Genomic DNA, 142,501 nt, shown 5'->3' on the forward strand with positions numbered 1-142,501 from the left:
CTAGCAACAGATGAATGTGCCTGAAGGCAAAGTTAGATTTTACCAATATGAGGCTAGAAATGGTATCTTAATATAGTGTTAACTTTTTTATCCTGTGGAATTTTGAACATCTCTTCTTAAGTTGTAGAGACCATTTACATTTCTTTTTTCTGTTTTTCCTATGCCTTGCCAACTTTTAAAAAGTATACATAGTTTTTCATTTAAAGGAGCTCTTTGCATATCAGGGATATTAATTCTTGTTTGTAATATCGGCTGAAGATCTTTTTCCCAGGTTACTGTTTGTCTTTTAACATATTTCTGGTGGCACTTTTATTGTCATGAAGAATTTTGGGTTTTTACCTAATCTTTTATGACATCTAAAATTTGAGTCCTAGAAAGACCTTCCTTACTCAAATCATATAAAGAAATCTATCCATGTATTATTTTAGTAATTGTATGGTTTTATTATTTTTACATTTAAATATTTGATCCATTTAGAATTTATACTAGTGTATAGTGTGAGGTAAAAATCTAACTTTTTTTTTCAGTTATTTACCAAGTTGTACCAATAGCAGTTACTGGTAAGTTCATTTTTTTAAGGATCTTTAAATAGAATCTTAGGGGCACCTGGGTGGTTTAGTTGGTTGAGCGTCAGACTCTTGATTTTGGCTCAGGTCATGACCTTACAGTTTATGAGAGACCCATGACCCTGCAGTGGGTCTCTGCACTGACGGTGAGGAACCTGCTTGGGATTCTCTCTCTCTCCCTCTCTCTCTCTTCTCCTTCCCTACTCTCTCTCATGCATGCTCCCTCTCTTTCTCAAATAAATAAACTTAAAATAAATAAATGTGAATTTTAGATATCTGGCTAAATGTAATGGTATCATTATTTTCTAAGCTAAAATTCATAAAAGAAAGGGGTTAGGAAATTACCCCTACTATGTGCACAAGATACCTGAAGATGGAAGTGGAAATTTAGGTTTTGAGATTCTTTGAATCTATAGTAACTAGATTGAAATGGATATAGAAAGTCATATACGGAAAATGTTGGGTTATGTTAGGGAAATACTGCTATAGCGTTTTATCATTTTCCTTTTACAACTTAAGGGCAAATGATTAGCAAAATTACACCGGAGACTCAAAGGAGAAGAGCATTTTTATGATAAGTGAATGAACAACCTAAAATGGAACTGGGTACAATGCTGTCTCAGTGACATTTTTAGGCCCCACCCTGGAAGTGCTGAATCAAAATATCTAGAGCAGGCGGTGGGGGTTGGGGCAAAAATCTTGAGCTGCGACAAGGGGATCTATATTTATAACAAGTTCTCAGATGATTGTAGTGCAGGCGCTCCCACACAAGTTAGTGAACTCCCATCTAGGAAACTTTGACTTCTAGCCTGAAAAAGAAAGGGCAGAAGCCAAGTTCAGAACCACAGAACTTGAAAAAATGTGAAGGAATGATTGGACCCAGCCCATTGTCTTCATTCTAATTAAAGGACACACATGTGCTTCCTCTCCCCAAATGTCTCAGTAATCCACAAACGCCATCAGAAGCTCAATTTCAAAGTCATCACCCCAACAATCAAGAATTCTTGTCTTTCCACAAATGATCTGTCTGGCTTTAGTTTGGATCACTTTCTTTTTGTTAAATCCTACTTTTAATATTCCTTCAGCTTTGAAAGTATGCCAGGCACTTCATAAACCTTAATGTTTTCACTTGGTTTCCCACAAGCCTTGCAAAGTGGGTATTATGGATCTAATGTTTACAGTTAAGAAAACTGAGGCTTGGAGAGATTGTATAACTAGTTTAAGGGTCCTGAGTAAGTGTATTCAGCTGTTTTGTGAAATCTTTCTATAGAGAAGAACATGATCAGCATCTCTTTCTATGATCCTCAGACAAAACCCATGATGGGTTGAAGATACAGTAACCAAGAACATCTTAATCTTTACGTATTTAATTTGCATTCTTTAGATACAATTTTGGACCTGAGAAGCCTATTTTAAAAAGCATCCTTCCTACAATAATCTCTTTCTGTCTTTTCACCTGCTTGGTCTTTCGTCAATGTATCCCTCAGTACCTGACAGTACGTGCACTAATCTACATCCATGTTGCCTGCCCTGGACCACCAGAATGAAAGCTTCCCCCAGCGCAGGCACTTGGTCTCCCTTGTTCTCCACTATATCCTCAGTTCTTGGAACACTGGAAGTCATCAATTTTTGCTGGAGAAATAACTGAAAGTGAATTCTTCATTCATACTGGCTTCTTTTCTTTACAACTGCCCAGGTTTGAGGTTTTGTTCTGTTTTCAAATTCTGAGCATATAGCTGGGTGTTAGGGTTTAAAGCTGGTTTAATAACCCGGTAACTATAGTTTCTCCCTTCTATAACTAGTATCTCTGCTCCTTGGGAAAATAAAAGCCAGCAGAAAGCAGAGCTTTGAAAATCATTATCATCACACCTGAGCCTTCTTTTCTCTGTGCCAACTAGTGTTCCTCTGCCTTTACTCTGCTGTTCTCTTCTCTATAATGTCCCCTTTTCTCCACTAGGCACAATCTATAACACTGTCACTTACTAAGGACTTCCTATGTGTCAAGGAGTGTAAATTGTATTTCATGAGGTACTTCATTAAATTATCCCAGAAACTCACTCAGGTGTGTTACCTCCACTTTTCACATAAGGCATATGAAGTTCAGGGAGAGTAACTCACCTGTCTGAGGAAAAAGAGCTAAGACCCCAACCCAAGTTTATATCCACTTAAATCTCAAGCTTTTTTCACAATGTCTTCAGTGTGTGAGAGAAACCTGGTTAGCTATAGTGTCTCCATGAGCTCGAAGGCTACTATTTTCTAAAGACCCGTTAACCTAAAAGATCTGCATCGTGAAACAAAGGTAAGGGAAACATTCCATTTCTTCACTTTTATAAATCATGTTAAATATGGTTCATTTCATAATGTACTAAGGTCTGGGGAAAACACAACGTTCGTCATTTTGTGGGGTATATCAGCGAGGAAATGCCTTCAGTCAAATGTAAATGAGACCTAGTGCGTCTTGAAGAAATAATGGTTACGCCATCTAGTGAAAGAAATCTGGAAGTCAGGACTCCAGATACAGCAGCTCCACAAAGCCATCTAAGTTTTAAGATCCTTCCAATATTCTGCTCTGCCATTTTTAGTGCATAATTTTCATGCACAGAGGTGTCTCATGGTTTATGATGATTGCTAGAGCTCTACTCATGACATCTGCCAGACAGACAGGAAGGAGGAAAGGTAAAGAAACATGTCCTATTAAAAAACTTTCCCAAAGGCCCAACCCATCAGAATCCTCCACCTTCTGTGCCAAATATGGCCACGGAAGTCTTCTCCGTGGCTCCCACTGACTGGAACTTGATGCTCAGTTTCCTAATAAGCACGCGGCACTCTCCCCTTACAGGATGCATTGAAGAAAAGTGTATCATGCAAGTCTCAGCCACCATGGTACCCACTGCCAATCCCTTATTCCCAGTCTTAGGCAGCATACCTGTTTCAGTGATCTTTTGCAGCCTAACAAATAACCCCAGAGCTTAAATTATTTTAAGAACTTAAAATACAAGCGAATACCTCTCATCGTTCTTCAATCTGGGCAGACCTCAATGGGAAAGTCTCATCATGGTTGCAGGTGGTATTTGGCTGAAAACCTTCATGCAACTGCTCTCATCCGTCAGCGCTCCTGGAGCTAGCAAGTCCTACTGGGTCCTCTCTCTTCCCCCACAGTCTCTCTGTGTGGCCTCTTATCACTTAGTGATCTAGTCAGTGCTTTTTTCCAAGGTGTCTGGATCCTAAAAGAAAGGGGTTCAATAAAAAGTTAGGGGAAGCTGTCCTCTAAGGTTCTGGAGCTGACACTAGCAAGGCATCACTTCCTCCATATTCTGCTGATCATAAAGAAGCTATAAAGCCAACCCAGACTCCAGGGGAAGGAAAGAACCTTCACCTCCTAAAGGAATATGACCACTGTAATCCACCATTCTATACCCTCCCTTTAAGGTTGGACCACTCTTTCTAGAAACATCAGTTTCTCTAACTACATCCTTTCAGGACAAGTCAATGATAATCTCTTAATGGACCTAACCTTTCCAAACAAACATTTCCAGGCCTGAAAGATAAAAAGTTGCTAACACAATGCACCTGCTTCTCTCTAGACAAGGGAGTCTATAAGAATTGGCTTCTTGTGAAAGAGAAATATTCTTTTCTTTCCTTTTGGAAATGAGGAAACAGTGGCAAAAAGTCAAGAATGTATTATTTCAATAACATTCCAGTTACAGTCACATTCATATTTTTTAATATAGTTAGCTTCTAATTCCCTGCTGTAGTTTGGTAGAGCATAGACATAAGAAAACAAAACTTAATGATGTTTATAAAGATTTATTTTGACAGCTTCAATTTCATTTATATTCAAACCGTTATCCTATCCCTGAAAGAACAGAAAAATAATTGGGTTGGCTCCCACCTCCCTTTCCTTCTCATTGTTTAAGAAAAAGATAAAGTCATTAGTATATAAATTCAGCTCAAAGCAGAAAGAGATCTTATTGATTCCAGAGCCTGGGAAATCACAAGTAGGTCTGGTTTCAAGTGTAGCTGGATACAGGTGCTCAAATATTATCACCACTGCCCTTTGCTTACATGTTCTTGGCTACAACTCTCAATTGTTTGGCTTCATTCCCTCCTGCCACAGATGAGCTTTGCCCAGTAACTGGAAAGAGAATTTCCAGCAGCACCATCATAATTTTCTTCAAGATTAGCCACTCCCATGAAAAATAACTTCTCCTCCCATCCTAATAATAATCCCATGGAAAGATTTAATTTTCCTGTTTAGGTCACATGTCCACTTTTGGATGAACTGCTTTCTCAGAAGAATGCTCTGGTATACAAAAAGTGCCCTGCCCCCCAAAGATGTCCACATTCTAATCTCTGTAGCCTATGAATATGTTACTTTGTGAGCCAAAAGGGACATTGCAAATGTGATTGAATTAAAGGCCTTGCAATGGTAGGATTATTCTGGATTATCCAGGTGGGCCCAATGTTATCACAAGGATCTTCAGAAGAAGGGGGCAGAAGGAATCAGAGTCTGAGAGGAGGAACTGAGAACTGTGATTATGGGAGCAGAGATTGGATTGATGTGCTTTGAAGCTGGAAGGAGCCACAAGACAAGGAATACAGGTGTAGAAGTTGGAAAAGGCAAGAAGCAGATTCTCTCCCAGCACCTCCGAATGGAACCAGCTATGCCAATACCAATTTGGGGCTCTGGCCTCTAGAACTGTGAAATAATAAATTTTGGTTGTGTTAAGCCACTAGGTTTGTACTAACTTGTTACAGTAGTGAAAGAAATTCACATAAGTGGTTTCCTGATTTGGCTCCGTTTAGTTTGGATGTTTTGATCTGTGGTCAAGGAAGGGGGGTAGGAGTTGATAGAGAGGGGGGCAGAGCAGGAGCATGTGGTTGATAGTACAGCCAAGCCAAGACCACATAAAATCAGGCAGAACTCCCTCGGAAGGAAAATTCCTTTCCTGTATGAGGAAGTAGATAGAAAAGAAGGCATGATAAATATAGTCAACAATTAAACACCACCATAAACAGTAGCTACCACAATCTAGTACTACCATCTAGTACTACCCATAAGTAAAAAATGGTGAGTCCAGCAGAAGGAAGGAACTAACTAACTAACTAGGTGTAGGACTTACCGTTGGGCTTGGATAATCATGATCCCACAGCAGCAACAGCTAAGGTTTCCCTGCTTCGATGTCCTGAAAGACAAGAATTATGAGAGATAAAACACCTCTTAGAATCAGTAAGACCTAAGTTCAAATCCTCCACTAAGAGTGAACACTCTCATCTTGATTTTCAACAGTAACATGGTAGAGTTCGTGATTCCTCAACTCTTCCAGAAAGAATGCAAATGTAGGAGAGGAACCTGAATGCACACACTGAGAATTTCACAAGGGTCCCCACACGAATGAACCTTTCCTTGAGTATTGTTTTTATTATTTAAAATTCAGGCATTTGAATTTAATATAAAACTGATATTTTAAAAGTCCTGTGAAATAATTTATTTTTCTTCCCAAGTGTTTGAATTCATTGATGCTTCAGAAAGTTCTACCATTTTTACTCTGGGTTCAAATAGTCTATAATGTCAATGATGTACATAACATATGTAGCCTGTTTGTGGGATTAGGCTCAGGACCCTTCCAGACCTCCAAGTTCTGAGACAATCACCCATAGGCTCTGTGGGGGCACCAGATGATCACCAAAACTGGCTGGTGAAACAGTTTGGCTTTTCATGGCACTCCTTGACTTTAGCATGTGGGAGAGGGCTTCCCATAGATTTGCACCAATATGGTTGCTTGAGGAAGACAGTCAGAAGGCCAGGAAATGAAAAGTCCTTTAGAAGGAGTCATTATGGAGAGGGGAAAACAATAGAGAGAGAGAGAGAGAGAGAGAGAGAGAGAACTCTAGATGCACTCACTGTCAGACTGCAACAGGGAAGAAACCTGGAGCAACTTCTGTCCAGTTAGCTCACAAAACCAAAAGAGGTAATAATAGCAAGTTAGGGTTATTGTTTTACCCTGCTAAGTTTATGTACCAGTAGATAATCAAAACAAGGGTACTGTCTGGAGGAATCTCTGGAAAGGGAAAAAAGAATATGTAACTCAGGCACATAACCTTCTATATCCAGGACCCCTGATTCTATCCCAGCACCTCTGATTTCACTTTCCATGTTGGATTTTAAGGTGTTTCTTTACTTTTCCATTTCTCTGCCTGGAAGACAGTAAGTGCTTCATAAATGTATGGGGAGGGGCACCTGGGTGGCTCAGTCAGTTAAACATCTGACTTCCGTTCAGGTCATGATCTTGAGGCTCTTGTGAGTTTGAGCCCTGTGTCAGGCTCTGTGCTGACGGCTCAGAGCCTGGAGCCTGCTTTGGACTACGTCTCTTTCTCACTCTGCCCCTCCCTCCCTCACGTTCTGTCTCTCCCTCAAAAATAAACAGACATTAAAAAAAATTAATAAATAAATGGGGAAATGGGAGTAAGGAGACAGGGAGGCTGGGAACTAAGCCCAAATGATGGGAACTACAACCTCAGACCCTCACTGAAATCTTTCATGGGTTGAATTTGGTGGAAAGCTGCAAGTAGTACAACGTGGCCTGAAGGTGCCGTACCACCAATTCCATTACCTACCTACCCACTGAGTAACTATGTTACTTCATATCCTAGGACACATTCTCACACTGGAATGCAGGAAATAGAACCAACAGGTAGTATCCACCCGAAGTACCAATTGGTAGAAAAGTAAGCAATTAAAAACAAAATTTTAAATTAAAGTAAACCCAAATGTGTTGTGGGGAAGAATGCAAAATTAGCATGGATTTTTAAGGAACAAAGGGTGAACCCTCAAAGAATATTCACCCCTGCACTGGCATTGTGCTATATCGCCAGAGTAAGTGTTCTGTCTTCTCAGTTAGTAGGAACTCAGTTTTAGAAAATCCCATGTAAGGGATTATCAATCAAAATGTTGATATTGTAATGTCTTCCTGTACCACTGGTCAAAAAGTGGGGCACCTGCGTGGCTCAGTCATTTAAGAGTCCAACTCTTGATTTAGGCTCAGGTCATGATCTCACAGTTGGTGGGATCAAGTCCCATGTTGGGCTCTGTGTTGACAGCTTGGAGCCTGCTTGGGATTCTCTCTCTCCTCTCTCTGCCCCTCCCCCTATTCATGTTCTCTCTCTCTCTCTCTCAAAATAAATAAGCTTAAAAAAAATTGACAGCTCATAGCTAATCTGCACTTGTCTTATCTGACACACAAAGCAATTACTTTTTTTTTTTTTTTTACAACTTGAATTAGTGGCCAATATTTAAACCTCAGGAGTATAATTTACTAAGCTGGATCTCTGGCTTCTGAAAGAAACTGGATGAGCCGACAACCTTAAGTCCGTCTCTTCATGTGGCGACAGTCAGCTAGTGCCAAGCTTCAGCTTCTCCCCCTTTTCTTTAGACAAGACCTGGTCCCAGTAGTTTGCCACGGTCTTCACCACTTCCTGTCCACCCAACCAGCCAGACTACGGCCTGTTTCTCTTGTCTGTGGTAACTGCCTGAGCCTGGGAAGTTCAGTTCCATACTGTCATGGAATCGTTTGTGTCACTTTCCACTATTTGTCACTGACTTCCAAATTTAAAAAATTTTCAGGATACAGTCTTACATCCAGAAGATGGGTCTTTATTTGCCCAAGTCCCAAATCAGAGAATCATAGAACTGGAATGGACCCATTTTTTTGATGATGGCCATAGCATCCTGAGGGCTGCCACTCAACCATGGGGATTAGAAAGACTCCCAAGATTGCCCGACTTACTCTCAAGGAAAGATTCAGACTCAAAACTTATATCTTCCCCAAACACAGAGTCCCAGAAGAACTGGGCAACAAAGTTAAAACTGGTTCTTTTTTTCTTTAAGTTTATTTATTTTGAGACAGACTGAGACAGCACAAGTGGGGGAGGGGCAGAGAGAGAATGGGAAATAGAGAATTCCAAGCAGGCTCCATACTGTCAGTGCAGAGCTCAATGCAGGCCTCGAACTCTCAAACCGTGAGATCATGACCTGAGCTGAAATCAAGAGTCAGACGTCGACTGAGCCATCCAGTCTCTGCAAAACGAGCCCTTTTAGAGCATGCACTTTCCTTATGAGACACACAATCCTTTTCACAGTGTTCGATGTGGGGAACAGTTCCCAAAATGTCTTTGGATTCTGTCAGGAACAGGTGAGGGTGGCGTCCTTACAGACACGTGGACAGCCAGGTAACAGAGTCCAAGTTCTTGCGGCACTCTGTGTGTGTGTGTGTGTGTGTGTGTGTGTGTGTGTGTGACTGTATCCACATCAGGAGCCATGAATGTTCAGCATGAGTCATGGTTTTGTTTTCTGGGCTCAGTAGCCTGTGGTCTGGCAGGAATCAAGGTCTGGGTCTGGGATTTTGCAACAGCTGTTCATGTCATGTCACCTGCGGCAGCAACTTAGCGTGCACTGGCTTTTTATCATTTTTATCAGCTCATGAGCACTGGCTTTGATTGCCAAAAGGCCATGTTTCTCAACTAAAAAATAATATTCCTATCTGGAATGAGTGTGGAGTCTTAAATGGTGGGGTCTAAATTCTTATCTTATGCCACATGGTCTTAAATTGCTCAGGTAGTCTCTACTTTTAATTGAAGGTGGCTAACTCCTAAAGAAAACATCTACAACATCTATCCAGATGCAACCATAACTCAGAGAGGATCAATAGCGAATAGAGTGGAGATGAAGGCTCATTCTCTCTCTAGCTTATCTTAAAATGACTCTTATGTTTTCAAGGCACATCTGCCCTGTTGCCCATTCAGGAATTGAATACGCAAACTTCTCACTACCAGGCAACTGTTACAAGGTCCTTTCTATCACCTTGTAGCCCTGGTCTTTCTAGACTTCATTTTTAGCCCACCTTCTAAGGAAATCTCCCTAATCCCTGATCTTGCATTTGCCTGTTCCTGGACCCTTTCCAGCCTCTCCACGGAGAAAGGCAAAGTGTCCTTTGGAGTGTGGCCATGGGAAAAACACTGATTATGTGATGAACATAGGCACTGCCTGTCCCCTGCAAATAGCACACAGCAAAGACAGAGGGATGCCACAGAGGGTTGTGTCCCTGTCTTGTTGCGGAACCTGAATTAACCTATTCTGATAACGAAACAGCCAGTTTGGATGGATGTAACATAAAATCTTACCAAACGTACTTAGTCAGGAAGGCAAAGATCTAAGCCATAAGTCAGTCTTGGATGACGGGTAATGGTGTGAATAGTCACAATAGGTCTATCAATATCACTAATTGGGAACTCTTCAAAATGCTCATCAAAATGCCCTTAAAACATGATGCTTCTTTTGAAGGTAGTCTATTATTAACAAAGAGAGTTTTCAACTTAAAAAGTATTTGCATGTATGTAATATTGGAGAACAGGAAAGTGTAAATTTTTATTTAGGTCATTGAAGAAGGAGCATAAGGCAAGCTGAGGCTGCAAACATGCCATCCCCACCCCCAGGTGGGAATTGTGTGGTATTCCTTGGGCACTCCTGGCTGCCCAAGAATAAAGGAAAGGGGAAAAATAAATGGTTAAGTCATAGAGATCATAGTCCTGCAGGACCTAAGTCTCCATCACCTCTCCATAGTGATGTGGGAAACAAAGGCAGAAGAAAATGGCAGATAGAACTAAATTTCCTTATAATGTGCAGCTCATTGACAAATACTTGAGGCTGGCAGGGTAAAATGTTTCTCCAGGAACTCCATACTGTTTTAAATGCTAATGCTTTGCTAGAGGGAAAAACAACCTTAGCTTGACAATAGCTAGTTGTCCAGTAACCTGTGAGTCTTTAGCATATGAAAATCTCACTGGAAACTTCTCCTGGACTTTACCCCCCCCCCCCCCCCCCCCCCCCCCCCCCTATAACCAGTCTCTCCTCCTTGTCCTGGGGCAGCTCTTCCTGCCCAAGGGTCCTGTCCCAGTGCTTCAATAAAATCACCTTTTTGCACCAAAGATATCTTCAAGAATTCTTTCTTGGTCATTGGCTCTGGACCCCACGAACCCCACTGTTCCCCCCCAAAACCTCATCAGTTATTATTACCTAATAAAATTATCTGCTTGCTATTTCCAGATCAGAAAGCAGTATTGACAGAAAATTCTAGATAAAATCTATTGCAGCAAATTCAGGTGATTGTTACTTCGATATGTGATCATTTATTTTTTTAATGTTTATTTTTTCAAGAGAAATGGAGAGAGAGAGCACGCGTGCAACACATACGAGTATGAGCAGGGGAAGAGCAGAGAGAGAGAGAGAGAGAGAGAGAGAGAGAGAGAGAATTCCAAGCAGTCTCCATGCTCTGGAGGAGCTCAGTCCCACAGCTGTGAGATTATGACCTGAGCCAAAATCAAGAGTGGGACACTTAATGGACTGAGCCACCTAGGCACCCCAGTAATGATTTACTTCTAATAGTGATCCATTGTGTTATCACAAATCTGTCTCTTATCACAAATATTAACACTAATAATTCTTTTTTTTTTTTTTAACATTTATTTGTTTTTAGAGAGAGACACACACAGCATGAGCAGGGGAGGGGCAGAGAGAGAGTCAAAGAATCTGAAACAGGCTTCAGGCTCTGAGCTGTTAAAGCTTTTGATTTTAAGTTCTGTAGAAGATGCAAATAATACTAAGTGGGAGCATACCTTTTGTTATTATCAGTGAATGTTACAGAGAAAAACATAAAACCTTAAGAAAGACTGATTGTCCGTAGAGGATAAACAGGGCTCAGGAGAGGCCATGGAGAAGCAAAAAGAGACAGCAAGGATTGGAGTGTGTGTGTGCATGTGTACACGTACGTGTGTGTGTGTGTGTGTGTGTGTGTGTCTTAAAATTTGGAGGGGGGCGCCTGGGTGGCTTAGTCGGTTAAGCATCCGACTTTCGCTTAGGTCATGATCTCACGGTTCGTGGGTTCGAGCCCCACGTCGGGCTCTGTGCTGACTGCCGGCCCAGAGCCTGGAGCCTGCTGCAGATTCTGTGTCTCCCTCTCTCTCTTACCCTCCTCTGCTCATGCTATCTCTCTCAGAAATAAACAAAACATTAAAATTAAAAAAAAAAAATTTAGAGGAAGTGGCAGGAGGAAATTCTAGAAAAGAATTGTAAAAACCCCTCCCCTCCCTCTTCTTCCTCCATTCAACTACTTAACAGTTTTGCCACAAAGGAGCTCTGCCTCAGGCTCTCTTGCAGCTTATTTCCATATCTACCTTACGCCTTTCTACTCAATTTATAAACTAAGAGGAAGGCCCAACAAAGCTTTTTCATATACAAATCAAGGAAGATATATTGCGAATAGTAGACAAGGAAACTACAAATGGCTGAACATTACATAGGGACAAAGAATGATTAATTGGTTGTAAGAAACACTATGCCACTCAGATCAGAAAACTCTTGGGGTTGGGTACTCCCAGGAAGGGAATCATTGTGTTCAATCCCATGAGAAGCCAAGCGTGCCTTCCCAATGAAACAGCAAGTCAGCATGCCAGCAGATTAAGGTATTGTTCTGGGACAAAGGAGAACATACGTAGGCTATTCTGAGAAGTTAGAAAGTCATGATTACCCCACAAATTGGCCCAGACAATTTAATCACTGTGTGGGCAATACAGGAAGAAACCATTTTATTAATATAATTTTTCTCATTTAAAATACAACTGGCAATTCTCTTCTACTTATCATGAGTTGACCCAACAAAGAACAGAAGAAATATTTCCTTTTGATTGTATGTACTGTTGTTTCCTTAGGGGATGGGGGATGTGTGAATATTTAAAAAAAAAAAAAAAAGGAACCAGAAGTTATCAACTAGACCATATTCTTGGCTCCCATTTAGAAAGAGGCAGAATGTTTGGATCAATATCACAGTCATCTGCTAAACATCCATGCTCCTTGGTCTACCACAAACTGGTACTCTTCAAATCATAAATATATACATGTTTTAACAAAAGAGGTGAATCAATACCATTGTTTTCTTCATGCCATTTTTCTTAAAAATGTTGTCTCATCAGACAAACAATATTATGGAGAATCATTTTCAAGCCTTGCCAATTCTTTCTTCTATAAAAAATTGAGTTTGTTGTTAGGAGATTCTTCTGAGCTTTCTTTTTGAGGCAATGTCTATAAATAATCTAAAACATTATGTTTTGTGGATAATTTTCCTCTCAACTAAAACAGCTCATCCATCCATTTTGGTTGATATTGGCAAGAAAATATCCATTTGTTTTATCAAGATTAGTTATTTCCATAAACTATGAAGACTGAAGAGTGCCTCACACAAAATAACTTCTGTCCCAGGAAATGGTTAAGCAAAAGGGGAAAATATACAAAAAGAATGCCATCTTGTGGCTGCACCAATAGAATAACAATAATACATTTATCACCCCAGAAGGTAACGTTATGGTCTCCAAACCAGGAGCTTTACATCATAATATGAGCCACTGAGAAAGTGGTCCACACTGCCCAAGCCTACATGAGTCCAGATGCCGTCCCATCCTCGGATCCCAAAGGGAATGATATTGTTTAATTTGTACCTTAGAATCAGATATTCCTGGGAAGGCAAATTATTTGGAGAGACCTGCCAAGGATATTAATCTACTTGGGAAAATGCCTCTGGGTATGATATTGAGTGGCCTAGGGGGCCAAAGAGAACTGATTTCAAGATGACTAAGGGAAGGCACCCGGGACCTCAGGTGTTTGAATTTAGAAGAGAGCTGCTTTGTGGTGGTAGCCTAAAACCAAGTGGACTTTTGACACAGCCTTACCCCAAGCACTGGAAATAAGAACTAAGAAACACAATTGAATGTATACCAGTTGTTTCGAGCCAAGTAGAGAAGAAGCAAGCTCAGTAAGCTTTTGTTATTTTAAAATGCTGATTCACAGCTAAAAGAAGGGTTTAGATAAATACACGGTTTATAGATCCATGATGCATCATCAGGAAAAGCTGATGATATTTAGTACACATTTTGTGGTCGATGTCTACAAGGTTAATGATATCTTTCCACAAAATGGAGACTTAGTTCTTAGAACTTCAAAAGACCTGAAAGGTTATCTAGTTCACTCTCTTAATTTAGCAGAGGAAGAAAATAAGGTCCAGAGAGGCTAAGTGACTCAAATAAAATCACACGGTCAGCTAATGATTCAACTAGGTGCCAGATGTGGGGTACACAACTTTCTAGTGTGTGTATATATACATATATATATACACTATTTAAAAAACCATATACATATATATATACACTATTTAAAAAACCATATGCATATATAAATGTATACATTTGTGTGTATTGTATATATTTATTTGTATGTAATATACTTATCTATATAAAATATATTTGAAAATATATATACACATATCTGTATCTGTTATCTATGTGTGTAAAGATATGTATACATACATATCCCTTTCTTAGAGATTCAAAATGTACATTATCATATAAAAAATTCTGAGCAGTCTTTCAGTAAAGAAATCTGTTCAACTTTATTAAGCTCAGCTTTTCCCAAACTTACTTGGCCATGAAGGCCTTTTTGCCATGCAACAATTACTAACATCCATGAAACTAAATCATGGAAATTCTGCGTAAGAACCTCACTTGGTTCTATAATTATTCTTTTTTGTCTACTAGTTCATTTTTTTCATTCTAGTTAAGTCAAGCTAGAAATATAGACAACAAATAAAAATAGGTAGTTGAATAAACCCCAGAGTTTCACTCACTCACCTAGTTTATTAAAATAATAGTGAAATCGCAAGGTTACCTCTCTGCAGATCTGCTGCATGGCACAGAACCAGTTGGGGCCTCTATATTTTCATACATTTGCAAACTAATACAGCATTGGCCTACTTTTTTCAATGCTGTATTTTTTCAACTTAAAAAAAAAAATTTGGGAGGGCACCTAGGTTGCTCAGTCGGTTAAGCATCTGACTTCGGCTCAGGTCATGATCTCACAGTTTGTGGGTTTGAGCCCCATGTCTGGCTCTGTGCTGACAGCTAGCTCAGAGCCTGGAGACTGTTTCAGATTCTGTGTCTCCCTCCCTCTCTGACCCTCCTCAGCTCACACTGTCTCTCTCTCTCTCAGAAATAAATTTAAAAAAATTTTTTTTACATTTATTTATTTTTGAGAGATACAGTGAGACAGAGTATGAGCGGGAAGGGGCAGAGAGAGAAGGAGACACAGAATCTGAAGCAGGCTCCAGGCTCTGAGCAAGTGTTCAGCACAGAGCCTGACACGGGGCTTGAACCCATGAACCGTGAGATCATGACCTGAGCCAAAGTCAGACACTTAGCTGACTGAGCCATTCAGGTACCCCAGATACCAACTTATTTGAAGAGAATTGCTTTCAGCATTTACTTATACATACTTTTTTTGGTATAAAACAAAAAAGTGAGTATCCCACACAACAAAGAACTGTCTGTAGACCTTAAATGTATCATAGCTTGGGCCATGAATCTTTATCTTTAAATTAAACAGAAGGAGATACAGCTTAATACTGGACAGAGACTTATAAAAAGCTTCATTCTGTTTTAAAACCTACTCATCCATTCTTATGGCATTGTTATTTCACTGTTGTGAACTGGAACTATTATGGTGTCAGATGGTATGAAAATTCTTATATTCTTAAGTGTTTGTATAATCTTCTGGCTTGAGGGAAAAAAAAACCTGGAGAGGCAGGGGCAGCCTTCACTTTTGCCAAATGTGGCACCTCTGTTGGGTGTACTGACACTACTCATTTCAGCCCTCATGGAAGAATAATTTCTAGTAGAATCATGCATTCACCAGTCAATATTAAGGAATCGTCTAAGTTCCCTTAGAATGAGCATATTTCACACACACACGTACACACAGACAAACACACACACACACCCCAAACTCACCAATGCCTGGAAAGCATGTGACATTGCTTTGGGCTTAAAATATATCCTGCAACCAGTATCTGAATGAGTAATTTTAGGAACCCTAAGTGCCAGTCAAAGCAAGATTCTGAACAAGCTTCATCTGTTAGCAGTCTGTATTTATGTTGATTCCCCACAGTCCAGGCCTCTTGAGATAGCTGCTAAACTAAATAGAAAAGTACCTAGATAAACTCATGCAATCGTCATAATCTAATACTGCTAAATTGTCACCCATGGGTAATTTAAGAGGAAATTACATTTACATCTCCAATCAATGGACCGATGTTATGACTCATTTTGTAATCAGCAATTCTTTTGACTTTGCTGATCTCTACCCTGGAATGGATATTTTTAGACTGAAGTGGAAAGGATTATTTGTTGTAATCTTGCCCTTAATACTGTTTTGTGTGTTTCCATACACATAATGGGCACTATGAGAATTGGAGGATAATAAGATTGTTAATAAGGACTAATACCTCTATAGTTCCGTAGAAAATGTGCTGAGTTTCAAAGAATTGATAGAACTTGAAGCAATTGTTTTTGAAGAGTGCTTTCTCCCTAACTATCTCCCTCATACAATAGTCAAAATCAACTTTGTTTGCTTTATAGGTCTAGTAAGTTGAGGACCTGGCTGCTTTGTGTTTTTGTTAGAACTTCTAAGACTGCTTGCAACCCAGAAAGTCGAACAAAACAGCAAGACAGTATGTGATACTAAGTCCAGGCCAAAGTCTAGTACTTCGGCAATAATCCATGCTTTTGGTGCTAATGGATTATAATAAATCTCAGTAGAACCAGGAGCTTGGCTATTTGGATAAATAATGAATACAGGTTTGGGGATATTTTCCCTCAATTTTCTTCTATAAGAGGCAAGTAGAAAAATACTGACTTCTATTGAGATTGAGAAAAATATTTTATTTGATATAATACTTTTAAGATGATATCCTTGTATGTTTTAATACTAAGTATTCTTCCTACTGGTTTTCAGTATCCATTTTAAAGTTACATATCCATCATAAAACAATCTTTTCAAGTCAGAGCTGTTCTGGTTTATCCTATTACCAACGCAGCTAAAATCCACCTGTTTAAACTTGCCCTCCCCTTCATTTTACTCTTCTTTACAATCTCTTAAAGCTGGAAAATGCTGGGACTCAGTCCTTGGATCTTTTCTCTATCTGCACTCACTTCTTTGGTGATATCATCCATGCGTGAAATGCAATCTATATGCCAATAGCTCTAAAATTTGTATATCCAGCTCAAACTTTCCTCCGAAATTCTAAACTCTTATACCCAAACTTCTAGTCAATAGCTCCACTTGCATTTTAAATAAAATCTAAACCTCACCATTCTCAAAACTAAACTCTTGCTCTTTCCTACAAAAGCTGCTCTGCCCATAGTCCTGCTTTTCTCTGTTGATAGCAGCTTTGTTCTTCCCATTGCTCTGGTCAAAAGCTTAGCTCATCCTGGACCCTTCTCTTCCTTTCATCCCTCACATCCAATCTAAATGTAAATTGCATTGACTCTATTATCAAAATAGATCCAGAGATCAGTATGAACCCATGTTTATTTTAGTATATGTAAACACAGGTAGATTCATACATAAATTTAGTAGCTGTTCATATGTAAAGTGGCAGGTAGCAGAATAACTCGTCCATAAAGATGTCCACATCCTAATCCTTGCAACCTGTGAATATGTTACCTTCCATGGCAAAAGGGACTTTGCAGATGTGATCACATTTAGAACCCTGCGATGGGGGGATTAACTTGTATTAGCTGGGTGGGTCCAATGTAATCACAGCCATCCTTAAAAGAGTCAGAGGAGGAGATGTGACAGTGTCACACAACAAAAGAAGAGTGTCACAGTGATGCGATGTGGATCTGAAATGCTGTGATGCGGACTTTGAAGACGGAAGAAAAGGCCATAAGCCAAGGAATGCAGGAGGCCTGTAGGAGACAGAAAAGGTGAGGGAACAAAATCTCTCCTATAGCCTCCAGAAGTAACACTAACCTGTCAATATCTTAATTTTAGCCTACTGAAGTCTATTTTAGACTTTTGACCTTCAAGAGTATAAGATGAATTGGTGTTGTTCAAGTCACTTAGTCTGCAGTAATTTGTTACAGCAACATAGGAAACTTAGGTTAGTGATACACACTTAGGTTAACGATAGACATCTGTTTCCTAGCTCTGTCTGCAAGGACGGTCAAGCAGTGGCATCCCAGTAGTAATGGGGTATAGTGCCAAGATCCTGGCTTCTAAATATCATTCTCCAATTTAAGGTATCAGGGCTCCTTGGGGAAATGGCTAATTCTAGGGCTAGGGACAAGAAAATGAAAGATAAGTCTGGAGTATTTTATAGCACCAGAAAGTAAGGAAACACTATAAAAAATGAGGACACTTCAAAAAGGCACAAGAACAAAACCGAAAGACTTTCCAATGGCCCAAGTTGGAACAATTTGAGTAACAAAATAATAGTAGTATTGGACTATAACTCAAAGAGGAAAAATCCATGAGTCCATAGTAACATAAATAAAAAATTAAATATATAAATACACTGGTAAGAAGAAACAAATCCTTCTAACAAAAAATTCCAATTGATAAATGTGGAAGGAATGAAGGAAACAGAATATCACCATTAAAACTCCACAGCAATAATTTCTGCAGGCAACATCCACTGACTATTGCTAAACTTTAAAAAGAAACAGACTATTTGCCTAGCCTCGAAATACCCATCTCCTCAAATATTTATCAATTACTATAGTGATTTTGCCATGTGTCCACAAATTGTTTGATAATCCTCCCTCTAGGAGGGGAAGCTTAATTCCCAACACTTAAGTGTAGGCCGGATCTAGTGACTCACTCCTGAGGAACAGAAGAATCCTGGAAGACACCCCCATCAACCAAGTGATCATAGCTGAATCACTGATAATAAGTCATGTAGAGATCACATACCCCCTGGTGGGATGCCATGAGAAAGCCCCATCATCTCTGTGGTGGCCATCTCCCAAATCTAGAATCTTAGCACAGTTACAGGAACACAGACAAACTCAATTTTAAATTGAGACAAAGCCTACAAAATACCTAACCGCTCTGCCACACAAGTGGCAAGGTCCTGAAAGACAAGGCACGACTGTCACATGTTGGAGAAGACTAAGGAGATATAACAGTTGGTTTCGATGTGGTATGCTGGATTGGATGCTACAGCAGAAAAAAGATACGTGTAGAAAAATTCTTAAAATCCCTATTTCTCTGCTTCTCCCTATGACAATGTAAATTGCCTTCCATGACAGTAGGAATCCTAAAATAAAAGAAGATATTTTATCTGTTGATATATGCCATGCACCTAGATCAGTATCTGGCACATAATACATGCACAATAAACTATTGTTAAGTTGACTTTAACCTGACACATTCAGATCCCTTGAGTATGGATCAATCTTCAAAGGGTATCAGAATCCCTAGAAGCTTTCACATAAATTCTTTCTGTTCAGGTCATTGTATGTATATTAAATAAAACTTGATTATTTAGGTCTAATAATTATTTTCAAAATTCATGATGTTACCATATTAAATTGCCATTTTATAGGTCAAAATAGGTGAATTTCAATTTCATGTAATTCAAACTAATAATTCTATGATTTTTATCAGTTCCTTGCTACTAGTAATTATAACTCAGTTCCAATGATTTTTTAAACCACTTTATTGAGGTATGGTTGACATACAAAAAGCTGTATGTATTTAACATAGACAATTTATTGAGTTTGGTGATATACACCCATAAAACCTTTACCATAATCTATGCCATAAACGTATTATTTATATTCCCCCTTTTATTTATTATTATTATTTAGTGTGTGATAAAAACATCTAACGTAAGATCTACCTTCTTAGCAAATTTTTAAGTATACAATACAGTTTTGCTAACAATAGGACCTATGTGATACAGTATATCTCTAGGACTTATTCATCTTGCATAATTGAAACTTTGTACTCTATTACTAATTAACACCTCCCTGTTGCCCCCTTCCCTTAGCCCCTGGCAACCATCATTCTACTCTCTGCTTCTATGACTTTATTTATTTTAGATTCCTCATCTAAGTGTTAGGTAGTATTTGTCCTATGTCTGACTTATTTCTCTCAGAATAATGTTCTTCAGTTCATTCATATTGTCATGAATGACAGGATTTCCTTCTTTGTAAAGACTGAATGATATGACATTGTATGTGTATACCACATCTTCTTTATCCATCCTTGGATACTTTGGTTGCTTCTATGTCCTGGCTATTGTGATGATAGCCATGAGAGTGAAAATTTCTCTTGGAGGTAGTGATTTCATTTCCTTTGGATATGTACCCTGAAGTGGGATTGCTGGATCATAAGGTAGGTCTATTTCTAATTTTTTGAGGGAGCTCCATATTCTTTCCTATAGTGACTTTACCAGTTTGTGTTTCCATTAATAGCATACAAGGGTTCCAATTTCTTCACATCGTAGCCAACACTGGTCTTTTTTATTCCTTTTTTTATTTTTAAAGCCAGTCTAACAGATTTAAGGTAGATATCTTATTGTGGTTATGATTTGCATTTCCCTGATGATGATTGATGTCGGGTATTTTTTCATATTCCCCTTGGGTATTTTCATTTCTTTGGAGAAATGTCTATTCAGTTCCTTGGCTCATTTTTTAATTGGGTTATTTGGGTTTTTTGCTAGAGTTATGGGAGTTCCCTGTATATTCTGAATAGTAACCCTTTATCAGATATGTGGTTTGCTCCCATTCCATAGATATCCAAACTAAGGTCGTTGGTCACTGTGATCAATGCCTACATGAAAGTGTACTGAAGATTCCAAGCTATAAGAGTTCAGTCTCTGCCAGGGATATCGGATATCACACCAGCCAGGTCTTCCGTTCAAGAGCCACGTGCCAGTAGGTATCTAGTTAGGTAACCCCAGGGGAAAAAAGATGTCTCAGGGAATCATGGATCATGGATCAATACCTCAGAGAAAGGCCCCATCCTGCACCCATCATCCCTGTAGCCACCAGAAGAAGGGGTGATTAAGGCCTTGCTCTGAGGACACAACCACAGAGCACTGTGCCTGACCCAAATACTATTTTTTAAAAAATTAATAGACAGCACTTTAAATGCAGATTTCACATTTTAAAAGTAGATATGTTCATGGATGAACATCAGAACCAGCAAGGTCTCTCACCTCCACTACCTTGCTGTCCCCAAAAGCATGTGAATTTGTGACCTCTGAATTATCATGAAAAATGGGAAGATCTGGTAACACTGGTCTTAAGTTCTTACATGCCAAAAACCAGTTCCAGCTGAGTACCAGCTTCATGCTTCGGGTGGGCATTTGTTTCCAAATCATCATAGTCTTCACCTGACCCTTTCCTTCACCTGGCATTCGAGGTGAGAACCCATGCTTTAGTTGAAAGGGGCAACGGCAGAAGGAAGACATGCTTCAGAAATGAATGATTCAGATTTCCGCTCTACAGGTGGCCAGCTTCTCAGGCAAACTTTTAAAATTTATCTACTTCATGTTTGAAATACCATGGTATAAAGAATTCCACTGTCATTAGAATATAACAATGAGTTTTAAAACATAGACATGATCTTGTTTGGAGAAAGACAATGAAAGAGAGCCTATATCTAAATTTTACTTCATCTTTATAGGATAGTCTCCAGAAACCCAACAAAGCAAATATGTTCATTAAGCTAAAAGGAAATAAATATTTGTTTTTCAAGGTTTGAGGTGAAGTATATGCTAACTAGTAAGATAATGTCTTCTCTTGGAAGAGGGGAAAAACAGAAATGCCATTTCTTTTTCTAAACCTTCATAGATGAAGGGAAACCAGTAACACTTGCTTTACTTACATTAACTTTTTATCCAAAAGCCCGAGAGTCCTGTATAGCAGTGATCTTAGATCAAAAAAGCATATTTTTATGTTAGTGTCTCTGCATCTCCATGCTTTGATTTCTTTTCAAGAGGCAGCTGTCTTGAATTTGCTCTTGCATATATTTCTCAACTTAATGCTAAGTGAAATCAGAGAAGGAAATAAAATCAAGTCATTGTAAAAAGATTTCAAATCCTGCACAAGTCTTTAAATCTAGTTGTAGACCTGACTTTGGTTTTCCTAAAGTCTAACACAAAGCAAACAATCTTACTGTGCTATACATTTTTATTTTATTTCTTCTGGGGTTCATATATATTTAAATAAATGTAATTTTAACAGCAATTGGAATTAAAGACATTCTTTATAAATCTTTTCTTGACAATATATTTAAAATAGATTTTTAAGTCTTATTAACTATAATGTTGTCTGTTTTATCAGATAATATTCTTTTAAATATGAATTTCAATGGATGAAAACAGGCAGGAGTGAACTAACCATTTTTTCACATTGTTTTCACTGTTCTCTATTTTTGGTTTTGTGTCTCTCACCTCCACTACCTTGCTGTCCCCAAAAGCATGTGACTTTGTGACCTCTGAATTATCAATGAATGGACTAATGTTCATTAATATTAAATTAAAGCCAGATTCAGAAAGAGAGAAAAAACTGTACTTTAAAAAGAAATTCACTATGGGGCACCTGGGTGACTCAGTTGATGAAGCATCCGACTTTGGATCAGGTCATGATCTCACGGTTTGTGAGTTTGTGCCCTGTGTCAGGCTCTGTGCTGACAGCCCAGAGCCTGGAGCCTGCTTCAGATTCTATGTCTCCCTCTCTATCTGTCTCCTCCCCTCTCGTTTTGTCTTTCCCTGTCTCTCAAAAATAAATAAACATTAAAAATTTTTTTAAGAAATTAATGGATTTCACAAAAAAGACTGTGTTAGGTTGCTGCTGATACATGCCCAAGCTGAGATGATATTTTAGAAATTAGCTTGGAGACAGAGCTTCCCAACATGAGCATGTATGCATCAGGATCACCTAAAAGACTTGTTAAAACACCATGGCAGGGCCCCACCTCCAAAGTTTCTGACTGGAAAGCTCTGGGGTCCCAATATGTGCATGTCTAACAGGTTTCCAGATGATGATGATGCTCCTTGTCCAGGGACCAAATTTGGAGAACTACTGGAATAAGAAATAATCCAGACACTTGAAATAGTTTTAAGAGGAAGGAAACTTCTTTATCAAATTTATTTTTCAGGTTACACACACACAATTATACCCATGTGGACTTTATTTTCTTTACTACGTGGTTAAAATTCGTTCAGATAAAACTTAGTAGGATCAATAACAATAGTAGTGAATTACTGCAAAGCAATAAGTAAGATTTGGAAGGATGTAGGAAGATGGGTTGGAAAGCTAGTTTAAGGGGGGTGGGCTTTATAAACACAAAGTACATTGACTTGAGAGAAACCAGTCTCTATCTCGATGACAATGAAAGACAATGTGGTTCTGGACACTTATTTGCAAAGATGTTTCATACCACAGAGGTCTTTGGTCTTGTTGTTTAAAAAAAAAACAAAAACTTTATCAATTTGCTGGAACTAAATCTCTGTTATAATCTTTTATCAAACAATGGATGGTCCAGACATGGGTGGAGGGGGGAAGCATAACACATCAAGTACTTTTGCTGGAAATCAGTAGACTAATTTAATTCGAATTAACTGCAACACGATTGATGATTACTGAGCCTTTAAATTTTCACTGTTCTTTAAGTTTTTCTGTAGACAGTCACCAACTCATTTATGAGTCACCAACTCATTTATGAGTCATGAGTCATAAACTCATAAACGATCTATCTCAAGGGAAGTGGGATTCCAACCATTTTTCCAGGGCTGAGTAGTGAGTTGGGCTTTCTTTTTACTATTTTCTTAGACTGAGATGATTAATCAGAAGAGCACAATCCTTTACCTGGGATACAGCCTTCTCCTAAAAACAGAAAGTCCAGCTTATAGGGAAAATTACTTCAGGCAGTGAATTTCAAATGCTTCTCAGTAGCTAAATTTCTTAATGTGATATCAAAGAGAAGTCAAATGTCGTTTGAAAATGTAACACTGAGTTCTGCCCCACACTTGACCCTGATCTGCTTTCCTGGAGATAATGGGTCACAATGCCTTGCTTTCTACTTGGACTCTATTTCGCTTTTATTACCTGATGTGTTCACCCACCAGATCACTTTTCTTCTCAAAAGTTTTCATTGTCACTATCTGTAGATAAGCTACTAAGAGTAATGAGCTGTTGCTGCTGCCATTCTTTTTAAACCTCTTTGGATTCCTGGATGGGAGCCATCACTAAAATGCCACTGATTTATTTTGTCTCTTTTCTCTAAATTGAATTTACATATATGTGAATTTTTAAAAAAGTCTTATAAAGAATTACTTTTTAAAAAGTGTTTTAATTCCAGTATAGTTCATATAGTGTTATATTAGTTTCAGGTGTATAATAAAGTGATTCAACAATTTCATACATCACCCAATGCTCATCACAAGTACACTTCTTAAAACCCATCACCTATTTCACCCATTCCCCCAACCATCTCCTTTCTGGTAACTATCAGTTTGTTCTCTATAGTTAAGAGTCTGGTTCTTGGTTTATCTTTCCCTCTCTTTTTTCTTTTACTCATTTGTTTTGTTTCTTAAATTTCCCATATGAGTGAAATACATGGTATTTGTCTTTCTTTGACTTATTTTGCTTAGCATTATACCATCTAGCTCTATCCATGTTGTTACAAGTGGCAAGATTTCATTCTTTCTTATGACTGAATAATATTCCATTGTATACATACACCACCTCTTCTTCATCCACTCTTCTATCAATGAACACTTGTACCATTTACATACCTTGACTATTGTAAATAATGCCGAATAAACATAAGGGTGCATGTATCCCTTTGAATTAGTGTTTTCGTATTCTTTGGGTAAATACCCAATAGTACAATTGCTGGATCCTATGGTAGTCCTATCATTCACTTTCTGAGGAAACTCCATACTGCCTTCCACAGTGGCTGCACCAGTTTCTTTCATCAATGTCTTATAGCTTTCAGAGCACAGTTTTTTTCACTCCTTTGTTAAGTTTATTCCTAGGTAATTTTACTATTTTTTCGTGCATAAAGGATTACTTTTGTGGACATTCTGCCTCATAGCTAAGCCCCAGGACTATGAAGCAAAGCCTTTTAGCTTAAAAATTTTTACTCTTTTTAAGTAATTTTCTTTAAATTATTTATTTTGAGAAGGGGTGAGGAGCAGAGAGAGAGAGGAAGAGAGAGAGAATCCCAAGAAGGCTCCACACTGTCAGCATGGAGCCTGACAATGGGGCTTGAACTCACAAACTGCCAGATCATGACCTGAGCTGAAATCAAGAGTTGGACGCTTAACCGACTGACCCACCCAGGCGCTCCATCTAAACTTGAAAATTTTTAAATCATCACATTGCAGAGACATGTACCAGACAACCAGACAATCAGACACATCAACTTCACTGTATACCTCTATCAAGATTGGTAGGAAAATGAATACATCAGCCTCAGCCTTAGTGAAGAAGAAGGGGGTAAGGGAGGGATTTTTGAGCATCTCATAGCAAGCACAGCTGTTCAGTGCTTTAATTACATGAAGATACAGGCTAATGTAATATAAAAATGTAAGCAATATAGATACATGCCACACCATAAATAAGACAAAGTCATTTATTGTCAGAGTTCAATGCTCTTTCCCTTTCTACCCATCTTAAATACACACACTGCTAGTTGGCATCCGTTATAGCAGAAAGACTATATACAAGAGCCCTGGGTTAAGTTCTGCTGAGCTGGTGACCAGCTGTGGGACTTTGACCAAATAAAGACTCATTTCACACATTTGGATATGCCTACCTTTCAGGAGAATCAAGTGAGATAATGTGTAAGAAAGCACTTTTACAACCATATCACATAAACTATCTTGTAAACACATTGCAATGATTTTGGATAGATACCCACTAAGTTGTTAATAGTGGTTACTTCTAAGGAAGTGAGCAGCACTGAAGATAGATGAAGTGGATCTGAGCTTTTTATTTTTTTTGTATTGTTTGAGGTTTTCAGAAGAGGTCCATTATTACATATGTCTCTTTTAATGATAGTCTTCTTCAAAGTAGAACTATGCAAGCATCTAAAAACCCTTGCTATCTAGGGTTTACATGTTTATTTGCAAGCACTTACATGAATATTGCTATAGCACTTGCAACATGAAAACTCTTAACTCACCCTCTCTATCTGTAGATACAGAGAAAGCTTTAAGTTTCCATCTCCCTTTGCTTCTTGGAGGAGGCTCATAATTGAGCCAAAATTTAAAGTCTAGAAGGAGGCAGTTATATAAATTTAGGTGTTGGGAAATGGGGTGGAGTATGCCAGGGACAAGAGTAGTTATTTTCCAGAACAGAATGTGCAAAGTTGGAGCTAGAATTTAAAGTAGGCAGCCCAGCTATACCTGGTTAAGAACCTTAAGTTCTATGGAACAAAGATCCTTTAATGTCAAAGGACTGACAACAGAAATCTAAGAACTTGACAATCTTACATCGAAAGGGACTGAATAGAAAACCAAAAGGAGGTTAGAGAAAGAAGATAATGGAGGTTGTGCCATGGGACTCAAATGTGGAGACCAAGAACATGAAAATAAAATGTCACCTAGAAGAAACAAATGTAGTTGTTAAGTCTTTAAATATAGATTTGAGACTTCCTTCCTCTGAAATTTGGTACATCTTACAGTATAGAATCTCAGGGGCACCTGGGTGGCTTAGTTGGCTGAGCATCTGACTCTTGATTTTGCCTCAGGTCATGATCCCAGAGATGTGGGATTGAGCCTTGTGTCGGGCTCTGTGCTAAGCATGGAACCTGATTGAGATTCTCCCTCTCTCTCCCTCTGCTTCTCTGTCCCGCTGTGTCTCTCTCTCAAAAAAAAAAAAAAATAATAACAAAACAAAAAAAAAGGAGTCTTATAATTTGGTGATCATACAGTATAGTAGAAAACAATTTGTAATTTGAAATCAGAAGATACGGGTTCAAGTATTGGTTGCACCAATCACTAACTATATAATCATGAGTGAGTCTTCAATATCTCTGTACTCCAGAGTTTGCTTATTTTCAGCATGGAGTTCATGATCATTTCTACTCCACAGAGTTGTTCAGCAGGATAAATAAGAATGTATGTTAAGATGCAATAATGTAATAAGGAAAATTGTGATATTAATAAACTAAAATAATCTCTTATATTAGTTGTGCATGTAGTAAGTGCCAGACACCGTGCTAAGAGCTTCACTCTCTTAATATATCTCATGAGGCTGTTTGGTTAAAGGTAACACTCAGGGATTCATTCATTCACTTGATATATATCCATTGGACACCTTTCTGTCATGTCTAGTGAATCCTACATTGTCACACATCCTACATTGAAAGAGTTTATTATACTTATCATGGTGAATATTTTGTAGTCAATATAAATGTTGAATTGCTTTGTTGTAATACCTGAACCTAATATAATATTATATGTCAACTATACATCAATTTGAAAAAGAAGGCTTGCCATTTAGTGGGGAATGCAAAGGGGAAAATGTCTCACTTAGGAAGAATAAAGAACCCTATTTGCTTGTGTGTGTGTGTGTGTGTGTATGTGTGTGTGTGAAGGTATAGGTGGTCAGATAAGCGCTTACCAAGATGATAATGTCTAAAAACACTGAATTCTAAAGTAATGCTCTTCCAATGGTTAATCAATCTACTGGTTTTTAAATCTGTTTGGCGGATTGAGATGAGACCAGTATTTTGTCTTAATTATCAGTGACCCTACTTATTTGTTTCAGAAGACTCTTGAGAATCGAGATGCGTTACTCAAGTGGCAGTGAGATCCGACAACTCTCGGCATGTCTGGCATCCTGACATGGCAAATAAACTAAAGCCTGCTTATGTAACTTTGAGGAAGACTCCTGGGAGAACTTCTCAAAGAAGTCAGGCTTGAGGAACTTGACCCAGTGATTGTGAATTCAGTGTGGCAGGTGTCACTTGAGTCTGTCTGGCCCTGCCCTGGATGTGTGCCTGGGCCTTAGGGAGTGAGAGGGGAGGCTGAAAATAAAAACTAAAAGAACTATTTAGTTAAGCCCTGAGGCACACATGACATTAGGCAGCACTGTTTTAGAACTCCACAAACAGCAACTTGCCCACAGACCAGCATACAGGCCCAGTGAGAGCTGCCGTGGCAGAGATGGAGGAAATGGGAAAACACTCACAGTGCCTTCAAGACACAGCTGGGTCCTGGAGAGGAGATGTGGTGACTAGAGCAGGGGACATATTCATAAGCCCATGTGAGCCACACAAGACCTTCCTGGCTTCCTCAGCAGCAGGTTGCAAGAGCCAAGAAAGTTGGAATTATTGATATTAAGGTGATGTCATTACTCCCCATGTACTACTGAGACCAGAAACATTGGTTACATATAACAGGGAAATAGGAAGAGAGTGAGAGAGAGTATTAAATAAAGATAAGAGCAGAAAATGACAGGAAAAACAAAATTGAGCTTATCTGGCCATATGCTTGAAGAGGTCCAAAGCAATCTCTCCATCTAATGTCAACGGGCTCCAAAGCAAGTTTCTACCTTTAGCAAGATAAATGAGGAATATGCCCAATGTCTATAACATCCTGATGAGATCACTGTGTTGATTAGACTAAGGGACTGCATTTTCTAAATGCAAATACATCCTATCCTGAGTATATCTTCACATGGTAGACACAAGAGAAAACAAATGAGATGCCAGGTTAGAGGCTTTGAGCACATCAATATGCAAACCACTTTTTAAGCCTGTTTCCATTTTCTCTCCATTTCTGAGCCAATTTTACAGAGCAGGTAACCTATAACTCAAAACAATCTCTCCATGACCCTATTTCATTCAGCATCAAGATTCTAATCAATATCCTATTTCCTTTAATAGTCATAGGCATAAGCTCTAAAAATAACTTCATCGGCTCTATATATGTGTCATTTGGAATTTTGAATGTATAAGGGTGTGTATGCCCAGCCCAGGGAAATTACTGAAAATGGTCTTAAATCTCAGTAATGGCCCAAATCTCAAGCCCTGGGATATTTCTCTCCTTCCAAAAAAAAAAAAAAAAAAAGAAAGAAAAGAAAAAAATCCCACTCTGTGCCCACTCATGATTTGTTCAGATGATTTGTAAGAAATTGCACACCTATCTCACTTTGCAAAACAAGAAATCACTTTCAAAGGAGAGCGGAATAAAACATCTATCCATCTCATTCTCTGGGAAATTACCAACTCAAAATATTCTGCTTTTGATGTTCTTCTTTCTTTCCTCTAAACGAACCTCAGGCTAATGTATATTTATGTTTTCAGTGGAACTATTGTGCTTGTCCAAAAAGAAAAGGGGGGGGGGTGGGACAGGGATGTCTGAGAAACTGCAATAAGCAAAAATAAAGGACAGTAAATAAAACAAATAATAAATAAGTAAAAATAGGAAATTTCCTCAGGAAAAAAAGAGAAATTCAGATTTATCTTATTATGAGATCGATAGATGCATATTACTTGGAAACCTGTTTGTGCACAGGGACCTCTCCTCCAGGACTTATCCTTGGGAATTTTCTCCGCCCTACTGGGCTTGGTAGCTCAGAAGGAGTTTCCTTCAACGTTTCAAAACTCAGAGGAACTTGTCACCTTTCCCAGACACAGAGAAGGATAAACAGCTTTCTTTAAAGTTTTTTATATTTTATGTCCTAACAGGTATTAGGAAAGGAGTATTTCTCAGTTCTGATATCAATACAGGTTTTGGGGTAAAGGAGAGGCTTAGGGTGGGTGTTGTGATGATGTAAGGCTGGGCACTAATTCAATCAAAATGTCAAGAAACAGTTAACCCTTCATACTCTTCTTCTCAAATAAGTGTAACTGCACTTTGACAGAATGTAAACTGAAGATTTGGGAAATTTAAAAACATATAAGTAAGCTTCTATGCCTTGTAAGGTCGGTACGCAATCATCTACTTGGGTGTATTATTCACAGCTCACTAGTCACTTCTCTGAAAATTTCAATTCCACTTAAATTGCTTCAACATCTTTAAAGTTCAAACTTAGAACATCAACATTGTGTATTTAGGAATATTGTAGGGGGGAAGTAATTACCCGTTTGGTTCATATTTAGTAGTTGTCTATTTTGAACTATAGTCTATAAGTTGTAAAGGTAAGAAATGGATTCACCTATAAAGGGCTTAGGTTTAATTAAGCAAATAAAATTCACATATGTGAAAATAGTGGACAAACAGTATTATGTATCATTATACTTCATGTAATTAAAAATATAATATAATATAATAAGTGCTAATTTTTTGCTGCAGCAATAAACAGAAAAGTGGTTGGGACTTACCAATATAAGCTGTCGTGGATCAATGTCTGTATGTATCCAGAGGAATGCTTATATATACACATACATTATAAGTGTGTCTTCCAAACTTCTGTGATAATAAAAACCACCTGGAGAATTGATTTTTTAATAGGCTTTCTCAAGACCTACCAAAATGAGCTCTTAGAGAAGGGGCTCAAGAATCTGCATTTTTAACAAATGACTCAGTTGATTCAGATCAGGCAGGTTTAGATCCTTGGTCCTCAAAACAATTCCATGAGAATATTATTATCCCTCTTTTATAGTTGAGAAAACTGAGGTTAGAGAGATTAATGAACTATTCAAAGGATTTCCAACTTAGGATAAAACAATCTGACTTCCAAAATTTTTGTTCTTTTTTACTGCGCTAAGCTTTCTTTGTTCTCTGAGAAAATGATCTGGTTGGATGTGGAAACATGGAAATACAGAAAAATTCATTTCTATTGCTCCTTTAAAACATTACCTTCTGTTTTAAAGTGCTGGAGAAAAGAACATTGAGCCCTTGAATAAGAAAGTGCATATTGATATAGCCCTTCCATTTAACAGGAAGGTAGCATAAGTAATTCTGTACCTGGCTTTTTTCATTCAACACTCTGACCTGGGGATGACAGCACATCGGGATACAGAGACTCCCTTCACTCCTTTCCACAGAGCCCAAGTAACACATTATGTAGCTAGAACTCAGTTTATTCAGTCAGTCCCTTATTAATGGACCCTGGGCTTGTTTCCAGGTTTTTGCTCTAACAGATTATGCCTTAAGGAATAGGCCTGTGCAGAGGCCATTTTGCACTTTCACCAGTGTGCATCCATGGGAAATCCAATATTCTTAGAAGAGGAATGGCTGAGTCAGAAGTTAAACACATATTTAATTCTGATAGACACTGTCAAACACCCCTAAAAATTCTGTACCATTTTTAATTTCTAACGTCAGTATATGAGCATGCTTTATTCCCCATAGCCTTTCTCACATATATATCATCAAATATCTTTGTTTTGTCCCAGCTGCGAGGTGAGCAGTGGTTCTGTGGTGCAGTATTAATTACAGTTCTTTTATTATGAGCAAGAGTTGAAGGGCAAGTTTATATTTCATCTGTTTTTTGTGAATAATGATCTCTACTTATCTCTAGCTCATTTTTTCTATAGTTTTTTTGGGGGGTGGGCATCCCCCAAAATTTTTAACGTAATTTAATTTACCAAACTTTCCCCTATTGGTTATGCATTTTTAGTCAGAGTTTGGAACATTTTTCCTATTCCCAAGTTATAGGGAAATTCATTTATACTTTCTGATAGTTTTTATTTGTAGTTGGAATTTTAAAAAGTTCCTGAAGAGATTCTTATGTATACCAAAGCACCAGTTTAAAAATCTAAGGTTAGAAAGTGATGTCAAACATTGCAATTATTTACATGAGAAATGTTTAATAATCTGTCATGTTCATGTTTTTCTTAATTCTTCTAGATGACGTCAGTCTGAAGTCTTCTTGCCTGTATGATAAAATGTTCCATTAGTAAAACAGAAAAAGATGATTTCTGGAGTAACGTATGGTCTTTATGAATAAACATAGTTGATTTTTGAAAACTTTACCTTTCTAAGAGAAGACAACATAAACCATTATGATGCAGCCCACAATCCAGCCAATCAAGAGAAGAATAGGGACCAGTAGGCGTGATATTGTAGATTCTGCTTAAAAATAAAGAAAAGAAAATAGTAGGTAGGTCATTTTGGCATAACATCGTCTGAATCAAAAGAATAAAAGGAATGTGATCATATCAAGAGAAAAAAATACTCTCTTTAGTCATTGTCAGATATGATTATCTTCTGTTTTACAAAGGGTATGTGGGACTCAGCTGGGTATTTGAAACGAAAGATCTGTGTTCAAACGATAGGCCTTCCTTTCATAGTTATGTGACCTTGGGCAACTCTGAGCTTGAACTTCCCTATTTGTGGACATAATGAAACTTGTGATATCTACCTCCCTGAGTTGTTGGGGGGATCAAATGATACTGTGCATGTGTAAGGGCTTTGCAAACTCTAACCTTCCTGTGTGTGTGCCTAGTGTATACAGAACACATCCCTGCATTTGTTCAAGAGCACAGAGAGCAGCTGTTTACAAAGAAATAATCGATAATGACTCTCGAGGCAATTCCCTCTAAACTAAATAATCATAACATAGGGAAAGTTTTTGAAAATTGTTGTTAGCCTTCATAGCTGACTTTAATCCTAAGTATCATAGGAAAAGAAAAGCATTATACTTTATATGATCATTCTTGATTAGAGAAGAGATTCTATTTTGTTAACATGTTCAATGGAGCAACCAACACTGATCCAACATACATAAAAGACATTGTAATAATGATTCCCCCTATGTCTATTTGTACCCTTCTCTGAAAAAAGCAATTTATAAAATTATCATTTTTTAAATATTACTTGCACAGGCACACCACACAAAAAGATCCAAAAAGAGCACAAAAAGGCATCATATAGAATTAACATCCCTGCGCTAAGGACTCAGATATAGTCTTGATTGAAAAACACAATTAGTTTTGTGCCACCAGCTAACAAAGAGAACACATATTCTTAGCAATTGCGTGTTACCATTTCTATCACTTAAAAAAAAGTGAAGTTTTTTTTTATATGTGCTGTTAAAACAAAATCATCAGGAAAAAAGACGCTTCTAAAATTAGGAGGCCCTCTTATAAAAGCAAACTTTGTGCAGTTAAAATGAATTTTAATAGTTTAAATCTATCTTTCTAGGAATGTTGGAATGTCTCTTAACTCTCACAAATTCAATGGGTTTTCCTTGCTTCTCCATCTCTCTGTGACCTTGAGCAAAACATTAACCACTCAGTGAAAAAACCTTTCTCTTTACCTATCTTGTGGTATCACTTTAAGGATAAGGCAAATATTATGATATGCCCTTTACTCTCATTTGGATGAAAGCCTTTATGAATTAAGGTGCCATTACAGTGGAAGTACATAGCAGTAATATTTTTGAACTGTTCATATATGTGATTTCACATTTTTTCCCAGTTTCAAAGAACTTAAAAATACCAATATTCTAGTTGAGCATTTGTAAGTACCTTATACAAGCATATTCTAATACAATTCTAAAATTTACATATAATAAAGCCCTAAAGGTATATATCTCATTATTTATTACTCATTGTAAAACAGTACAATTGACTGTGCATTTCAACACTGAGTATGCCTGCATGTGTGTTCTTTTAACACGAATATTTTAAGTTTTACCATAATCTGTAGCATTGTTTTGAAACAGGAATATATAGGAACACAACATACTTTGCATAGGTCACTTACATTATGGCACAAACAAGTACAAAACTTCTTTTTAAATATGAAGAGTGATTTCAAAATGGTTCTCTCTGTCCAATTCTGAGCATGCCCAAACGGTTATACCTGGAAGTATCCTTAAGGGCACTGTGCTCTGAAACAAGACTGTCTGCATTCAGAATCTGCTGCCACCACTTTCTAGTATGTGATCACAGGCAAGTGACTATACTTGGCTATGCCTCAGTTTTCCTATCCGTAAAATGGAAATGATGACAATACTGCATATCTCGGTATGCAGATGAAGAGCAAACAGTTCCTATTGGTATTGTAATAAAGTGTTTCTTGGATACAATATACATTCAGCCCCTTTTGTCATATTAGAGTCAATCATTTTTCTTAAATATAATACACATTTTAAAACCAGAAAGTAAGAAATTCAGATCTGAGGCATGTCAGAGATGACTAAGTCCATTTTATTTATTTTCATTTTAGAGTCAGAAAACAGTCCCAGAGAGGTAGAGGGGCTTCCCCTAACTCACATGGCCGTTCAGTAGCAGATCTGTCCTCAATTCTGATCCAGCACACCACAATACCTCAAATCTTGTACAACACTGGAGAATAACTGACTTCTAAGTCCTCTTTCAAAACAAGCATGAACAAATTAAGCTCTTTTGTTTGTCTGATCTTTTTAAACTATACGTAATGTATAGACATGATCCATAAACTGTACATTGAATGTCTTTTTTGTAGCCATGCTAACATATATGATTAAGGCCCATTTAGCAGAGATGCCGCATTCTTAAGAATAACTGAGAAATACTAAATACGGGGGAATATAAAATAAACCAGAGAGCTTGGACCTGTTTTGCCAAGAGGGTCTGATGCCTTAAATCTTACCTTTTTCAGCCATTCTTCCTGTTGCTGGGTGGGTTGGTCAGGGCCACGCTCACCTCTTTGTTGTTGTCATGCAGCGTCTCTTTGAACTTTAAATAGAGAGATATCTGAAGAGTGTGGCAGCTGCCTCTCTCCTGACTGCCAATTGTCTGCAGAGTGATGTAAGGTGTTGGAGGACAGAACTCCTCTGGCTCTTCTTTACCCTGTTATTGTGGAGGAAACAAGGGGCTACATAAGCTAAACAATTAAATCAGCTGAGCTATCCTAACCCAGAGATGAGCAGATTTTTAATTCACCCAATGCCTTCAGACGACATGGAGAAAATGTTTAGGAAAAGGGGTGTATGGAGGAAAAATGGCATTGCAATTAGACAAGTTCTATCAAGGAGAGAGGGTGATCTACTGGGGGAAAAGAACACTTTGGCGTTGGAAAGACACGGCTTCAAATTCCAACTCTGCTATTTCTGTAATGAAGGCCAAGCTGCTTAATCTGAGCATCAGCCTCTTGAATTTTAAAATGGGAATAGTGATACCTATCCACAGCGGAGGGGTCGAAAAGTTGCGATGAAAAAGCTATGTGAAATACAGATGTGTATTACATTACAGAATGCAAAAGATAAAGTAAATTAAGTGGTGCCCTTTGCTGTGAACCATTCTAAAAAGAGAACATTTTAATACGAATGTACTAGAAACTAACACAACGAAAGGCTGGGGTATTGCCTAGAATTTTCAGAGAGCAGTCATAAGCTTGTTTTTATTAGCAATGTATAAAAATAGGACATTCCATTTTTCAGAGTCCAACCTGGTTTATGTAATATGACCCAGACTGTGCTCCAGATTCTCACCGGAATAACTTTAATTTTCAGGTCTGGATGGAAAAGTTAGGCAAAATGACCCTGTGACCAGCTTCTCAAAAAGCCCACCACGAGATTAAGGGTGTCCTCCTTGAAAAGACAAGACTTGCCTGATCAAGTCCACCTCCACAGAGCTCCGAGAGGGAACACATCACACCACTGACCAGGATCCACCCATGGTTCTCCATCTTCTAGAAAAAATATTCTGAGCTCCTCATTGAGTACCTGAAAAGCTTCATCTTCCTACTTTCCCACCTGCAGTGATGCCTCAGCTACTGTGAATCCTTTGTGATGTATGAATTTGGGATGAATTGATTTTCTACTTCAGTCATATGCCTATAGATTAGGCTGTGCAGCCAATAACCTGGTAAGTTTATTACATGATTATGCAATATCACTTATGTTATATCACTTAAGCTAAGTTGTCATCTCTCTTTCTCTATATACAATTTAATATTTTTTAAAAAAATGCCTGAGTATACCAGATAAGAAGAGAGACATGTACTATCTATGTAACAAAATCCCTGGTAAAGTCCAATTTTTTTAAATATTAAATAATTATATATTTTAAAAAGGTTAATGAGGCAAGATAAACAGAATGAAAAAGAGGTGATTGACTCTCACTTAAATACTGACTTTTTAAACTAAATAGATTCAAATAAATACCCTATCTTAAGACAAAAAAAAGATATTAAAAAGAAACAGTGAGGCATCCTCCAAAAAACAAATATACATATATACTAGTATTAAACAATTTGCCTAAAGTGGTTAAAAACGGACTGTATGAAAACATTTCTACATTAAAATTACCTTAAGCTTTCTTTTTGATATAAAATTGACTTATTAACATTATTGCTATCAATTTGAATTTTGAGGAGGAATTACTTTATAACCCATCATTTACTTTTCTTTGTTTTCTACAGAAGATGACAGAGAAAGAGGGAATAGAAAACTAATTCAATGAACATGAATTACCCAGATCTCAGAAAAGAGCTCAATCTAGAATCTCATTTCTTTGGTAACCCATCAGTAAATTTTAAAAATAATTATAATGTTTATTGAGGAAAATTTTTTTTATTCATTAATAAACTAAATTCACTTTGGTTTTTTTTGTTTGTTTTTAGATTCAATTATGTTTTATTTTAAATTTCACAGAATTAATTATTATTTGTTTTGTGTAGCTTTTTGTGTTCCTTACAGTTTCTTTATTTTTTCTTAGTTTATTATCAAGTTGGTTTCCATATAACACCCAGTGCTCATCCCAAGTGCCCTCCTCCACAGCCATCACCCCCTAAATTCACTTTGAATTCACAAATGCAAGGGCCTATATTTGACAATTTTCTGATCTTCCTCTTAGGGCAAACCATTTAGAAACGTTTTACATTTCTACTTTGCATAAATTACCTCAAGAGTTAGTTCTCAAATCTCTTATTATCAAAGTGGCACTAGATTCTTCTAGGGTACTTAAGCTAAAAAAGTCAAATATTTGGCTTTTTATTTAATATAAATCATAATTCTTCATTTTTCAAATTTTTTCTAACCAATAGTGTCTGGAATTATAGTAGATAAATCTGCACATGAGAGATTAAATGGACAAATTCCTCTTAAGACCTAAGCTTACCCAAACTGCCTCAAAAAGAAATAGAAAATTTGAATAGACTTATAACAAGTAAAGCAACTGAAGTTATAATAAAAAATGTTTCACCAAGAAAAGCCCTGGAGGCACCTGGGTGGCTCAGTCAGTTAAGGATGGGACTTCAGGTCATGATCTCACAGTCTGTGAGTTCCAGCCCTACATCAGGCTCTGTGCTGACAGCTCAGAGCCTGGACCCTGCTTCAGATTGTGTCTCCCTGTCTCTCGCCCCTCCTCTGCTCACATTCTGTCTCTCTCTCCCCCCAAAAATAAATAAAAATTAAAAAAATAAGTTTTTAAAAAAGCCCTGAAACAAGTATCTTCACTGGTGAATTCTACCAAACATTTAGAGTTAGCACCAATACCTCAAACACTATAGAAGAGGAGGGAAGACTTACTTCCCAACTCATTCTATGAGGCCAGTATTACTCCAATACCAGGACCAAAGCTTTTATAAGAAAAAAACCAAAGACCAATTTCTCTAATGAATGTAGGTGCAAAAATTCTCAACAATGAACTAACAAACCAAATCCAGCAACATACAACATCCTGAAGTACATCCCAAGACCAAGTGGGATTTAACCCAGGAATGAAAAGTTGGCACAACATTCAAATACCAATTCATGTAACACACCATATTAATAAGTTTTTTTAAAAACCCAAAACACAAAAAACACATGATCATCTCATTAAATGCAGAAAAAGCATTTGACAAAATCCAACACTCAACAAATTGGTAATAAAAGGGAACTTCTTAAACCTCATAAAGGGAATCTATAAAACACTCACAGCTAGCATCATACTTAATGGCAAAAGATGCTCCCCTCCCCCACCAAGAGCATGAACAAAACAAGAATGTTTACTCTTGTACTTTGATCCAATATTGTACTGGAAGTTGTAGCCAGGAGAATCAGGCAAGAAGATAACATGAAAGTCATCCAAATTAGAAAAGAAGAATTAAGCTGTCTTTATTTGCATATGACATGATCTTATATATTAAAAATCCTAAAGAACCCCTTCTGCACACACACAAAGTAACTCTTTTAGACCTAATAATCAAATTCAGCAAGATTGCAAAATATAAGATCAACATGCAAAAGTCAGTTGTATTTCTACACAGTAGCAATGAACAGTTTGAAAATTAAGAAAAAATATTACAATATCATCAAAAAGAATAAAATATTTAAGAATAAATTTAATCAAAGATGGATAAGCCTTGTAACTAAAGACTAACAAAAGCTTGCTGAAGGAAATTAAAGAAAATCTAAATAAATAGAAAGACATTCAGTATTCATGAATTGAAATATTTAATATTGTTAAAGATGGCAATATGACTCAAAACAGTCTACAAGGTCAGTGTATTCCTATCAAAATCCCAATGGCCTTTTTTGCAGAAGTGGAAAATCTAATCTTAACATTCATACGGAATTGCAAAGGGCCCTGAATAATCAAAACAATCTTGAAGAGGAAATAGAAGGGACTCACACTTACTGATTTGAAAATGTACTACAAAGCCACAGTAATCAATAATGTGTGGTAGAGGCATAAGAAGAGACCTACAGGTGAATAGAATAGAACTGAGCATCCAGAAATAAATCCACACACTAATGGTTAATTGATTTTCAACAGGAATGCCAAGACATTATATTAGAGAAAGAATGGTCTTTTCAACAAATGGTGCTGGGACAACTAGTCTTCCACATGCAAAAGAATGAAAGTGAACCCCTACCTCATACCATATACAAAAATTAAGCGAAAATGAACCAAAGACCTAACTGTAAGAGCTAAAACTATAAAATCAGAAGAAATTATAGGAGTAAATCAGGCAACAGTTTCTTAGATAAAGAAACATAAAGTACAAGCAATCAAAAAAAAAATAGATAAATTGGCCTTCACCAAAATTTAAAACTTTTGTGTATCAAATACCATCAAGAAAGGAGAAAGATCATCTATGGAATGGGAAAAAATATTTGCAAATCATATATCCGACAATGGTCTAGTGTTCAGAATATACTAAAAACAGTTATTTTTTAAAAAAAGTCTTACAACTCAACAATAAAGAGACAACCCAATTTAAAAAGGGCAAAGCATTCAAATAGATTTTAATCCAAAGGAAATGTTTGAGTACTCAATAAGCATAAGAAAATACACTCAAATTGTTAGTCATTAGAGAAATGCAAATCAAAACCATAATGAGATACCACTTAACCCCCACTAAGATGGCTAAAGTAAAAAAGTTGAACAATAACAAAGGTTGACAAAGATGTGGAGAAATTAGACCCCTCATGCAATGCTGGTAGGAATGTAAAAACAGTTTTGTAATTCCTCAAAATGTTAAATACAGAACTACCTTATGACCTAGCAATTCCATTCTTAACGTGTATACCCAAGTGATTTGAAAATGGGTATACAAAAACTATATACAAAAGTTCATAGCAGCATTTATTCATAAGGGTCAAAAAGTAGAAACAAGCCAAATGTTCATAAACTGATTAATAGATAAACTAAATGTGGTAAAACCACACAGTATAATATTCAACCATTCCTACAACATGGTTGAACCTTGAAAATATCATGCTATGTAAAAATGTCTTCTTGTATTGTGTGATTCTATCTGTATGAAAAGTCCACAATAGGAGAAACCATAGAGACAGAAAGTAGATTAGTATTGCTCTGGACTGGGGGAGATGGGAATGGGGAGTGATGGCTAAGGGGTATTGAGTTTTTTTACAAGTTCAAATTAGTTCTTGAAACAAGAAAGTCTTAGAAAAGAACCCCAGACCTCCAAGGCAAAAAATCAGACACAAGTGAAACAGGATTAGAAAGGACAAGGAGTTAGTGTGACTCCAACATGATGAGCCAGGAGGACAGCAGTAAGGGAGGAATTCAGGTAGTAAGGAGGCTTTATCAGCTATTGTTAGAATTATGTTTTTTCCCTCTGAGTGAAACAAGGAGCCAATAGAAGGTTTTGAAGAGAGAGAACATGATCTGACTTCTGTTTTTGAAGTATCATTGCAGCTACTGTGATTGGGAACAAGGGAAGAAGCAGAGAGACTTGTTAGGGACTATTGTAAGGATACAGACAAGAGATGGTGGAGACTTGGACCAGGGTGTTGGGTAATTCTCATCAAGAAAGATGACTATTAATGAGGGCAGAAAGTAATGTGGCACATTACTGTGGATCTGACTAATACGGCTTTGAGGGTTGGGTGGGACATTCCATATTATGAACTTTTGTTGACCAAATTGCCGTGTCAAGAAATTTGTGTGTTCAAAGTCCAATCAAAAGGTTCACTAAATTGCAATAGAATGTATTGAGCAATATTTATCTATCTGAGGTGTCTAAAATATGAAATGAGATGGGCGCCTGGGTGGCTCAGTTGGTTAAATGTCTGGATTCAGCTCAGGTAATGATCTCACAGTTTGTGGGTTCGAGCCCCGCATCAGGCTCTGTGCTGACAGCTAGCTCAGAGCCCGGAGCCTGTTTCAGATTCCATGTCTCCCTCTCTCTCTGACCGTCCCCTGCTCGCATTGTCTCTCTCTGTCTCTCAGAAATAAATAAAACATTACAGTTTTTTAAAAATATGAAATGAATGAGATTAATAAGATTAATGAGTAAGAGGCAACAAAGGATTACAGACTACTTTATCTTCTTCCCTGGGACTCCTTACATGTCATAGAAAAGAAAGAGTGGCTCAAGGCAGCAGACACTATGATAGTGGAGAAGGAGGGACTCAGGATCAAGTTTGAATGCCAACTCTGGCTTTCACTGTGTGAACTTAAACAAGTCATGTATACTCTTGAGTCTATTTCTCATGTGTACTCTGAGTCTATTTCTTCATTTGGAAAATGAGAGAAATAGCATGCCGGGTCATTGCAGAATTAGAGATAAATGAGTACTATATGCTCAGTGCTAGCCTAACACATAGTAGATTCCCAATACATGGTATTTGTTATCCTTAAATCATGATAAGCAGAGATAAAGAGGAATGAGAAGCAACATGTATAAAGAACTAGATGTTCCCTGATAAATGTAGTCACAGTCATTCCTGAGGGTTGTTTTAGAGGAACCTTATCTCTTGACCCTCGGGCCACAGCATAAAGGGAGGTTGCAGGAATCCATTTTTCAACACCCACTCACTCCCCAATGCACTTCTGATTTAGCTTCTGCCTGCATTTTTCTATTAAAACAACTTGTTCCTATGATCACGAAGATCTATTATCATGTAAATTCCACGTGGGTAAAGTCCATGGAAAATTTTCAGTCTTGATCTTACTTACTGATGACCTCTTAGTGTCACTTGGTTACTTTATTCTTCTTGAAATTCTCTCTCCTCTTGGCTTCTGTGGCATCAGATTCTTCTGACTTTTCCCATTTTTAACTGTTTATTTTTAGTCTTGTATGTTTATTTTCATCTACCCAAACATTAAAGATTTGTTTCTTGGTAAATATATCAGCACAGCTTTCGGGACATGAGAAGACGGTTTGGAGAGAGCTGATAAGTGAACTCACAAAGTCATGTGCATTTACAGAGCCCTGAGTGTTCCTTTCAGGGCCAGCTTCTCCGTGTGTAACCTGTACAGTCATCCAGGACTCCATGCCAAGAAGGGCCCCATGCATGGCTTAATGCTCTGATGTCAGTGTCTTGAAATTCTTAATAATTTTATCTTTGATCTTGGGTTTCATCAGAGTTGATGAAGCAACGGAGCATGCGCACAAGCAGAGGGATACTCAGGAGACCGTGTACGTGCGCTGTAGCGATCCAGCCAGCCACCGCTAGTGTATGCGCAGGCCCAGGCTCCAAGTCCTGTAACAGCATCCACAATGCAGTGGACGCTGAGGGCAGGCCAGAGCCTCGGACAGTGCAGATCTGAGGGGAGCATGGGCGTGGGGCCAGGTTGGGACCTGGGCAGAATGGAGTCCGTGATGGCAGCAGGCATGCCTGGAAAAGTAAAGTGACTTCCAACTTCAGAGTCAGCCTCCTTCCTACCTCTCACCTTCATGCTGCTTTCTTAGTATCCATGACCTCATTGGTGACATAGCATGTTCAGTGATTTTTACATGATTCATGATATGATGCATTCAGTGATTATATATGAGAATCCCTTATTAGCCTACTTTGAAGTATAAACGAAGTTAAGGAAGAAGGCTGATAGATTCCCAAATGTGAGCATCTATATATCCATTTCTTATTCTAAGACATATTCTCTAAACTTCAAGCCACTGTCACTAGTACCCTCACCTTGCAAAACAGTATATGAAATATGCTTTCAGCCTGAATCTATTTCTTGAATATTTTCATATAGATAAAGACACAGGGAAAAAATAAAGTACTTTTTCAGTGTCATTCTTAATATAGTACTCCTGTTCTTGGAGTCGTAGCCTGAGCAATTTCCACTAACACAGACACAAAAGGTGCTATTACTTCAGATTGATGTTTATTGGCTGAGTTGGATGGTTTTACCACTCAGAGAATCTTTGTGTTTCAAAGATGCATTGGCTATAAAAGGGAATTATCTGCACAGATCTGACAGATTCCAACATTCTTAAAAAATTAAAAGAAAAAACTCATTACTGAGTCATGACAACAGGTTGAATACACGGATGGTAGAGTCACAGTGTCAGGGGTTTGACTCTCTGTTCTACTACTATACTATTTGTGGGACCTGGGACCAGGTTACTTACAGGAAAATTCTTCAGACTTGGAAATAAGGCAGACAGATAGGGGCAGATCCTTTTAGTATCATGTAAGGGCAAAGGCCAGTCAAGGACTGTCAAGACCTGTACTGTGTTCACCTCATTTTTACTACTGGTTGAAGTTCCCGTACTTAGGGAATTTACTTGCTACCTTGTAAATTTCTGTCCAGTAGAGATTCAAGTAATTTATGTCCAATGGAGCAGATAACCCCAAATCTCAATGGCCTGCAGGACATTAACCAGTTCTATATCTAGTTTGTCAATCTCATTCTAGCATTTCTTTGTTATGTTGAGGATAAATATAGCCTTAACGCTCTTTGAACTGATCATAACACCTTTTTCCCCCCTTATGAGTTCAATAAAATATTTGATACAGATTCTTTTACATTTGTCTGAGCGTTCTGATTTTATCTTTCTGAAAAGCATGCTTTAACCTGACTTTACTCTCTTGGCCTCAGTTTCTTGATCTGTAAAACAGAGATGATAAGACTAATTTGTAGGATTATCATGAAAGTTAAGTGCCAAATGTGTATAAGGCACTTTGCACAATCTGGAGCTTTGAAGGTGAGTTTGTGAAGAGAGTACAAAGCAGCTGGAATTGGGGATGTGGTCCAGTTCGTCACTGAACACTCTAACACCCACATTTTACATTCTTCCCTGAAATGATTTTCTGCTTCTATAATCACATTCTTAAAAACCTTATTTGCTGACCCTTTGCTAATTATACACTTTATACCTCATGGAAATAATGTCCAGTGGGAACTATGTGTGAGAGCTGGGTGACCTTCATCACTGAAAGCTTTCCAGTGCTTGCTTCCAATAGTACTCAGGCAGGTGTAGGGTTTTAAAGGCCCACAATATTGTCATTCAAATAAATTTAAACCAAAAGACAAGGTTTTTCCCAGAGACCATGCGTTGGCATTTCCGTATTCTCAAATGATAATTTTTCAATACAAAAAAGGGAGACATCAAAACTGATATTGTCAATGAAGGATATGCTGAGGAAACATTCAGTTGTAAACATATTCTGTAAATGGTTTGTTTAACACTTGCCCCTCCCTAAGAGCTATCAAAACTATGGAATCAAGTTTCTGATATTTCCCTTTTTAAAAAATAATTTATTTTTATTGAAAAAAATTTTTAACATTTATTCATTTTCGAGAGACAGAGAAAGACAGAGTGTGAGTGAAGGAGGGGCACAGAGAGAAGGAGACACAGAATCTGAAGCAGGTTCCAGGCCCCCAGCTGTCAGCACAGAGCCTGGTGCAGGGCTCGAACCCATGAACTGTGAGATGATGACCTGAGCCAAAGTCAGATGCTCAACTGACTGAGCCACCCAGGTACCCCCTGATATTTCCCTTTTACTACCCAAAGATATACACCTCTTCCACCCCCATACCCCAAGTAATAGGAGCCCCAAATTTACCCATCAGAGCCAAAGGCCATTTTGGGGGTTGAGGAAGTGTGGCTGGCTCTCTCCACATGGTGGCAAAATTACTCCTGCTGGGGGCTGGGCTGTATACAGAACAGCAGAATAATGCTCCTCTCCCAACATTCATCCCACACAACCTTCGAGAACTGTTAATAATAGGATTAAGCAGCACAAAACCACAGCAGACAAATAGTTAAATAACTGTACTTTATGAACTACTCAGAACTCCTGAATAAACTGTTCTAAATCCTAAGGCTTTAAGCTATAAAAGAGCAACTTAGCACAAAACTCAAAGGAGTGAATAATCACCATGCTTGAAGGACAGAGCCATCCTTGGCCTGCACATTCGCTCCGCTACAGTGACTACATTTTTCTCCCAGCCCTTTGACCATGTGCTGTCCCAGAGCACCTGTGGTCCCCTTGCTGGCCAACATGGCTCCCAGGGGGAAAGCATTCACCCCACAGACAGTGCTCATGGGAGGCTTCACACGGCCTCACAAATTAGAACCCCAGGGAACACTACAGAATCTGTGAGAGCCACCCCAGGAGTAATTCTGTTCCCTAGACCCAGCTCTTCCCACCAGCATTCTGGTTCCTAAAACTATTACGATAGGAGACAAAATCTTTTATTCTATAGTAAAGTCATAACCAAAAGATTTGTACTTTCATCTTCATTGTATTCTAAATATCTATACATTTAAACTTATTTTCCAACACTTTATTATGACATTTTCAAGCACATGGCAATGTTGAGATAGTTTTATAATTACAAAATTTCCCATCTATACAACTCTGTCATCAATCCATCTGATTTTTTTTTTTTGCAAAATAAATTGCAGATAGCAGCACACTTCCCTCCGAATAGTTTAGTATGCATATCATTGGACAAAAGTCCAATACTTTTTAATAGACTTTTCTTTCAAAATAAACTTTACATACAATGAAATGCACAAATCTTAACTGTACATCAACTGAATTTTGATAAATGCATACACCTCTGTAACCTAAAGTCTTTTTTTTTTTTTTTCATTTAAATCCAAATCAGTTAACATATAGTGTAATAACGATTTCAGGAACAGAATTTAGTGATTCATCACTTATAACACCCGTGGTCATCCCAACAAGTGCCCTCCTTAACGCTCATCACCCTCTTAGGCCATTCCCCCCACACCTAACACCCCACCAGCAACCGTCAGTTTGTTCTCTGTATTTAAAAGTCTTTTATTGTAAACTTAACTCTTAACAGGATAGAGACCTGAATCTATTTCTTGACCTGCTAGCTTTTATTAATGAGCTGTGTATTCACCTACAAGTAACAATCTGTTTTAAATATCCTAGCTTTAAAATATATTTTAAAATCTGCCTGTCTCATCCCCCTTTATTGCTCTTATTTTCAGAATTATTTTTGCCATTCTTACAGATTTTTTCTCTTGAATTTTCAAACCACTTAGTTCCCACAAAAAAGAAAAAAAAATGAAAATGAAAGCAAAAAGTCCTTATTTTTAATTGACTTGCATTAAGTTTAGGATTAATTTGTGGATATGTGAGACTTCATAATATTCTATCTACCCTTCCAAGAACACAAGATGCTTTTCTGTTTAGTCAAGCCTTCTTTTATGTGTTAGAATTCTTTTTGTAAAATTCTTACACATTTCTTCTTGAGCTATTCATAGGTTGTTTTTGTAAATGTGGTTTTTCCATTATACTTTTTTATAGAAATGTTGTATACAAACATCCAGATTTGCTTATGATCAACAGGAATTTTCACTATTTTCTTAGGTTTCAATATATAAATCATTATCTAGAAAAATAATTTACCTTCTCTTTTCCAATTTCTATATCTCTTCCTCCTACTACATTTATAATTGCATCAATTAGAGCCGGGCTCTCATTAGACAGGGATTAGTGCTTTGAACAACTTTTATATATCTCTTTCACAGTAAATGGCCTCTGAATATGGAAAATGGCCTTCCTTTTAGGGGGGAGTGGGTGGTTTTAGCAATTTCCACTTCACCCCAATACTGAGTCAATCAAGAGTCAATTATTTCCATTTCCTCAGTATCCATGGTCATTTCCCCATCTCCCTTCTTATTTTGTAAAATTATGCTTTTCTCCTTTTCACTAGTTTTTCAAAGAGCCAGCTCTTGAATTTATTTTTCAGGTTTACCATTTTCCTATTTTATATTCATTAATTTTTGCTTTTAAATTTATGAGTTGCTTCCTTCACCTTTTCTTAGGTTTATCTCCTTGTTTTTTGTCTAATTTTTAAAATTTGATGCTTACTTCATTAATTTTTGTTCATCTATAAAAACATTTGAGGTTGTGTATTTTTCCTCTGAGCACAGTTTTATCTGTATCCCATGGGTTCTGACATGCCATGTTTTAATTAATAATATTTTCTAGATATTGTGACATATTACTTTTGATTTTCTCTTTGACAAAGGAATTGAGAGAATTTTTAAATTTCCAAGTGGTATTTTGCTTTTAAAATGGATCATGGGTCGGGGCGCCTGGGTGGCTTAGTCGGTTGAGCGTCCGACTTTCGCTTAGGTCATGATCTCGCGGTTCGTGGGTTCGAGCCCCGCGTCGGGCTCTGTGCTGACTGCCAGCTCAGAGCCTGGAGCCTGTTTCAGTCTGTGACTCCCTCTCTCTCTGACCCTCCCCTGCTCACGCTGTCTCTCTCTCTCTCTCTCTCTCCTAGAAATAAATAAAAAACATTTAAAAAAAAATAAAAAAATAAAATGGATCATGAAGGAGTGCCTGGGTAGCTCAGTTGGTTGAGCATCCAGACTCTTGATTTTGGCTCAGGTCATGATCCCAGGGTCATGGGATCCAGCCCCGCCTTGGGCTCCACACTGAGCATGGAGCCTACTTAAGGTTCTCAATTTCTCTCTCTCTCTCCTCCTCTGTCCCTCTCCCCTACTTGCTCACTCTCTCTCTGTTTCTGTCTCTAAAATAAAAAATAAATAGGGGTGCCTGGGTGGCTCAGGCAGTTCAGCATCCGACTTCACCTTACGTCATGATTTCATGGTCCATATTGCGCCCTGCATCTAGCTCTGTGCTGACAGCTCAGAGTCTAGAGCCTGCTTCAGATTCTGTGTCTCCCTCTCTCTCTGCCCCTCCCCCACTCATGCTCTGTCTCTCTCCATCTCTCAAAAATGAGTAAGCACTTAAAAATGTTTTAAAATAAGAAATAAACAAAATGAATCATGGAGTAACTCTTTTTATAGGACAAAAATTTTAATATATGATACTGTGTATTTATGCCATCTGTTCAGGGAGTGTTGTTTCCTATATGTTGTATATTTTCCTACAAAACACTCATTTAATGTATGCATATATACATACATATATATATATATACATAAAGTGTGTGTGCTTAAATATACCTTTAATATGCATCAACAGCTAAGTGCTAGCATTGTATTTGTGACCCAAATACACTGACTTGTTTATCCCTTAATTAGCTTATTTTATTACAGAAAATCAAGTCTCACAAAGATTAAGCAATTAATCAAACATCCACATAGTAGATCTCAGAATCAAAATAATAGAGCAAGATGCCTGCCCAGGTATGGCTGATTCCACTGCCAATACAATCCTACCTCCTCAGACTGCATCATTAGAACCATACGGGGAAACAAAGCACAAAGTACTTACCGTCTAGAGGAGATACATGCACAACACACCACCATAAACGTGCAATCACTGACGGTGTCATGGATGCCTACTGAGGAATGCAGGTGAGTAACTGCACATTGCAGACGTACAAGGTTTTTAGAGATTTCACATGCTGGGAGTGCGCCGGAACAGTTATTCTGCTTTTGAAGTTCTTTCAGACTTCAAGGTATTCCTTGAAGAGGTTCCTTTCCGAGTTTCACTCTCACCATCAGGAATGCTTTCTCATACCCAACCTAATTACTTCATGCTGAGGGTTAGCTCTCTCTTCAGGATTCTTCAGAGATGGAGACCAGCTGGTCCCTATTCTCTGCATAGTAATGCCTTGTGAACTCGAGTGAGGCCTTCCACAGTCATTGTCTCTGAGATAAATAATCCTAGTCTCTAAATACTACATTTTTGCAAAAATATTTTCTAAAACTGTGGTTATTTTTCTGCCAGGGAAGGACAGTGTTTATGCAGTCCACATACAGTTGCTAAGTTGTGTTGACCATTCATGAGCTACTGCATGGTGAGGTGGTGAAGGTCATTGCAAGACCTTTCTGGTGTCTACAAGTCTGTTCAGGCCTCCTGAGGCCTTTTAACCTAGGTCATAAGATTCAAAGCATTTGCCATCCACCTCCTACACTTAAGGTGCTGAGGAAAATTGAGAACGCCTGGGTGGCTCAATTGCTTAAGCGTCTGATTTCGGCTCAGGTCGTAATCTCACAGTTCATGAGTTCCAGCCCCATGTCGGGCTCTGTGCTGACAGCTCAGAGCTTGGAGCCTGCTTCAGATTCTGTCTCCCTCTCTCTCTTTGCTCCTCCCCTGCTTGTGTGTTCTCTCTCTCTCTCAAAAATAAACATTTTTAAAAATTAAAGGTGCTCAGGAAAATCAAAATTGCACATGATGAAAAGAAAATATGAGAAAGCATGTAGACAGCAGAGAAGTATGAAAATATGAGAGATTTGTAGTGATTTGTTGAAGTGCATTTATTCTTAGTTTTAAAAATCATGAAAACTTATTTGATAGATAGGAAGGAAATAAAATGAACACCCAGGGTCTGTGATAACAGAGTAAATTTTTTTAAGGCAAGAAAAGAAAGATAATCCATCCAAATCTCTTCCCATTCCAAGACACTAGAATGATTTCAGGCATCTCTAGAAATCATATGATAATGACAGAAATCTAGCTGCATGTTAATGATAGAAAAGTGGAGGGATTTATTGAGATTGAGTTACTGTATGAAAGAAAGTATCATATTACAGAAGTGATTTTTATAAAGATAAAATCATCAATGCCTGTAGTATATTACTTGAAGGAATAATTTCTATAAGGTATCACAAACAAATATTAATAAAAATAATTATCAAGAGCTTTATTCATCCAGTGGCATCACTAACCCATAGGGCTTCAAAATCCTTCACTAGATCTTTATAGGAAGTAAAGAAATAAAAGCCATTACGTAAATGAATGAGAGATCTTCTGGTTTCTCCCTAAAGGTGTGTGTCAATCAACCCACATTCCACTGGCCAGAATTCAATCACAAATCTAAAGCAAAGGAAGGCGAGTATCATCTACCTGTGTGTTCAAGTACCCATCTAGTCTCTGCCACTGTATTTATCTTTATGTCTAATAAAATACTTTGCTCATGGGTGCTTAATAACAAATTAATATTAATTAATACAATAAAATTTGTATTAATACAAAGCTATATTTCCTTCAAGAAACAAAAACTGCAAATGACATATCCAATAAAGCGTTAGTATCCAAAATATACAAAGAATTTATAAAAGCCAACCACCAAAACACAAATAATCCATTTAAAACATGGGCAGAAGACATGAATAGACATTTCTCCAAAGAAAACATACAGATGGTCAACAGACACATGAAAAGATACTCAACATCACTCATCACTAGGGAATGCAAATCAAAACCTCAATGAGATATCACCTCATACCTGTCAGAATGGCTAAAATCAAAACACAAGAAACAACAGATGTTGGTGAGGATGTGGAGAAAAAGGAACACTCCTGCACTTTTGGTGAGAATGCAAACTGATACAGCCACTCTGGAAAACAGTATGGTGGTTCCTCAAATAGTTAAAAATAGAACTACCCGATGATCCAGCAATTGCACTACTGGGTATTGACCCAAAGAACACAAAAAACACTAATTCAAAAGGATATAGGCACCCTTGTGTTTATAGCAGCACAGCACTGTTTACAATAGCTAAATTCTGGAAGCAGCCCAAGTGTCCATCACCTGATGAATGGATAAAGAATAAATAGTATATATACACAATGGAATATTATTCAGCCATAAAAAAAGAATGGAATCGTGTCATTTGTAATGGCATGGATGGGGCTAGAATATTATGCTATGTGAAATAAGTCAGTCAGAGAAAGACAAATACCATATGATTTCACTCAGATGTGGAATTTAAGAAGCAAAACAACCAAGCAAAGGAAAAAAAAGATACACAAATCAAGAAATAGACTTTTCATTATGGAAAACAAACTGATCGTTACCAGAGGGGGGAGTGGGTGTGGGGATGAGTTAAATAGGTGATAGGGATTAAGGAGTACACCTGTGATGAGCACTGGATGATGTATGGAACTGTTGAATCACTATATTGTACACCTGAAACTAATACAACGCTGTATGTTAACTAATTAGAAAGAAAATAAAAATGTAAAATAAAGAATAAAAATAAATGGGCACCTGTATGGCTCGGTCGATTAAGAATCCAACTCAATTTTGGCTCAGGTCATAATCTCACGGTTTGTGAGTTCAAGCCCAGTATCGGGCTCTGTGCTGACAGTGTAGAGCCTGCTTAGAATTCTTTCTCTCCCTCTCTCTCTCTGCCCCTACCCTGCTTGCCCTCTCTCTCTCAAAGTAAAACAAATAAACTTAAAAACAATTAATTAAAATTAAAAACATTAGAAATTTTAAAAATAAACTAAAAAAATAAAAACTAGAATAATCAAGAACTAGCACTTAATATAAGGTCATCTACAAATTTCAGTTTAAACAATGCATGTCTCATACTTTATAATGTATAATGAAATTTGAGGGTTGGCTAACCAAATTTTTAACCAGGATTTCTAAAATAAAATAATTTAAAATTTGAACAAAAGAAAAGTATATATATTACTTGATGTTTTTTCATACTCAGACTTTTCTAACTTTTATTATTATCTATATTAGCTAATATAATATATGTTCCTTTTCTAATTCATTTTTTAAGTTTTCTTCTTTGTGAAGATTTGAATTGCTTGAATTTTAAAATAAAAAGCATACAACACTTATACAAATAATAAAATCATTATTCATAAAAAATTCATGTAAAATCATATATTGGCTTTCTCTATAAAGCATTCTAACAAGGAAGAAAGACAAAACAGCAATGCTGATCTGTTGATCAAAATGTTTTAGTGTTGAATTTGACCTCTGACAGCTTTAAAGAGATATTTTTAAAGCAGTTATTTTCATATGCTTCTTTCTTAGGAAAAAATGGGGGAAACACGGCTAACTTGACTGTGATGAGTCTTGCACCATGTCCCAATGCTGACCATTTGGAATTTACCAAGACCAATTGAATGTTTGTTTCTTTCTGTAAGAAAGAAAAACAAATGGTTAATACCATCAGCAGATCAATTAAATTACCAGGCATCTACTTCCCAACTGCCTATACTGACATTGTTCTAAAATTAACTATTAGACTTAAGTTTAGCAGTTGACAGTATATTGCTCAAAAATAACCAGTTTCAACAACTTCTATATTTTTCCCTTCATTGCTTTCTGAATGCCAAAATTCCTTTCACTAATGGATTGCTTATGATATGCTAAGGAGTGCATCACTAGAATAGAGTAAGGGTAGAGATAGAATGTGGTCATGATGAAATTGCTATATCCCATTGCGGAGGTGATAAAATTGCATGGTGCCTCATAAATATTTCTGACCCATTTGCTTACAGGGATGGGAGTATTTATGGTTTGGAAATCTCTGGCTATAAAAAAGCATTCCAGTTTATTCTATGCCATCAAGTAGCCTTTTGTTGAAGTAGAGTTTTATGGGTGAGTTATTACTGGGAAATCTGCCTTTAGAACATTAGTAATGCAATAAATTCCAGCCAGCCCATCTAGGTTATTTTGAGCAGAACTATGTCTAAATGAGCCAACTGCATTTCACCAAAGATATTATATTCTATTCAGAGCCTCATATGTGATCTTCTTGGTCCTTGTCTTTTTGAGACTAGAAATGGCAGAAATAGTCATGGATGGGAGTTTCTTTTAGAGAATTTCAATCAAAAGATGACATAAAAAATTCACTGAATGAAAATTTGTAGTTAAACCAAGTAAGTGAACTGATCATTAACATTGCAGCTCATGAAAATAGCATGTGAGATCCATGAAGATATTTCTGTCTTGAATATGAAGATTATAGCATGTTCTTTCAGATTTGCATGAAGACTATGAAATCATAGTTCTATAGCTATACCATGTATATCTGTTTTGTTTTCAAATCAGACTAAAAAATGCACTGATATAAGGGATGGCATATAAGAGGCATTTCAACTTTGGAGTCAGATATCCTGTGTTTCAGTAATGACTCTGCCACTCAGCTGTGTGGCCCTGGACAAATTACATAGCAATTCTGTAAGCAACAGAGAGTGCCTCACTGTTCTCCTCTGTAAGAGGAAGACAATAAAAATGTCTATTTTTTGAGAGTTAAATAAGTGTTTTCTCCTACTATTCTTCTTCTTCTGTTACATTCTCATACATAGCATCCTGCAGAATAGTGGGAGCACAGGAGGCACTCAGTATATATTCATTGAATAAACTGGCCCTAGTAGATTTTTTTATGGCTATAGAGGCATTTAGTAGTAGCCTAGTGTGGGGTCAGGGTAGTCAGGGATTGGGAATTAGGGAGAACAGAAAACCAAGCTTATTTGAGATATAAACTTTACTAAGCAATTGTCTTAGTTTTCTCATTGGTAAAATGATGCCAAGAATATTATCTTAAAATATCACTGGAATTAGGGGCACCTGGGTTGCTCAGTCAGTTGAGCATCCGACTTCGGCTCAGGTGATGATGTCACGGTTGATGAGTTCGAGCACTGTGTCAGGCTCTGTGCTGACAGCTCAGAGCCTGGAGCCTGCTTCAGATTCTGTGTCTCCCTCTCTCTCTCTCTCTGCCCCTTCTCCACTCATGCTCTGTTTCTCTGTCTCAAAAATAAGTAAACATTAAAATTTTTTAAAAAAATCGTTGGGATTAGGAACAATATTTGGTGAGCATTGGCAAAATATCTACCACTCAATAAATGATAGCTATCACTAGCTAACACTATGGTTTGTTTCTACTCACAGAACACCTTTGACACTAAATGTCAAGGGTGGGAGTAGGTTTCCCACACCAACAACAAATTCTCCAACCCTTACAATTGAATTGTAATTCAATTCTGACACTAGTCGGAATTAGCACACACCCACTAGTGAAGAGTTTAGTCCCTCAAGACTGCCACCAGTCCACACACCAATCTCAGAGTCTGGGCTTCCTGTACTTCTGACCTACTGGCTATAAATGGAGGGTTCCCATGACCCTCTCCTCAGGTTTGATAATTTTCTAGAATGGCTCAGGAACTCAGAAAAAATAGTTCACTTACTATGACTCGTTTATTCTAAAGGATATAATTCAGAAACAGCCAAGTGTAAAAAATACATAGGGTAGGCAGGGGAAGGGGGGCAGCACACAGCTTGCACACCTCTCTGGGTACACCATTGTCTCAGTGTATTGATGAATTCACCAACCCAGAAGCTCTCTGAACTCCACTGTTTAGAACTCTTGTGGAGGCTTTATTACTTCATTATGCAGGAATGATTGATTAAAACATTGGTCATTGGTGATTAACTCAATCTTCAGCCCCTTTCCCCTCCCTGAGATCTGAGGGTGGGACTGAAAGTTCCAGACCTCCAATCACAGGGGTTGGTTCCTCTGGCAACCAGTCCCCTACCTCTAAGGGTCACCTCATTAGCATGAACTCTGGTATGGCTGAAAGAGGCTTGTAATGAATAACAAAAGATGCTCCCCACATCCCTTTTAGTCAGGAAATTCCAAGGATTTTTGGAGCTCTGCCAGGAACCAGAGAAGACCAAATATACATTTCTCATTATATCACAATATCACACAAACATGTGCAGAATGATGCTATAAAGAATGACAACACTGACCTGCAGACATGATCTCACCACATTTTATAAACGTCTACCTTGCAAAACACTGTGCTCGTGACATGGGATTGAGAGAGATGGAAAACACATGACTTCTGTTGCTCACAGTCTGTTGAGAGGCAGGATTTTAAGAAGATGGTAAAATACACCATTTTTGCAAAGGCAAATGACAAAACTAAAGTTAGTAACACATTTATTATCCTTTGTTCAAGGGAAAACAATCCATGGATTGAGGGAGGTCGGTGTCTCACAAGCAGTGGAACACTCCCCCTGAGGGATTTGGGGCAAGAGTGAACTTTACAGAGCATTAGAAGTGGTAACAGGGAGGGGCGCCTGGATGGTTCAGTGGTTAAGAATGACCAGTTCAGGTCATGATCTCACTGTTGGTGAGTTCGAGCCCCAAGTTGGGTTCTGGGCTGTCAATGTCTGCTTGGGATTCTCTCTCTCTCCCTCTCTCTCTCTCTGACCCCTCCTCGACTCACTCCCTCTCAAAATAAATAAATAAACATTAGAAAAAAGAAGTGGCAACAAAAACAGGGCATGATTGGCTGGTGCTGAATATCTGACCTCATTTAGAAAGATCAAGGAATAAGGAAATCATTGGCAGACTGGATATACTGTTGTCTCTGGTCAAGTAGGACATTTATAGAAACACAGAGATCGGTTTGCTGATGGAGCACCCTGGGCAGGAATGGCTTCATCTTGGACCTAAAATTTATTTCCAATGTATGAATTTTCTTTTTTTTTCTTTTTTTAAAATGTTTTATTTATTTCTGACAGAGAGAGAGAGAGAGAGAGAGCAGAGGAGGGCCAGAGAGAGAGGGAGATACAGAATCTGAAAAGCAGGCTCCAGGCTCTGAGCTGTCAGCACAGAGCCTGACGTGGGGCTCAAACCCACAAACCATGAGATCATGACCTGAGCCAAAGTCGGAGGCTCAACCGACTCAGCCACCCAGGCGACCCCCAATGTATGAATTTTCAAAAACTTATTCAAGAACAAGTAGAAAAAACATAAATATAGATCAAAAACCATACTGTAGTAAAACATGACCAGCCCTGTCTTATTAAAGCCCTGAGTAGGTAAAATAGCACAGTAAAAAATTAAAAACTAGGTTATATATAAGATGCCTTGTAAATGTTAGGTACCTCAGTGGTACAAAGTGGTACCCAAAAAAATTTTTAATCTGGAAATCAGAAGATGAGTCTGGGCAACATGGTTTAAGTAAAATAGAAATGTAATTTTTCAGTACAGGTCCCTGAGATTTGATATACATCCACCTACACTCCACCCCCTGATCCCCCACCCAGTATAAGAGGTGGTATCAGGCAGTCAGCTGCCAGGCATGGATTCTCCAACCTCACAGTCCCTTGTCTTCATGTGGACTGCTAAAGTCACTAAAGTTCAGCATCCTTCATGAAAAGCAAGGGTGGTTCCAGAAACCCAATTTACTCACACCATCATTAATCTTTGATCTCTTTGCATCCCTTGAATTGACTGTTTGCTGGTTAGGAAGTCCAACATAGAAAAAGTTGTGTTGCTTAAGAAAGCTGTGTTTATTTATTTAAATGTTTATTTATATTTGTTTTTGAGAGAGAGAGAGAGAGAGAGAGAGAGAATTCCAAGCAGGCTCCATGCTGTCAGCACAGGGCTCCAACTCACAAATCATGCTATGAGCTGAGCTCAGTCATGACCTGAGCTGAAATCAAGAGTCAGATGCTTACCAACTGAGCCACCTAGGGGCTCTAAGAAAGTTGTGCTTAAAAAAGAAAAAAGGTGGGACTCTTGGGTGGCTAGGTCAGTTGAGTGTCTGATTTGCAGGATTGATCCCCCTATAGGGCTCTGTGCTGATAGCACTTAGCCTGCTTGGAATTCTCTCTCTCCCTCTCTTTCTGCCCTTCTCCCATCCTTAAAATAAATAAATAAAACTTTTTTTAAAAAAAAAGTATAAAAATAAAATTGTATTACTCAAAAAATAATTCTCACGGATCCTCAAATGTGGGGTGACTTTTGTTATCTGGCCCATTTTACACAAGAAGAAATTAAGAGTTACAAATCATTACAATTTTTTGTAGTGACTTGCAAAGCATTGGGGGATAAATTCTAAAGCTTCCGATTTATTTTACAAAGTTAGAAAAACTTTCTAAAATGTTAAAATAAAAAAACAGAACTAAAGTCAGCATCTTCAAAACTGATCCAGAAATCCTTCTTTTAAATATACATTAATGAATGATGCACACACACACACACAAAGATTTTTGTGATCAAATTATTTAGATAAGTGACATTTACTATGATATTCCTTTCTTGAAGACTCATAATACAGGATCTGAGAAGCTCTGCATAAACAAATCAGTTTAATCAAGAATTTCCCCAACTGATCAGGCTGTAAGCAATCACTACCTTTTTGTGGACCAAAGCCTTTCCCAAAGCAAAGAAGGTACCAGATGCCAAAAACAATGATGACCAAAACCATTTGGAAACATATCAGACAAGAAACATAAGGCCACATCCCTTACCCCAACTATTAATAATGAATTCATTATACTTCATAAGTCTGACAAATACTTACATGATTCTCCATTTATACACATATATTTAACTGCTATTCAGATCTTTCAAAGGGTATCGTATTCCCTGAAATATCAGCATCTGTCCAATTTGTTTTTATATTTGTTTTCTGGTTTTTCCACCCATTGTCTTTGAGAGACACAAGTGAAATTTGGAAGAGCCAGAAATAGCCCCAGAGAAAAAGGCTGAACAACCCAGTTAGAGAGAGTAAGAAACAGAAGTTATTTTCTGAAACTTCTAACCAGAGTTGTCTTTAACTCTGACACCCAAGTAGAGGCATGGATGGAATAGAACAGGCTTCCAAGGCAGGTTATGGAAATCCAGTGTAATTCTTTTTACCAGATTAGTCTCTCAATTCTATAAATAGCATATGTGTCTCATATGCTATTTGAACATTAGGCTTTATTTCACCGTGCCCACAGCCATGATGTCTCTCTGCCAACTCCAAGATGGCAGCATCAGGCTTTAACTGGAAACACTTATATAACCTGCATGGTGGATACTAATGATCCAGGGCTTTTTCTGCCCCTGCCTGAACAACCCCTTGACTTTCATAATATCAATCCACAAAGACAGTGGTCATTTGATACAGAATTGAAAAGCATCCATTCTGTAAACTGTATTGAGCTATGAACACCTTGAGCTTGAAAAAAACCAAACTGAAAAATGTCAGATATTGCATTCCGTGCACGAAAAATTGGGGAGCTTTAGCCTAAAATAAAACTTTAAATACACCTTGATTTTATTACTAAAGAGCCAGATTTTGTTTCATAAAAGATATTACAAAGTCTTGAATTCCTCTATTTACTAGAGATATAGAATTTCTATATGTTGTTTATATTCTTCATACATATGTCAATTGAAATTCCTAGGTGCCATTTTGATATAAAGTCTACTTTGTTTCATTTGTTAATTTCTAAATCTGGCAAGAGATCATTGTAATAAAAACACAGTATTTTCTTTAAGAGGCAAATGTCAACAATTTCAGTTGAATATCTCTTGTGGCTTAGTTAAAAGGTGGACAAAAGTTACCAAGTTCAATTATGACTCCCCCCAAAAAAACCCTAAATATTTGTAAAAATGGATTTTTCATGCAAGACACGAGGCATGTGCATATAAACTGGTACAAATTAGCACGAGTTTAGGCTATTTCTTTGAAATTTTCTTTGTTAATAATGTTTGTAGTTTGAGTCACAACAGTGAAGAAATAAATAATCATAAGGAAAAAAATCCAGTTCTATGCGTGTTCGGCTCCACTAATTATTTCTTATGAACAATATCAAGCATTTTAATTTTTCATTCTAATGAAGATGGAAAAGACTAGAGGATAAATCATATAAAGACACTTCATTATTAAAAGAGGCCCTGATTACCATCCTGAACAATAGCTTGGAATTTTTTAAAGACCACTCCAATATATCCAAACAGGGAATATTTGCATATTCTTAAACATTTTTACTCCTGAATCATAAAATTGCACCCATTTATTTTTTATTTTAGAATTGTCTATTAGATACTAGAGTGAAAATACAAACACTAAATTGTATGAATTAATATTCCAGACAGTCAATATTAGCATTTCCAGAAGAGTTTAACTTTCTAAGACTGAGATGGACACTGAGGAAGTTTACACCATTAAATGGGAAAACAGTTCCCATTCAGTCTATTTGCAGGGAAACAGACTGTGAGGTTAGCACACAGGAGGCTTCCTGGGGGGCTCTGAGGAACGACATAGTGAGGTAAGAGGAGATGTGGGACTAGGCAGAGGGCAAGGTTGAACTGTGATGCAGCTGTGACCAAGGTCTTAGTCAGCTTCAGTGAATCCCATAGGAGGCCATGGAGTTGGGATGGCCCCCTGGGGCCATGCAAGCTTGAGACAAGAGGGGCAGGCCTTTGTACCTCCACATTGACCAGTTTTTGGATGTAGGCCACCCTAGGGAGGAGATGGAAACTGGGGCAAGGTCATCCCCTTAGGCTAAGAGCAATGCTTGAAAAAGGGCTCAGCTGTGAACTGGCAGCCTGCAATTCTTGGGGCATCTGGTAGATTGAAGGAGGTCTGGGCATTGCACAAAATAGCCACTACCTGTCCCTGGTGTGGTGGACCATCACCAATCAGCGATATCAAGCCGCAAGAATTCCTGACATTAGTAAAATGCAAAGAGAACTCATTTCATGCTTGTCTACTCAGGTAAAATCCAAAGAGAAAAAAATCACCAGGCCAAAACAAAACAAAACAAACAAAAGACCCCATAAAGCTGGAGTATAAGTTTGTTAAGAGCAGAAATAGATGTCATGCAATTCTGAAATAACTAACATCTGAAGAAGTCTGATACTGTTATGTATTTAGATTCTCTCCCCCCCACACATGCACATACCATACACAGCATGATCCTTGAGTGTCAAGAAAATTTAGTCTAGCAACAACTCCTGGCCAGACAAGTGTGACATCACTCTGATGAGCAGACAGCAAGTGAAGAACTCTGTATGCCATTAGATACTCAGGCCAAAATTCAAAACATGCACTCATAGATAGGTAATATGAATGCACAGGGGACATTGACTTAGCAAGAACACTTTATTTCCCCCATTACAGCATTTCTGCTGCTGAGGAAGTTCTGTTTCCAAACACCTAATCTCAATAAAATGTAAAATGTAAACTCCCTATGTCCTTTCTCAGTCTTCACTGCTTCTCAAAACTAAAATGGTTCACACCAGCCACCCCACCAGATTCCTGGAAATTTTTTTCCCAATTAACAAAATATAATATAGACAAGTACATGTGCTGTCAATGACATTACTAAAATCAACCTGAAAACAGGAAAATCATTAATTATTTTGAAGCCAAACATACAGAATATTAGAAATCGCACTGACTTTTTTAGTGGCACAGTTTGGGGTATAACAGACGAAATCTGTCTTGCATTTTTCCTCAACCAGAAGCCTATCCCTTTTTCAAGGTTAATATACACGAATAGTTTCAGAACCATTTCTACACCTAAGATATATTAATAAGCTATTATATGTGAAGCATACAGTTGGAGAGCAAGAAAGGATCTTACGTCGCCTAGTTCGACCTGTTTTACAGATCAGGGAACTGAGGCCAGAAACGGGAAGACACTCACCAAAGGACAAACAGCTAATGAGTAGCCACTGACACAAGGGAATCCAAATCTCAAAGTGGGGTTCCTTCTGTAGTAATAGCTTCACTAACATTTCAGGAAGTTTTGATGTGTTCTTGTTTTCTAGCAACACTACAATCAATTCACGCTGAATCTAGTAGGGGATTGTAGTTCCAAATGTGGTAGGTAACACTGATGGTTAAACCCTTAAGCTACTTCAGTGTTTAGTGTGCAATCCAGGAAACTGCAGCCAGATTTTGTATCTTGAATAAACATGGTATGTCTTTTGTCTGGCCCTTAAAGCTGGGAAATGTAGTCACTGAGTCACAAAATTCAAATGCATCTAATATATGTTCTATACCTCGGCCCTAGGCCCATGCAGAATAACTGAGTCTATGAGTGCCCTGTGTTATGGAGCTGGCGTCTCTAATAGCTTCCAGCAATGTTCTGCCTGGCAAGAGGTTTCCAATTTAAGAGGATGCATGGCCTCCAGCCAGCACCGATCATATAGCATGAAAAAATCAAAACCAGAAAATAGTTTCAAAATCTGTAAGGCATTTTGAATGCCTGGCTAACCGTGCATTGCAATTTTCATTCTTCGTACTTTATGCAGAACAGGATTTTGTGTTAGAATGTTTTAAGAGACTACAGAGGGAAAAGAATCCATAACCACACATCTTCCCATACCTTTAAACTTCTCTTATCATATTTCACTTTTATTCTAGGTCTTTCAAGAAAGAAAAAAAAATATATATATATATATACTTCTGCTGAGCATATTTTATGTATCATCGATGGCAGATTAGCTCATTCTGTGCTCATGGAGCCAAGGTTAAAAGTTCACTTGCAACAAGAGCTAATGACCTGCCCTCTGACATATGGCCCTAGACAGTGTTCCAGAACCTAATTACTTCTCTAATAAAAGATAGGAGGAAAACGCGATACATGAGTGAATGGCCTCCTCTCAGAACTGGAAAATATCTTCAATGACAGATCCTCCCCTGGAGGGCAGTATCACCATTTTTACATAAAAAGAGCAGCAGTGCTGACACTTTTAAAAAATGAATTGCATTCCAGACCTCACCCTGAATGCTGGGGATGCAGTAATGAGGAAGTCAGGCACAGTCCTGCCTTCTCAAAACTGTATTCTAAATTCTGCCTCTTCCAGGAAGCCTGTTGGAAAAGTTCACCCAACCCTGATTCCTTCTTCTCGGAACTTCTTTAGTAGTTAGGGTCTATAATTCGACATTGCCAGAATATTGGACTGGCACTGGCACTCTGCTCATTTCACTGTCATTCATTCCTGCAACACTCTTAGTGTCATTTCCCCAGCTAGATTACACAATCTTTGATATCAAGAACCATTGCTTTTTATTCTCTGTCTTGCTTAATACAAAAGCGGTCACTCCACTGATATTAATTAGGTGTTGCCTTTTTTGTCTCTGTTAAGCAGCTGAAAAAAATTACAGTTCAGGAAAATTGAGTGGTTTCAGACAAAATTTGGACTGATAATTCATTTCCTTGAAAATTAGCTTTCAAAACTTAGAGAATAATCTAATATTGATCCACATAATATGAAAAGCCTAGACACAAACTGGTAAGTAATATATTCAGACATGAATGTTAATACACATCTCTGTATAATATCAAGTGGAAAAATAAATTATTAACACTTCATAAACATAGGAAGAAAATAAAGATAGACACCAAAATACTAAGTTAAACCATATGAAATTCTGGTTTGTGTTGCTTAAGAATGTTCAGCTTCCAGCAAGCCTGTGGTTAAACCTGTTATTAATCATGTTTGGTTCTCAATGTGGACTTTATAAGTGAATTAAAATGTTCTTCATATGTTAGGGTATCTCTATTACTTTTTGATTTTTCTCCAGTGAACATCAACATTAAAATTAGAAAAACAATTTAAAAATTATTCTGATTTACTGACCATACTAGCAAAGGATCCTTTTTTCAAAACCTATGAAAAGACGGCTCTGTCACAGGAAGTCTGACATCTATTCTCCTGAGTCTTGGTCAGACTGGCTGACTTGGTCGAATACTGTCTGTATTCGATTCAGCTTAGACCTCCTTGAGAAGGCAGCTCTTTAGTGTCTAACACCCTCTAGTGAGCGGATGGCAAACCCACGGTTCATTCATGTAATTACACTTGAAAACGGAGGGTCCCTATAGTTGATGCCAGCATGGTTACTTACAGTTTTTAACTGCAGAGAATTGCAAGCATGGCTTACTAAATGAGCTCAGTTTTTATTTTTTCAGACCATGTGAGTCCAGTATTTCTGTTCTTAATGGGTCCCGCTCTTATCTGACTTGCAGACTCAGAGCAGAGCATAGTATCACAACGTTTAGGAGATCAGGGTGATCTAGATAACCCACGACACTTCTAACTTCAGTGCAACCTACCTCTATGACCCAGTGCACCCGCTGTAGGGATAATTCCCACATGATTGACAGGAAGACTTAAATTTGTAGCCAGTATAGGAGGGCTGGTGGGATTATTAAATACCACATGATGGAGCTGAGCCCAAGCCAAACATGGCTTTCCATAGTTGGTATTTATTCAGAAACTGGATAAATGTCACTTATACAATTTCAATTTGCCTTCTGTTGCACTTAAACTGTGGGTTTACATTTATTGTGAAAACCTTCATTTGGTGCATCAAATAAATAAATGAACATTTAAATGTATGTACTCATTTATAATCTGTACTTCACTCACTTCCTAAATTTATTACCCATTGCATTCTGAGGTTGAATTTCTTCTTGAAAACAGTTTTTAACATTTATTTATTTGAAAGAGAGAGAGAGAGACGGAAAGGCAAAAAGAGAGGGAGAGAGAGAATCCGAAGCAGGGTCCGTACTGTCAGCAAAAGGCTTGATGCAGGGCTGGAACTCATGAACTGTGAGATCATGACCTGAGCTGAAATCAAGAGGCCCATGCTTAACCAAGTGAGCCACCCAAGCACCCCACTGAGGTTGAATTACTTCTGGTGGAGACTTTTTCGCACATCTACAGGATAACTTCCTTCTTCCCCAGAAATGTCTCAACCAGAGAGTAGACACATTCTCACCTCCCTTTGCACTGGGAGGTTTCATTCTTTGTGAGATACAAGCCTCGGGCCGAAACCCAGCTCACATCTCCTGTTTTTGTTTGTTCAACAAGCATTTACTATTACACGTAAGTCATACGGTGCTTTTTGTGATGGGTGGGATAGAAAGATGATTTTTTTTTTAATTTTGAAAATTGAAAAGTCCCCCAGAACAGATTATAATCCAGAGTAGTTCTTACCTGTATGTAGCACCTCTAAGTAAGGCAGAACGTGACAAGTGGCCCCCGGGAAAGGTGCAGATAATGACGGGTCATGAGGAAGGAGTGGGACCGTCATCACAGCTTCAGGGAGGAGGTGACATGAGAGCTGAAACGATGACCCAGCTCAAAATCTTTCTTGTGCCTGCTCCCGCCCCACTCACCTCTGCGCCAGTCTCTCCTCTTCTGAGTGTTGGCTACTTTTCTTGCCAATCACCTGTTAGAGCTAAGTCATGGCTGAGGATTGGTCAGATGCCAACGGGGAGGTAGACCTGGGAAAAGGGAAAAAGAACAAAAAGGTCAAGAGCCAGGAGAATGAAGAGAAAGACAAAATGGGTCCCATGAGGACCGGTAACACACTTCAGTACTCAGGGTGACAAAAACCTGCTACCGGTCCCTCATTTACCATGCAGCTTGGTGCAGGCCCAGTGGCAAGGGCATCATGTAAGTAAAACACCTATGCCAGCAGCTGTAAGTGCTTAGGGCTCCAGGCAAGTACACCCCTTCCATCTGCCCAGCCACAGTCATAGCACAGGAAAGAAGAGTTTCTTTCACTCCCATGATAGCCAAGGGCCATCCAACCCAGAGAGGAGACAACACTCTCCTCGAGTTATCCCAGCAAATTTGAGGCTTTGAGTTCAGGTTTGCTTCGTTTGGGTCATCCTGTTTCATATGCTGAAAAAGCAAGAAAAGACCCACACTTCTTAAAAGGAAGAATAGGATGCACTTTTTCCTCAATGTCCTCAATAGTCTCCTGCTATCAGTAACAGATAGGGTGGAACAGACCAGGGGAAAGAGTCCTTCAGGGACACAGGCCCACCTTACCTCCTCACAGAAAGATGAGGAAGGATGAGTAAAGTTAGTGACTGTATACAGTGTTAAGGGTAAATAGGCAGATACTTCCAGACAGTTTGTCATAACAGTAGGATGAACGCGTTAGTCTGTGAGTAGCTCGGGTCTCCACCTCACACAGGACACCATGGGCTCACGCGTGCCCAGCACATACACAGCATCAGTCATGGGGCGCCAAGCCTGCTTCCCTCCCAGCTTTGCTCTCCCACCAGACAGTTGGGAAAACAGCATTCTCTCTGAGTTCAAGGATCACAACCATTCACTATAGAAGCTTCCACTTTTCCCCCAGAAGTGAAGGCAGCTGAGCATGAATAAGTGTCTAAAGAGATGCAGACCGGGCTAGAATCCACGCCTCCTCGTTCCCACACCCCTGCATCCACATGTCTCCGGATGGCATCTGGCCTTTAGCCTGGGGTCTGGAGGGATAGGAGTTCTGGCGTTATTAGCCGCATAAACTGTTTTAAGGGGGAAGCTTTGGCATACTGTGGCAGTTTGGATTTAGTGCAGCACTGACTCCAGCAGATGGCAATGAAGAACTTTATAATTCCTCCGTATGGGTGAGGAATCCGCTTCATGCTCTTAAATCATTACAACAGTTTTTGTTCTGTTACAACCAGCATTTAGGTCCAAAAAGAAAATAAGAAGGACATTTATTTTTTTCCTTTTTGTCTGTAAAAAGTCTAAAATCTAAGTTTATTAGTTCATCTGACCCAAAGTATGTTATGCCGTGGCTCTGAACAAGGCACGGTGGAGGCTCTGTGGGAGGATATTGAGATGAACAGGACATGATGCCCCATCAGATAAAAACCCGATGGGTCTGCTCTGTCTGTGCAAGGACATTCACAAATAGTTCAACAGCCAGATGTTGGAGTTTAACAAGACCTACTTACTTCTGACTCTAAATATGAAGACTTAATGAAATCACGAAGGCAGCTGGACCAGATCAGCTATCCCCAGATCTGGCTGATGTTTTTCAAGTTCTTCTGCCAGATATTCTGATTTACTGAGCCTATGTAAGGACTGAGATGGATGTATTTTTAACCTCCCCAGGTGAATCTGATAAATGCAATGTCAGATGTGGGATCTTCTTGCCACTAGCTGACCCTTGATGTCCCGTCCAAATACCAAAGGCCCTCATTACTGTGAAAGACAGTCAAAGGCAAACGAGCCCACTCCTGCTGGATCACTTGTCTGTTCAGCTGAGCAAGAGCTGAGGGTTCTGAGAGTTTTAAAAGCAGTCCATTTGGAAAGAGAGATGGGCCTTTTATTCTGCATATGGATCTTACACTGTGTATTGTAACCAAAGGTGGTTATCAATATGCCAGTAATGCCATTTCCAAAAAAGAGCCACTATTTCAGTCTTTCAGAAAGCAGCATATGTGGTGAATACATTTTTGAAGAAACATGTCAGCATTTATGATTACTGAACAGAAACCGACATGATGCATGATATTGCTATTCTGCTTTACTTGAAAGTAACTGGAGCATGAGCATTAGCATATATTCCTTTTTTCAGGGAGCCAATTTAACTAAGAGCCAAGGAGACAGCACAAAGCTTTGTAACTTAGACAGAAATAGTTATTAAAACTGTCAAGAGCAACACACTTAAGGATGAAAGTAAACTGTAGCTGACGTCTTCTTGTTATTTGCTCATATCCATATTTCCCTTGGATCCGTGCCTGTCAATTCAAAATTATTAAGTTCCAATGAGTAATTTATTTTGTTCGGATGGAAGTGTCGGAGATTCTTTTGGAGGGGGGAGGTACTTATTTCTGAAATAAAAATAATGCACCCCTACTGGTTATTAGCAGAAATGCATATACATTTAAATTTACATTTACATAAATTTCAGTTTACATATAAATCCCCAAAGCATCCACTCCAGGAATATGCTATATTTATAAAGATCTTAGAATAAGGGTCTTCAGTTCCAGAGTTCTCCTTCCAGTTCCCATAGCCATCATCGTCAGTACCATTCTTTTGACATTTACCATCTATTCCCGATTTGTGACAATGCGTCATTCTGGTCTTCCTCTTTGCAGGAGGGGGTTATGCAGTGATAGATAGAGTCCACTGGGTCTGTGGACCCACCAAATAAGATTTACCTTGTTCCTAAATTCATAATTGGGACTGGTAGGCTTAGTCAATGCCTTAGTCAGTGGTTATAATACAAGTTGGGGCCTCAACTTGTGAGATAAGGGCTATCATGGTGGGGAAAGTCGAATTGAAGCCTCTGAAAATGCCCACTACCAACTTTAAAAAATATCAGGTCCCAGGGATGGGGAGATGGCAGGAATCAGTGCTATCCTTAAGGATCTAAATTATACAAGATGGTGGTCCCCATCAGATCTTCATTTCATTCTCCTGTCTGGCCCATGGAGAAACCAAACAGGCTCTAGCGTGGATTATTGAAAACTCAACTAAGTAATAGCCCAATTTCAGCCATTATGCCAGATGTTGTATTTTTCTAGAGCAGATCAATGCAGCTTCAGGTACATAATACATGGCCATTAATTTGGCATATGTTTTTTGCTAATCCAAAAAGATCAGGGGCACCTGGGTGGTCTAGTCAGTTGAGTGTCTGACTCTGGCTCAGGTCATGATCCCATAGTTCATGAGTTCAAGCCCCTCATCAGACTCGTTGCTATGGATGCAGAGCCTGCTTGGGATCCTCCACCCGCCTCTCTCTCTGCCCCTCCCCCACTCACGCTCTCTCTCTCTCTCTCTCTCTCTCTCTCTCTGTCTCTCTCAAAAATGAATAAACATTTATTTAAAAAAAAGAAAGGAAGATCAGAAACAGTTTGAGTTCACATGGAATAGGTAGGACTGTACAAATCCAGAGCCATGTCAACTCTCCTTCCACTGGTAATAATATAGTCCACAGATATGTGGACTATGGGATATCCCACAGAGAATCACACTGATGCATTACATATATAACATGATGCTACTTGGGCTGGATAAGTTGAGAAGTCTAGAATACTGGAAGCCTTAGGAAGACTCATGTGCTCTAGAAGGTAGAAGATAAGCCTTACAAAGATTCAAGGGACTTCAATAAAAATCCTGGAGTCCAGTGGCAAGAGGCATGCCAGTAAATCCTCTCCAAAGGAAAAGACTAATTATTTAATCTTACACCTTCAACCTTGAAAACATTAGCTCAGTGCATTGAGGTTCTAAAGATGGCATATGCCACACCAGGAAATATGCTCCAGTCTCCATAGCAGGTGACACAAAGTCTGCCAGCCTTGAGGGGGGCCCAGAGAAGAGAAGAGCTCTACAGCAGGTCCCAGCTCTGGTTCATGAGGAGCCCTGTCATCTGGGCCTATGAGCCACCAGTCCTGATAAATGTCTGAGATATTAGTGGTGGGAAAAGGTGCTATGTGGAGTGTGTAGTAAGCCCCAGTGGAGGGTGACAACACAGGCCCTGGGGGTCTCGAGCATGGCCACGCCTCATGCAGGAAAGAATTAGCGACCTCTTGAAAAACACCTTCTCCGGGCACCTGGGTGACTCAGTCGGTTAAGCATCCGACTTCAACTCAGGCCATGATCTTATGATTCATGGGTTCGAGCCCCGTGTCAGGTTCTGTGATGACAGCTCAGAGCCTGGAGCCTGCTTTGGATTCGGTGTTTCCCTCTCTCTCTGTTCCTCCCCCATTAATCCTCTGTCTCTGTCTCTCAAAAATAAATAAGAGTTAAAAAAAATTTAAAGAAAAACACCTTCTCATTTGCTCCTGGGCTCTCTGTGAGATCAAGTGCTTGGCCATGGGACAGTAAGCAATCATGCATCTAGAACTGCTCAGCACAAGCATGGGCCGATTATGAGACCCACTGAGGCATAGTGTCGAATGAGCCCAACAGCAATTCATCATAAGATGGAAATAGTATGTCTGGGATCACAAATGAGAAGTTCAAAGGCATAAGCAACCTGCATGAGTGGCTAGCTCAGACCCCCCTGGTCAACCATGTGGCCATTCCCTCAGCCCCAAGCCATAGCCATATGGGGGATCCCTTATGAGAAGCTGACCATGGTTTGGGGATGGGGTGGCTCAGTAGGTGCTGCAAGCTGAAAATGGATGGCAGCTGTTTCAGCCTCACTCCTATGTGGCCAAAAAAGAATGGTTTCAAGTCCTCCGAATACCAGAAAATAATCTGGCCCGTGGACGTTAAACACCAACATCTGACCCACCCTGAAGTTATTTATTTTCCAATTGATTGACACTCAGGATACTATGAATCATAGGTATTCAATATCCAGCAGATACTTTTTCATGGTAACTGACAAGCTAAAGTCAGCCAGCAGAGCTACCCTCAAACTAATTGCAAATGATGCTGTTCAGAGTCCCAGAACCCTTCAGTGCCTGATATCATCATCTTTACCTGCTGAGGGTATAAGGCTTTGATATTGGGTCACTTTATATCACAATACAAAACAGGTTTTGCCAGAAGCCCATGGGTCAGATGCAGACATGTCCCTAGGAATTTCACAGGAACAAATGCAAAGCATCTCCTGTACTAATTATATTAAGATCAATGAGACCTAGCTGCCACATACAATAGACTAAAAATAAAAAGTCCAGTTCTTTAAAAGGGGGCAATTAGACTTTATTCCTTCTTGTAAAACCTATTTAGAAAAGGCAGCGCATTTTACATATGGGAAGACATGTACAGTCATTTTAATTACACCACATTCAGGAATCCAGCCTGGCGCCTACTTTTACACCATCCCAGGAACTTAATTAGCTTTCTGGTTATGACTTCATTTTGCTGCCACACTTTTGGAATGACCACCATTCACACACAATCATGCTGACATGTAATGTGCTGCACTGTGACATGGTTGTTGCCATGCGGCAACGCTTTCTGCCAAGTGTGCTGTGTGCTGCCTCCTCTGGCTGACTCATCTGAACCTGACAGAGGCTGCACAAAACCTTTCTGTTACCTGTTTGGAGGCAATGCATGCCAGGGGGCCAAGTCTTTCTGCTTTCTTAACCCTGGATTCCCTCAGCATATGGAAAGAAACAGGAGTTTTCCTGAACTGGCCTTGGGCAAAACTGTCAACCATTCAAGAGAAACTTAAGCCGAAAAGCAGCTTAGAATTCACCTGGACTAATCCTCACATTTTGCAAACTGAAGAGCCATGTTGTAAATAGTGGATGGGGCTCTGGCAAAGGCCACTCAGCTAGAGAGCAGGAAACGCTGGTGGGAGTGCCATTATGCCCGCACACTCTGCCAAAGCTGCGTCATCAACTGAACTGGTTAGACTGCCCTCAAATTCCTCCCTCTGGCTCCTGCCCACCACACAGCCCCAGCTCCTTCTCTGGTTACTGCCCCTCTGCTCTATCTGGCATTTCTCTGGTCTGGTCTGTCCCAGCTGTTTCTGCTGGTATACACTATCAGCTGAGATCTAGTCAAGAGAATGGTTATGCTAGGTATTTAAAAACAGAGGGGATTTAACTCAGGACTTGGTTGTACGGTTGTTGGAATACTGAAAAAGCAAAAAGTTGCAGGCTAAAATAATCTGGATGTCCCTAACTGCAGGAAGCAGCTACCACACCACAGGTGGGTGAACAACAGGAAAGAAGTGGTGTGACCAGACGCCAGGCATTCGGGGGGGAGGGGGGTGCCCCAGGGTGCAAGTGCCCAACGGCCAGGGCTATAGCCCTCAGCTGGTGCCTTGAGGCTGGAGGCTAGCTCTATGAAGAAATTGTCATATGGTTGTTGCTGGTCAAGTCATTCCAATAGGATTTACACTATCACTAAAGAAGACAAACTGCTTATGTAAAGAAACTGTTTTATAGCAACTGAAAGCCTGTTAGGCTAATAAAAGATCATTTTATGTAATCATTAAAGCTCAGTCCCTTAAGGATATATACTGGGCAAAACTTTGTTGCCTGGTTCAAATTACTGCATGTAGTTGACAGTAATCAAAAACCATTTCTTCAAAAATATTCTGTAATTAAGACTGCTCACTCAAATTTGACTTGCTCCCTATCCCAGCTTCTCTGAATTGGTAAAGTTCTGATCAAGAGCAATAAATCAAAACCATCATAATTCTACTAATTTTGGTCAGCCTCATCTACCATAGGTCTGTCATAATTCAATCTGCAATTGCTTTTGTCATTGCCTCAGGTTTATTAACAAAAATACTTGCTAGTCTTTAATAAGGGTCAGTTATATACCAGGTAGTTTATAAAACTTTCATTTGATCATCACAACTTATCTGTGAGGTAAGTATTATTATTCCCATTTTAGAGGTAAGGAAGGAACTATGAAAATTTCCATGCCTCTCATTCACAAAGTTTTTTAAGGGGTTACTTATGCTTTATAATATTTATCTCTGTCCTCTATGCTATTCCAGAGATTAGATGAAATTATATAAAAAATAATTAATCCAAAAGAACACATAATAATAAAAACCATCCAAAATGGAGGCATGGAGAATTAAAAACATTTTTTAATGTTTATTTATTTTTGAGAGAGAGAAACAGAGTGCTAGCAGGGAAGGGTGAGAGGGAGAGGAAGACACAGAATCCAAAGCAGGCTCCAGGCTTTGAGCTGTCAGCCCAGAGCCCCACACAGTGCTCAAACTCTCAAACCTCAAGGTCATGACCTGAGCCAAAGTCAGACACTTAACCACCCAGGAGTTCTGCATATGGAGAATTTTTATCATAGTTGTTGCAACATCTATGTCAACTAATTTCATTATCTCAGTAGTTTGTACTCTGTTTCTATTGATTTTTTTTTTCTGGTTATGGATTTCATTTTCCTACTTCTTTGCATGCCTGGTGCTGTGAGTTGAATTTTGTTCCCCAAAAAGATATTTCGAAATCCTAACCCTTGCTACCTCAGAAAGTGATCTTATTTAGAAATAGGGTGTTGCAGATGTAATTAGGGTTGTTGCAGTAGATAAGGTCATACTGGAGGAGGGCAGAGCCTTAATCCAGTAGGACTGGTGTCCTTACAAGAGAGAAGGACAGAGACACACAGGAGGACCCACATGATGACAAAGGCAGAGACTAGGATGCCACAGCTACAGCCAAGGAACACTGGGGATTGATGGCCACCACTAGAAACTAGGAAGAGGCAGAGAGGGATTCTATCCAGGGGGAAACGACACTTTAATTTCATACCTCTGGCCTCCAGAGGAACTGTGAGAGAATCCATTTCTGTTGTTGTAAGTCACCTAATTTGTGTGCCTGTGTTATGGCAGCTCCAAGAAACTAATATACTTGGTAATTTGGATTGTATGCTGTCTGGATATTGTGAATTTTACATTTTGGGGGGCACTGGATTTTGCTGTAGCACTTTGAGGAGTGTTAGACTCTATTTTAGCATGCAGTTACTTAGGCCCAAGTCACTTAGGAACAGTTTCATCCTTTTGAAACTTGCTTTAAAGTTCACCAGGAAGGGTCAGGAGAAACTGGTAGTCTCTCGCTAACCCCCTTCTTCTCATCCTATTCAGTGTCCACTGTGGCTTGTGGGGAGATGATCTACTCCCAACCCAGTGTGAGCTCCGGGACGTGTTTGATCTGCTGCTGGCTGAGTGTCTTCTCACACACGTGCAGATGAGAGCTCAGCCAGAGACTAGAGAGGACCCATCTGCATGTGTCAGAAACTCTCTGTATAGCTCTCTTCCCTGGTATTTTCTTTTTTCTTTTTAATGTTTATTTATTTTGAGACAGAGACAGAGCATGAGCAGGGGAGGGGCAGAGAGAGAGAGGTAGACACAGAATCTGAAGCAGGCTCCAGGCTCCAGCTGTCAGCACAGAGCCTGAAGTGGGGGCTTGAACTCAGACCACAAGATCATGACCTGAGCCAAAGTCAGACACTTAACCGACTGAGCCATCCAGGTGCCCCTCTTCCCTGTTATTCTGTCCCTCAAACTCTAGACACCTAGCCCCCAGAATTCCAATTTTGATCTCTTCAACTCAGCCAGACTTCTGGACTCTGCAGCCTAGAAACTGCCCCTGGGCCATAGTTTGGGCCACTTCCAGAGCTCATCTTATTGATTTGGTTGTCCTTTCCTCAAGGATCACAGTCCTGCATTGCTCCATAGCCAATGTGTGGAAACCTTTGTTTCCTATACATTTTGTCTGATTTTCCTTTTTTTATATTAGAGAGTCAATCCAATCTCTGTTACACGTTATCATGGCTAGAAGGAAAGTATGTTATTTTACAGAAACAAGAATACGGTGTTTTGAAAAGCTTCACTTTTTCCTCCTTCTTAGGATCTGGACGGCACATCTCACCTCACTACTCTAGGTCAATGCATAATATATGATGTATATTTTTGGCACCAGCAGGTTTTGCTGTGAAGTGTCCATGAAAGAGAAATCTAAAAATTGAATCAGATACTGACAGGTCAGACCCTAGGAACCCCAAATTCAGTAAACATCTTGCATTACTAATGACTGTTAAAGGCAAATTGGTGACAGAAACTGTTTTGCCCTTAAGTGATTTCATACACTAAGCAGATGGCACACTCCCTCACTAGCTAACAAGTGCAAATTTCCTGATGCCCGCCATTGAAACAATCTTTACCTCAGCGCTCTGCTGGACCAGGGGCAGGGCAGGGGGTTGTGAGGGAGACAAGAAGCAATCAGAGCAAATAAAAGCAGACTTCTTGTGCAGGGTGTGATGTGATCATCACAAACCAGGAAATTCACATAAGAGTAAGATAGGCAAAAAGCAACACTCTTCACTAAAACATGCTAAATTACACAGACTTCATAAACATGCCAAATTCTACAGGCTGGCATTTTTATAGCAGTTGTGGATTAGAAGACATTCCCATATTTATTTATTTCCTTCAAACCTACTTCATCAGGCTTCAATTTTTCAGCTAATGGCAATTCTATTTTCCAGATGCTGAAGCCAAAAGGGGGTCATTGTTGGCTCTTCCTCCTCATATAACTTTTACACAATCCATCAGTAAATCTAGTAACCTCCAACTATAAAGTAGCTCCAGCTACAACCATTCCTCGATAACCTTGATGCCTGAGAGATTGTCATCTCTCTCCTAGATTCCCAAAAAAGTGTCCTCACTGGTGAATCTGCTTCCAGCCCAGCTCTCAAAGACTCTTCTCATCAGAAAGATCCTAAATAAATCATATGATGTCAGTTCTTTGCTCAAAACCCGGCAATGGCTCCCTATTTCTTTCAGAGGAAAAGACAAAGTATTTAGAATAGATAAGACCCGAGAGGACTCAACTACTCTGCCTTCACACTTGCTTTCTCTTACCTTGCTCTATTTTTTTCCCATAAGACTTTCATCATCTAGCATGCTATATAATTCAGATATGTCAAAAAGCAATCCAGTCTAGCCAATCAGCAATGTTGACTTTTAAGATGTTGACATGTATTACCTCAACTAAGCCATTTGACAAAAGCAAGTGTATATACTGTTACTAACTAACCTCAGCTAGCAGGAGCTGATCATAGTAGGAGCCTATAAAGCAGTTTGACATAGATGAGGGTGAGCTGCGGCCCCACTCTTGCTATTTAGGCTATAACAAAAGCAAAGGTAACATGTATACAGGTATATGTTGACCAAACACTCATTAGCAAGCAGCACAAAACTCCGTGTATGCTCAGAGAAGTTCCATCTTCCTGGATCCCTTTAGGTTTCCTGACAAGTTCACTCAAGGCAGACACAATAGTACATAAGAGGCAACATTCTGTTAGACTTTTAGGCATCAGCAAGCAATCATCTTACACCCAGGGGACACAGGACCATTAGGGACTGAGCGCGTAATACCTTCCTTAAGGATGTAGACTGCACGCCTTCTCCAGTTTTTACATCTTGTTCATGCAAGAAGTACAGCCGATGCTTGTATGTTGACTACCTCACATTGCTTACAAAGGAGAGCCCGTTTCTAACATGCATGATGGATGCAACAGGTCCCCCATTTTAACAGTAACACAGCTCTGACATCTAACTCTAATCGAATGCCGAACTACCATAGCCTTGATCTGATCAAGGTACAAACAACAAGGCATGCGTATGAGGTTGCTCTTTCCTAGTAGTCTAGGCGGCTCAGTGACTTAAGTGTCTGACTCTTAATTTCAGCTCAGGTCATGATCTCCTGGTTGTGGCACTGAGCCCCGCATCAGGCTCTGCGCTGAGTGTGGAGCCTGCTTGAGATTCTCCCTCTCCTTCTGTGGCTCTCCTGAATTTGTGCTCTCCATCTCTCTCTCTATATAAAATAATAGTAAAAATTACAATAAATACAAAGAAAGAAGAAAGAAAGTAGAGATTCTGTAGCACATGGTAATGAGTTAACAGGCACTTCCAGTGACAAATTGTTCAGTGCCTATTATTTTCACCATTATATTTTATTATATTGCATGTGTTATATAGTTATTATTTATTAAATATAATAAGTAAATATATTTTGTATTTGTTATAGTTATCCAATCATAAAGAAAGAACTCCAAAGGGCAGGAATGTCACATCAAAATTTCCTAAGCATAAGTAACTGCCTTCTCCACAGCCAAAAACTTCTTAGGTCTGTGGGAAGAAGAGATGAAAGAAAAATGGCTTTTTTACAAAGTCAGAAAACTCTTAAGCTAGAGCATACATATAGTGTCAGGGCAATCAGGGTCTGAAGTGTCAATCATTTTTATTCTTTTAAATGCTTTTTTGGATGTTTTATAATTTGAATGATTCTGCTGTGAACATGAGGTTGAGTGAGAAGTTACACACTTCTGCTGTGAGTGTAAAATAATTGGTTTTTCCATTTAAAAAAGCAATAATGTGTTTCAAGTAAAAATGCTAGATTAAAAATATGTTCTTGTTATATGCCAATATTTTTTTTCATTTTTATGTTTGCTAATGTCTCGAGGCAAATAGAAACATCAGATAAGTTAGAAGTGAATTTCAATATAAAAATTATTCATTGTACATGAGTCAACAATATTCTCCACAGAAAGCTCTGCCGAGTGCTATCAATCTAAAAAATATTGCTCTATCAAGCCATGCCTCATCCAGGGAGATTTGTAAAATAAAATCATTCTTGATTTCTTTATTGAGTTTTGCCAAGCAGTATTTCCAATGTTTACGTCTTTCAGATCACAAGGTGTCTAAAATGCAAGATTTAAAAAGAGATCTTACAGTGTTTTATGGAAAACCACCGGTCTTTCCAAATTTTCAGTTATTGATGAAGAAAAACAGAACATGTGTTGATCCTGGCAGGGCCAAAGTGGGTTTAAAAAATGTTCCTGCCTTTGCAGGAGGCACGATTTGGTCTGGGCCTTAGAGAATTGCTGGAATTTGGCTCATGGAGAGAGGAAGCACCATTTCAGGTGAGAGCCAAGTACAAATTTGTCATGGAGACCATAAGAAACATTAGTTGGTGTGAGAGGGAGGGCTGAGGAAGGAGAGCAGCGAGGGAGATGGTTGTAAACAAGGCACTGAAGCAAATCAGTTTGGCAACTAAGGTGCATGATCTAAGAAGCAAACTTGAGTACTTGTTTAGGGAATGAGTAAGCAGAGGTCTCCGAAAAGGAGAAATATTGAATTGGCCAACTTTATCTAGAATTTTGCAAACCAAAATTCTACAAAGGGGCTATTCACCTTCAAAAGTAGATGTAACCTGTGTCTTTTATGGGTCAGAGGATGCTTTACTTTGAATCATGTAAGATGAATGATGAGGGGTGGTGACACCATCATTCCTTAGTCCGGGGCCCAAGATCAGGAAGCTTGGAAAGGTAAAAGAAAAAAATTCACTGTCTCAGCAGGGGAAGAGAGCAGAGCCTTGCAAGGATTAATTGAGCCGTGCTCTACGAGGTGGAGGAGAGCACAGTGAGAATTGCTACGTTCCAGGCCTGAGGTGATCAGGGCACTGCCAGAAGGACTAACCCCTGGATAATTTTGGAAACGACATCATTCACCATTACAAAAAAGCAGGGTTGAAAGTAGCATAATGCATTTTCATTCTATTTTTGTATGGCAAAGTTATCCTATGTATGTAGGTTAAATTCAGCTAAATCTGTTAATGCTGTTTGTATAATAATCTCCCTATAATAACATAATATCTTATAAAATAAAACATGCATATACAGAGATAGGTAGATAGATCTATAGATATAGAGATGGATAAAGTTGGTTAACTTACTAAAGTTATTTTAATTCACAATAGAACTAAAAGATATTCCCACAAGTTTCATGTATTATTATTATTATTATTTTAATCTTTATTTATTTTTGAGAAAGAGAGAGACAGAGCACAAGCAGGGGAGGGGAAGAGACAGAGGGAGACACAGAATCCGAAGCAGGCTCCAGGCTCTGCGCTGTCAGCACAGAGCCAGATGCGGGGCTCGAACTCACGAAACGCAAGTTCATGACCTGAGCCGAAGTCAGACGCTTAACCGACTGAACCACTCAGGTGTCCCAAGGTTCATGTATTTTTAATACAAGCTTCCTCATATACTCTGAATTGTATGGATAATGAAAAAAAAAAGTTCAATTTTGCCTTAAGTCTGACTTAAAATTAACGTTTTAATTTTAACTCTTTTAAAACCTAAATATAATTTTAAAAAATTACCTGAATGATCTCATGTCACTCAGAGAGATATTTAGAGAAGATTCTGCTACAGGATTTTCTTTCTGATATTCTTCAGGAAGCAAGAAGATAAGGCTACTCCAATCAGTTAGCCATTTCTAAAAATAACAAGCACTTCTCACTTCGTGCCACTAGATGGCACACCTATACATAAATAAACCGGGAAATGAATCTAGGTTAAAATAAGCCTTATAAAATCAACACATCCATGACATTTGAAATGGAAAGTACTGGAAAACGATTATCATTGTGACTATTTGGAAATGATTTGAAAAATTAATTCCACAATAGTACAGTGTATCAGTTTCCTGAGGTGTTGTAACAACTGAGTGACTTAAAACAACAAGAATTTATCACTGCATAGCTGTGGAAGCTAGATATCTGAAATCAAATGCCCGCAGGGTTGGTTCCTTCTTGAGGCTCTGAGGGAGAATCTGTCCCAAGATGCCCTCCTGGCGTTGGGTGGTCCCCAGTAATCCGTGGTGTTCCTTGGCTTGAGGACACATCCCTCCAATCTCCATCATCATCTGGCCTTCTCCGTGTGTCTCTGTGTCTTCACGTGACCTTGTCATAAGGACACCAGTCATTGGATTTAGGGCCCAGTATTGACCTCATCTTAACTAATCATATCTGCAAAGAATCTATTTCCAAATAAGGTCACATTCTGAGGCTCCAAGTGGACTTGAATTTGGGGGAGACACTATTCAGCCCAGTGTACAAACAGCAACACACATGCTGGGTAGCCAGGTTTGAGCCCAGTTTCACCACTGCCAATTTGTGAGACCTATGGATAAGTCACAACCTGTTTAAGCCCCATGTCGTCTTCTTATTAAAAAAAAAAAAAAAAGGAATAATAACTAATAACAGTATGTGCCTCATAGCCTTGCTGTGAGGATTAAATGACATAATAACATGCAACGTACTCAGTGCCTGGCACACTGTAATCAGTCAATAAATATTAGCTATTACAACTGTTGTGATCGTTATTACTGCAATTCAGAAACAGGGCCTCCTATCTCGTGTTTTCACCAGAACCTGAAATAAGAGGTTCTCTGGTCTGAGTTTGACAAAATGAGGAAGGGGATGAAATTCATTTCCTGAAAGATCAGGCCTTGTTTCTGTACTGTCTCCCCTCCCAGGAAAGGTCCCTGGACCTCCTATGTTTTGATTTTTTTTTTTTAAATCATGCATTTATTTAGATTATTGGGTCTACTTTCCAAAAAGGCTCTGTGATAGCAATGTCCTAATGTTGTCTCTCTGCTTCCTCGAGTTCTAAATGTGCCCAGGAGAGGGCACATGAAGAGAGGGACAGGCTGGGTCCAGGCAGGACAGTAGTTGTGACAAAATAATCATGCTTAGGGGCTGAAGCCAGCCATGGCCCTGGTGGATAAAAGTGGTACTCCTGGGAGGCCGCCTCCAAGGCCCTGTGGGAAAGGGGTCTGGAGATGGCCTGAGAATGAGCCAGGCAGAAGGAGAAGGGCTTTCAGATACAAGTTGATACCAAAGGAGAGAGTGTCACAAGAAGAGATCTCTTTCCAGAGCCACGGGCTCAAGGGAAACACAGATTCTCAGAATCCCCACCTAGATGCCCCCCTGGCATCTCCCACTTCCATGCTCCCCAAGCAAAACCATCACCCCTACCAGGTGATGCTCTGACTTCTGCATTCCCTTTCTAGAAGAAAGCCCCCCCCGGGCTCACTAGCCAGAAGCGGGGGTAGTTCTGGAGCGCTCCCGTGCCCTCACGGTCCATGTCCTGTGGGCTCCACGATCCACATGAATCCATCCCCCATGCCTCCGCCTGTCCTATTACCTGCAGAACAAAGTCTTCGGTGAGGAACACAAGGCCTCCATAGTCTGAATCCTCTCTACCCGTCCAGTCTCACCTACTCTGGCCTCCACTGGCACCTTACACTCCCTCTGTAATGAACTTGTGTGATTGCTGATTGAACGTAGGGATGAATAAATGCATCGCCACAAGCAGAAGCAGGTCTGTGGTTTCCAGAGAGGTGACATATGTTCACAAATACTTTGCTGTCAAAGTCTACCTTTTAATAAATCACTGAAGGATTTTCTTGTTAGACAGACAGTTCATCATGGATTAAAAGGGACCCCATCCATTGTGAGAATAGAGACTACGTCTTCCTCAGTCCTAGTAGAGTACCTTACACAGTAATAGCTACTGAATGGCAAGAGCTAATTTCCAGGCCCTGGGGCTTCAATATGGAGTTATCTTTCAAGGATGGGTCTTTGACATAGATCTTGATAATCTGTCTTGTACAAGGTAGAAGCAGAAATGACATGGATTAATGCACCCTCTTCTGCAGCAAGATACCCATGGCAGGTGACTCTGACACAGGGGCAGGAACTAGGAGGGGGAGCTGAAGCAATGTGTGTAGGGTGGAGACAGGTAAAGGGCTAAAGTTGATTTGTGGATAGGGACTCTTAGAAAAGCCCAGGAGATGAATCCCAGAATGGATTAAGTCAGATGATATATGAAGATATCAGTGCTAGAGCCCACAAGGGGCAGACATCAATTCAGATGGGTGTTCCACATGGGTCTTCTTATGGACTGAAGTGTGTATCCCTTAAATCCATACAGTGAAGTCCTAACCCCAGTATGATGGTTTATGGAGACAGGACTTTTAGGGAAGTAATAAAGGTTAAATGAGGCTATAAGGGTGGAGTCCTAATCCAATAAAACTAATGTCCTTAGAGAAAGAGGAAAGAGACACCAGAGCTCACTTGTGTGCTCTCTCTCTCTGAGCTCTCTCTCTCTATCTCGCTCATTCCTTATATGCACAGAAGATGGGCCAGGTGAGAAAAACAGTGCAAGAAGGCATCTGTCTGCAAGCCAGGGAGAGAGCTCTCACCCGAAACCAAATTTGCTGGCTCCTTGGTCTTGAACTTTATCTTAGTCAGTTTGGTATATTATAACAATCTATATTATATAATTTATCTAATATTTATAATATATCTAAATATAATATATCTAAAATATATTATAACAATATAAACATATTCTGTGGCTTTTAAGCAACAGAAATGTATCTTTGCAAGCTGGAAGTCTGAGATGAAGGTATCGATGAGATCAGGTGAGGGCTCTTCTCTGGGTTGGTTGCAGACTGCTGACTTCTCATTATATCCTCATGTGGTAGAGAGAGAGCTAGCTTGCTCTCTAGTGTCTTCTTATATGGGCACCAATCCTATACATGAGGGCTCACCCTAATGACCTAGTTACCTCCAAAGGCCTCACATCAAATACCATTACACTGGCATTAAGGTTTCAACATATCACTGGGGGTGGGGGGCACAAACATTCAGTATGGGACAGATCTCTTTTTTTTAATATTTTATTTTATTTTTTGAGATACAGAGACACAGCGTGAGCAGGGAAGTGGCAGAGAGAGAAAGAGACACAGAATCTGAAGCAGGCTCCAGGCTCTGAGCTGTCAGCACAGAGCCCAACGCTGGACTCGAACCCACAACCATGAGATCATGACCTGAGCTGAAGTCAGATGCTCAACCGACTGAGCCACATAGGCACCCCAGTATGGGGCAGATTTCTAATCTCCAGAACTGTGAGAAAATAAAGGTCTGTTGTTTAAGCCACCCAGCCTATGGAATTTTGTTATGGTGGCCGAGAAGGCTAACACAGGTTTCTTGAGGGACCAGCTCCTGCCCTGTGTAAGTAGCACTCTGGTCTTCCCATGGAAGACACGCAGTATGGTGGCTGCAGAAGACAGCTCCCAACAAACACACATACACTAGGTGAAAGAATGAATCTGTCACTGTGCTTTTAGCAACCAAGCAAAGCAAAGGAAGATATTCTGAAAGCAAGCCTACACAATTCATCCATAAGGCTAGATCTCTCTCTGAGGAAGAACTATTTAGGGAGCTCACAAAACAGGGCATTAAAGCAGGGATTCAAGTAGTTTTGCAACTCAGAAATATCAAGATGGTTGGTCACACTGTCCCTAAATGATCGGCTTCAAAGTACCCGTCTAGGTTCTTTCTTGTTCTTCACCCATTTGCTGGCACCTGGCTGGACTGCTCCTATTTCAAGGTCAACTGTCTTACCTCCATGACCCTAAGGCTCCCTGGTTCCATGTATGTTTCACTTGGGAGACTTGGGAAATTCTAGCCACTGTGACACAGACACCTCTGGATCTCTGACAGGTCTGATAAATGCATAAACTCCTTACACTTTTTTCTTTTTGCAGAAAAAGTTCTTTAATAAAATTATTGCTTCAACTCCATGACGATGCAATTAGGAAAACTGTTTCCTCCAATCAATCTCTTTTTACTATTTCCCCCCTGTAATTCAAAGAGAATTTATTTATATGTCTGCTAAAAGTGAATAAAGCCAGTTGTTAAAGCAGTTTTAAAAATGGGCCATCAAATATACACGCTGGTGTCTGCACCAAAAAGTTCCCCCAACAACAGACACATATAAAATAATGCTGCAGTTAAGCCCCCTGTGTGTAGAAGACGGGAAAAGCTCTCCTCTGTGTCTATGGGTAGGGATAGTGCTTCACTTTTTAACCATACTAAAAGCAAGTATATTTTCTATTGAAACCCACTGGACACCTCATTTCTATATTCACTGCAAAAGGAATATTTTGACACCTGGCTCTCATGGCCCATGTGATCCTTGCACTGAAATAATTAAACTACTATTACATAAACTTTCAAGAATGCCACCTCGTGACCACGCTTAACGTGGAGTTCTGTACTCTCAAACACAGTGTGGGGTACACTTATCATGAAGTTAAGCCATAAAATTCAGATGCTGGGGGTCAAGATGATTTCTGCAAGCTTTAGGGTATACAATAGAGAATCTGTGAGCCCCATTGTGGTGGAAAGTGTCCGGAGCCTTAGTATCTGGCCCTCCTTTGCCACTGGCTAATCCCACGGGATGACATTGGGCAGGTCTTTTTCCCTGCTACAGAGTTTTTGAATAATTTATTAAAATAACCAAACAAATGTTGAGTTATCAGTTTACTATGTACAACTACTTACAAACTAGTTAAACTTCTGTGAAAATCTCATTTTCTGGGAGTTTCTCTTCAGGATTAAAAATAACAAAAGCAACGTATTAAAGAAAAATTTAGCTCTTTATATAGTAGTAAAAAGTTTAGAGAAAATTGGACATATTTGCCCATTAAGACTGAAATGTATACCTCTGAACTATGTGCTAGCCATCAGCGGGATTCTGGGTTGCACTTCTTGCCTGAAACACCAGGGGTCTTCATCTGAGCTCTCTGGCAGAGACCAGAGCAAGCTGGCTGTGATACAGAATGTCAAGAGGGATTTTTCCTGTTGTCTCTGAATTGTGGCAAAGGTCCAAGGCCAAGAACAAAGGCACTAAAAGCCTTTCCCTGGTTCAGAGAGCTGACATCTGCCTGCAGCTGGAGTGGGTCGTAGGGGTGTGCAAACTCACTGAGAATCCCTGGAACCAACCAGCCCTCCAAGGACATCCCACCTCTCCAACCCCCACTTATCAAACACAAAGAAGGGACCCTGTCCGTTAGGGAAGCGCAGTGATGGAAAGAAGCTAGGCCTTCCTTGTGGAGAGACAATTAGTGCTTACTCTCTCCAAAGTCAAGAGTGGAGGACCCCAAGAGAACCTCTCATTGAGATGGGGCATCTGCAAGACAGAGAGGAGGCCAGTTCTTCCCCTGACCCTTGTCTGCTTAGTCTCTGACTTGCCGGTGTGCTCGCAGCCGAGGACAAGAGGAGTGAGCTCGGGGCTGGGGAGCGGACAGCAGTGCAGTGGCCCACACTCCTGAGTGGCCATGGCAAGGATGCCACATGTCCCCGCAGGTGGGGTGGTCATCTCAGACAGTAGATGAACTCACACCTGCCAATTCCTCACCCCAGGGTCCTCCAGCCGGGGTTGGGAACCCAACAAAGGGGACTGAGGGGCAGGCAGTCTTTGGAGGGCTTAGCAGGTGTGGTGGAGGAGGCCCAGCAGAGCCGGCTCTCCCAGGGCAGGGCAGGGAGCTCCAGCAGGGGGAGGCCTGCCACAGCGGTGCCTGCTGGAGAGACACACCGGACCTGGGCCGCTGCAGGGGGGGCATGAAGCCGGGCAGCCTGTATTAGCCAGAGAAACAACAGTGAGGGAACTATAGCCTGCCCAGTGGGAGAGTGACAGCCTTGCCCTGTGCCTCTCCTTCTCTATGTCCCAAAGCACCAGAAGGGCTTGTCTTAGAAGAGAAGTAAGGATGGACCTAAATAGGCAAATGAGGAAATTAATTAATAACAGACCACACCCCTGCCCCCCCTCCCCAACACAGGCTGGGAAAACATAGACAGTGTGTGGCCTCCAGGGGGAGGAAAAGAGTTTTAAAATGAAATTTAGAAATGAATGAAACTACATCAAGTACTAAAATAAAATTGTGATACACTAATGTAAATATAATTTTACTGATTACCCCAGTGGTTGAATACACTTCCTAGTATTTTAGAAGAGTGTCTGCTCCCTCTCCCCTAACCTGGGATTACAGTGAACCAGATCATCCAGGACAGTTGGGTCAACAAAACATCTGCATGCATGCACATGCACAAACACATGCACGGGCCCACATACAAGCAAGCATGCACATGCGCGTGCACACACACACACACACACACGCATATGCACAGAGAGATCAATACTCCATGGAACGAGAACAACAAACCTTCAATATTACAAAAAAACTTTTGATAATAAGATTCCGATATAAAGTCAACTTTTTATGTAAAAGATCCACTCTAGCATAAACTGTATAGACTGTCATAGGGGTGTGGAGAAAGGTAAAGAGGGTGCTGGCTCTCATGGGGTAGGTCAGAGGGAACATATCATTACCAGCCCACTTCCTAACCTACAAAATATGGAACTTGGATTAGGCAGTCTAGGGTCCCTTACCACTCTCTGATTTTATAATCCGAGATCTACAGCTTCATTAAAGCACATCCTCTATTTCTCATGTCTTTTTTAAACCATTTAAACTGCACTACACTGAAATGTTCAGCTCCTGAAGAAAGGACAAACAAACTCCTATGTGGGGAGACTGCCGATGTACTCCCGCTCCAGGTAGGTGGGTGCCCCCTGTCTCCACCTCCAATCTGCCAACAGCACAAGCTCCCGAGGCTGTTTGCCAGTGAGCTGCATGGAACGTGGAGCCCCAGAATAGTGCAGTGACTTCCCAGCGTCACATGGCTAGTTAATGGACTTGGACAGCACACCAGTTCCCCTAAGTGCCCTCCCAGAGCTGCAACTAGTCATATTCACTCACACAGGACACAGAGTAGTGAGGATGTTGCCTTCAGAGAGGGTCTCTCGTCCATAATCGCATCCAGGGCACTGGGAGGTCAGGCCGTTTCGTTGCCATCGCCCCTGTCTGGACCATCTCTTTAGTTACATTTGTCTCCACTTGGGTCCTGGTGGACCAGCTCAGCTCACCTTAGCACCCAGTGTGTTAAGCCCCATGTCACCAAACCAAGGCTTAGTTACAGCTTTGGCTTCCCGAGAAATGGAAGCTTCAGCCAATCTATCAGAAATCTTCTGATCAGGACTAGTTAGGTGATATGCCTGATAGACCCCTGCCATTCCCCAAAGGGACATAACCTTGCAGTGATCAATTCACTCTTGCCTACTATAATATTCTTGTCCCTCGTCCCTTCTGCCTATAAAAGTCTTTTATTTTGTACAGCTCCTCAGAGCTATTTTACATTTGCTGGATTGGATGCTGCCTGACTTAAGTCAATTTTGCTCACATAAACTCAAAATTTTTAATATGTTGGGGGCGTCTGGGTGGCTCAGTTGGTCAAACATCCAACTCTTGATCCTGGCTCAGGTCATGATCTCACAGTGTGTGAGATCAAGCCTCGCAATGGGCTCTGCACTGCCAGCCTGGAGCCTGCTTGGGATTCTCTCTCTCCTCTCTCTCTGTCCCTCCTCCACTCACACAACACTCTCTCCCTCTCAAAATAAATAAATAAACCTAAAAAAATTTAAATATGCCTAGATTTCTTTTCACACTAGTAAATGGTAGTTGTGAGGATGCAGTCTCTGCCTCTGCATCTAGGAGTCGGGATAGCACTTCACTTTTTAACCATACTAAAAGCAAGTATATTTTCTGTTGAAACCCATCAGACATCTCATTTCTTGAAGGTTGTAATTTAAAAAAATTTTTAAATTTACATTCAACTTAGTAAACATACAATATAGTCTTGGCATCAGGAGTAGAACTCAGTAGAACCCAGCTCTCATCACAATAAATGCCCTCCTTAATGCCCATTGCCCATTAAACCCACCCTTTCCCCCATGACCCCTCCAACAACTTTCAGTTTGCTCTCTGTATTTAAGAGTCAATTGTGATTTTTTTCTAAATAAAAAACTATGCTTTATCTGAGAAAACAGTATTTGTGCACTTAAAACGCAAATCATCTTCATCATGTGCTTGATCTTACTGTCCACCTGCTGATAATTCACCCTCTGAATACAACTTCACTGCTCTATTATAATTCACTTACGTCCACTGGAAAAGTGGGTCTTTTTGTCTTTTTGTTGTAGTTCTGTTTCCACTGACTCGAACAGTGCTTAATGCTTAGAAGAGGGTCAAGAAATATTAATTGAATGAGTGAATAAGCCAGCCATTATAAAAAGCCAGTCTAGACTCTTTTAGAGTTAGAAACATAGCCAACGGCATTCTTCCTTGTGCAAAGTTATTTTTTAAGTAAAATTGAATGATTCTACAAGATTAACTTTAAACCTGATGAGAATTATCATTTTTTTAAGAGGGTGTTCTTTTTCCTTTTTCCTTCCTTCCCCAAGCCATTCCCTGCATTACACAAAAGGATGCTCTCTGAGTATTAGTTTGGGGGTAAAATGAGAGTGTAGGAATTTGTGAATGCTTGAGTGTGTGTGTGTGTGTGTGTGTGTGTGTGTGTATGTGTGTGCACGTGCCCGTGCACATGTGTGTGAGCACAAGTTATAAAAGGGAGACCGAAGAGGAGGTGCGGAGAAAAAAAGGGAAGAGATAACCCCAGGAACCAGCCTTCCACCTCTATGCCATTTAAAGAAATTGATATGCATTCAGGAAAACTCTGCTCACACCACCAGCAGAACAAATTCCAAGACAACAAGGAAGAGCCTGTGAAGGTAGCACTCGCAGCCATTGGTCGGTGGGCTGGATGCTTGCATTTTACAAAGAGCCTTCATCTGGAACCACTGCCTCAAGTGTCTTTCTGTGCATATCACACAAGCAATTATTCTAACATTGTCACATAAATTGATTTGGAGGGCAAAACTTCTCAGAGCTTTGCACTGCTGATTCTTCGTGAAGCCTAAACAAAAGCCTCTTGGCCTGAGATGTTTACAAAAATCATTTCCATAGTATGGGGCTCACTGAACTGAAAATGAATGAATCAGACTGAATTTTAAAATCATTTGATAAAAATAAATGGATTTGAATACAACCATGGTGTTACACCCAATTCATTCGTTTCTTCAGTAAGAGTCTGTTTGGTACTGAGTCATTTATTTCCCATCTTTCTCCCTGACCCATCCCACCTCTTGAATTGAAGGATAGTGATATGCAAGTGAATACAATGACTTTGATTCAATATGTTTTTAACTCCTGCCACTCAGTGATGAAGGGTATGCTGGGCCTGTCACTTGGAGCACAATAGACAACTGCTCTAGGAATTAAATGTCACCACCTAACACATACAGAGTCTGCCTTCCAGCAAAGGCCACCTGGTAAAAATGCTGAGCTTCAGGACAATGGGATCAAATCACCATCTTTCATTTTATTTATTTTTTGAGAGAGACAGAGAGAGAGCATGCTCAGGGGAGGGGCCAAGAGAGAAAAAAGGGAGAGGGAGAGAGAGAACCTTAAGCAGGCTCCATGCACAGCATGGAGTCAGACATGGGGCTTGATCTCATGACCATGAGATCATGATCAGAGCTAAAATCAAGAGTCAGATGCTTAACTGACTGAGCCACCCAGGTGCCCCAGACTGACATACTTTTTTAAATGTTTTATTTATTTTTGAGAGAGAGAGCATGAGTGGGGGAGGTGCAGAGAGAAAAGGGGACAGAGGAGCTGAAATGGGCTCTGTGCTGACAGCTGAGAGCCCAGTATGGGGCTTGAACTCACGAACCATGAGATTATGACCTGATCCAAAGTTGGATGCTTAACCAACTGAGTCAGCCAGTCACTTCAGCCATATTTTAGATTACTGAAACACACAGTTATCATTTGATTTTTTTTAACATTTTTTAATGTTTATTTTTGAGAGAGAGAGCATGAGCAGAAGAGGGGCAGAGAGAGAGGGAGACACAGAATCTAAAGCAGGCTCTAGGCTCTGAGCTGTCAGCACAGAGCCCAATGCGGGGCTTGAACTCACAAACCGCAAGATCATGACCTGGGCCAAAGTTGAGTGCTTAACCAACTAAGACACCCAGGGGCCCCCAGAGTTATCACTTCAGAGCACTGTTTAGGTAATGTCATCATTTCCACCATCATAACATTTAATATTTACATGGTGCTTCCTCAGAGGTGGTAAACTGTTGGTCTAAATATCACATTTGGCCAGATGTCAGGCTTTTGTTGAGCCCATTCAGTATGTTTATTTAGTTCCCATCATTTAAAATTTGGGGCACTCTACATTAAAAAAAAAAAAAGAGGATTTCCAGTGTCTCTTAAGAAATAATAGGATCTAGGGGCACCTGGGTGGCTCAGTCAATTAAACATCCAAATCTTGATTTTGCCTCAGATCAGGATCTCCCAGTTGTTGGATCAAGCCTCACATCAGGCTCTGCATTGACAGCACAGAGTCTGCTTGAGATTCTCTCTCCCTCTCTCTCACTACTCCTCCCTCACATGCGCTCTCTCTCTCTCTCAAAACAAAAAACTTTTTTAAAAAAGATATAATAGGATCTAGTTTTAAGACCATGCTTCTTCATGAAACAAAATCTCTGGAATTGAGTATCAGCTGACATTTTTAGACAGCTCTGTGGTATAATTTACCACAATCCCTACTATTCTCTATTGTATTATGTACAACCCATTACACCCTATTTATATATTCTGCCAGAACCATTCTGTTTTTCTCTCAATAAAAGTACTTCTGAGAGTGTGCTTTTTATTGCTAATTAGAAATCCATGTGTACGTGCCATTCATTTATGAAACATTGTGCACCTACAATTTGTCAGTTAAAAATATTTTCACAGTTAGTGTCTTTGATGTGTACCTTTAGTCTTGAGACTTATAATAGGACATTGGATGGCATTTTTCTTTTTATCATAAAATTTTTTATTTAAGTCACAATGCTGAGGGCAATTAGTGATAATGTCCTCAAATCTTAAAGAGCTGCTGGACATGTTCTGTGAGATTTCCTGAAAGATACACAGGTCATCCCCCAGGCCTTCATTTACCTCTGTGTCCTGTGTAAGGAAATAATAGAAATCCAGAAAAAAGTCATCAAGGCAGAGGTCTGGAGAGGGCACTTTGGTCCCCCTACTCTGGATACTCTGGAACAAAAGGAAGAGGAGGTCAAAGAGCATCTTTTAGAGGGTCTAGACCTGCCTACAGGGAGAGGATCCTGGTGTCAGTCTCCTTATCTGGGTGCAGACAAGCGGCAGAATCTCACAGGCTCACCCCCTCTAAGGAGGAGCACAGGGAGGAGGCATGTAGGAGAACCTGCTGTACATTTTCTTGAGTGGGGGCATGCATGAACAGAGACTGGGGCCCACTTCTCACCTGGAGACACCTTCAGGCAGGAGGCAATGGAAGCTGGTGGAAAACGCGGTGGTGGGGCCACCTGCACTCTCCCCAAGAATGCGCGAGCGTCACAGTGGGCTCTCCAGTAGGTGAGCTTCAGGACTATTGTAATAGGGTCACTATGGGCTCACGTTCTTTCCCTTTACTTCACTTTCTGAAGGATCACAGCTTTTCAAGGCTGGCTCCCATCCTGATCTCAAGATGCCAACATTTCCTAGAGTTAGGTCTGCCTCAGCTAATCCTGAAAGTGGGTACGTCTCGGCCCCAGCATTTCAAGAAAGGATCCTGAGATGCACCCTGATCTCCCAGCTGAGGGCACACTCCAGCCTTGAGCAGGTGACTGTAGGCAGGAGAGCTGCTGAGAAGGTGAAGTTGTTGAGGCTTAAGCTGGCCCGCATTTATCTCTAGTGCTACAGCATTGGCGCTCTGAGGTCAGGGATGTCCAACTGAATGAAAATCCATTGGAAGCAGGGTGTGAACTGGGTAGGCAACCAATATTTGTTGTTTTCTACAGAAATAATTAAAGGAATTTAAGTAGAGAGTGAATCATGAATTTGAAGTCATTTTAGCTGCAGTGTGAAATTTGAAATGGAGGAAGGCAAAACTAGAATGTATATCTTTCCTATAAATAAAGCTTTGCTATATTTGAAAGTAAAATCTTGCCCTTTAATATGTGCCTTGGCACTTATATCAAAAACTTGGAGCAGTTAAGAAATGAAGGCAAATATTTTCCTGACATTGTCCAACATCTCTAAATACTGCTGATGTGCCTTCAACCTATTAAAATCACTCCTCTGAAACCTGTACTGTCAACATGAATACAATCTCCCATCCCAAGAACACTGCAAACAGGTGCATGTCGTAACTGGAACTGCAGAAGTTTGACTGGTTATCAAAAGAAATTAGTATTTCAACTCTTATTTTTACCAAAGTGCACACACATGCACAATACTCTAACATACATACACTCACGTTCTTGCACTTATATGTCCTCGCACACTCACACACACATCCACACTTTCATGCACACACTTGCACACAGTGCACACTGTATACACATACACTTTGTTTTTAATTTTTTAATGTTTATTTATTTTTGAGAGAGAGGTAGAAAGAGAGTAAGAGTGGGTGGGGGAAGGGCAGAGAAAGAGAGAGACACAGAATCTGAAGCAGGCTCCAGGCTCTGAGCTGTCAGCACAGAGCCCGACATGGGGCTCGAACCCACAACCGTGAGATCATGACCTGAGCCAAAGTCAGACGCTCAACCAACTGAGCCACCCAGGCCCCCTGCACATGTACACTTTAAAATCCAAAAGCCAATGCAAAGAGCACCACCTGTTATACTCTGTAGGATCCAGAATGCAAGAAGGAAAATGAGTATTTATTTGGGTGCAACTTTTACATCTTGCTGGTTTACTTATACATTTCAAGGACAAGGGAGATCAGTCCAGGTTTAGGGATTCAGATCTTGGAAATTTCCATCTTCATTATGTATTCTAACTGTCTGGGAAAGGCTCTGCTCACATTTCCACTTTGGTCTGCTCAGTCAGGCTGCAACAGCTAGACTCTGAAAGAAAGGGCACCATCAGCTTTCCTAGAGACAAAATTGAGAAAAAATTTCAAACCTATGTTTGTACTATTGTGTTAAAAGGAAAAGGTGAGGATAATCTCATGTTACCAATGGAAATCATGGAACAACAGTAAAATAAGATGTGCTGACTTCTCAAGTACAGTCCTGGGGCCTGGGGAACAGAGCTCTTAGCCCCAGCTCGGGCACTGACTAGCTAAGACTTTTTCGTTAAGTCCTGGGAACTTTTTGAGCTAGCATATTTTTCATTCAGATAATATTTCTTTTCAGTTTCAACTTTTCCCAAATTTAATTGGGTCATAGTGAGGTAGGTAATTTTTCTTTGCAGAGCCTGGCCTTTACCAGCTCCTGGCCATTGTGTGCTCTGGGTTGCTACACACTAGTTCCAGAGAAACTCATTGCTCAAGCCCCTGAAATCCTCCCTCAACCATCAGCACAAAGTCAAACCTCTCTCTCTGCTCTGCCACAAGGCTTTTCTCTCAGGGAATCTTGTGTACACACACTGAGGACAAAGGGCAGAAGTGAGGAAATGTGGTCGGTGTCTCTACAGCTGCTGCTTTCCAAGGCACTGTAGCAGACTCTGTCCTTTGAGACTGACTGTGTCAAGCCTGGCCTCAGGTAACAAAGACTTTCTATAAACAAAGAAGGCGTACTCTTATTTATTTATGTCAGAATTTGTCGTCCTTGATAGATAGATAGATAGATAGATAGATAGATAGATAGATAGATAGATGAGAGAGAGAGAGACTATGTTTTTGCACAGGCTTGAATAAAACCTGACAAGTTAGATGTACTGATATTAAATAACAATATAGCCTTGTGGCAGTTTTCATTCCAACCCTAGACAAACCTGAGAAGTAAGTAAACTGTATGTGAGCTTAAGGTCCCCCTACCTTAACTCCTTGGACTTCCAACCTCAATACTGAAGGTTTCCCCACTGACCCCCAGATTCCCAGGGTGTGCCACAAAACACTCCATAATGGCAAAAAACATCTTAAGCCTTTGCCCTTCTGTCCCCTTCCAAACCTGGAAGTCTTATTCCTGAGGACACAGCTCTTCCAGAAAAGCCAGTACAGCATGGGTGTATGCGTATTTAACTTGTGCAAATTTAATTATGCATGGGTAGAAAAACACAGTGGAAAAATATATTTATGTAAACACAAGCCAATTAGCTCTCCCAGTGTTCAACAGTAGTAGCGGTAATCTATTCCAGTTCTAGATGGAAAAACTGCTGTGTGGGGCTTATCAAGAGGCAACAGAATGCACAGAAAATCGGGTCCACAGTATTTGTGGACCCAGCAGGATTCAATGCCACTGCAACTCAAAGCAAAACATTTACGAGCAATGAAAGTTCAGTATTATGCCCCTTATAACGCATTTTTTTGTCTTAACAGGGCTGTTTAGTGTTCAGTACAAACTGGAGTTCCCGAATTCCCTATGAGCTCCAGGATAAGTAAGTGACCACAGTAGGGTGGCCCGCCTGCCTCATCTCTCTCCCCCAGCCCTCAGCTCCAACTACTCTAGTCTTCACTCTGCACTTTTCTGATTTCTTATTTTTCAATTAAAATAATATAAACTCCTGAAAGCTGAATTCAAATCCTGCAAACTAGCAAAACACAATGATATATACATTTTTCTTTCAGACTTTTATGTACATAAAAGATGAACTTATTCCATACAATCATATTCGCTTATTTTTCTCTTAACATTATAGCATAACCACTTCCCCACGACATTAAAATGTCTTTGTAAACATCATTTACAAAGGTTACATAATAGTCCACTGTATGAATATTTAGCAATGTACTTAGGCATTCCCTGTGGTGTCGAGCATTTAAATTGCTTCCATTTTGCACTATGACAACGTGTACCGATCATATGCACTTTACACCTCTCTGCTGTCATTATGTTGTCACCTGCTTGTCACATCTTTCCATCTGTTCTCTACCTGATAAACTCCCATTTACCCTTCAAGTCCCCAGCCTCAAGCCTCACCTGTTCTGCATAGTAACCTATTCTGTAACTAACTCCTTACAGTCAGTTACTTTCTAGTTGGAGTTTCTACATCACTTTGTGTGTATTTCTAGTACAGTACAATTGGTTGACATTGTATAATATTAAGAGGTTTGAGCATCTCTTCCACCAAAATGTGAGTTCCTGTGTGTAGAATCATGCATTTTTCATCTTTCTAACTGTATCACCAAGCACAATGCCTAGCACATAGTAGGTGCTCAAAAGACATTCACCCACAGGAGTGGTTTTTTTCCCCAGAATTTTTCAATTGTAGCATTCAGAAATTTTGTCTTTTCATTCTTTCTCCTATATGTGCCAGAGGCCTGGTTGGTAGGAATAATGTGATAGACGCTGGAGAGGAAAATTATTGTATTTCAGGGAATAGAATCTACTTTGCGACAAAAGCACCAAATGAGTGACCAAAATTAATACTGATAACTGCTTCTTAAGTAGAGGCAAATCAGGTTTGGTCAGCAGAACTGGAAGATATATAAAACTTTTCTTAGATCTTGGAAACCCCTTGAAACACAGAAACGGCATTATAACATCAGTCCAAGAAGAGTCTGCTTATACCCTAACCCCCATTATCTGTTGCCCTCTTGCTCACTGAAGGTTCTGGCTTATGTTCCTATTCATATTTTGCTTGCTGTCATCCAAAGCCTAGTGCAATTTTACAGCCAATATTAGTAGTTAACATTCAGAAAATAATTATTTCTGACTTACATGTGAGTGTTCTTTCTGACTCCTAACTCACTTGTTAGGCATTCAGTCTGAGTGTTCTCATACAGGGAAAAATAACCACTTTTACTTAAGGCAGACACACTACTTCTCTCCAGAAGCATTAGGTATGCAGATAATTTTCACTTCCACTAAGAGATATTAATGTATATATATATTTTTTGAAAGATTTTACAAGTAATTTCTACACCCAATGTAGGGCTCAAACCTACAACCTTGAGATCAAAAGTTACACACCCCACTGACTGAGCCAGCCAGGCACCCTGAGATTAATGTATATAATCCTAGATATAACAGTTTTCAGTAGTGAGTACTGTGCTATTTTTTATAGAAAGAAAAAGAACTAAGGAAAATACAGTTAACAAGAAGAGGAAGGGGAGGAAGGGAAAGGACACCTAAACTTCCCTCCTACTCTAATGGAGGAACAGGAACAACCAGACCCTAAACTTTTTGTGCTAATTAAGCCATCAAAAGATGGCATACACAGGTGTGGAATTGGTAGAGCTTGAGAAAAAAGGAGATTGAGGGAGAGACAGCATATTATCTGTGTTATTCTTTTTTTTTAATTTGCTTATTTATTTTTAGAGAGAGAGAACATGTGCAGGACAGGGGAGGGAGGGAGGAAGGGGGAGAGAAAGAGAGAGAGAGAGAGAGAGAGACTGAATCCCAAGCAGTCTCCATACTGTGTGAAGAGCCCAATGTGGGGCTCAAAATCACAAAGCATGGGATCATGACCTGAGTCAAAATCAAGAGTTGGACACTTAACAGGCTGAGCCACCCAGGCACCAGCATACCTCCCCATCCCCACTCTGTTCTTGCTAAAAATCCACCTCCTCCATAAATCCCACCTTGAAAATTCTAACTCCCGTGACTCTCTTCTCTTTTACAATTAATATTCATCTGAGCAAACTGCTATAAACTATCCTTTTAACTTTCACATTTTTAAAGTTCTTTCTGTTTTCAAACTCATTTCAATCTTACTTTGAAAAGGACTCCAATTCCTTCCCTTGAGTCCTACATTGGACCTTGTGAAGTTTTGGGCACATATTTGGTAGGAACTTAAAATGTTTTAGATCTACTTTTTAATCACAGAAAATCTGCACACTTTTAGAATGTTCTCCAAAGCTCTCATGAAGAAAGCGTGCTAAATTGTGTCCCCTCAAAATTCATGCTATCAAAATCCATGCTAATCCCAGCACCTCAGAATGTAACTGTATCTGGAGATAGGGTCTTTAAAGAGGCAAGTAAGGTAAAATAAGGTCATTAAGGCAGGCTCTACTCCAGCTCAACTGCTGTCCTTATAAAAACAGATTAGGACCTAGACACACACACACACACACACACACGAAACACCATGTGAAGACACAGGGAGAAAACAGCCATGTACAAGCCGAGGAGAGAGGCCTCAAAAGAAACCAATCCCACTGACAGCTTGATCTTTAACTCCTGATCTCCAGAACTGTGAGAAAATCAATTTCTGTTATGTAAGCTGCCCAGTCTCTGGGACTTGGTTTTGGCAGCCCTCACAAACTAATACAGGAGGTTTTCTCTCTCATTAATGATACAGATGTAGTGAGAGATTTTGCAATTTGTGATTAACAAGATAAACTAACAAAGTGGGAAGTATCATTTGTTTACTTTTCTTCACTATGTGAGGAAAATTCAAAATTCTTACCCCTGAACCTTGGACATTTGCCTGTAATGTTTATTTGAATACTTCTAATAAATATAATCTGTTAACTAAATGGACCATGGTTTTAGCTGTTGTTGTTGTTTTATGTTTAGTTATTTTTGAGAGAGAAAGAGGGCATGAGGGGGGAGGGGCAGAGAGAGAAGGGGACAGAAGACATGAAGCAAGTTCTACGCTGTCAGCAACGAGCCCGATGTGGGGCTCCAACTCACAAACCTCGAGATCATGACCTGAGCCAAAGTTGGATGCTCAACCAAATGAGCCATCCAGGCGCCCCAGAGCTTTCATTTCTATTTCTAAAAGTCAGTAGATGAAGGAAGCGGGGGGAAAGGGGCAGAAGGTCAATCCTTAAGTGAGTAGAGTGCCTCCAGGATGACACTGCCTTTTGCTCAGGGCTTCTTGCTGACCAGCTTTTTCACAAGTAAAACAAGAGAGGGTCTATCTAACTCTGTGGCAATTTTGTCACTGTAGACGTGGCTCTATTCCAGAAGCGTCTAGTTTCCTGGGCAATGACTTCCCAGCTTTGCCAACACTTTTCCTTCTCTCGGGTTTTCCTGGAGTCGAAGTCTCTTTACTGCTGTTCTCAGCTAAGGAGCCTCTGCTGCTGCTGTGACCTTCCACGGCCCCACAGGACCCACTTGACACCACGTGAGGTGCGCTCACACTGTCCACTCAGGAAATCGACAAGGAGATTTCTCTACCTAGGCTGTGTGCGGGTAATTTGACATTATACTCAAGCAAATTACTTCACTCAGTACTATATCTGGAGAAAAATTTCTTTAAAACAATAGCAGGAAAGTAGTCCAGGCAATCCACTGAGACTATAGTAACCATCACAAATAAAGATTCAAATGTGCTAAAATAAATCACAGGGTACAGTATTTTTTAGTCACACAATATTCTCCATGCTCAGCTCTATTTTCACAGAACTGTGTTGAAAAGGTCCACAAAGCAGGTCTACGTCAAGGGTCGTCACCTCTTCACTCTGACACACATACAGATGAACATGGGAAATAGCACTACCTACCTGACAAAATGGAAATATTTCAAGATATCTATCATGATGGTTTGCTCCAGTCCAGTAAGCTATGGACATGTCCAAGTAACCATAATATCTTTGTAAAAGCCAATATAATTTAAATTCTTGATTCATGATCCCATTCATAGGAGTTAACCTTAAAAATAAAGGTTAATTAATTAAGAAAAATCATCCAAAATAAAGGATGGTAGGGGTCCCTGGGTGGCTCAGTTGGTTAAGCATCTGGTTCTTGATTTTGGCTCAGGTCATAATCTCACAGTTCATGAGATGGAGCCCCACAATGGGCTCTGTGCTGACAGTGCAGAGCCTGCTTGGGTTTCTTTCTCTCCCTCTCTCTCTGCACGCTCGCTCGCTCTCTCTCTCTCTCAAAACAAATGAATACACTTGTTTTTAAAGAAAGGAGGTAGATTACACATGTTTATCTCAGCATTATTTGGCATGGAGATATAATTATCAAAAAATAGGAAAATGACTAAAGCAAGATATTTGTACTTTAGGGTGTTACAGACTGATTTCTGGAACCATACAGATTAAACAGATATTACCTGGAATAAATCAAAGTGTAGGAAAAATTGGTAGAATATCCTATGCACATGCTATGGAGAAGGAGCTACTACACTGCACCCTACAGTTACCCAGACAAATCACTAACTTTTGTATGTGAATGAACAGCTTTGTCAGATAAAAGCAGGACCCAGAAAAGGCTGGAGACGGTAGGCTGCCAGGATCCCATAAGATAAGGAAAGTGGGTACCATATGGCAGTCACAAACATTTTGGCCACTGGGAATGAAAGGCATTCTAGTAAACAGTGAAGGATGGCATGCGGTGACAGTTGCAGTGTCAGCTGGGCCACATATGACCCAAATGACCATTTGGACCAATTGGGAGCTGTCTCTGGACATGTGTATAAGGAAAAGAGCTGGGAAAGAACACAATAAATAACACTTGGGTTGTTAGCATAATTCAACAGACTTTAAAGAGCGGCACACGTTGGTTGATGAAAACACCGTGTTTCACACCTATGGTGTGGATCAGAAAGGGACTCCCAGAAGCAGCAATGGTCCAAATGTTCAGTGGCCGGGAAAGAGTCCTGTTTTCATTTATTCATAGTTTTACTATCTCCAGCCTACTTCTCTTTCTAAGGCACGGAGTCAGAGAAGTTGACTCTCCCACAGACATCTCATCCTCTCCCATAGCTACCTTGTGTCTCCTTTGCCATTCACCCTGCCACACCCATCTCAGATCTTAATGTAGCCTGTTGTCGAATCCAAACAGCTGCCCCTGCTCCAGCATTTAGGCCAAACTGTGTGGTCTCAAGTTCTCTCTGTACCATTCCATTAGGGACATTCCTTTGGTGAAGTCCAAGGCATGCCTACTGGTAATAAGCGTCACCTTACTAACATAAACTTTCCTCTCCTCTAAAAACATCTTGACACAGAAATGAGGAAGAATAATTCTATTAACTTCATCCTAGGTCTTATGCCAGTAGTCTGAACTCTGGGAGAGTGAGCATACTGACCATACTTCTCTATCCATCACCGTCTTAGAACATTTGTTAATATTAATATAATAAAATACAAGCATATTATTTACTCAGTTAATATTCATTGAGATCTGCCATGGATCCTGAGTAGAAGCAAGCTGAGACTGAAAATCCTGGAGCTCCTGCTCAACACATCCCGCCCTCAGCCCAGAGTGAGGACTCTGGAGAAGGATAGCAACCCCTGCACTCTTACATGCAAACTTAGAGTCAATGTGGGTGCACAAAGTTCCCTGTTTGCTCCAAAAAAGCAGCCTCCCAACCCTCCCTGCGTCTGTACTTCCCATAACCATCAGCTAGAAACCACCCTCCATATATGTACCTAGATTTCTATTTGCTTTCAGCTACAACAATAAAGCTCTCCTTTTGAGGAACTGTTTTCAACAATTGTGTTACCTACTTTGAACTTGTTTCTCCTAAGCCATTGGCATTTCTCTCCCCCACTGTGAAATTGACTGAAAACAGCATGAAGCTGACAGGTTTTTGTATAGAGACCAGACATAGCATTAAAAAATGGCTGCAATTTTTTCCCTCTTTTAACAAAAGGCATCTTCCAGCACATCTTATTATTATCATCATCATCATCATCATCATTATCATTACCATTATTCACCCAAAGCTTTTGTTATCCTAAAAGACAATTCAGAACTAGGGACTTCATTCCACTGATTGTTCTCAAGTGGAGCTCTCCTGGGGAATGACTTATACACTAAATACAACATTAAACTGCTTTGTTGGAGAACAGAGTAAGCAAAGATGGATTCTTCTGATTTTCCTTGTTCATTTGAGTTTACTCAACCCATAGCAATTTTTCAGTAAGAAGTGGCAGCATATTTACCCTGTTTCACTCAGAAAGAAAGAAAAATAAAGAGGGGGACATAAAGTTTTGTCAATAATATCAATGGCAAAAGCAGACACACACCTAGGGAGCTGTGGTCATTCAACCTCGTATCCCAAGACACACACAGTCCCTGGCACACAAGAGATGCTCAGTACATGCTTGCTAGATAAAGGAGCGAGCAGATACTGTGCCCCAACCATCTCTCTGTTGGAGAATGACTGGGTAGAGAGGTTCCGTGGAAGGCCTTACCACGTTCATGGCCCTGGCTGGCTGAACGTACAGAGGGTGTCCTATTTAAAAAGCACTTAACCCTACTACTCACACCCGCTGCAGAGTCAGCCTCAACAGGACTCTGTCTGGACATGAGGGTCTTCTAAAAGCTATGTCCAAAGAAAGCTCTAGAGTTTTAGAGTCCTGGAGTTTCCCAGACTACCTCTAGGATCTGGGCTGGATCCTGGGTCCACACTGAAGCTCTCACAGCTACTTCCAGAGGTTGCTACACAGATGCCCAGGCACCTTCCTATCTAACCATATGCTCTGGTTTCCAAAATTATGTCTCCAGTCAGTTTTCCTGGAATTTAAATGCATTTCACTTTTTTTCTTGAACAGCACCGCAGATCATCTTACAGAAACCCAAACTCAAGCCAAAAACTTTCCCCTGAAACATGAACTACTTTTTGTGTGCACTAGTACCAGACTCATTGCTTGTGTACCCCAGGGGTACCCCATCCTCCCTCAACACTGAACTCCCCATAATTCTTTGAACACTTCCATGCTTTTGTGATTGCCATTTCTAATGGCTAGAATCTTCTTGCACCAATATCTTGCTTGTAAAACTGCTCACCCTTCAAAAGCCTGCTCCATGTCACCTCCTCTGGTTCCCTTTCCCCACTCCTCCAGAATGGAGTGAGCTTTCAGAGAAAGTTGTTCAGGGGTTTCGCTGACACTTGCAACTGATTTTCTAGCATATGTCTCACCTCCTGACTGTAGCTGCTTACCCCCTAGGTGGTTCTCAAACTCAAGTGAACATCAAAATCACCTGGAGAGCTTTGAAAATGAGATTTCCAGGCCTCCTCACACCCAGAGATACAGACTCGATAGGTCTGGGGTGAAAGCAGGGATGCTGTTTCTAAAAGCTCCTAGGAGGATTCAGAGAGCAGCCATGTGTGGGAGCCTCATCCTAGATAATAGCTCCCGTGATTTGTTCAGCGTTGTCATCCAGCACACAGCATCATAGAATCAGCAGCAGTAGAAGATCCTTCTTTGTTGGATGGGAGTGTGGATGAGTGGATGCACAGATGTCTAGTGGATGCTGAGGAAGACTGAGACATTCTGAACAACTGTAAGACTGAGAGGAGCCTGAAAAAGATTTCAGTTTAGTTCAGATTCTTTGGGAATGGGCAACAGAACCAAGCCCCATCCGCATCTCCAAAGAGCCTTGGCTACTCTGAAGAGCAGATTTATCTGCCTTTAATTTCTGGCAGATTCTCTCTTCTCACTCTGTGCATTTCCTTCCTACCATCCCCACAGGCTTTTATAGACCGGGAGCTTCTCCAGTCTTCCCCAGGTGCCAGATCAAGTGTCTCCAAGGCCTGGTGGATGTTGCAAGATACAAGTCACAGACCTGAATTAGCTGGCTGGACACCAGCAGCCTTGCATGTGGCTCACAACTGAGGTCCAGCTACCCAAAAGGCCTAATGAGATCTCTGAGTCAACCCTGGGCAAGGAATTCCACCGAACACAGAAAACAATTTTTGTAAGGTGAGGAAAACCTTGAACTGGAGAGCTGTGTGGCTGGTTTTGCACAGTATGGAAGAGAAAGGAGCCTCCTGTGGTGTTATCTCTATTGGAGGCAGCCGCTGCTGGCTCCCCTTCATGGCTCTCCTGCCATCTGGCAGCATTCAGAGCCCCTCGGGTGCTCTCTTTAAGAGCCATTTGAATCCATAATTCAAACTCAAGAGCATTTTCAATGTAAAAAATAGTAATGCTTGATTTAATTTTATTCCCTTGGGCTTTACCAGGAAAAGGGAAGTGAGGAGGAGAGGAGAGGCTGCACTTTTCCCCCACAAGTGGTGACATCTGCTGCTGGTGGCAAAAATGCCCAGGGCATCGCCTTTCCGTGCAATTACTCCTGGGCATGAAAATGAAAACAACCCACATTTTCTCCCCAATCTGCCAGCCTCTTTGCATGTCTGGAAATAAGCTCTCTGCTATTGGGCGACTTGACAGGCTGCCCTGGAACAAACATCAGCTGTCACAGGCATAGTATAAGGAGAAGGGAGGACCCCAGGGCCAAGAAGAAGCCTTCTAGACAGCTCAAATATGGCCACCAAAGGGACCCTACAGATGAGCCTGAGAGAGCATCAGGGTAGATTAGAGTCCAGCAGATGGCTCTCTGGGGTCTGCCTGTGTTTCTGTCTGCTTTTACAGGTGCTATTTCTATACTTGAACCTCACTTCCTTGGAAAAACAATAAGGTTAGAGCAAAAACTTACATTCTAAACTGGTATCATTGAAATCCTTAATAGGGTGGTAGAAATCCCAGCACCCTCCAAAGGTTGCTAGCTGGTGTATTTCCCATACTCAAGTTGAGCCAAATGCAGGGCAGAGGTCTCTTGTAGGTGGAGAGCCAGATGGTTTTTCCCTGTCCGTTGCCACCTGCACACCCTAGAGTGGTCTGGCCAGAGCCCTGTGTCTCGCCCAGCCCAGAGACCTGGTTTGTGAAGACCAGGGTCCTCTGGGAAGGTTGGCAACATGAGTTAGTTTGTACTTCGCTGAGGACACCACATTTCAAGGTGGAGGAATTAATCATGGTGTAGCATGTGGCAGTAAGCAAGTCTTCCAACGGTTTGTACACATATATGTATGTACAAATGGCTAAGCAATCTGCCTACCAGACTCCTCACCCACTCAGGACTTCAGCCACACCTACCTAGGGGCTATTTGTACCACATAACCCTGAAATCCTGGTTACAGCTGGTTGCACCAAGAAGGCATGCCTGATTAAAGAGCAGCCTGGCTCACAGATCCTGCCAAACAGGCACAATTGTGATCTAATTGAGCTGAGCAGATCTCATTGCTTAGACTGTTTGAGAAGCTGGCATTAAAAAAAAAAAAAAAAGAATTAGCAGTTTGTAAGGGGTAATAAAAACATTCTGATTGCCGAATAGGCAAAGTTCATATCTAATCACCAGAGTGCCAAAGGAAGTATTATGGAAATAACTGATATTTGTTTTATTTTGAAAAGCATTAAAATAATCATAACGGGAAAAAATCAGAACGTTTTCTGGACTTGTTTATATTTATCATAAAACTTCACATGGCATTTACCTTGAAATTCAGGGTAGGTAGGAGTGGGGAGAGAAGCCTACATATTTTCCAGTCTAAATATCTTAATGTGAATCTGAAAAACATACATAGAGAAGGAGCAGGAAGAAGCCCGAAAGCAACAGAAGCCGGAATAGGCGAAAAGAGAATATGAAACAGCCAGAAGTCAGGAGCAACAGGTGCAAAGTGGGAGACTGGCTGAGTCCCAGTAGTGACCAGGCAGCAGAGAGGGAACACACGGAACCCATTTCTGAGGGGACATCTACTGAAATTCCTGTCGTGCCCCAGAGCTGCTGCTGTGGCCTCAGTGTGGCCCTAAGGCTCCCTTATTTCCCCATGTGGCTTTGCTACAAATCTCTATCTCTTGAGCTTATCTTTGCTTCCAAAAACCTAAAAAGGCCTAACTTTGGCATCATATTAGTAAATAAAGAAAAAACATTCAGGGGTGCCTGGGCGGCTCAGTCGGTTAAGTATGCAACTCTTGATTCCAGCTCAGGTCATATCTCACGATTTGTGAGTTCCAGCCCCTAAACTGGGCTCTGCATTGATACTGCAATCTGTTTGGGATTCTTTCTCTCTCCTCTCTCACTCTGTCCCTTACCCTGCTTGTTCTCTCTCTCAAAAAAAATCAATAAACTTAAAAAAAAAAAAAAGAAAAAATATTCAGATATTATTACCAAAGCCAAAGGTAAAGAAGTTTAAAGGACTAGATAGGAGGATATCATGATTCATGCAGTTCAATCACAAGGTTTAATTGAAGAAGAGCTTCAAGTTGAAAAACAAATTTGCAGAACATGGAATGCATTCAGACAACAGAGGCCAGGATGAATACATGTGAAATCATGTCTTATAAGGTTTAAACAAATCCTTAAATAATCAGGAGGCTGGGTATGTACAACATGGGGAAGAGAAAACTCAGGAGGCTTATGACAGACCATGTCCTGTGTCAGGAGGACTTTCAGGTGAAGGAAAGACTAGAATTGTTTCATGCACCAAAGGGAACAAATAAGAAAGTGGAGAAGAAAAGCTCTCAGTTAAATATTTAGGAAAAGCTTTCCAAAAATATGAACTAGGTCAGAAGATGGGATGTTCTACTTCATAAGGTTGTAAGTAGTTTATCATTGAAAGTGTTCCAGGAGAAGCATGAAGTACTTGGGCAGTGATGTTTTAGAGGAGCTATTAAGAACCACTTCGATTCTGAGAATGTTTGAGAGACAGACCCCTTCCATCCATGACCATTCCAAAGATTCTGGAGTCTGATTACCTGGGTTTGTATCCTGGGTGGCTCTAAGCAAGTCACTTAGCCTTTCTATGCAAATTTCTCACTCTAGAAAATGAGAAAACAGTAGTACCTATGGCCAAAGATGTTGTGAAAATTAAATGAGACCATCCAAATAAAGAATTTAGAAAAATGCCTGACACCTAAGAAGCACTAGATACATATGCTGGTTGCTGTTGTTAAAAACTTGTTCTCCAGGACTCACTTCCAAGGGATCATGGTCAAACTAATTCTAATAGTGAATCGAATATATGCTCATTATTGAAGGAAACCAACATCAGAACTGTTTAGTTTATGTGTCATTAAATTAGTAAATAAATATGAATAATGGCTCTAGGTTTTCTCCTCCTTTAGAAAGTCATGGATGACTAAACAACAAAGGAATGCAGCCCAAGGCTAATCATAATCACAATCCACCACTGGGTCAGTAAATATATGGGGGGTGCCACCCTACCATGTGCTCAGCTCTGTACTAACACAACCAACAAAAACAAATAAACAACATGCTTAAGGAGCTTACTTCCATTAAAGAAATGAATAAACAACCAAGATCATAACACATGGGTGCAGAGAATACGCAAAATAGTCTGATGGGCAATAGGGGGGGAAGTGAGGGTGGAATGCCTTGTTGTGGCCTGAATCCTCAGGAACAGACAGGGACCTTATTCTACTGAGGGAAGATGCAGATGGCTAAAGCAAATCCCTGTTACCACAAAAAGGAGAATTGAAGATAGGCAAGGATCTCTGTTCAATGTCCCAGCTTTTCTGTTAAAAATAAAAACAGACTGACCATTTTTATAGGCAAGACAAGCCTTCGCAATGATTTAGTCATGTAGCCTCAATTTAATTATCTATTCCATTCCTCTGAAGCCTCCTCAAAAATTAAATTTCTCACTTTTCTGATGGTCAACTTCGCTTCCGAGTAATAAGATCACATTGATAACTAAAACTAATACAGGAGCCAAGAATTTCATTTTAGTCAAAAATATCCAATTTCTGCAACAATTCTGTAGTAGCCAGTATATCTTCTGATGGACTGGAATAAGAGGAAACCAGATACTAAAGGAGACTTAAAGAGATCCAAATCATACTCCTTTTGGGCCTTCAGCTCCCACATAATAGACAATTCTGGTTGGGCAGTTTATGAATCAGGGTAAGCTGGACTATTCTAAACAAAAAAGTAATCCAAACCTCCAAATCTCAGTGGCTTAACACAACAGTAATTTATTTCTTTGCTCATGTAAAGACCAATAAGGACAAGCAATTCCCTGAGGTAAATTTTCCTTCACATGGTGACGTAGAAATGCAGGTTCCCTCCATCATGGTTTCTAGGATGTGTGGAGCAGAGCAAGAGAGAGAAAGAGAGAAGAGCTCACGCTTCTTCTTAATTGCCTCTGATTAAAAGAAAAATATATCTTTTCTTTTCACTGCCTGTTGGCCAAAAGCAGATACATGACTTCAACCTCCACCTAAGGAGGCGAGGAAAGGTAGGGGAGCACATGGAATATTTGGAAAGCATTACTGCCTCATGTGGCAGTAATTCTCACCAAAATCAAATTTAGGCTGAGGGTGTTTGGATACCTTGGAAATTCAACCTCAGTCAGATCTAGGCACCTCAGCCTTGACATTCCACAGTTTAAGAATTTCTACCTGTGTATGTTTAAAACACAGGTAAGACTTCCTTATAAGGAGAGAGCACCCTGGCACATGACTAAGTGTTAATAGAAAGCAAACCAACTCCCAGTTATTGCAGAAGATGGAACTTTAAAGATGGCAGTAAAATCAACACTGTTCTTATCAGTCTTGGTCCAAGATTTAGAGAATATCAGGTACTGTGCATTAGACATCATGCACATAAGCCTATCATTGGCTATAGATCATATAATTGACAAACTTTTGTTTTTTAAAATTATATCCACTACATGGAGCCTTTCTACTGTTCCATGAGTTGTTTTTTCCCCCCGAAATAATGTAGTTTTTAAAAATGTTCACTGCCTTGGGACATCTAGGTGGCTCAGTCAGTTAAGCATCCTACTTCAGCTCAGGTCATCATCTTACTGTTCATGAGTTCGAGCCCTGAGTCCAGCTCTGTACTGACAGCGCAGAGCCTGCTTTGGATTCTCTGTCTCCCTCTCTCTCTCTCTCTCTCTGTCCATTACCTGCATCCATTCTCTCCCTCAAAATAAATAAATAAACTTAAAAAAAATCTTTTAAAAAAGTGTTCACTGCCTTGTGACACTAAGATAATCTAAGATAGTCTATCCCTTTGTAGGAGAACTGTTTTTTGTTTTCTTTTTCCTGGGGCTGAGTGAATAGAACTTATGCAGATCAACCCTCACTCTGAAACTGTTTTACTGCCAAGTCAATGTGGAAAAGGTACATCATGACTTTTTTTCTAGTCATGTTACACTGGTTATTCTTGGAAAAGCCTTCAGTTCTTGAAGTACAGATAGAAGAATGCCATTCGGGAAACAGAACCACTGTAGCAATCCTGACTCAGAAGAGATAGGTGACTGAGAAATATGAAATCATCCTAATAGCAGTGGGAGTAGCAACTTTACTGACCCTTTTATTGTCCCTTTTTAAAAACATGTTCATTTATCTATTTTTGAGAGAGAGATAGTGCGCATGTGAGCAAGGGAGGGGCAGACAGAGATGGAGAAAGAGAGAGAAAGAATCCTAAGCATGGTTCTTTTTTTTTTTTTTTTAATTTTTTAACGTTTTATTTTTTATTTATTTCTGAGAGAGAGAGACAGTGTGAGCAGGGGAGGGTCAGAGAGAGAGGGAGACACAGAATCTAAAACAGGCTCCAGGCTCTGAGCTAGCTGTCAGCACAGAGCCTGATGCGGGGCTCGAACCCACAAACCGTGAGATCATGACCTGAGCCAAAGTCAGCCGCCCAACTGACTGAGCCACCCAGGTGCCCCTCCTAAGCATGGTTCTAGTCACAAACTGTAAGATCATGACCTGAGCTGAAATCAAAAGTTGGATGCTTAACTGATTAAGCCACCCAGCCCTCCCCCACACCCCAGCTTTTTTTAATGGCTATACTGACCTCCAGGTTTCTTTTCCATACCTTTATACTCCAACTACTTCTCCCATCAGCTGGACAACCTGAGTCCACAAGGGAGACTTATTCACCAGGGAGGCTCCCATCACCAAGACTTTTTGAACTTCAGTTACATCATTAGACTCCACCCATTTCAATCACCCAATGTGTGTGGCTCAAATTCTGTTACTATCTAGAATAATTCAATTGGTCAAGTTTAAACTTTAAGACCTCAGTCTTCCAAGCATGATTCTCTGTTCTTATGGTACAATCGTTCCATCAATCCCTATGACCACATTTTTGTGGCATCCAGCCCCTTCATGCCTGCTTTGGGAAGCAGTGAGCTTCTTGTCTCCATAGATATTCAGGAAGAAAAAGGATCATCATTTGTCAGGGATACAAGGCACAGCTACCCTGGCCTTTTGAGAAAGTTATTTTGCCCTAATACTTGGTGGGATATGAAGTTCAAAAACATATTGCAGCTGTGATTTAAATGCTTGACTCTAGCAGTTACAGGGGCCTAAACTTCCACTAAGTGTTTTGTGTTTAAATGATTGAGCTTCCAATTTGGGCACCAAATAGTCACCAAATAATTTACCTGGTAAATACTGAAAAACTGTAGCACTCTTTGTCAATTTAAATAATCTGTGTAATATTACAGCCAGCACCTTGCAAATGCAAGGCATACAGTGACATAAAAGAGGTTACAATTAATGTAAAACCCAATTTGTGGAAGGAAATGATGTTGCTCAAAAATCACATACAGTGTTTAGGTTAAGACTTATTAAGGCCATGACATGAGCTTTAAATTTAATATGCTGTGGTAAATTGGAACTTGCCTCAGTTTTCAGACTCCATTTAAATTGGACTCAATTAGAAGAATCCTATTTGTTGTAATAAGAATAGAAAATACAAAAAAAATATTCTAAAGTTGAGAATTAAGTGAAAGCAACAACAAGGCAAATATATCGAATAAACGTGAGCAATCTGAAATCTGTAATGGTACTCTCCAGACAGCTGGGATGAAAGTAGTCTTGCATAGAAATTCTGCATTAATTGGACTTGGGAGCTTCTTATCAAGACAGGCAATCTTGACTTAACTATCCATCTTTCTTTAAAACTATCCATCTTTATTTAACTTCCAAAGATCAAAAAAGGGAATCTTTTATGCACCAACGACTGTCATAGACGCTGGTTACCAACTGATACAATCAAGGTGTAGAATGTTAGAAGAGATGCTCAAAAACCTTAGGACAATCTAACACACCTATGTAATTATTTTTCTCTTCCCCAGGGAACAAAGGAAGTTAATAGACTATAACCACTGTTTGTAAGCAAGTTACAGGAAGATCTATGTGACTGTTCTCCAGAAGATAAATACACTGAGGGAGGAGAAATGTAATATCTGCCAAATACCTTGCTCAGAGCTCTTTGTTAGAATGTGCTAACTTGCTTTCTGTAATTCTTCTGGAAGAAAGAAAGGATCTCATCTCCCATGTCCTGAACGAGTTAAGACAATTATTATTGACAGACATAGTGGACCCAAATTTTTGTTCTGAAGAAGGTTTGCAAAGGGATCAGACTACCTCTCTGTTACTACATTCTTCCTGAACAGCCAATGCATTTCTGCCAAAGACTTGAGAACAGGGAGCAAAACTTTTCTCCTATCCCCTATCCCCTAGCAAGCTCGCCACCTTGGGTTCCAGAGCTATTCAGATCTTTAAATCTCACTTTTGACGGAAAACTAGAAGCTAGATAGGATAGACAACATTATTTAGCACTGTATTTGATAGTGGAAAAAAATGACAAAATTCTTTTGACTTAGAGCCCTAAAATATACATTTCCTTGCAAAGAATGCAGATCAATAACTTTGAATCCTATCTTCAGAGACACCCTCTAATTTTGGAAGTTCTGTGGTCAACTAGACAAGTAACTAGTAAGCTTCCTTGTAACTCTAGAGCATTACACAGGTGCATGTATAGCTAGCTTTTTATCTAGTCACTGAAATAATATTTCATTCAAATTTTCAAAGGACAGGAAAAGAAGTGCAATGAGAACACCTTTAGCATTTTCACAAAGGGGAAGTTGATCTTGATCACTTGATGTGCAATCAGACAGTAGACTGATTTATATCACTTGTTAACTTTTCAGCAAGAATTCTAATTTGATGCTTAAGGACCACCACTATTATTGGTTTTAATCCCCCTTTAAAAATATTTCTAAAACTTTTTTAAGTAATCAAACCTGAAAACAACTGGGAAAATATTTCATCTGTTTGTATATTATAGAATATTAAGCTGATGCAAAGCTGTTCAAGTGGATTCAATGGTGAGAAATGTACTTAACTCACGGCTTTATTCAGCCTACCCCACCATGACCAAAATTCATCATGAAAATAATTCAAGACAAAAAGCCAGTTTGAAACTAACGTCACAGGGAAAAATGGTCTTAAACCCTAAATAAGTTCAGTTTTAAAAGAAAAATAATGAAACCACAAGCTTAAAAGCAAAACAAACTTTAAAAGATAGAAATGCAGTGGAGACAACCCTGCATTTAAAATGACTAAACTATTTCATTTAATTCAAGCCAAGTATGAAGTTTATGTAAACCATTAGAAGTTGCTAGAATATATGAAGGCCTAAGGAATCTAGTAACACATGCTGTGTGATGAATCACATAATACTTTTGAATTTAAAATAGCAGAGAACACAATTTGGGATTTGAAATTAAAATAAAAATGAGATCTGACATTCTTGATAGAAGTGCTTGTATAATAATGGTACCTTGAAGTCTAATTTTTAAAAAAGAACAAGCAAGTTCATGTTCTTGTGGAATGCATAGAGCCATCTAAGAGAACCGAATAAGCTCACTGCATCAAATGGTATCTAAATGGAGTCTGTTCCAGGGCTGCGCTAAGAAGAATCCAGTGTTTATGACTTCCTGTCTCCCAGCCACATGGAGTTGCCGCGGTGACTTTCTCTCTCATATTGGTTTGTTCCCCAAAAGTACAAAAAGCCAGATGCCTGTGGGTTCGAGTGTACCTAACTGAGCCACACTGAGCACCAAATGACCTGGAAATGTTTAATCCAGCTTTTGTCAGAACAAATTACTGGGATGTTCTCATGCCCCCTTAGGGACTAATTTATGATTGGATACCAAGTCCTGTGCAAAGCTATGGGCCAAGGCTGATGCCCACTTTACCCCTGCATGCAGAGTCTGGATATGCCACTCTGATGTGAAGAGGAACCACTCTAAAGCAATGGGATGAATAAGAGGATGGCCAAATAAAATACCCTAAGGGTCACAGAGGGAGATGTGCATTTATTACTTCTCCTCAAAGAGCTCTTTTGTGGAAAGAGAGGCTGAGTGTGCTCTCTGCAAGTTGCCCTGCAATATACTGCCAATGAATCCATATAGCATGTGAATGGACTGAATGTCACTGCCCTTCCCCCAAACTGATACACCGAAATCCTACCCCACAATGTGACAGTATTCATTGGTGGGGCCTTTGGGAGATGATGAGGATTAGATGAAGTCATGAGAGTGGAGCCCCATGATGGAGACTAGTGCCGTCATAAGAGTCACGAGAGAGCTTGCTCCCTCTCTCTGCTCTCTGCCATGGGAGGATAGAAAGAGAAGACAGCAGTCTGCAATCAACTCAGAAAAGGGTCTCACTAGGACCTGACCGTGCTGGCACCCGAATCTTGGACTTCCAGCCTCCAGAACTGTGAGAAGTAAATTTCTGTTGTTTATAAAGTGCCCAGTCCATGGTACTTTGTTATATAGCACCCAAACTAAAACACCATGCCATGGCAGTGAGCACGGACCTACCAATTCTAATATTTTTAGTATCAAATTATTCCTCTTTCATAAACAATTCACTAGGGTGCACACGGCTTACAGAAAGAACCTTGAAAACCAGTTTTGAGTTTGGTATATACTGACATCAGGTGGAACAGCCTAAGCCCTTCTGCGCTCTCTCTCAATTCACCACCCTGCACAGGGCCCTGAAACGGCAGGATGCTGGCTTTCAGACCCTGGGGGACTCTCTCTACAGGGCACTTTCACCGCACTCAGATTCCTCACTCAGCCCCACAGATTTTTGTGCTGCATGCTCCTTACTTTGTTTTGTTACTGCTCTCCTTTTGGACTTTGGACAAAGAGTGTTGTGTACAATATTCTTCAGTTTCAGGCTATCATCATCAATCCATGCAAATCCCTTTTCCTGTTTTACTTCTATGTTTTTCCCCATCATAACCCACATAAATATTTCCCTAGCCCTTGCCCCGTAGGCATTAATTCTAATGTGCTTAATGTATATCATCGCATCTACAGGTGTCTTGGAAAGATAATGTGAATGCGATTTCAGTGTATACAAACAGCATTGAATTAGTAAGTCATTCCATTGCTTCTTTCTTAACATATATACTATTAATATGTATATATCATTATATCCATCAATATAATATTGTTACCTCTGACTGCTATGTAGTATTTCATAATTGTGAAATACTTCAGAGATTGTTCCTTTACATTCCCAGGAGGGATGCATTAGAATTCCTGATTGCCTGCTTGGGATTTTCCAACATTCACCAATCTGATGCTTATAAAGCAGACTGTTTTCATTTACATTTCTGATTATTACTGAAATTGGACATCTCTTCACATAGTTGTTACCCATATAGACTTCTTCTCTGGACTGCTTATTTATTTCTTTTGAGCATTTTCTTTTCTTTATTGATTTGTTCACTGCATATCTTAGATATTAATCCCTTATTGATATACAGTGTATATCTTTTCCAAGCTCATTCTCATTCTGTTAAGTGTACCCATAGTCTTTATTAAATAGAAATCCTTAATTTGTATATATTTAAATCTAGTACTTTTTACCTTATTTTTGCAATTTTACTATCATGTTCAAGAGAATATCTTCCACTCTGACACCACAAGAACTTTTTATTAGAATTGTGTTAAGTTTGTGGATTATTTTGAGGACAATTTAGATCTTTACAACATTGTCATTCTGTCATTAACATGCTATAGCTTTCTAATCATTCAGGCCTTATTCTATTTTATGTCTCTTATGTGGTTTAAATTTTTTATCATGATAATTTTTTGCATTCTTTGTAGGTTATTCCTAACTATGTAATATGTAATTTTATATGTAATTTTGTTGTTATAGTGCCTGTGTTTCTATAGCATTTTCAGTTATTGCTATGGTGGATTTTCCTAAGTTTATCTTTAACTAGCAACCTTCTGAACTCTCTTATCATACTAAGTTTGTCTGCTTATTGTGCTGTGTTTTTTATGCAGATGATTATGTTGTATGCAAATAATGACAAGTTTGCTCTTCCTTCCAATCCTTTTTCCCTCTCATGTCTATTTCTTGTCTTTCTTCATTAGCCAGGACCTTTAAGTATTTGTAGGTCAGTAAGCAGTGCTGATATGCCATGTCCTTCTGTTGTTCCAGATATAAAAGGGAGTGAATTTAAAGTTTCTCCATTAAATAAATAAATAAATAAACAGTTTCTCTGCTAAATATTTTCTGGAGAGTTTTTGTACACAGTATTTACCAAGTTTAAAGAAGCTTCCTTAATGTCTTAATTTACTGTGAGGTACTTTATTTTCCATCAAGAGATGTTAAAATTCATCAAGTTCTTTCTATTAATGTGATTCATTTTAATGATAGATTTTCTGATTTTCAGTTAGTCTTGTATTCCTGGAATACTACTAGATCATATTATATTTCTATAATATATGATTGACTTCTATTATCTAAAATTTTACACTGGAATTTTCTGTCATAACTGGATTTAAACTTTTCTTTTGTTTTATTGATTGTTTTAAGAATTAAGGTTATGCTATCCTCAAAAATGACTCGTTTTGCTTTTAGTCTTTGCAATTTTCTGTAAAAATTTACTTAGATGAGAATTATTTGCTCTTTGAAATTCTATTAGAACCATCCATTAAAATAACTAGATTGAGACTTTCTTTGAAGGTAGGATAACTTCCATTTCATTTCCTTCCGTTAGTAGGCTTTGATCCATCTGGAATTTCTGCGTCTAAATCTGAGAGTGATGGTTGCTTATAATTTTATTATTTAAAAGTCTAACTTTGCTTGTAATTGTTTCCCCCTCATTAAATGTTTATTTGCATATTCTCTTTTGTCCTTGATTAATCAAAGATTTGTCTAACTTTTTAGGTATTTTAAAAACTATGATTTTGAGTTTTCACTTTGCTTTCCTGTATTTTTATTGCTCTTTAATATTTTTGCTCTAATATTTATTATTTCTTTTCTCCATTTTTCTTTGGCTTTTGTTTCATGTGCTTCTTCTATCTTCTTAAATAAAATATTTTATTTTTTATCAAACAGATCAAAGCTATAACTTTTCCTGTACAAATTAATTTAGCTCTGTCCAACAATTCTTGACATTATTACTGTCAAGCAATACTACTTTCATTTTTTCAATTTTCCATCTGCAGAATTTTATTTTAAATTTCTTCCAATCTCAGAGTCTTTTATTTTTGGTTTAGTCTATTTACATTTATTGTAATTACTGTTATATCAGAATTTGTTTTTGTAATTTTACTTCTTGTTTTCAGTTTATCAACATGTTTTTAATTTACCATATACTGGGTTTTGTTTCTTTCATTCTAAACTTACACTGGATAAATCAATATATTTTTCTGATAGTTTGAAAGTTACACATTTTATTTTTGTACTTTGGTTGATTATTCCCTAACTTTTAAGATCTATACTTTGGGGGTTTTTTTCCTATTAATTTCGTAATATTAACATTTTTATATTCTGAGCAAAGAAGTCAAGGGTGAGAAATACTATAGATTTACACACTCAACAGAGGTTTGAACCTTATACCAGCATTCAGAGACTAGAAAGCTGAAAATCACATTTCTTTTTTTAAATTTTTTAAATGTTTTATTTATTTCTGAGAGAGAGAGAGACAGCATGAATAGGGGAGGGTCAGAGGGAGAGGGAGACACAGAATCCGAAACAGTCTCCAGGCTCTGAGCTAGCTGTCGGCACAGAGCCCGATGCTGGGCTTAAATCCATGAACCGTGAGATCATCACCTGAGCTGAAGTCAGATCCTTAACCGACTGAGCTACCCAGGCACCCCTGAAAATCATATTTCTAAGATTTCTTTGCAGCTAGAGTGCAAGATATGACTTAGGTTCCCTCAATCTAATACATGCACACTAAATTTTGATTCAGAACCAAGTCCTACGGTGAGAGAAGCAGATAATTCTGGCTTAGATTGTGGCAAATACAGCATGATTCAGGAGCTAACCATCTACTGGTGGCTCCTTAATTCAGCCTTCTTCTGGGACTACAGTAGGAGAAACAGGTCCCAACCTGACTCAGTTCTGCCGTGAAGTTTTCGGAGAGTTTTTCCTGGAAGTTCAGCCTTGAAACTGTTTCATCAGGCTTTCCAAAAACAGCCTGAGTTGAGGTGCCTGGGTGGCTCAGTCGGTTGAGTGTCCGACTTCAGCTCAGGGAATGATCTCGTGGTTCGTGGCTTCGAGCCCCATGTCAGGTTCTGTGCTGACAGCTAGCTCAGAGTCTGGAGCCCGCTTCAGATTCTGTGTCTCCCTCTCTCTCTGACCATCTCCTACTCATGCTGTCTCTCTCTCTCTCTCTCACTGATAAATAAAAACATTAAAAAATTTTAAAAGAAACAGCCTGAGCAATCCATACTCTTTTTTACTTAAACTTTCTGGAGTGGATTCTGTTATCTGCAACCAAGACTTCTTGGTTGAGAAGATAATTTTAATTTATTTTCTTAATATTTATTTATTTTTGAGAGAGAGAGAGAGATAGAGCAAGTAGAGGAGGGGCAGAGAGAAAGGAAGACAGAGGATCTGAAGCAGGCTATGTGCTGAAAGCAGAAAGCCCCAAGCAGGGCTCAAACTCACGAACCGCGAACCGTGATTTATGACCTGAGCTAACTGACTGAGTTACCAAGTGTCCTGATAATTTTTATTTTCATTCTTTACCGATCATTGGTTCGTGTAGAATTTCTATGTTTAAATTAAAAGCAATAATTGATTACCATTTTGTTTTCCTAAAATTTCTTACTTAGAATTATTTCCTCTTTTCACAGCATATTTTATTTGCACATTCTACCATATCTTTGATGAGTCTTGTCAGACTTGTCTGATCAAGATCCTGAACAACAGTATCTTTTTTTTAATAGTTTATTGTCAAGTTGGTTTCCATATAACATCCAGTGCTCATCCCCACAAGTGCCCTCCTCTATGCCCATCACCCCCCTTCCCCTCCCCCCACCCCCATCAGCCCTCAGTTTGCTGAACAACGATATCTTAACATGTTTTTACATCCATATGATATCTTTATCTTATAAGTATATTAGTATCATCATAGCTTTTTCCAGACTTGGAATGGATTTTTTTTCTTTCTAAATGTATTAATTGTCTGTTACCACAATAATGTTATGTAATAAACGCAATGTTTCAACAGCATACAACAATAAACATTTAGTTTTGCTCACAAGTCTAAGAGTTACCCAGGCAGTTCTAAGGATCTTTGTTGGGCTTGATAGGGTTCACTGAGGCATTTGAGGTCAGCTGCAGATCAGTTAGATGGCTTTAAATCTCTTGGCTGGTTTGTATGCCTGGGGCCTTGTCTGGGATGACTGAGCCTACCTACATCCCTGCTTAACAGCTCTATAATCTTCCAACACACTAGCCTGGAATTGTTTTCAAGGTGGTAGCAGGGTTCCATGAGAGAGAACACAGAAGTATACATGACTTTCCAAAGCTTTGACTCAGAACTGGCACACTATCTTTTTTACTACATTCTAAAGCAAATCACAAGCCAATGCAGACTCAACGGATGGATAAACAGACTCCACTTCTTGATTAAATAAGCTACCAACTTCACACTGAAAAGGGCAAAGAGCCAAGAAGAGAGGGAAAATCAGGGTCATTTTTGCAACCAAACTACTACTCAATTGTTTTAGCTATCTATTGCTTTGTAACAAAGCACCCCAAAATGTTGTGGCTTATGACAACACACTATTATCTCTCAAGGTTCTATACAATGACCAGATTTATACAAATAGTCCTTAGTAGGGTCTCTACTGCAGTTCCACTTAAATGACAGATGGACGGGAGTCATCCAAAGGTTCGAATGGACCAAACATCCAAGAAGGTTCTTTAGTCACAGGTCTGGTGCCTCAGCTGAGATACTGAAATAGTTGGGAACTGGCTCCCATGTGGCTTTCCAGGTTGTTAGCTTGGACATTCCCAAGGTATTCAAACTTCTTACATGACCGTTCATTTTCACCAGAGTAAGCATTCCAAGAGATCAAAGCTGAAGCTGCACGGCTTCTTCTGACCTAGGCTCAACGGTCACATAGAGTCTCTTCTGTCACATTCTGCTGGTTACACAGGCCAGCCCAGGTTCAGTATAGAAAGGGTCTGTGTGAAGTTGTGAATACTAGGCATTTGCATGCACACACATGTGTGTGTGCAGTATTATATGTGCATGCAACGCAATATCATCTTCAGCTTTAGTTCTGAATATTTAGTTGACTGTTTTCTGAGTAAATAAATAAATGTGCATTTATATTGCTTTTTAGGCAATACATTTTACATATTTATGTATTTCCTAGAGTACTGGGTTTATATTTCTTCTTCCAGAATATATAAGTCTTTCAACAGTGTTGTCAAAACAGATACTTTTTGAGGCCTTTCATGATCAAGAATATCTTCATTTTATACTGAAATTTAATTTTTCAAAGTTCCCTCCTGTCATTATTTTGTGTCCAATGTTGCTATTAAAACACTTCTTTTCTGAAGTCATTAGATGAGGTTTCTTGGTCTTTAATTATTTTTTTTTAAATTTTATTCTCCTTTTGTCAATCTAGGCTCAATTACTTGCTTCATCCACCTCCTCCCAACACACTCATCAAGCAATACTGTTTCTCAAGGAATACCCGTGCCTCCTCCCTAGGCCCTGCTCCTTGCCAATTGTTGCCTCAGTGATAATCTAGCTCTTGAACTGGACAGTGGGAAAGGGGTGAACGGAGTCCCCAGCTGAAGGCTGCACCTGGTTTCATTGATATCTATGGACAGCCAGACTATGGTGCTTAATATTGTCCTGCAGCCTCCAGCGAAGTGGCTGGTCCTGCCACTGTCCCACGTCATGTGGCTTTGGGAAGGTAATGCTCTACTCAGGAAAATGTGGGGTTCATCAAAAACACTTGCCCAGCTACTTCTACTCATGATACCTACATCTTCTCTGTTCCAGGTTGCTCTTTCATCCAATCCCCATTATTTCCACTCCCACCTCCATCATAAAGAGACTCATAAAGGTGATTGAGTCCTTCCACCTTCTCAGGTGGTTCTCACAAACTTTATTCTGAGATTCAACCTTGCCCCTTGTAGCTCCATGTCATCCTCAGAGCCAAGATGATATGATTTTGTCAACTGATCAAGAACCACATGTTCAATGTCACAGACTCTTCAGTTTCTTTTTAGATAACATATTAAAATATAGTATGGAAATCAGAATATGGAAAACTTCTGAACATAATATTTGAATAATATTTGAGATAAGTTTTCTCAATCCACTCTACTTGTGAAAAATTCCATTAGATATTGTACCTTACATAATTACCTTTAAAAGAAAACCTCAAGTGACTAGATCAGCATATATTAAACATGATTATTTTCTAAGTTTGTTTAATCAATAAGGAATAAAAAATAATAATTATATTCATCTTGGTAAAACTAAAGGACACAAGGGTCTCATTATAAATTAATTCATACATTCCCTCGTTTCCCTTTTTCCAGAACATTTGGCATTCTTTATCAACTAGTATATAAAGAAATAGATAAACAAAGTTTCCTCATATTGTCCTTTGTATTTCTATGTTAATAAACCAGTAGGAAAGTAGTGTATGGCTTCATTTATAGAAAGAAAAAGATCTGGTTTACCATTCTGATAGAGCCAAAGGCAAGTTTTTTTTGTTTGTTTGTTTTTGTTTTTTGGCTCAACCTATATCAATCTTTCATTTTAACTGTTTTGTTTCAACTATTTTCTTTTTTTTTTTTTTTTTTTTTTTTTTTTTTTTTTTTTTTTTTTTTTTTTTTTTTTTTTTTATATTTTTATTTCTAGGAGAGAGAGAGAGAGAGAGAGACAGCGTGAGCTGGGGAGGGTCAGAGAGAGAGGGTGTCACAGACTGAAACAGGCTCCAGGTTCTGAGCTGGCAGTCAGCACAGAGCCCGACGCGGGGCTCGAACCCACAAACCGCGAGATCATGACCTAAGCGAAAGTCGGACGCTTAACCGACTAAGCCACCCAGGCGCCCCTTGTTTCAACTATTTTCAATATGGGATGTTTTCACCTACAAAATTCACTCAAATCAAAACCCTCTTGTTGTTTGGAGTTTATTGTTTGTTTGTTTTGTTTTGTTTCTGCATTTGGTACATGGTTTGTCAAGGTCATCATCTCCACCTCTAGCTTGCATTTAAAGCCTTCTTTACAGATGAGAATGCATATCTTTTAGCAAAACAGAGTTGTGACCAGGTAAACCTAGTCCCAACTGTATCATAGTCTTTTTCTCCATATTCTTAAATATAAAATACATCAATAAATATTTCCATGTTTAAATTCTAAGATCTCCACATGTATAGCAGTGCTTTTTTACATCTGCTTCTTTTGGATGTTTATTGATGTGAACCTACAATAAACATCTTTCATGTGTCATCTATTCCATGAGCACTTGTCCCACTGAAACCTAACATATACACCTGAAGAGCATTCTTGAACCAGCACATTGGAAATACTTTGTCTCCCACCTAGCTGAGCTTTTGGAAGCCTTCTTTCTTTTTTTTTTAAAAACCCCTTAAGCATACATTTTGTGAGGAATAGCGAAAAGTCATATAGTAGTTAATGACTGCTGTTATTTCTTTAATTTTGAATTACTTCCTTGCCTCCTTTGAAAAATTTTGGAGGGTGAAGAGATATTTTTCATCCAAATAAAAGTACAATATTCACTTCTAAAAATATATCACTGACATGTTTAGATTTGTATGGGGTTCAGCCAGAAGTGATCTTTAGAGGTAGTGACTATAACTCAAGTAGTAATTTAATTCTTGAACTCTGTATAATTGGTATGTTTTCTGGGGTGGGTCTTCTTTGACACTAAAACATATTAAACAATCTTAAAAGTTGCTCTCTTTTTAAGTTTTTTGATTATTTGTTTTATTTTGTTTTCATGAAAAATTTGGAAGCTTTTTTCCCCTAAAATAATTCCTACAGCAGGTGCCCATTCTCCTTCATGACAGCCCCCTGCTTCCTCGCCACAAAGAGCTAGAGTGAGCAGAGCCCACTCTCCATTGTAGTACAACTCCAGCGAAGTCCTCTGGTGCTAGGAACGTCATGGAGGCAGGGGGTGGGAAAGAACAGATGGGATCAAATCCTATACTCTGAGCCTTCCCAGCCCCAGTGGGATTTGTTGCTTTATCAGATGGTTTTGGTTTCAGACCCTCTTTTTACTCTTAGCTCCCTGCTTGCTACCTACTTTCTTGTCCTCAACCAAGCCCACTCCATTCCCATACTTCATCTTAGTTCCTAGAAAGCTAGCTGTGTTCAATGTCCCAGGCCTATGCCTTGCCCAGGAGGGAAGTGAGATGCTTAAAGCCTCTAACTGACCAATGTGAAGTATAGTCATTATGCTCTTGTGAACTCTTGTTGGTAGCTGAGGATCAAAATGCTTCATCATTTAGGGGAAGATCAAAGAGAGGCAAGTTCATTCTTGCAAAGAATACAGCATGGCTAAGGTCCAAGATGCTATGGTCATTCAGTCAAATGAGAAGTAGAGAGGAACCATCTGTTTACTATGCAAAGTAAGCAAAAAGCAGACATCTGGGGAGACAGGTGATGAAGTAGAATAGAGATGAACTGAAAATCAGGAGGCTTGTGTGATAGTCCTAGCTTTGCCCATCACAGTAGCAGTATGACCTTGGGGGAGGTCAATTAACCCCTGAGGACATCAACTTCCTCAGCAACACATCAAGAGTATGGTACTAGATAACAACTAAAGTATTTATAAACCCAAAAGATTTTTTTCTTGACCCTAATTGACCTCTCCTGCTAAAGCAGACACACATCAAACACAGCCATTTGCTCATTATAGGGATTCAATATGCTAAATTGAATGTCCAAAGGCAACCTAATTAGGCAAGCAGTAAGGCTGTGGCTGTTTCTGATGTGACTCCAGTGCCCTTGAAAATGTGTCCTTTGGTCTGCTCAGTCCTGCCCTTGACTGTAAGAGTGTTAGCATTCTCTGCTGACTTATGGAAAACAGTAGCTATGTTCCTATCAAATTTTTTTTTGTTAACATAGTAAAATACATAGTATTCTTACACAGTAGTTAGCCCACTTTATTCCATGTGCAGAAAGTTTGAGGTTTCAGATGGTTTCTCTGTAAGCTAAAACGGAGTCATTTTTTAAAATTAGTTTCTATATATTTTGGTCATTAATCGAGACAGAGGCTGAGAGGCAAAGAGGAAGGGTCATATCTTAAATTAAGCATTTCAGTGGTGACAAGCATTTTAATTCTCACCTTAGATGGCAAGATCAAAAGGTTCACCCTATCATTTCCTGTGGTCTTTTCATCAGCTTGAACATTTATATAAATTAGAATTATTTTCTTCTAAATAGAAAAGCATTTAAGTACCATAAATTCGTTTGTATTTTCCAGAATCTATTCACTGAGGGTTAACTCACCAAATAAGAAAACTGCTATTAACTTATGGGGCAAGGAATATTACTGTGACCTACATCATGGGTTTAGAAATTTTATACACATTGCAAAGGCATAAAATATTGAACCACAATAACAGACTCATCTCATTTTTCACTGACCCAAATGGTTGGTGCCATGGAAACATTGTGATTTCTATACTATATCAATAATTCAATAGTCTGAAGTGGCATTAAGAATAAAAGCAGGGGTGCCTCAGTAGCTCAGTCAGTTAAGTGTCTGACTTTGGCTCAGGTCATGATCTCACATTTTGTGACTTTGAGCTCCACATTGAGCTCTGTACTGACAGCTCAGAGCCTGGAGCCTGCTTCGGATCCTGTGTCTCCCTCTGTCTCTGCATTTTCCCCGCTTGTGCTCTGTCTCTCTCTGTCTCTCAAAAATAAATAAACATTAAAAATAATTTTTTTAAGAATAAAAGTATTAATGCTGTTCATTTGTTTTACTGTAAAAAGCACTGGACAAACTCAAATTAAAAGGAGAATATCCTATGAGGATTAGTTTGCTGGATTGAAACTGTTTATTAATATAAAATAATCCACTAAAATAAATCCCTATTCAAAACAGTAGTTTGCATCTCTTTCTCTCTGCTCATTCTCTCTACAGTTGACTCTCAAACTGATGTTAAGGGCTAACTTGGCTCTATTTTAGAATGATCTAAAGATATATAATATTTTTGGATCCATTAGAGAATTTTTATTCTAGTTTTATTCTAGTTCTATTTTAATGGTTATTCTTAGTTCAAGTTTTTTCCATCAAATGTATTTTTAAATCTATTGTATCTATACTTTAGTGTCTTTTTTTCTAAGCTCTTCTTAGCAGAACTCTTTCATTTAATCGGTAGGTATTTATTTTATAAAGCATTTAAAATTTTTTTAATATGTATTTATTTTTGAGAGAGAGACAGAGTGTGAGCAGGAAAGAGGTAGAGAGAGAGAGGGAGACACAGAATCTGAAGCAGGTTCCAAGCGCTGAGCTGTCAGCACAGAGGCTGATGCAGGGCTCCAACTTACAGACCGAAGTAGGAACGCGTAACCAACTGAGCCACCCAGGCGCTCCCTAATCAATAGGTATTTATTGAAACCGCTATGTGTTAGGATGACTCTGTTTTCTTCATTCCAATATCAATCAATATGCAATTTGTTTAGAACAAGTTCTCCAAGAAATCTCAGCAATTTAGATGCAGTATTGTGGCTTTTAGTCTAAAATGATGGTTAAAGTACCAAAAGCCAGCTCACTCTTCTGTGGATTGTCTCCATTTAAAATATTTCCTTTATAGGGATGCCTAGGTGGCTCAGTTGGTTAAATGTCCAACTCCTGATTTCAGTTCAGGTCATGATCTCAAGGTTCATGAGACTGAGCCCCATTGTTGGACTCTGTGCTGACAGTGTGGAATCTGCTTCGGATTTTCTCTCTCCCTCTCGCTATGCCCTTCTCCTGTGGGTGCATACCTGCTTGGTCTCTCTCTCAAAATAAATAAATAACTTAAAAAATTAAAAATATAAAATAATTCCTTTATAAATTATCAAAATAACATAAAGTATATTTTTATAATCTTGTTGTTTTGACCCTATCGAAATTCTTTATGTGCCAGTGATTTCAAAAGAATTTTCTAATTTGACTATTCAGTTACCTATTGTTTGTAGCTTGGCTTTTGGAGATAATAGGATTTGGGTTTAGATTCTGATTCTGCTACTTATAAAATGTTCAACTTTAGGCAAGTTACTTGGCCTTTCTGAACCTTAATTACTTCAGCTCTAAAAACAGGATAACCCATGTCTATCTCACATAAAACACTGTTTTATGTCATAAATGTCACCATATATGAAAAGGCCAAGCACACCATCAGACAGAAAGCATGACTCAATGTTGGTTTCCTTCTTTATTTTTTTATTTCTTCCCTTAGTGGATGTTTTTCTTTAAGATATTGCTTACCAAATTCCCAAAATTCCTCTACAACTGTCAAAAGCTGATTAACCTTATTTAACCACACATCATATGCTGACAAGAGTGAATGAAGCATAGTATTTCTCTCTTCTGCTCTATTTAGAACAGCACATGGACTGATGTTAATTCAGAAGTACAGGAAAATCTCAATTAATCCAAATATTAAAATAAGAGGAAAAAGGCAGTGAAAAAAGTTGGGAAGAAGCAATACTATGAACAGAGGACCTACAATTATATGACACCTGGGCCTCCATTACCAGTATTATTTCTTCCTAACATTTTTTCATTTGAGTGTAGTTGACACACATTACATTAGTTTCAAGAGTACAACATAGTTATCCATCAAGTTTATACATTATGCTATGCTCACCACAAGCACAACTACCATCTATTATCATCAATGCTTTCACAATGTCATTTGGCTGTGTTTCTTATGCTGTGCCTTGTATTCCTGTAACTTATTTATTTCATAACTGGAAGTTTGTATTCTTTCTAACTCAGAATATGGGTAAACACTCAGGGTCTCTACAACAACACCCATGGCAAAGGGAAGCAATATGGGTCAATGAATGGGGGATAGGGGCAGTGGGCTAGGAAAGCCAAATGCATACTTCTACAGGCCCTCACCTGAGGCTCAGTTTTTTCCCATGTGACACTTATGTTATGTAGAGGAGGCAGGTTTACAAAAGTCTCATATCCGTATTAAAGAAACAGCTACTGGGTTTGACTGGAAGCCATTTGAAAGGTTTGGTGTCCTCAGTAGATACCATAGGATAAATGCTGATTAGAAAAAAAAGATGGTTTATCTCAATGGTGGATGCCAGCCAAGGACACATTTCCCATCTATATAGTGCCCCATATAAACCACCCTATCATTCACACCCACAGAGTGTAGGTACAGAAACAGGGAGAGATCCTGAATTTATCTGAGAAAATCCCAGAAGTGACTAGGCTTGAATTATACAAGATTAAGTTTCAGATTAATAAGGTGAAATGAGAGTAGATGACAGATGTTAATTACTTTGGGATAAAATTATGTCCTCAACCATGGTTTGCAAGTATGATGACTATACATGATGATGCATTAATAAAGGAACTACAGAGTTACCAAAAGACATATCTGTCAGGCATGGAACATTCTGGATGGGGGAACAGAAAAAAAGTAGGAGAGATAACAGTTCTCAGCCCAGGCATACAGCAGAAAACAGGTGTTCCTGGACTAAAAAGGGAAGAAATAAATAAGAAGTATTTAACCAAGCTGGGAATTATATGAATTTCCTCCAATTTTAAATTAACTTGTTTTGTTTACGCTTATAATAAAAATTGGGACCTGATGGAAAGGAAGAAATAAAATTATCTGATTGCAGATGATATGATCATATGCATAGAAAACTCTAAAGACTTCACCAAAAACCTATCAGGACTAATAATCAAATTCAGTTAAACTGCAGAATACAAAATCAATCGTAAAAAATCAATTGCATTTCTATACACTAACAATGAACCATTCGAAAAAGAAATTAGGAACATAATCCCATTTATAATAGCATCAAAAAGAATAAAATACTTAGAATAAAAGTTTACCCAAGGAGGTAAAAGATATGTACATTGAAAACAATAAAGCATTAATAAAAGAAATTGAAGAAGACACAAATAAATGGAAAGAGATTCCATGCTCACAGATTAGAAAAATTAAATAAAATATTAAAATATTTGTTAAAATATGTGTACTACTCAAAGTGATCTACAGATTCAATGTAATCTCTATCAATCCAATGGCATTTTTCACAGAAATAAAACAAAGAATCCAAAAATTCATATGGAGTTGCAAAAGATCCAAATAGCTCAATCTTAAGAAAGCAGACAAAGCTAGAGGCATCATATTAGCTGATTTCAAATTATATTATAAAGCTATAGTAATCAAAACAGTATGGTACTAGCATAAAAACAGACACACAGACCAATAAAACAGAGTACAGAACCCAGAAATAAACCTACACATGTGTAGTTTACTGATCTTTGATAGGATGCCAAGAATACAAAATGAAGAAAGAATAAACTGTTTAATAAATGGTATTGGGAAAACTGGACAGCCAATACAAAAGAATGAAATTGGATCCCTATCTTATACCACACACAAAAGCCAACTCATAATAGAATAAAGACTTAAATGTAAGACCCAAAACTGTAAAACTCCTAGAAGGTAACATAGAGGGGAAGCTCCTTGTCATCAGTTTAGATAATGATTTTTTAGATTTGACAACAAATCTATCTATTGGGAACAACACCAAAAACAAACAAGTGGGAGTAGGTCAAACTAAACAGCTTCTGCACAGCAAAGGAAGCGATCAACAAAATGAAAGGAAAATTACAAAATGGGAAAAAACATTTGCAAACGATATATCTGACAAGGGGTTAATTTGCAAAATATATAGCAACTCAGTAGCAAAAAAAAAAAACAAATAACCCAATTAAAATTTAGGCAAAGGACTTGAATGGACACTTCTCCAAAGACATATAAGTGGCCAACAGGTATATGAAAAGGTGCTCAACATCACTAATCATGAGGGAAATGCAAGTCAAAGCCATAAGATCTCCTCATACCTTTGGGCTGGCTATTATTAAAAACAAAAACAAAATATAGTAGTGTTGTTAAGGATGCAGAGAAAAGAGAACCTGGGTGCACTGCTAGTGGGAATGTAAATTGGTGAAGTTACTATGGAAAAAAATATGGAGGTTCTTCAAAAAATTAAATATAGAACTACCGTATGATCCAGCAATCCCATTGCCGGGAATATTTATCAAATAATTGAAATCAGAATCTTTAAGAGATATCTGCACTCCCATGTTCATTGCAGTATTTCTCACAAAAAGGAAGATACAGAAACAACCTAAATATCCATGGACAGATGAATGAATAAAGAAGATGTGGTATATACATGCACTGAAAGACTGTTGAACCTTAAAAAGGGGAAATCCTGACATTTGTGACAACATGGACCTGGAGGACATTTTGCTAAATGAAATAAGCCAAATACAGAAAGAGAAATACTGTATGTTATCACTTATATGTGGAATCTGAAATAAACTCATAGAAGCAGAATGATGGTAATTCCCAGTGGCTGAGGTGAAGGGAGAAACGGGGAGATGATGGTAAAACAGCGCAAAATTTCAGTTATTTAAGGTAAATAAGTTCTGGAGATCTGCTATACAACATAGTGCCTACAGCTAACAGTACTGTATTATATACTTAGAATTTTCTAAAATGATAGAAAATGTGTTAACTGTTCCTGCCACCAAAATAATAACAACAACAACAACAACAAACATAGCAACAACAAGAAAGGGGTTGGGAGGAATCTTTGGGAGGTAATGAATATATCTATGGTCTTTTTTTTTTTTTTTTTTTTTACAAATAGTTTATTGTCAAATTAGTTTCCACATTAACACTCAGCGCTCATCCCCACGAGTGCCCTCCTCCATGCCCATCCCCCATCCCCCCTACATCCATCAGTTCTCAGTTTTTGTCAGCATTCAAGAGTCTCAAATGGTTTGCCTCTCTCCCTTTCCCCCACCATTTTCCCCCTTCTTCTCACCCATGGTCCTCCGTCAAGTTCCTCCTAATCCTCCTATACGTGCAAACATATGATATTTGTCCTTCTCTGCCTGACTTCTTTCACTCAGCATAACACCGTCAAGGTCCATCCATGTTGGTACACATGGCCAGATTTCATTGTTTCTCATTGCCATGTAGTATTCCATGGTATAGATAAACCACATCTTCTTGATCCATTCGTCCGTTGATGAACACTTAGGCTCTTTCCATGTTTTAGCTATTGTGGAGAGTGCTGCTATGAACACTGGGGTACATGTGCTCCTATGCCTCAGCATTTCTGTATCCCTTGGGTAAATTCCTAGCAGTGCTATTGCTGGGTCACAGGGGAGTTCTATTGTGAATTTTTTGAGGAACCTCCACACGGTTTTCCAGAGGGGCTGAGCCAGTTTACATTCCCACCAACAGTGTAGGAGGGTGCCTGTTTCTCCACATCCTCGCCAGCATCTCGTGTTCTCTGATTTGCTCATTTTAGCCACTCTGACTGGTGTGAGGTGGTATCTCAGTGTCGTTTTGATTTGTATTTCCCTGATGAGTAGGGATGCTGAGCATCGTTTCATATGTTTGTTGGCCATCTGGATGTCCTCTTTGGAGAAGTGTCTGTTCATATCTTCTGCCCATTTCTTTACTGGATTGTTTGTTTTTAGGGTGTGGAGTTTGGTGAGTTCCTTAAAGATTATGGATAAAAACCCTTTATCTGATATGTCATTTGCAACTATCTTTTCCCATCCCATTGGTTGCCTATTAGTTTTGTGGGTTGTTTCCTTTGCCCACAAATATGTGCAAATTGTGCAAATATATCTATGGTCTTGATGGTGGTAATGGTTTCACAGGTGTGTATTCTTCCCAAACTCATCAAGCTATTTACATTAAATATATATAACTTTTTAACATGTCAATCATGCCTCAATAAAGTAGTTTTAAAAACAAAGAAAAAGAATTGGAGCCTGAGATAAGTTAGAATTGAGAAGAAATTGCCCTATGACCAATTAAGGTACTATTTCCACTGAAATCCATTATCTCACTGCTGCCAAAATGACCTTCCTAATCCAACTCTCAGTTTTCTGTCTACTGAATAAATCCTAATAAGGGTTCTAATAAGGCATCTACAAAGATCACATTATCCTCATAGGATAAAGTACAAACTTTTCAGCATACTGTGATACTCCTGCCTTCTTCTTTATCTTCATGTTTTCCAAAAAACCATGCTCTTTGGTACCAGTTATGTTGAAAATCTATAGTTCTCTACCACACTCTTTTTCTTCATACTTCCACATGCTCTGATTAAGTGAGCACAAGCATTGCCACCACCAACATTAATGCTAACGGCACTACCACTATGAGTACATCATCACATTTAAATCCATTAACACAGTCATTACCATCACCACCACCACCACTAGGACCACTTCCACTGCAACCACCAGCACTCAGTTGGCAAAGACCCTTGTTATCTTTTAAGACTTGGTTTTAAGCATTAGCTCCTCTGTGAACCTACAACTTCATTCTCAGTGTCATCAATGAACCCTAATCAATAGCCTTTCCCAAAATGTGATCCCAAAAGCATTTTTTCTTTGGATATTAATATGTACTCCACACACTTACCTTCATTAATGACTACTTCCATATGGTTTGAATTAAGTCTTAAATATTCTTAAAAGTCCTGTTTTCATACAGTATAAATAACAGAGAAAATATGATTTTTATGCATTTAATATAATAATTATGAATAATTATAATAGATTTATTATGCTTTAATAAATTTGAACTATGTTGTTTGGAAAGCCTTTATGTGCTAGAGTCATTTATTTATGTTTAAAAGAGGTATTTCCTCTGTTTTACGTTGTAGCATCTAGACTACATCATTAGGTAGGTTATATACACACACATATGTGTACATGTGTGTGCATGTATATGTAACCTCCTTAAACAATGATGTATCATATATATACAATTATGTGGTAATACACATACACACACACACACACACACACACCTGTGTGTGTTAGAGGTGAAAAACAAAAAGCAATATGTAGGTGAATGGTCATATGGCAATGGTATTTACAAATACAATTCAATGCCAAGGGGGAAAAGTTGCAAACCCAATGGAATAAATTTTCTATTTTTTAATAAATCTGTAACTTATGTGTTAAAAAATTCATTTTTTAAATTTACTCATGCAAGTAATATCTGTACAATGCCTGTTATATCCCAGGCACTGTGCTAAGCATTGAGAATCAATGATAAATAAGACTGACACCGTCCTTTTCCTCAGTGTAGACTCCATCCTATCAGGGAAAATAGATCTAAAAAACAAAGGAAAACAAAATAATTGCAGTTTGTGTTAAGTGCTATAAAGAAGGTAGAAACGTAATTCAGGAAGGCCTGTCTGCAAACTGAAAGATGAGAAGGAAATTAAGTAAGCAAACACAGAAGATAAGAACATTCTAGGCAGAGGGTACAATATATGCAAAGGCCCTGATGCAGAAAAAGGTTGAGCATGTTTGAAGAACTGAGAAGAAATACAGTAAGATGATAAGGCTCAAAAATCTCGGCATGCACTGGATTTGACAGAGCCTTATAAGCTGTGGTTTGTAGTCTGGATATGATTATGTACCCATGGGATTAAAGGTTTAGGCAGTGGGAACATGACCTGATTTATGTGTTAAGATATACTGACTTCTGTGTGGAGAACGGGCCAAAAAGGGGAAAAAGTAAATCAGGGATAGCAGTCAGGTGGCTGTTGTTGGCCAGATGAGACATGATGGAGGACCAGCCTGTGCGGTGCCTATGGAGATAGAGAAGCCAATTAGGAAATTCTCTGACTTATCACCAACCCACAGAACCATCTTACAAGCATTGTTATCAGCACAGATGAGTGGCTTATTCTAACTTGTACAGTCAACCAGTGGCTAAGGCCAGAATTAATTTCACGACTGTCTAATTCCTGACTGAGCCCAGCTCTTTCCACTGTACTGCCTGCCTCTTACTGCCTTTCTGCACCATGTCAACCTGCCTGCCTGAATGACAGCTGAGATATTACTGTTACATCCAATAGGGGGATAGTCTTTCCTTTTTTCCTTCCTTAGAACACAGGTACTCATTCCAGTGTATCTGTGACCATTTAGCTAGTTGATAATGATTTGGAGAACAGCCCCCAGATTTCCTCCAGGCCCAGTTGTGACCCCTGTGCTTTCTGCCCCCTCCCCTCAGTCAACGAGGAAGGGTTGAACAGAGACCAGGTAGCCTGTGTCAGAAGTTACTTGTCTCAAAATGACAACTGAGATCCATGAATTACAAGAGCACACAGCCAATGCATTGGGCCTTAAATAATCCCAGAAGATTCTTTTTTCCAATCACAAGTTGATAAAAAAAAAAAAAAAAGAAAGAAAGAAAGAAAAAGAAAAAAGACTCCGTGCTCAGTCACCTCTAAAAAGCTGTCACTGAAAATAAAGATTATCATTGTAACAGGCTTACTTTATGATTGTGATAAAAATACACTAACATTTGGGCTCATAGAAGTCCACTCTCCTTTCATTCTGCTTTTAAGTGAGTCTGAAATACTGGTCCTGGAAAGCCTCCTTCCCAGGAAACTCTTTGGGTTTAAAACCAGGTATATTAGTCTGCTCTGTCTGCTATAGACTGAATGGTTTACAAACAACAGATATTTATTTCTCAGAGTTCTAGAGGCTGGGAAGTCCAAGATCAAGCTGCCAGCTGCTTCTGTTCCTGGTGAGAGCCAACTTCCTGGCTTGTAGATGGTCACCTTCTCAATGTGTCTTTCTTCCTCTTCTTGTAAATCCACTAACTCCATCATAAGGACCCCACTCCCATGACCTCATCTAACCCTAATTACCTCCCAAAGGCCCTCTCCAAATACCATTATGGGGGGGAAGGGGAGGTTAGGACTTCAGCTTATGAATTTTTGTGGGGAGACAACTTGGCTTACTGCACCAGGTGATGCTACAAACTCAGAGAGCTTCAAATCTTCCCTTTGTCAGATTACCCTAATTCTTCTTTATTCAAACATTTCTGATGCCTAGATTGACTTTCAATGTAAGTGAGGCCCTGCTAGGTACACCCTTATTAGGGTTCATTAAAAGATGGGATTTCATAACATGTCGAATCAGGTACCACAACCAATTCAGAGGAAAAAGAAATGTCAGAGATCCAAAACCAGGCTAACTTACCATATTCTGTATGACTGAGATTTAAAAACTGTCTTTAAGCAAGAGGTACACATAATCCCTGTGAGAAATGAAGGTTTCTCATCAATGGTGTTATTTCACCCTTCTCAAATAATGACATGGATTTAAAAATCGAGTCTATAGTTCTCACTGTTGAAACATGGTGAGTGAGGTGGAGCAGCTCTGGAGTTCCTGTCTGCCTACAATGCAGTAGAGTGGCCACACCTGAGTTCTAGCCTTGCTTCTGCAACATATTAGCTGTATGACTTGGCAAGTCACATTACTCTCCTCAGTTTCTTGATTTTAAAACAAGGATGATAAAACATCCTCTGAGTATCTGACCAGAATACCAAAATGGACAAATACCCATGCTACCCATAGTGATTCTATGATGACCATACCTGAAACTTCTGAAAATCACCCTCTAGACACAGCTTAAGGCTTTGGTTTCCCAGAGTTAGCATAAAAATCACCGCTCCAGAGCCTGTTCTGTATTAATAATCAATCTTTTCCATTTGCGTTTTGGATGTGGTTGCTCCCATCAAGATGCTAAATATGATGATCAGGGGAAAAGTATGTCCCTAAAAACAGAGCACTCCTCCAAACTCAGTCACTTGTCTCAAATATCACTCAGGAGACTATTATCAAGAAACTTCATTTAGCCATTTTTCTCTTAAAAGCAAAGGTTCTTAAAGAGCTCTTTTTTTAAATGTGTATTTAATTTTGAGAGTGAGAGAGAGAGTGTGCACGTGCATGGGGTGGGGGCAGAGAGAGAGGGAGACACAGAATCCGAAGCAGGATCCAGGCTCTGAGTTGTCAGCACAGAGCCCGATGTGGGGCTTAAGCCTACGAACTGTGAGATCATAACCTGAGCTGAAGTAGGCTGCTTAACCGACTGAACCACACAGGTGCCACTAAAGGGCTCATTCTTTAATGACAGCGAAACAAGCCTTTTTTTCTAAAAGGTGAGGGTACTTGACAGGTAGGAAGAGAGAGAGAAAAAGAGAATTGACTTAAACCTTTTACCCTCTTCTAACTCCAGTTGCCTTGTCTCTTACCTAGAGATGCTTAAATAATCAGTCTACCCCAAATTAAAAGTTGATCTTGGAAAGGTAGGCAGATAACAGCAGTTTAGAAAAGTTAGCTGAAGTAGGAGTTAAATTCTGTGTACATAGCAAAGCTTTCAGGTGAATCCTAAGATGTCAGCCAAACCTTCAGACAACTTGTCTGACTCAGGAGCAGGTGGGCTTCCTAGCAGGAAATAAAAACGGGGCTACAGGAGAGAGTATGGGGAACCTCAGGTATGGGAAGGAAAAGAGCAGTCACAGCCCCACTCTGGGTAGACAAGGCATCTGTCAAAAACAAACAAGTCATAAGGTCTAAGATGGTGATCAAGTCATATTTAAAGCTACAGAAAGAGGTTCCACTAATAGCCAAGCCATTCCAGGAGTCCATACTTGGTCTCCAGCCCAGACTGGGCACTTCCTGAACACTAGACAATATTGTTATGAGCTGAATTGTGTCCCTCAAAATTCATGTTGAAGTCCTAACCTCCAGTAGCTTAGAATACAGCTGTATTTGCAGATAGAGCCTTTAAAGAATTAAAGTTAAATGAAGTCATGAGAGTGGGGTTCTAATCCAATAAGACTAGGGTCCTTATAAGGGAAGGATGAGACATCAGGGATGCATGCACACAGGGGAAAGGCCATGTGTGCCTTGATGTGACCCAGTCAGGTGCTAGCCATCTGCAAGTCATGGAGAAAGGTCTCAGGAGACACTAAACCTGCAACCCCTTGATCTTGGACTTCTAGCCTCCAGGACTGTGAGAAATAAATTTCTGTTGTTTAAATCATCTAATTATGGCAGCCCTGGCAGACAAATATTTACTTCACCACTAGTCTCAATCCGAATACAAAAATAAGAAGAAAAAAAAAAAACCCAGGCATTCAAGAAATACTTTCTTTTTCTATAACTCAATTTACAAGGAATTTCAGAATCTAAACCCCTACCTCAAACATTGTAGAACTTACCCTCAGCCATGGCACGGGGAAGGCAGGCAAGGACCCTATCTGGCGCTTGGGATTTATGACATCCTTTGTCCACAATGGTCCATTAGGTTGAAATTTCTGTGAGGCCACAACGGTCCCATAAACCTATATGCACCACGACATGGTTTTTCTTTTCTGAGATCACACGACCTCCACTTAACACAGCCAAGAAGCAAGGTCTGTGACTCTACTTATACACAGTGTGATGGATGTCCTCTCTAATAGAGCAGGAAGCTCAGTTTCCCATCCAACTTCTGGTCAAAATACTCTGTCTATAACCACAAACTGCACTGGGTGGGGTCAAATCAGAAGATAATCCCGATCCACTGAAAAGGCGATCATCTTTCCTAATTCTAGCTATAGGCTGGAGTGGTTTAGCCTTGCTACTTAAAATAAGGGCAACAAACCAGTAGCATTGGCATCACTTGGGAGCCTGTTAGCATTATAAAATCTCAACTTCTAACCTAGAATCAGAAACTCCATTTTAACCAAATCCTAGGTGATTTTTTAATGCACACTGAAACTTGAGAAGCAGGAATCTAGCACAAGGATTCTCAAAGTTTACTAGGCATCAGAATCATCTGGAAGACTTAATGAAGCACACATCCCTTGTCTGCACCCTTAGACTCTGATTCAGTGTGTCTGGGGTGGGTCCCAAGGATTTGCATTTCTAATAATCTCCCAGGTAATGGTGATGCTGCTAGCCTGGAGACCACAATCTCAGTAGAATTAGTACAGAACATATAAGGATATATTAATGTTCTATAAGTTAAGAGACCTTCGGTAACTTTTCCTGCTTATTTTATTATTAGTTGAAGTAGGGCTGCCATAACATTTGTGGAGCCCAGGGCAAGAATACAGAAGGACTTCCATGTACCATCCATATAAATATTTAAAATTTATAAATCAGACTGAAAGAAAAGGGGGTTAAAAATGTTCTGTTTTGGGGCGCCTGGGTGGCTTAGTCGGTTAAGCGTCCGACTTTCGCTTAGGTCATGATCTCGCGGTTCGTGGGTTCGAGCCCCGCGTCGGGCTCTGTGCTGATGGCCAGCTCGGAGCCTGGAGCCTGTTTCAGTTTGTGACTCCCTCTCTCTCTGACCCTCCCCTGCTCACGCTGTCTCTCTCACTCTCTCTCTCCTAGAAATAAAGAAAAAAAGAAAAAAAAATGTTCTGTTTTTGTTTTGACAAATATACCTTCATGATGATGTGGAAGGCCAGGTTCAAGAGTAGAAATCTCAGAACTGTCTGTCCTTGTCCAGCCCTGCTCTTTTGCCTTCTTATTCTCCCTACCTTGGGAAAAGAATGGCCTCAGAGACTTTTGGACAGGGAATTCCAGTGTCCTGTCCAGTGTCCCAGGAACCCAGAGGAATGGATCCAGAAGGAAGACACAGGCTCCATGATGGCAAACCACTTGGCTTCATGGAAGCTTTACCCATGGGGAAATGTGAGGCCAAAGAAAGGCCAGAATGGAGTCCTTTAAGGTGCAGGACACACAGCAGGACTCAACATGGTCAAGTCTAAGAATGATACAGATTGGAAGGCATGGGCAGCCTGTGGCTTTTTGATAATATACTTAGGGTCATAAGACTATTTAGTGTCATCTAGGAAGTATGTAAGATAAAATATAACAGTCGGCCTACCAAGCTCTATGGTTCTCAGTGTGATCTCCAGACCACAGCATTGGTATGGACTAAATATTTGTGTCTCTCCAAAATTAATGTTAAGTTGCTGTGAATACAATAGTCAGTAGAAATACAGATGGTAAAGGGCCATTCTGGTGATACTGCAGAGAGAAATGAGGGATAGATGATTGGAACATGGAAGAAAGGTAATCCTCATTATAAACTGGGAAATAACTTGGCTTAGCTGAACTGTGTTCTAGTATTTTGTGGAAAGTAGAACTTGCAAAGGATGCACTTGATTATTTAGCTGAGATTTCTCAGCAGAGTGTTGAAGAAGTGGCTTGGTTCCTCTTACCTGCTTATAGTAAAAGGTAAAGAAAGAGATAAATTAAGGAATTGTTAAGTGAAAAGGAACCAGAATTTGGAGATTGTGAAAAGATCAGATACTAGGGTGCAGCTCACCAATTGTTTGATAAAAAGATTATGCTGTGACTCATGGACTTAATCGGTTATTTCCCCAAGTGTCAAAATGGAAATGGGAAATGGGAAAGTACCAGAAAAATATTACCAGCTGAGACTAAAGGGGAAGGAAAAAAAATGGGATAGAATGAAAAAAGACTGTCAGACTTCTGGAATTTTACAGGAACAAAGAGAAGGAATGAATACAGCTGTCTAGCTGCAAGCATGCTTTATTCTTCAAGGAAAGGGAAGAAATTCAGACATCATCCAGGCTACCACTCTAACAGGCTCAAGCCTGCTTCCTCCTTAATTTAAAAGGATGGGGCCCTCTCAGAGAACTATCAGGGTGGTATTCTGTAGGAGCTAAAGGGGCAGCCACCTTGCCAAACTATGGGGGTGACACTGCCACGTCAGTGGGACTGGAGGGCAGAGCATCAAACCAAAAAGGATTATTCTCAAACCCTAAGATCTCATGGAATTTGTCTTGCCAACATTTGGGCTTGTTTGGGACCCATCATTCCTTTTTTCCTTCCAATTTCTCCCTTTTGGGAACAAGGATGTCTCTCCTATGCTTGTCCCACCATTGCATTTGGGAAACATAAACTTGCCTGGTTTCACGGGTTCATTGTTAAGAGAGGAATTTTGCTTCAGGTTAAATCGTATCTTAAGTCCCATCTGATTTAGATGATACTTAAATAAGACTTTGGATCTCAGACTTTAGAGTTAATGCTGGAATGAGTTAAAACTTTTGGGAGCTATTGGGATTGAATGAATGTATTCTACTTGTAAGAAATGCATGAATTTGGAGGAGCCAGAGATGAAACGTTATGGACCAAATGTGTGTGCTTCTCAAAATTCATATGTTGAAGCCCTGTTCCCCAAAATGATGATACCTGGAGATAAGACCTTTAAGAGGTGGTAATGGAGGTTAGATGAGGTCATAAAGATAGGCTCTTGTGATGGGATTAGTGCCTTTATAAGAAGAGATACCAAAGAATTTGCTCATCTATACACTTACTCTCCTCCATATGAGGACACAGCAAGAAGAAAGCTATCTACAAGCCACAAAGTCCCCACCAGCAAGTGAGTTAGCCAGAGCCTTGATTCTTAGACTTCCCAGCCTCAAGAACTGTGAGAAAATAAATGTCTGATGCTTAAGCTACTCAGTCTATGGTATTCTGTATGGCAGTCCAAACCAACTAATGCAGGCTTACCTCAGGGCTTATTGGAAATGCAAATCTCTGGACCCAGACCTACTGAATCAGAAACTTAGGGCTGGGCCCCAGCAGTCTGTTTTAACAAGCCCTCCATGGGATGCTGATGCTTGCTTCCACCACTCAAGGAACAGATTTTGTTCTTTTATTCCTCCATCAGGAACAACTTGGAGACTATTTTTTATGAGAATTTGGCTTTGGACTGCTCAGAACTGAAAGTACTCCTTATTCCATTATCAACAGGATCTCTATTCCCCAAGTTCATGAATACAAAATGAAACTGCTGATGTAATGTGTGTTAAATTGCTGTACCTGGTTACATACATCCAAAAAGCCAGTTAATATACTCTATTTTCAAGAATTTTCAGAGAAATCCTTTTGTTTTAAAGAAAAAATTTTTCCACATTTCTATCTTCTTTAAAATTATGGTGAAAAGGCCTTAGAAAAGCGTTACTAAAAAGCACATTTTAGAAGGAGATCTCTTTGGTTTTTCAAATTTATATTCATGTAGGCATAAAACTCACAGGAGGGTACAACCACTTATTGCTTCAACCTCTTTCCTGAGCTTCTTGGGAGAGTCGTGTCTCCAAAGTAATGTTTAAATGGGGTGAGGATTTGGTATAAAAATGAAATTAGTGCTTGGATTTAGGTAACCACAAGACGGCAAATTTTTGTATGTATACCACAAGGAGGAAAAGGAAGTCATATGTCTTAATCTACTTATGAGTAACTATTTACATACCTCATATTTCATTCAACCATCACAGTATCTTGAGGTTTGTAGCATTATCCTCATTTTATACATGAACAAAATATAGACTCATACAGCTGGCATATGCATCTTACTAGGACAACCTGGTCAGTCACTGGAGGCCATGGGATTTGAACCCATGGCTGTCTACTTCCAAGGAAAACCTCTTTATTCCCCAGAATATCACTGCCCCTTATACTTGTGGAAAATGCATTACATCCTTAGAGTCTAACCTTCTCCAAAAAAAGACCTGCAATATAAAAGCTTCTTAGTTCAGGCTCTCATAATTTTTGCCACACTTGCTGTAAGAATCTCCTAATGAGTCTGACTCTCTACGTTGTTTGCCCATGTACCTCTGCTAGAAGTAGTTCTCTGAAAAGTAAACTTAATCATGTTGCTTCCCCCAACTAAACATTCTCACCTCAGCCTTCAAGACTAAGCCCAAACTCTTTGACAAGCCAGAGAAAGCCCTTCCCAAATGTCATCTGCCTATATGGTCAACACCCTTTCCACCTCCCACCATTCTATCCTCCTATAGGCAGCCTATGTTCCCCCCTTACCAAGCCACTTACAATCCCTGCTCACATCATGCGTCTTGCTTCTCTGCCCTGATACAGTCTTCCTTCCGCCCAGAATGCCCTTCCTGACCCTGTTTACTTAACTAGTTCTTACTTGCAGAATCACATGTTCTCAGAAGCTTCCTTTAACCTGCATAGTCTACTTTGAGTGTCTCTCTTGTGTCCCCATAGTGTCTTGGTATTCCTTCTGTATGTATTTATCATGGTATATTAGAATCAGATACTTGTACAAGTATTTTGCGCAAGGGCATGCCAGCCCAGGATCACTAACTAAATGAGCTATGGTTTTCTGGTCCTGACTCACTGTGGCTGGATCTCCTGCACCCTTGAAATCATGTTCTCACATTTGTGGGAGTCCTTGTGGGAATTTTCACATTCATTCATGAATCAGTCCCTTCGTCTACACCAGATATTGAGGTGCTGACTAGAGATTACTTCCAGTCTCCATTTCCAGACAGTGGTCCCAGTTGGGCTACTTTTATTTCTATTACCTATTGCTGCTTCTGAGCCTGATAGTACCATTTAACCCTCCATGCCCTTCCTCAAGGATGGCTGAATCCACACTGTGCCAAGTAGACCGAATATCTTGCTCCTGTCAGAGATTTTTGTGTGAAAGCAGTTCTTTCTATTTTATTTTGTTTTTCACTTATAGCTCTCTGCCAAAGGTTCAGTATCCAGAGAATAAATGAGATTCAGGCATCATCCTATCCTCAAAGCCACCCTTCCACTTTAATGACTGAGACTATAAATTTGGGCATAGCTTGTCTTTTTTTTATCCCTCAGGAGAAATTCTTCTCCAATAGGTATCTTATTTCCACATACAAATAGACTGATCGTGGTCCTGTCATTTCCCCCTCTCCCCCAAGCCCTGTATTTTAGAGTCGCCCAGAAAGCTCCAAATCCCAGAAATAAACTCAGTTTAGGCTCAAACCAGTTTCTCCACTACTCTCTCACCTGTAAAGCTAGACACAAAGTATAAACAATAGGACACGGTTCTTATTTCTTTAAATTGAAGACACTATTATAATTTGATCCTTCACAGAAAGAAAAAATGCACACCTTCCAGATCCCCCTCTTTGATAAGAAAGAAAAGTCAGGAAATTCTGATTGTTCAACATTGTATGTAAGTGTGGGTCCTGGTCTTGGCTTTCATCAATTTTCTTGCTTCTTTCAGCCCTGGAAGCCCAGCTTACAGAGGGAAGGGATGACAGATGGGCTGACGAAGTCAGAGCTGAACATAGTGAGCCAGTATGGAGGTCAGGTTATGGTTAAACCTCTCTGGGAAAAAAGTTGTATACATACAACTAAGCACCCTCAAAGAGCTAGGCATCCCCTGGAATCTAGCATTTTACTTAGACTTCTTATTTCTTGGCAGAGCTTATTTGGTCTCCCAGAAAAGAGAGGTAAGAATTTGGCCAGTAGCCTCCCACAAAAAAACCCTGGTTTTTAATGAATGGGATGCATTTCATCAAATTCCTTTCTTTCCCTTCAAAAGCGGCACTTTGCTAGATCCAGGGAATTCCCAAATGAGTGTCTACGTCAAGAAGTCCCAACCCAGAAAGTTCTACCCTACACATAGCCTAAAATGACAGCATCTGTCTGGCCAGCCAAGTGGAGGAAGTTGAGTTGCAGGATAACCACTGGCTAAAAGTAGGACTAGAGACTTCTGTGGCAGAATTCATGAAAGAGAAAGCATCTTTCCCCTGGTGTAGAAGGCCAATCCCTGGCTCTTAGAAAAACAAGCACATTTCTGGTGCTAGGAGTGTAGCTGTTGCCATGGCAACATGGCACCCATCCAGCCAAAACTTGAGATGCTGCAGAGGCTCCACAGAGACCAGGTCTTCAGAGCTGACAGCAACAGTAAGATACATCTGCTAATTATATATTAAGGCAACAAGAAACCCCCCCTGACATGCTGCAGATGGTGTCATGTTCTGAGGTAAGCTCTTCGTAAGAACAAAGCTGTCATAAATAAAATTCTTGTTTGCCCTTTAAAAGTGCACAAGGCTAGGTCATGTCTGGGGCAAATAAACCCAATCTATGGATCACTAAGATTATAGATCTCCTTTGGTTGTCCCTATAGTATACACTGTCATTCTGCCAGCACCACCACCACCCCCTTTTCTTTACCATTATCATTAGGGCACTATTTCTTTTCCCTCATGGTATGATCTTAGCATCCATTTTTCCAATTCCCTCATTTAACACACGATATATATTTCCTTGCTCAAGTTCACATAGCTAGTAAATGATGAAGCGAGGTCTGTCTGATTCCAAATAAAACCCAGCCTTCTCCTTATCAGTACACATTGCTTCCATAGACTAGTGAAAATTATATTACGTTCCGTATCAATTAGAAATGATTTTGGCTATAATTAACAACCACAACAATAAAACCAAGAGTATCTTTAACTATAAAAAAATTAAATCTGGACATGGATAGTTCTAAAACTCACTCAAAAACAAGAAAGGGTCAGGACCCTGAGTCAGCATCTCTGCAGTTTTCATGAGTATTCACCTTTGGTCACAAGGTGGCCATTGCAAACGCAGGCACCAGGTCTACATGAACATGTCCAGGATGAGTGGATAGCTGCACAACAGGAAGAAGGGTGTGAAAAAGAACCATCATGAGGGTCTTCTCTCTTTTTATCAGGGAGTAAAGTTCTTCTTATACTACTCCCAGCTGACTCTGTGTGGTCTCACTGGACAGAACCAAGTTATATGGACAACCATAGCTGTCAGGAAGGCTGGGAAAGAAAGCATTTGACTTTTCTCAGCTGCCAAAATGGGAGGCAGTTAATGGAAGTACATTGGAATGGCCATCAGGGAGCCAACCCAAAGTATCTGTCATGTGTTCTCACAGCCACCAGAAAGCCTTTGCTGTACAGCAATTCCTTGGTTCAATGCTCATAATCTTTTTCTAGAATTTCTCTAAGAACCTCCTAATTGATATTCCCTGCCCATACCCTCTCCCTTTAGTGGAAAGATTTGGCTAAATCTCAAATTGACTCATTCATAGCCTTGAGCTCTTTCCATCACCAAACCTAACTAGATCATCCATGCATTGAATAACATAAGCATTTTGAGAACAGTTGTTTAGATTTTCTACTCTGTGCACAAGCAGAAAATATTCCCGACAAAAATATAGCAGAAAAATCCATTGTCTTTACCTTCCTCCTCACTACCATTCTCACCTTCTTAGCCCCAGGGTCATTTCATATAGATTCCGCATGATCCAAATCCCAGATGAACTTGAACTGTTGTACCCTATCTGGAGGAAGAAAGAAACTCACATACTCAGATGCTAAAATCAGGAGTGACACTTAAAATCCTTATAGACTTACAAATTGACTACTTCGAAACTTAGAAGTTTTTTTTTTCTTCCTTTCTTTCTTTTTAATATAATCATTTTAATCTGGTTGTTGGTTTTCAGATTTATTGACTTGGAAAATTAAGACTTTCCTAGGAGATAGTTTGTTTGTCACTTTATAAAGTTGCTATTTGATTTTAAGGGCCAGACTCAGACAATTTCATCCTAAAAGCTGCAGAGCAACATTTGAATTTATTTATTTTTTATCCATAAACAAGGCCTGGAATGATGCATCAATAAGAATACACAACAGCAGTCCCTGCACACTGCAAACTCCAAGAGGAGCCATTCACATTGCATTCTATGCAAATAGAGCTCCTGGAGTTTTACAGCAGCAATATTAACAAACAATAGCTGCTCACAAAACCAGCAAACAGTGTATACCTGTTGCCGGAGAGCTAGTCCCCACAAAATCTGTACTCTCAGATGAGACAGTCCCTTCCACTGTTGTCAGAGCACATGTGTGAAGGTTATGCATAGACATAGCTATCCTGCTCAGAGCCCAGGCTGACTGAACCTTGAGCTAAGCCATTGCTCCTTCAGTCTGTGTAGTGTGATATGTAGCTCTTGTTTTTAAATGACAAAAGGAAAGGAACCTTGGTGTTCCAAACTATCCTTCCCTTGTAGAGAATAAAGACAGACGACAGAATAAGGAATGAAGGTTTGGTGAGGGACAGAGGCAAATGACAGGAAGAGACTGGCAGAACCACGACACATAAGTTATTAGGTCTTTGAGAGAAAGATGCAGGTTATTTTTCAGCCAGAAAACATGCCAATTTGGGGGAGCCTAAGCAGAGTCTGCTGGGACAGAGAAGAGAAACTCCAGCAGTTAGATTAATCCATGGGGAATCCGATTTAGTAGAAGAGAGCAGTCACAGAATTTTTACTGTGCTTTTCATTCATTCAAAAAAATGTAGTGTGTGTCTATTGTGTCAGGCACTGTGCTGTGCCAGGCACTGGTGTGATCCAGCAATGGAGGCAGACATGGTTCTTGCCCCCAGGAAACTTACAGTTTGGTGGGCAAGGCAGACATTAAACAAATAATCACACAGGTAAGTGTGCAATTTGAATTGTGATAAGTGACACGGTTCAGGACAGGCTACCCCAAAATATGCCACCTTGGCATGTTGACTATTCCAAGTTGAAGGAATCCGAGAAATAGCATACTGAGAAAAGACTTTCGGGGTGCCTGGGTGGGTCAGTTGATTGAGTGTCCAATGATGAGGTTTTGGAATGGCAGAGGGTTCAGAGCTGATGATCAGGAAACAATTCTTGAAGACACGTTTGGTGCAAAAAGATGACTTTACTAAAGCATGGGACAGGACCCACGGGCAGAAAATGTTGCACTGGGGTTGTGAAGAATGACTGGTTATATAGTATGGAGTTGGGGGAGGGGGAGTCAAAACGGAAGCCTCCAGAAGGATTTTGATATACTAAAGAGGTCTCCTAAGATACCTGAGGCCTTAACTATTGTCAAGCTAAGGTTGTTTTTATTCTAGTCAGGCATTAACATTAGGACAGTAGGGGGTTCCTGAAGAAATGTATATTCTGTATTTGCCTCAAGTATTTGTTAAGGGGCTACAGGCTTTAAAGAAAGTTAATTTTACCTGCTATTTCCTTCTTGCCTTTGTTCCCCATATCGCTGTGGAGGGAAGGGTGATACTGATAGGGAAAAATCTGTTAGAAGATGGCTGACAGGAATGAAAGGGGAATTCCAGTCCCTGCCTTAAGACTCTCATTCCCGGTTTTCCTTCCCAACCAGCTTGCCTTGCAAACAGAATATAAATTGTTGCCTCTGCTTATGCTCTGGGGCTCAGACCTCTGGAGAGTGATCTTCTCTGAGCCCACCAATGTAAGATAAACTTCCGGCTTTTCAAGATCTCTGAATGCCACTTGGTTCCTCTGTCGGGTGATCCAGACCAGCTAGGGGCTCCAGGAAACTAAGTCTGTAGGTTTCTGAAGATCAGGCTATTGATAAGATTGTGAAGAACCAAACCAGCGCGATGACAGGCTTCAGAAGGCCCCAGAAATTAGAAGACCTAAGTCTCTGAGGCCTGACTCAGCAGGCTTGAGCCACTGCCCTTCCCTGTGTCCGAACCAATCATTGGAGGTTGGGAGGTACCGGACGTTCCGGCCACTATTCTGGCCCACCTTGCTCTAAAGTCACCAATCCCTCTGCGCGGTAACAACCTCTGCCGTCACCTTGTCCTATCACGTTGTAGTCCCTGTCCATCACCCCTTTCCCGCCCTAGAGTTAATAAAAACCCTACTCCTCCTTTGTTCGGGGCTCTCAGCATGGATTCATTGCATTGGTGAGGTATGGGAACCCGAGCTTAAGCCCGTAATAAAGCCCTTTGCCTTTGCATACGTGACTCGGACTCCTTGGTGGTCTTGGGATTTTTGGGGAGATTGCGATCTGGGCATAACAATTGCCTTTTTTTTATAATTTACTAAGATATGTGTAAACTGATGGAGATTTCTGTCCTGTATGACTGTGATCTCTATTAGTTAAACCATGTGTTTTCTTTCCTTTCCTTTGTTCTTAGGCAGCCAGGAATGCCAGAGGAATATCACACATATCCCACCCTGGTGGGGGTAAGGGGGTGGGGGTTATGCTAGCTTGTACTTTGCTCTCAGCTTGCCTTATGCTCCTTCATCATATGACTCTTGAAGCTCAGGTCATGGTCCCAGGGTTGTGGGATCAAAACCCATGTTAGGTTCCATGCTAAGCGTAGAGCCTGTTAAGAGTCTCTCTCTCTCCCTTCCTCCCTCCCTCTCTCTCTCTCTCCTCCCTCCCCCCACCACCTCTCTCTTCCATTCATGCTCTCTCTCTCAAATAAAAAATTAAAACAATTAAAACAATTAAAATGTAATATTTAAAAAAAAGACTTTCTGACTTTCTCCTGAAGCAAGCCATAAAACCCTCATGTGAGAAGTGCCCTCCCTATACTAGAGGAAAGGAGCATCTTTATCTGTCTCCAAAGACCAAGAGAAATCTAAACTAACAGGCCTTGACAAATTTCCCCCAGTCGACTACACTTAGTTCACCTTTGTCCTATCCTATCACATCTTTCCATGACCTTCCAGTCTTCATCAAACCTAGCATAAAAGCACTCAAGTTTAGCCATTTCTGTGGGCCTTAATTTCCTTATGAAAGCTTCTGTGTCACATAAAACCTAAATACTGTGCATGCTTTTTTCCTGTTAACCTGTCTTTGTCAGTTTAATTTTCAGACCCAGCCAGGGATGCAAAGAAGGTGGAGAAAAACTTTTCCTCCCCTACGCAAGCATTTCAAAGGAAAAATACAGGGCACCAGAAGAATAAAAAACAAAGGAATATACCCTCAGACTGAGACAGAGAGTATCTAGGGAAATAAAGTTTAAGCACATGAAGGATGGATTGGTTCCAGCTAAGTGAAGAAGCAGACAAGCATTGACAGCAGAGAAGAGCATGTTAGGAAGCCCTGTGTATGGAAGAACTTGGTAGGTCTGAGGACAGAAGGGAGGCCAGTGTAAACAAGGAACATGGCACCAGAAAGCTGAGCACTCAGCTTAGCATAGCATTCAGGGTATTTAAAGAAAAATCCTCCTTTTGGGTCTTGAAAGGTTCTGGGTCACATCTACTGCAAAGTATCCCACTGGACAGCTCATCAACTACCAAGCAGGAAGCCACCTTGCTTTGAAGACAGAGTTCCCTGCTCTGAATCTTTAGGAAAGTGTGAATGTGTGTCCCAAACGAATTCAGAGGTATTAGTAGAAGAAGCGCCAGATTAGATCGGGCCAATGGCTTGTGAAAAATGACAGAACTAGAGTATTATAAAATGGATCCAGAGCAGCCATTTCAGAGGCACTGCCTTGCATATCCTGTTTTGTGAACCTCTGAACTGGGCCAAACCACCAACTTTCTAAGAAGGCAGCAAGAATAAGAATATCTTGTTTGAAAAGACTGAGAAGGGGCGCCTGGGTGGCTTAGTCGGTTAAGCGTCCGACTTTCGCTTAGGTCATGATCTCGCGGTTCGTGGGTTCGGGCCCCGCGTCGGGCTCTGTGCTGACTGCCAGCTCAGAGCCTGGAGCCTGTTTCAGTCTGTGACT

At 39.5% G+C, this 142,501-nt stretch overlaps 1 protein-coding gene, 1 long non-coding RNA gene and 1 other non-coding gene across 3 annotated transcripts; all 3 read right to left on the reverse strand.

The window, feature by feature from the left end:
- Positions 1-3,577: 3,577 nt before the first annotated feature.
- Positions 3,578-21,559, reverse strand: LOC120234246. The gene is made up of 3 exons (XR_005529036.1): positions 21,343-21,559; positions 5,690-5,752; positions 3,578-3,790 (listed from the first exon to the last, which is right to left on the reverse strand). It is a non-coding gene; the product is annotated as an uncharacterized LOC120234246 (long non-coding RNA).
- A 9,651-nt stretch (positions 21,560-31,210) lies between these two features.
- Positions 31,211-62,648, reverse strand: STRIT1 (small transmembrane regulator of ion transport 1). The gene is made up of 4 exons (XM_039236024.1): positions 62,500-62,648; positions 34,001-34,200; positions 31,397-31,492; positions 31,211-31,296 (listed from the first exon to the last, which is right to left on the reverse strand). Exons 2-3 carry the CDS (start codon positions 34,011-34,013, stop codon positions 31,401-31,403), a joined length of 105 nt encoding a protein of 34 aa, XP_039091955.1. The 5' UTR covers positions 34,014-34,200; positions 62,500-62,648; the 3' UTR covers positions 31,211-31,296; positions 31,397-31,400.
- A 26,256-nt stretch (positions 62,649-88,904) lies between these two features.
- Positions 88,905-88,988, reverse strand: TRNAQ-UUG. Its single transcript has one exon. It is a non-coding gene; the product is annotated as a tRNA-Gln (tRNA).
- Positions 88,989-142,501: the final 53,513 nt, after the last annotated feature.

This window comes from Hyaena hyaena, unplaced genomic scaffold (assembly GCF_003009895.1).
Source record: "Hyaena hyaena isolate Hyena2069 unplaced genomic scaffold, ASM300989v1 scaffold_105, whole genome shotgun sequence".
Classification (NCBI taxonomy): Eukaryota; Metazoa; Chordata; class Mammalia; order Carnivora; family Hyaenidae; genus Hyaena; species Hyaena hyaena.